Raw genomic sequence first — 141,597 nt, 5'->3', positions numbered from 1 at the left:
ATAATAAGTAGCAAGCAGAAATAAGAACCTACTTATGTTTTAAACATAACATTAATTAATAAAGAAAAGGGTACGCTGTAGATACTAAAAGCCCTCGGATACTGAGCAGAAAAAATCTCTTTCTCTCATAATTTAGAAACTGCCAGAACATGGTTCCCTAGACCTAGATAACAGCAGCTGCATGTCTCATCTGGGGAGAAGACCCATCTGCAGTGGCACACAGACCAGCTCTGCCCCACAGAAGAACAACTTTCAGAAAATAGTAGAAGGATAAAAGGTAAAGGTCATTTTCTGACTGCACCACTCCATCAAATCAACATTAATTCATGTTGGTCTGTTACTTTGGATGTAACTGAATGCAGTGAAAAATTACTCTGAGATTCCCTGGCCCAATCTAGCAGTACACTTCAGCAAACCTATCTAATAGCTTTATTATAGTTTATTGAGAAAGTGTTAGCCCAGAGTAGATCAGAACAACCGCCAAAATGCTAAATGACTTCAGGAATGATGGCATTTTGGGAAGAATTATTGTAGCAGGATGGGTAACTCAGAGTCTAGGGCCCTATGCTACCTCCATCCCTGTCAGAAGAAATAATGGCCAAATTTACTTCTGAGCCTCATGGCCCATTGGACTAATATATAGGGGCCAGGCTGCCCAGCACACATGGTACCTTCAGCTCCCTCAGCCTGGAGGATCCTTTACAGTTGCTTTTTATGAGCAGGTTATTCTCAGCGTCAGAAGCCATGCTCCTGCCTCTCCTGCTATATGCTGAAGGAAATTCCCTTCTCCTGGTGTAGCAACAAAAGTTACTGGGCCCCAGCCCTTGTGGGAAGATGTGAAACTTCGTGTCCCAGCCCTTGGGAATTCCACAGTTAGCTCTGATTGGGAAAGACTTTGAAAACACTTTACTCTTCCTGAAAAACACAAAAAACAATCAAAAAATCCCACAAAAAAAAACCCAAAACAAAACCACCGACTTGCAAATCTGCTTTATAGAGGGACCACATTCTATCACCAGAGTTAATAGCAAGATTAGCTTACTATACCAAAATAAAAGTTAAACATTTGATTACTATCTCTGGAAACAAGGTTAGGGAGAGAGAAAACAGCAGAAGATTCCACCAACATCTGCCTGTAACCTTGACTCCATCCTGCCTGCCAGATCCAGATTTCTTTCATTCAGTGCCCAAACTGAGAGTTTATTCTAGCAATGCTCTCCATGGCAGAGAGAAGTTTCAAGAAGCCACCTCTCCTTTCCTCACAGTCCGTTAGTTATGTTTCTGTCATTTCTGAGGAGTCGTAGAGTGAAAATACAGCACTGAAGGGTATCACTTGGGATTTTGCAGGGACTCATAATGTTTAAGAGTAGATCTCCAGAATCTCTTTATTTTATGCTAATTTAGTCTCTCTCTTTGTAGAGTGGCATGGCTTCAGCCATCCAGCATTTGTGAGACTACTAACAGAGTACTTGCAAGCTTATTTGAAAACAGACAGGACTGCTGAGAAGAGAGGCTGTGCACTTCTGATTCTTCAGCCTCTGATTCCATCTCTTCTCAAAGTAAGTCTCTTGAAGGGTACTCATAAAATTCCACAGCACCATTCTCCAGATTACTCAGTACGGGAGTTCTTCAGCATCCTACATCAGTTTCTCTTTTGGATCCTCTGTTCCTCACCAGAATGACTTGCAACATACTTTCTTAAGCGATTTCATAATAACCTGCAGGAAAATCCTGTACATTTTTCTCATTACACCCCCTTCCCCTTCATAATTAATGCACGACTTCTGACAGCCACAACCTGACTTATCCTATGGCACTCCCACAGAGACCGCACCAGACATATTAATGATGCCCTTAACTGATTCGGGCCCTGGTATAGGACCATCTTCCCCTGTTGTCTGGTTATAAGGAACAGAGGCTTGTCTCACATTGTGTTGATGGGCCACATGTCAGCATCAGCCCGGAGTGAGCTTTAAACTCATGGTCCCCTTCTGTGCCTGCCCCCCTTTCACGAAAGTTCTCTCTGGCATCATGCCACCTTTCCCTCTCCCCTCAGTTCCCATCTTTCTCCCGTCCTTTTCACAATTCACAGCCATGCCCCAAGTCCTCTCTAGTAGATCATTCCAGTGTGCAGTTTACTGAAACCTAGCTGTCATAGCCTTCTCCGTGCTCCCACCCCAGCAGGAACGCACTCCCTTTCTACATCACGCGTTACAAACACTGCTGCTCCCACACACCCTGTGTTGCATCCCACGGGCAATCAGGTACAAAGGTGGCCCCTAACAACATGCAATGCAATCAAATGTCAGTGTCAAATAGCACCATGCAATGATCACCTTCGATGGGAGACCAACATGCGTTGTTCCAGAGGACAATATTGGCACAACACCAACCTGGATCTTTCACCAACTGAACACCCATGCATTTGGAAAATTCCTCCCTGACTCTCCCAGTAGCAGGGACACAGCGTGCACATGCTACGCAGGAGGATATCTCTCTGTCTCAAGAAAGTCTACTTGAAATACATGAAGATCAGACATAGATGTACACTGGAATAAATAGAGAGAATGGTAGCAGCACATACACAGCCCAATAAATATCATCCCAAGCAGTTAATTGGCAGAACAAACTCAAATGAGATTATGTTTCTAAGGAGTGCTGCTTCTGCTCTTTGCAAAACTGGGGGTGCCAACAAGGGCTGTAACTGAAGTAGACATCTCTGCTTGGTGTGCAAGACCTTGGTGAGTTATTTGAGAGAAGCAACGAGAGGGAGGAAGGCCAGAAGTAACCAAATGTGGCCATGATTTTTCCATGTATAAGCATAATTGTTGTTGTTTGAGTGATCTGTTGATAGAAAAGGGCCTGATGACTTCTGGTGCAACTCTGTGTTAACAATTAAATTAAAGACCTTCCAGCTTTGTCTCATTATCCTTCATGTTAGCAGCTAAGGGTCTCCTTCCCCTCATCCCCATTTTTTTTTCCTCAGGGTAAGCAGAGGAATTCCCTTTTCACCCTGTTTTAATTACAGCAGCCACATGACCCTTCCTGGAGCAGCTGTCAGAGACCATACAACTGGAATATCACCAGGCCCCAGCAGGCTCACAGAAAATATGTAAGTAGGTTACATGGGGGTGGGGGAGACCATTAAACACAGCAGGACCCACTTAACTGAGCACCTGTTAGAGGAACGAAAAGCGGTAAGAGGATGAATCGGGCGGAGAGAGCAATAACTGTGGCAGCTTTACTCTTTCTAACAAACCCTGTGTAGGCTCAGAGAGGAGTGCATGAAGCCAGGTGGTGAGGGAAGCTGGGAGAGAAGGAGACGAGGGTGTTTTGATGTTCAGTGAAGCCAGCGCTGCTAATGACTGCTTACCAAAAAAATAAAAAAAAATTGGAGAGCTCAAATATGGTCCTACAGTCATTGTTCTGGGCTGGCTGGCTGGAAGGCTCACACAGCTCATACCTTCTCTGCTGTTGGTGGAAAGCCTTTGCTCTGCTCCAGGAGAGCATGGAGCAGCTTGCTCCTAACCTTGTCTCATCTGTGTGCAGAGGGGTGTCTGCCCAGGTCACACAGCCCCCAAAATGCTAGGGTGGAGGAATCTTGCCTGCATATTGTGCACATGGCCCATCTATCCCTCCTCTCCAGGCTGGACCTGCTCCTCGCAGCCCTGACCACACTTTGGGCTCTGTGCTGTCTCAGCATTTCTACTGCTATGGCCAAACCAATCCATTTTTTCAAACAGCCCAGGGCCACCACCTGCTCTGTCCCTCACTGCAGCCACAGCAGGGGACAGGGCTGCGTACCCACCAGTTCTCTTCCTCCAAAGCCCAGCAAGAGCACCTCTCCAGACAGAGGCTTGCCCTGTGGCTAAATCAGCCTAACGCTACTGCTGAAACACACCTGACTTTTGTCTGACCTGTTCAAGGCTTTAATCTAGCAGACAAAGACCCCTCAAAAAACAAGCAGACGTCTTTATGGGGGTTTCTCATAGTGAAACAGGTCAATGAGGGAGCCTCTGCCAGGCAGGCTTGGAGGACCTGGACCAGGACAGGTGACATGCAGGGGAGCTTGGGCTGTTGCATGTGCATATGCCAGAATCTGCAGCTGCTGCTGGTGGCACGTGGGTGAGAACAGATTTGGGGTTTATCCATGTCATTGCACCCACTTGGAGGAGAGCATCCCCAGGGCAGGGGACAGCAGCAGCGAGGGAGGAACAACACTCTGGTTTTAGATCTAGTCTCCTTTTGTGAAGGCTTTCAGGGAGTTCAGGCAGATTCAATCTTTCCCCACAAAATATATTTAAATTCTAAGCTATTAAGGGTGGTGTTTTGACATTGCCCGAGATAGATGAAGGATTGCTTTATCTTCTGGAGAGATGTCCCTCTGGCCACCAGGAGAGCATCTTGAGCATTTGACCAGACGGGTAATGTGTTCATTGTCTTGACCAGGGATGAAACTCCACTTGGTTATATTTCAGTATGAGGATTTTTTTCATCAAACCTTGTATTTATATAATCTGTCTGCTGACAGATATACCCAAATCAAACAACTAAATAGGATTCATGCAGGCAGCTTATTACTGGCTCTTGAGGAGGACCAGGAATTATGGTTATCAACCATAACAGTGAAGTTGGGATGTCTGACCCCTACAACTTATCCTTGAAAAATACTATACAAATAGTTTCTGAGCCAGTGAAAAGTCATTTCATATTCACTGAATAACAGAGAAAAGCAAAAACTAAAATAGCCAGATCTGAATATCAGAATGTATTTTGGGTTCTTTCTTGGTGACAGAACGAACATAATCATAAGCAAAATAAGTGCCGAGCCGTATTTAACCCTCTCAGCACTCCAGCAAGACCAAACATAACTGCTTCAAGCTTTCCAAAAGTAAAAAAATTGCTTACTACAGAAAACAATACACTTTGTTCAGTTTTGGGTCCACCTCCCCTATTGCAAGAGAAATATTCTGTGATTCCCCTTGGATGGGATTTAGCTGCAGAACCCAGTGAGTCCTGTGCAAAAGCTGCCTAGATGGCTCTTGGTTTCCAAAGAGGCAGGTGGGGTGATGTGTCCAGGACTCTCCAGATCAGGCTTGTGGCTGGATGTGATCGTCCTGTACAATTTTGTTTCAGGGAATGTAGTGCACAAGGGCACAGTAACGGATACATATTTTTTTCCACTCCAGATGGCTAATTCAAATTCATCCTATGGAGACAGTGACTGAAAGTACAGTTCTTACCTCCTGGTGGCTACCAACAGCCTGTTTGAACACCGTTGATGAGTCCCAGTGGTGTTCTTGATGGGCAGTGTCTCCATCTTTTAAAATTATCCTTACAGACAGGTGTTTAGTTCCCTTATTGGCACTTTCACCTACAGAAATGAGAGTTGAATGGGGTGGATGATCATTTTGCACAGTAATTTACGCATGTAGTCCAGTATAGCTCACATTGAGGGTTTATTCCTCTCTTATAATTGGGGCAAATTCCATCTCTAGAATCTCTTCTTCCAAGAGAGGATGAATTACCTAAGCCATCACCTGTCTAACACCATTCAGCTGCTATTTATTTCTGACATGTTCATGTCAGTAGAAGGCTTTCTAACCTCACAGAGATATTGGGAGATTTCATTTATAAAATACTGTGAGATTGTCTGATCAAAGGCATACAAGCGGAAATCATTACTGCTATTTTTAGGCATGTCTTTAATCACATACTCTCCCTATTCATCGCAATCATTGCAATTGTAAATCAGAAGTGGGTTCCTTCACCACCTGGCCACTTGGTGCTCTTCTAACATCTGCCTGTTGCCTGTAAAGTGACATTTCTCCCGCATCCCCCCTCTACCTATCTGTGACGCAAACATGCTCACTAAAATTTGCTGTGATAGCTTCACTTTATGTGGATTTGTTTCTGCAGAGATGATATTGAACTTCCTATATCTCTCCCACTAGGAAATGAGGATAATGCTTGGAGCTGTCAATGCAGGGGCCATTCATGGTGTCTGACAACCTTGCTGAAACGACTGAATTATATTCCTATCAGCAGAAAGTGTGAAATGAGTTACAGTTATTTAAACAAGGGAATAGAGGAATTTGCACTTCTAACTACAGAAAGAAATAAGCTTGTTAATGCCCTGTCTTCTTGAAAATGTACATCTTTTTTGCCTGATCATGCTCTGGGTCCCAGTGCTGCAGTAGCTTTAGGCCAGAAGAACTGAGGTGTCTGCTTTCTGTTGTTTCTGTGGCATCTGAGCACCTCATATCAAGACAGAGCTAGCCTATAGTCTCCCCCAAAACAAATGCATGCGCAATTCATTTTTCTTCCGTCTCTCTTTCATCTGTAAAGACTCTGGGAAGTGTGGCAGGTGAGGGTGGAGCACCTGCAGAAAGGCCTATGTGAAGGAGGCCCACTAGGCTAACCTGAGATCTCTGCTGAGGAGCCTAGATCCACTAGAGCCAAGAAATCCCATCCACTGGACTCTTGGGTTTTGTTTCAGAAGCTGGACCTTTTATTCCCAAAACGTTGCAAGCACACAGAATGGGGTGGCTTTGCCCAGTAGCCCAGGTGACTCAGCCTGAAGATGGAAATGGAAATCTGGTTCGGTTTTGAGCATAGTGACTTGGGGTGCTGGAAACCATGAGAGTGCCAAGAAAATGTTGCTGTTGCCAGCTGCCTCGAGTGACAGCAGGTTTCACACACCTTGACCAAGGAAGTGCCTTCAGTCCAGTAGCTGCAGGTATTGACTGTTTCCATGTGTTTGTCCCATTTGGCTTAAGTCCCCTGTGCAGCAGCTGTTGCTGCTTTTATAAAGGCTAAGGTGTTTTCCAGGCTTGGGAGGTCAGGAACGGAAGGTGGAGCCTCCCCTTCTGAAATCACGAAATCTAGTCTGGACCCAGGTCATCTGAAAGTTGTCATCACCTAGAATTTCAATCTACTTATATTTTCCCTGCATGATTAAATATTCATGCCAGGATATTCTGCCATGCACGATGAGAATATTCAATGTAACCTCACTGGAAAGATTGTGTTGCAGATGTAGTCAATGTCCTGATGCTTTCTGCATTTGTCAGTTGTCCATCTGCCCTCTGATGGGTATCTGACTAGTCCCTGATGTCCAGAAAAAAAGCCCTCTTTATCTTGCCTGATAAGGCAAAGGGAGTAACATGTTGCATAGCCTTCTCAGTCCCAGAGGTGAGTGATCCATCTGAGAACTAAGAGACTGTTGGGGAGCAAACCCTTTGCTAAGGATCACAGCAGAGCAGCTTCTAGTGCAACTAGCTGATGGCTAATTTTCTTGGGGCTGGCAGCATGGTGCTTTAAACAGCCTGAACGTCACTTAAAAAAATTATAGTGATTAAATAAACACAGCTATAATGGAAATCTTTACTCTGCATATTACAAACCAAAATGGCCATGAAGGGAGCAATTATGAAATCTCAGGACTGTGGTGAGGGGAGGAATCATTTGAGCTGTGCTGTTGTTTGTTTTTGTTCATCATTTATTTCCCCTGGGAAGCTTGGCTCTGAAGCAGTCTCTGCTGCATTGAGGGATTCTTTACATTTTTGTTAACCAAGTTTTCCATCCAGTCTTGAGCAAGATGAGAGGAAATAAAGGGGTTTTATATAAAGTCACAAGACATGATGGACTACCTTGGGGGAGGATTCCTAGATCCAGTCTCCGATTCCCATTGTAAACCCATGACACAAGTTGCATATCAGTTGCTCTCTCTCTGTTAGTCTTCAGTGACATGACTGATTTTACAAAGACTTGCAAAAGTGGTGAAGATAATGCAGGAGTGGCAATGCTAAAGCTGCACTAATAGGAACTGCAATGATAGTTCAGAGACAGCGGTCTTCTTCCCTTTCTGGGGATATACAGGTGATCCTAGTGGGTCTTAGGGACTTGCCTGATTCAGGAAAATTATTGTGTGAAGCAGCACCAGGCTTTCAGATTCAGATGATTTTTGCTGATGTTTTTTTGAGGCCAGAGGGAAATCAGCTGGTGGACTACTTGGCTGTTAGCAGAAAATTGACTGAAAAATGGAGAAAACAGTAGAGAAACAGTTGGCGAATGATGGGATGAGTGGTAATTCCTAGGTAGCAAAAAGATTGATGCAATCAAAAAACCCGATATAATTCCCAATTTTATATAGTAATGCAAGTTCAGGAGCTGCTTCAAGGGCAGAAAACAACTTGGAGACCTTGTCCTTGACTGAACAGGCTTAACCAAAGAGAGAGGATCTGGCATTTCCTTTTGAGCCCTGCTAAAGCTGCAGACCTATCAGCACAGGCGCTCAATGCTAGAGCCAAGTGATGTACAGACATGTTAGCTAAGCAAAGCAACTGGCTAGCAAACGATGATTGCTCTAGGTCTCCATATGAGGACAATAATTTCTGTTAATGGCTTAGAGTGTTTCAGGAATGAAGCGCAACACACATAGACTTGAAAGAAGGGAACAGAAATGTTTGGCAATACCTATCACATGGCTGTATACTAGCTAAGGAAGAAAGCTGCAGCGGTAACCATGCAGACTTTCCCTTGGCACCATAGTGAGCACATCCCAGAGAGATGCTGTGTGAAAGAGGACAAACTTTCTCCTTCCCAGGCGAAATACATTCAGTTCAGGTACAAGGCATCAGAGCTGAGCTAGCAGGCTGCCAAGGCAGTCTGAAACAGCAGCGTAGTGGGTGGTATCTAGGGAAGAAGGGACTGAGTTTGGAGGAAGCGAGACTGAGGGCTGAAAACAAGGACTGAGTTTGGAGGGATGGGAATAAGTACGGCGGGGTTTTGACAGCAGGCAACAGCTATTGCCTCGGCAAGTCAACCAAAGCAAGGGAACCTCAGCATACATACACACAATGAATAATTACTATTATTCCTACTCTAGGGTGATAGACACATACCTGTAGGCTGGTCTGAAACCACCTTCCTTGTTCATCCTCACTTCTTCCAGAAGCCAATTAAGTCCTTCCCAAAGAGACGGTACATGAAACAGAGGCTTTTTTGAGATTGGTAATGGTTGTCACCCTGGCAATAATCATAATGAATCACACTCCGGCTCCTGTTGAGCTCATATTTTCAAAGAGATGTTGGTTCTCAATACATTCATTAATATTAATTAGCATGGAGTCACGTTTCATTTCCCACTTATGTGTCCAGCCTGCAGCATCCTTGTGTGTCCTGTGCTAACAAACCAGATGCCATTTATGGCTGGCACAAAATAATTAGCTAATAGTTGAGGAATACGTATCTCAAGTTAGTTAAATATTTATGCCAGACTTTTTCCATTTTGGCTCCCAGCCCTCATCTGAGGGTTGCAATGCAATTTAGGGAGGATATGAGAAAGTTTTCACAGTTGTATGCAGCAAGCTTTAATTATACATTCTCCATATGGATGCAAATGCTTGATGTTATACAGATGTTGGCAGGGAATTGACCACCAGGTACCAGAGTAGAAATTGCAAACTTCAGCAAGCAAATCAAAATCTAATTCCCTTGTTGTGATGGATGCTGCATAATGCAATAGTCACTCTTTTGCTTCTGATCCACCCTCTTTTGCTCAGAGACCTTTGCTGCAAAATACTTCCAGGCAAACAAATTTTTTAAATTGCCAGGGCTGGAGAGAGGGCACATGTGGCTTGGAAGTAACTAGAAGTCACATCCTGCCTCCTCCCTCGAGCTGATTTCTGACAGTGGGAGAGATATCTGCCTTTCTGAGACTTCAGATTTTGTTTATAACATCCCCAGAGCCCCAGGGGTCTCCAGCTCTTTGGCTTTGTCTGCTGGGAGCCCTCTCACACAGACCCGTGCTGTAACATAGAAGAGCAATGACTATGAGGCAGGATCATGCTATGAAAAACAGAATAGCCACACTCGGGGTTGAGACAATAACCCCGAGCTGTTGTGCGGTGTGTTTCTGCCAAGCCACTCTCGTGCAGTAGATGTTTGGTCCTGTGCTGCATGAAGCTGCTGAGCAGAGAACCACGCTGCACTGACAATTAGCTCCAGCAGAGACATTTACCACCTTGCTCCCACTGGTTGCTGAAGGAGTCTGGGACCACAGTGACCTTATCAGGAAGAGTGAGGACATGCAGTGCTCATCTGAGTTGTATGGGAGCTGAGGTGTGTCTGTGTAATTCCTGGTGCACCTCCCACCGAAGGAGCAGAGAATGAAGCTGGCAGACTGTGACAGTGCAGGGATGTTACCGGGATTCCTCCCTGAGGCTGTGCACAGAACATCTCCTCTGTTTATTACTTTATACATGAATTACATTGATATATGAGGTCCCGCTGAAGGCTGATTTTTGTTTAACTAACCTACCTCTCCCATGTCCTGACCTTCTGCTCTTACCAGCGTAGAGAGGGTTTGCTTTTGTGTGCTCAGAAGTTCAGAACCTCCAAATTATCTGTAATGTCTTGAGTACATAATTATATTGAGCTAATCACTTTGATACCTAGGCACTTTCACCATACTGTGCTTTTAGTCAGGTTCAGTCCCTGAACCAGCTTTGGTGGGGATACAGTTCTGCTGAAGCTTTCATTTTCTGGAGTAGGTTAGGGCAGGGAAAGGTTGGGGGGGAAGGGGTAGTGTTTGGCTAATGCCTACCTTAGAAATCATACCAGGAGAAAAAGTGCTTATAATTAGTTCTCATGCCCTCTAATCAGGTAAGATGAGGTGGCTGCCTTGTGAGCTGCATCTGGGTCATGTGAAGGAGTGGGACCCACACCTTTTCTATTCCACCTGCAGTCCTTGCGCTCCAGCCTTTGAGCTTGCCCAGCTTCTCAAGTAAGCAGAAATGGGCTTACTCACTAGGTAGATGAAAAGACTTCTAAGAAATATGTGGGTGCTCTAGTAGATAGTGTTGCACTTCATTAAACAAAGCCCTTCCCTTTGAGTCAGCCTGTGCTTTGGTGATCCAGCCTTTACAGGCGAGTTGTGTGGTTTTTTTTCTTTGGGCTAAATTATGAAAACGTGAAGGATTTCTCAAGGTTCCAGTTAAATTGCAGTTTTTGCCATTCCAATCTGCTGTTCCATCTCTGAAGGCAAAAACAACTGCATTTTCTCCGCCACTCCTTCTGTGCTGTGAAATAGCTGTCATGCTCTACCACAGAGTTAGCTGCATTGTTGTGGGGGAAGAAATGTTTTTTCTGTCCATGCACAAAAGCGAATAGATAAATCTCTTGAGATGAAGAGGCAGTTATTTTGTCCTAAAGAGTGGGAAGTGGATGGAGGAAACAGAGAAGAGTCTACAGTGAGCTACAGCTTAAGAATCAGTGCAAGATATTTATTCCTTGCAGAGGCAAAAGAAAGCAGTGCCACAATTTTTCTTCTCCTAGGTCAGGAATACAGGAGTGACACCACAGTAACTTACTTCTTTCCTCTTGAGAGATGGCTGTAAAGGCAGCGGGTTTAACTTATTGTATTTAATAAGGAGGTGAGACACAATAAAGCAACAAAATGAAACTTCTGCCCACAACATAGCAGGAAGGGGAAAGAGGTTAGACAGAAGTCCAAATGCCAAGTCTGAAAAGTGGAAAGTAGGAGTGTGCTGGTTATAAAGCATTTACTTCACAGAGCTGGCCCTGAACACGACAGATGCACCCCCCTCTTTGGTTACCTACACCTGACATCTCTCCCATTAAAGTTTTCTGCCATGGCAAAAGAACTCTGCTCTTTGCGTTGCAGTGCAGAAGGGCTGGTGCTAGGAAGGAGGAAACTAAAGCAGTCTTCGCTGAGGGCTCAGATAGCTCTGCAGGGTTTAACTCTTCGGGACCTTGTTTGTATGCTTTAGTATGTCCATCGGTAGCTTGCAGGGCCTGGCTCGAAAGGATGCTTGTGCTGGAACACTCAGCAGGGCAGGGAAGCGATGCATGGGAACGGCTCTTTGGACCTTGAGAGCTCTTCTCTAGTTAAGGAGGTAGCTAAAGAGCGGGGAGTGGAAAAACCTGGGAATGCTGATAATGCAGCTACTTGCTTTTCCTTTGCTCTATAAACTTCTGTAAAAGTTCAATATAGGTGTTAGCCACACTGCCCACGGCACAAGAGGCTGAGTTCTCATCTGCACAGAGGCTGACTGGAGACCCGTGCTCTTTTCTACTCCCTGTGCTCTGAGCTCCAGGGCTGAATAAGCTGATCTGCAGCCCCAGGATGCTAATGAAGAGCTAGAAGGAGGGTTTCAGTGAGGTGTGTGCCTTCCCTTCTCTTCTGGAGAGTGTCTCCTCTGTTCTTTGTGAAGTTGGAAAGAAGAAAAGCACGGAGGGCCAAAAAAAAGGAGGTGAGCAAGCAGCTCTGTAGCAGAAGTTTCTAAGTAAAGGAAAAATCCTCTCTCAGAGTCTGGTGAGAATAACACACAGTGCTCTAGTTACTGGGGGCACGGGTGAAGGGAGCTAGTGAGGATGCCAGAAAAAGAGTGCAGCAGGCGTCATTGCATGGTGGTGATCTACTTTTAAGTGATACCAGAAAAACCTATTAAATATATAACCTCAGCGCCCAGAAAAAATGTGTTAAGAGGTTTATTCATGTAGGAAAAGCTTCATCTTATAAATATAGATAAGGTCTTTTTTTCCTTCTTCCTCTTTCAGATTTCCTATACAGAAAACATATTTGGACTGTAATTTCCCTTCTGGGAAGCTCTACTATGCTGCTTTATGTCTGGCAGGACTGCAAGGTCTGTGCTGCAAAGGGGGTATCTCAGTGTGATGAGTCCTTCCCAACACGCATCCCACCACATCCTGTTCCAAGCCCCATCCTGCAAAACGTTATGTATGTGCTGCCCTGCAAGAAAGCTGGTGGTTTCACCAAGCAGATGTAGGACCACTGTGTGCTGAAGGTGAAGGAGGGCTCTTGTTCTTTTCAGGATGCACCTCCGGCGGGGCTCCTGCTGACTGACCTGTGAGGGAGGGAAGGACACACAAAATATGGAACTGTGGATCCTATTCTTTTAGTTTTTCCTTCTCTCTCTCAACACAGGCACTTTCATTTCAGACCTTGCAAAGCACGTCAAGTGGAAATAATGTTGTGAAGATTAAATAAACCTGTTATCCTTCAGGTTACCACCTTTCCTCCTCGATGACTCTCTTACCTCTATCAGGACTTGTCTCATCTCCCCAAACTCATCTACCAACAAAAGTCCAACCACCACATCGAATGCAAGTCAACCTGTGTCTTGTCTTTACCTCCATCTTCTTCAGTTCAAATTAAAAATTAATTCTGTTTCTTTGTGGATGGTTTTCAAAAGCTAAGTTCAGCAATGCTAACACCAGCCCATTCTTGCCCACACACCTCCTCCCCACTGATGCCTTTCACAATTTCCTCACACATGGCCTGCACTCTGGACCACCGTGCACCTGCTTCTTCTACCCTGGATGCTTTTCTGTCTTCATGTCTTCACAACCTTGTCTTGTGTTATGTTGCTGATGTGCAGACTTCCCTAGCCATCAGCATACTGAACCACTCATCCAGACTCTTAAAATGGCCTGCAGCCTTTCCTCCATCCTTGACAGGGCAGGTCTGAAGGCACTCCTCGAAATGATGCTGTAATGGGTTCATCCTCCTCGAGCTTGGCTTTTTGGCTCCCTCTCATCTCCTTGACTCCTCATGCCTTCACACCTCTTGAGCTGTTCCTGGGCTGCCCTTTACCAAATGACGTGGGAGGCATGGAGGCCTGTGCCAGCCTTCCCTTCACAGTTCTTCAGACAAACCATTGTTGAGTGGTACCCGTGTGACCATTCTTGCCAGGGAGGAGCCTGCTGTGGACACCCACAATACTCTGTTGTCATCCCTTTCCACATCTCTTCTAAGTTCCTGTCATGTATGTCTACAAACAAGTAAACTAAATAACTGCAAATGTAGACACTCTTGTGGCTTAATCATGATGACTAACATTGCCTCATGGCATCTTTATACTCCTCTATCCACATCCATCTGTTGCTTTGCTTACCAATCGGTAACAGTGAATCAGGGCATTTCCTCTTCCCTCCTCCACCCCGCCTGCATGGGGGCCCCGCTCCATGCCTGTTGCTCCTAAAAGCTATGACAGCTTCCAAAATCGCTCCATCCTCCAGACACAGGGAAGCTCATATCCTGTTGGTATAAGGAAGCTTCCTCTTATGAATGCTAAAGACCATCCCATTCGTGCAAGTTGTGAAATAACATGATGACACTACGTTTGTGTTATAATGCTGTTGTATTTAACTGCTGAGGTGAAAGTGGAGCTAACTTATAATCAGGTTGCGAAACTCAAGCTTTGCTTCTTCTCCGGTTCTGTTACCTGGTCTGTGACACAATTGCAAAAGTCCCATTTTACTCTGTTTCTACCACGATGCTTTGGGTATTTTTTTCTGGTTGTATTTTGTCTCAGGAGTATGATGATATCAAATCTGGTCTTCCTTGGCTTTGTCTGAGGTCCATGTAGCCCAGTCCAAGCACTAGTGCAGGTACTGGCAGCTCTTCCTCTTCTGGCAGAGGTGCTTGCCAGAAAATTCACACAACACTGCAGTGAGCATTACTTTTTCCTACTGGGGTGGAAACCAAGGCAAAGAGAGGTGCAGTAGCTAGCTGATTATCCTAATACAAGCCAGGAGGAAAGCGAGTTTATCCTTCCTCAGCTCCGGCTGCCCATTGTTAGCTCTAGCTTGAAACACACATCTGCAGAGGAATTCTAACAGTACTGGAAAGAAAACAAAGCACAGCAAACAGCTCGTCTTGAAATACAGCTGGTGAGTTTCACTGGCTGAAACCAGAAGCCTTTTCAGGGCAAGTGACAGTTCCCCTCCTCCCCTGGGTAAGAAGGCTCTGCTATAGCTTATCTGTCAAGGGAGGTTAGCAAGGGAATCTGGCATATGTTTTACGGGAGCAATGTTTCAGACTTTTGGTTTGCAGCCCTGCTCTAAATCACATTTCCACACGGGTGGGATGATCCAGACGGCTCCAGCGCTGCAAACAAAAACGTGTCCGCACTGGCTGGCCAGGGTGATTTGCCCAATAGTGAGTCAAAATCAGCATCGCTTGGGTGTTTGTGAGGGGGCCATGATCAAGTCCTGTCTCCGGGGAACCCACAACCTCTGTTCTCTCCCGCTCTGTCCCTTGAGCTGTCTTTTCAATCAGGGTAAAGTGGGAGTAAGATAATATCCCTACAATTTGGTAACCATCTGTACCAGGGCCAGCTTTAGTCACAGCAGTTGCTTTCAGGTAGCAAACTGCTGAGGACAGCAAATCGGCCTGGCAATAAGCATCCTGCAAACCAGTTGCCTCTTCTCCCAGCTTTGCCCTCACCTGGCTCATCCCCAGTGATGCAGCTGCTGCTGCGGCAGGAGGCAGAGCATGGCGAGGGCAGCAGCAGAAGGCTGACTGGGCTCCCTCCTCCCCATGGCCACAGCCTCTAAGAAGAAGTGACAGGGTGCAGGGTGGGGGTGACACCGAACAAGCTTACAGACACAATAAGTTATTTTTTTCTCCATTCTTGAGCAGCAAATATCATGTCACTCATGTGGCAGAGGAGCTCTTCTCAGCACACAAGCGAATGGCATCGCGAACCGAAGAATCGGCACAAAACAGTGCCAGCTGTTGGCATTTCATGGGCATGTTGCTGGCAGGCTCAGCCCAGAGGACCAAGGAATGGCAGGATGGACCATTCACCTTCCCGAGGCATGATGCCTCTGGGGGTGCAAGATACTGTCAGGTGGCCAAGATGGAAAGCAGTGAACCAAGGTCACCCCTGGTCCATACTGAAACTGGTGGTAATGGTAAAAGAGGAGGGACAGAGAGGTTCTCCAGAAATGATGTTTGACTCCATTTTCTTCTGGAGGTGTAGGTTCGATTTTCCATCTGTCTGTTCTATTGTTGTAAGGGTGGTGCAGGGATACTTGGACAACCTCCTACCTACAGCTCACTGCAAGGACAAGAGGCAGCGTTTGCTCTGAAAGTACACTAATTTAAAATACCTGTCTGCAGTGCTAATGCACAAAACCTGTTGCCTCCCTTGGGAGACTCTGGGAGCTAAAAAGTCAGAGGCAATGAGTCATTTGCAGTGTAGCAGAGAAGATATTTGTTGCCTGCTTGTGTTGCAGGCAGGTATCTGGCTGGCTGTGCTGTGTGCTTTTGGCTTGGATTGGAAGCAAGATAGCAAAGTCTCCTGTGTTTGGGAATGCTGACCCCACAGAGGTGTGCTGCTTGGAGTGGGTGGTAAAAAGCTGAGGGAGAAAGAGAACAAGCCAGTAGAGGGGATGAATAGGGAAACAAGTCTAGTAATTTAACATTCAGGAACTTCTATAGAAGGTGAGACTCCTGGGCTTTCATTCCTGCTGTCATGAATATTTTAGGGTTTATATAATGATTCTTGAATGTGAAATGCAAAAAACAATCCTCGGAGTAAGGGCATGGCGTCCTGCACTTCTCCCTCCCAGATGAGTCCCAAATAATTTGGTTATTACATAAAGGTGACCAACGCCCACAGCAAAATGCAAGCAGAAGTGCTGCCGTCTTCCAATACCAGCTGCTATCTTGCTGTAAAGCCAATACTTCAAGAGGTATGAGTTGGCTTCAGTCACATAAGCAAAGGTGTGGACTTTGAAACCTAATGATTACGTATTTCTTCCAGAGTAACAATCAAAGTGCTTATCGTAGCTAACCGGATGAAAGAAATGTTTTATGATAAATGACAGCAGCTGAGAGATTGCTATTTTTTTTTTTACAGTTGCCTGGGACTGTTTAGAAGGAGTGCAGACACACCCAGAATCTCACATTGTTAGACAGGGCCAGAAAATAGATTTTCTTTCTTCAAAATGATTCTGTGGAAAAATGTGAAGTGCAACCAGAAGCTGAAAATTTTGTGGGGTGGGAGGCTGAAAGTGTATTTGACGAAGGTGATTTTTTAATTTTCTTTTTACTGCTGAAACACCCATTTTTTTGCTGGCTGCCACTGAAAAATGTTGATAACAGAAATGTCCATTTGCCCGCTTTTCTATGTTACTTTTCTTCCCAGCGGGGAAGAAAACAAAGATAAACTGCTGCTCCATCAGTAATCATGTGGCTTGCAGTCAATCTTTTACTCACTTGCCTTATTCTGGCACACGCTAAAAGCATGAGGAGGTCTGAATTAACCTGCAAAACATCACAAAAACTTGAGCTTCATTTTTGTAGGTAGGATGAGAAAGCAAAAAAACGATGTGTTCATTTCATTCCTGCATGTACTTCAGCCAGAGCCTTAGGAAGCTGGGAAGGTCCCAGCAGCAGCTGCAGGTCCGGCTGGCCAGAGCAGCGGAGCCTACAGCAGCTTGCCCAGGAGCGCCTGGGGCTTTGCCTGTGTCAGCTGTGCTTAATGAGCCCAGTCCTCTTGGCACCACAGGGCTCCCTGCCCCTGTAATTTGCGTGTGCCCGTGTCAGGACCAAGACATTTTACCACTGCGGTATAGAAGAACAGTCTTATGGACTGCTTTCTGCCCGCTCTTAGCAGATGAGCAACGCAACAGCCGAACTCTGCAAAACACAGCGTTTGAGAATTAAACCGGGAACAAAGGAAGATTCGCACTATTCTAACTCTTCGCTCTCAAGCCACGTTGCGCTGCCCCTCCAGCTGTGTGTGGAAGGGACATGCGGGAGGATAATCCACAGCTTTCTAGAAAGGCTTTGAAGCCAGAGGTGACCAACAGCCCAGCCCTGCAGCACCAGCCCTCTCCCCCTGCACTGGCTTTGGCCAGCCCTGGAGCGAGCCAGCAGGGATGTCGGAGAAGGTGGGTGCATTGTGGATATCTAGTCAGGTAGCTGCCTTGCCTCTGGCCTTCTTCATCTTCAGGAAACATCTTTTGCTTTGCGCATACTCCAAAGCTTGAAGCTGCTTCATGTTCCTCAGCGAGGTGTTTTCCTAATGTCATTTCCCAAGCTGGTAGTGCAATGTTTTTGCTTGCAGACAGATCGTAACCTCAGGCAGACCGCAACTTCAGGCGTGGGTACGTTTATGAAAAGATTGGCAGAGTCTTCTGTCAAGCAATAGTTAAAAGAAAATCTGCAAAGGGATTAGCTGCCATATACTCTGCGGCTTGCTGACAGATGTCCTGAAAATCTGGAAATGTGTTGATCTATCTTTACACAGGCTTTTTTTTGTTGTTGTTGTTCTGCCTCCTTCTCCCTCTCCTCATCCCTCTGCCCAGGGCACAAAAATGGGAATTCCTTCATATTCCTCAGCTGCCTGAGAACTGCCTTGGTGCCATTTGTGGACTGGCATACTGGTCCTGGGATGCAGTCTAGGCTGAGCTAGACCCAAAACCTTAGTCTAGTTACAGATGTCAGCTTCTCTGCAATGGCAGCACTGCTGCTTTGTGCCAGGGCAGTTAGGATTTTCTCTCTGTTTCAACTGCAACCTCCCAGCTCATTTTAAAGGAGCTTAAATGTTGGCCATTAAATATAAATATCTTCTTTTTCCTCTGGGCGAAACTGATGTTCAAAACTTTGCAGTGTAAATAAGGTCTGGAGAAAATGATTTAGGCAATGTTTCAGTCCAACTAAATGGCTTGGGTCGTTCCTCTCCACTTTAGCCTGGAGCTCTAGGAGTGTCTCCTCTCCCCTTCATAATGTGGCAGAGGAGCTTTGACCTGATTGTGACCTTCCCCAAACACATCTTCAGGCTTGGAGTAGCCAGAAGACCCCGAGTTCTGTGGATTGTGTTATGTGATCTTGGGTGAATCAAATGCGACATTTTTTTAAGTGCTTTCTGTTTCTGGATGGTTTGGTTCTGATTGCTCAATTTGAAACACTCAGGTAGCCTCTGAGAGGAGGGGGATGTGGATTCACACTCCCCCCTCTCTGAGCCATATATACGGCCTTTTAAACTGTTCTCCAGCTCTGGCTGGAGTCACTGCCCTCAGAGAGGTAGTCACTCCTGCAACTGCAGTTGAATCTCCCCCTCATCCTTTTGCCCATGTCTCTTTTCCTCTTGTACAGGAAGGAAATTGCTCCTCCTGACATGCAGAAGACTATGGAGCCTCCTGTCTTGCGGAAGACAAGACAGGGGCCTGCCTTGCTTGGTTGAGCCCAGTCCCCTTTTTGCTATACTTTCTTACCTTTAGCCATGCAGGTTACTGCCTGCTACAAACACTAAAGGCTGCAAATCTGTCTTGTGCCTGGTTCCCTCCCCTGCCTGATGATGAGAGGACTGGGATAAATACCCACAGGGTCCAGCACTTGAGGGTGTGCAGTGTTTTGTCCTGAAGAAGGACCAGCATTCTTATTTCATAACGTACATATGTTGCATTTCTGCCAAACTTCTTTTGTCTGAGGGCCAGACACTAGCATAACTTCACTCTTCATCTGTGGGTCAAGGGAAGCCTTTGCACATGGGGCGAGCAGCATATTCGGAGTCTGGATGTTGCCGTCACTTTGCTCCCCTAGGGCCAAGGATGCAGCTCTCAGTCACGGCTGTTGTATTACAGCAGCCTCTGGCAGCCCAGAGCTTTGGGAAGCATCTACCCTGATGGCTCTCGGCCACACAGCAGCCACCCAGTCTCGCCTGGTCTGCAGGTACGTGTTGGTTGAGCTTCTCCTGCCCAACGGGGAGCATCTGTGACTTGGTGTGAGCACAGAGCAGCTCAGCAAACGGCAGCCGGTGGGATGGTTCCCCCTTCGCCCCAAGAGTGAGTTGCCGCTGTCCGGCTCCTGCCCCTGCCTGCGGAGGCGAGTGATGGGGAAGCAAGCCCAAGCAGACTGCTGGCAGCGACCAAGCAACAAGAAAGACAGCGGTGTGGGTTGTGACCTAATGTGTATATCATCAGCATTGCTTGAGTCACGCCCGTCTGCCTCCAGCTATTACAGCCATCCTGCTGCCAAAGAGCAACCGCGTGGCCCGACCAAAATGATGCGGCTGCTGCTGAGGACGGCGCTCCTGAGTGACTCAGTTGTGCTGGGAGTGCGAGGAAGCCCAGATCTGTCTTCCTGGAAAGCTACTTCGCAGCAACCTCGTGCTTGAAACGGTTTTGTCTTCGAGGTGACTGTGGTGTTTGTTCCCATTCGGCTGCGTGAATAAGCCACATGGACAGACAGACAAACGGCCACAGGGAGTCGAAGCCCCACCGCAGGAGCTTGAAAAGCTGGAGCCAAGCCCGAGGGAGGGCTGGCTGCCTCCCCAGGTTTGAGAAAGCCGCCCTGCCTGGGCCTCAGTTTCCCCACTGATGCAGGAGCGAGGCCAATGTTCTCCTCAGAAGACCAGAGTGTTTGTGAAGTCCTCTAGAGAAGGGCGCTCTCGTGAACACCAAGCTATTTTTGTTATTGGGGTCAGGGAGGAGAACGCGCACAAAGGTGATGAAGTTTTTGAAACACAGGTTCCCATTAATAGTCTTTAGCACACACAGTTCTTATTATAATCTAATTTGACTGGAATTGGATTAATCTTATAATGCTATAATGTCATTTCCATGGTCTTTTTATATTTTTATTGTTACTATGCATTAATGCAATACCCTGCAAGAGCTCTGAGAAGAGGATGTGAATGTTTAGTGAATCTCTGATAACATTTTTACAGGGCGTTTTTATGTTTCTGTTAGGCTCGTATGCTGTAAAGTCACACAGTGCCTAGAAATAGCAAGAATGTACCCAAATTCACTTTGAATTGTCTTCACTGGCAAAAGTAATGTATTCAGAGCCAAGAAACAAAGTGTCTACTCCTGGCTTGTCCCTGACCTGCGCCAGGACCTCACCTGAATCATGCTAGTGTTTTCCTCCCCATCTCTTCAGGTGGAGATGGATATCATTTCTTAATTCAGGAATATAGTGGGTTCATAGTCTATATCCCTTGCCATCTAGAAATGCTTTCTTGTATCACCAAGCTTTAACGCTTCCTTTTTATTGAGTTTATCCTGAAAAAAATGTTTTTTCCTGCCTGTGCCCTGTGTTTCTTAATTTGCCTTTCTTTTTCTTTTCCTGTTATTTATTTCTCTAGTTATACATTTTTTTGAAGCATTAGAATAATTGATCTTTATCCTGCATCCACTTAAAGATACTGTAAGTTTCCTTCAAAGCAGCCCTATAGCGCTTGCTCTAGATATTCATAGGCTTGCCCATGAGGACTTATAATAGGAGACTGCACGTGAAAAATATTGAGCAAGCTGAGTGATATTATACTGGATGACGTTTCAGCCCTCAAATCACTTAAGAGAAAAGGCAAATGGACTGGTATTTTCTGTCAACTCTTATCATCACCTCTGTTCCTTTTCCATGTCTCACTTGAAGGCAGTCTTGATGTAATTAAAGCTTATGGGCCAAAGTGTGAGTTTCATTTTCACTGCAAATACAATGCTAACCCTTTCTCTCCCACATGTCTCCGATTATTCTCTTCTTTGGCTCCTCTGTGCAGAGAGCATGACAAAGCTGCAAATTAAACCTCCCACTCTGAAAATGGCACAGCTTAACATTATTAGCCTGAAGAAACAGAATTTGCTGGGTCACTAGGAGCTGGCTATCAATGCATCTGCCACAACAGCCGTTTTGGGAAGCAAGTCCATATGGTAATACAGACAGCTTCTGCAGCTTCTGACTTCTGATGGGTACAGCTTCTAAGGACTCAGAATAACAGAATGGTTTGGGTTGGAAGGAACCTTAAAGATCATCTAGTTCCAACCCCCCTGCCATGGGCAGGGACACCTTCCACTAGAGCAGGTTGCTGAAACCTCTGTCCAAGCTGGCCTTGAACATTTCCAGGGATGGGACATCTACAGCTTCTCTGGGCAGCCTGTTCCAGTGTCTCACAACCTTCATGGTCAAGAATTTCCTCCACATATCTAATCTAAATCTCCCCTCCTTCAGTTTAAACCCATTACCATTTGTCATATCCCTACATGACCTTGTAAAAAGTCCCTCTCCAGCTTTCTTGTAGGCCACCTTTAGGAAGGCTGCTATGAGGTCTCCCAAAGACTTCTCCAGGCTGAACAACACTAACTCTTCCAGCCTGTCTTCACAGGAGAGGTATTCCAGCCCTATGATCATCTACATGGCCCTTTTCCGGACTTGATCCAACAGGTCCCTGTCTTTATGTTGGGGGCCCCAGAGCTGAATGCAGAACTCCAGGTGCGGTTTCACGAGAGCAGAGTAGATGGGGGGAGTCCCCTCCCTCGACCTGCTGATCATGCTTCTTTTGATGCAGCCCAGGATATAGTTGGCTTTCTGGGCTGAAAGCACATGTTGCCAGGTCATGTTGAGCTTCTTATCGACCGATACCCCCAAGTCCCTCTCCTCAGGGCTGCTCTCAATCCATTCTCCACCAAGCCTGTGTTTGTGCTTGGGTTTGCCCCAACCCACATGCAGGACCTTGCACTTGGCCTTATTGAACTTCATGAGGTTTGCACAGCCTCACCTCTCAAGCCTTTCAGGGTCCCTCTGGATGATATCCTTTCCTTCCAGCGTGTTGACCACACCACACAGCTTGGTGTTGTCAGAAAACTCGATCCTACTGTCCATGTTGTCACCAAAGACGTTAAGCGGTGTCAGTCCCAATACCAGCCTCTGAAGAACATGGCTTGTCACTGGGCTGAGCTTGGCATCTTTTATAAGATGGCTTGGGATTGTGCTGGTTTCTGCCTTTTTGTGGCACAGGAGGATTGGGTTCCTGCATTTGCATCACAAAGACTTCACTGGGGACTCTGAGTTCAGGCAGAAGTGTCTCCTGCAAAGGGTCCTTGCAGGATCAGAGCACTAAGAGGGTACCTCACTCTGCTGTTGCTGTCACTTCTGGCATCTATTGAGCTAACATGCAACTGGGGGTTCCATTTGCAAAGACGTTTGAACATCTGCACCCTTGAGAAGGGTTTTCTCATTCAGCTTTTATTTACAAACAGCATAAAACCCAGTCCCCAGTGTTGCCATATTTATGCATTTCAGTGTTTCCTGGATGTACTTTAGATGCATTTCTGGTGTTGACACATCGTAGTGTTGATTGCCTGGGCAGTATCCCAAGTGCAGCAATGCCTGCACATGGGGAGGGCTCACATCTGGCAACCGAGCATTAATACCAGCCTTGGATTCGGGTCTCGGTATCAGTGCATCACAGTGGAATAGTCACGAGTTGGTCGAAACTTGGGAAGTCCGGCTGTTATTTTTGGTTTGCATGGGAACAAAAGGGAGCATTTATGCCATTTCCCAGCAATCCGCGTTTCCGAGGAGCGCCCGAGGACTCCCTTTTTCCCTTAAAACAAAGGAACCCGTTTTATCCCGCGCTCTTTTAGGACCCCGGCTTCACCCCTGGCCTCGCAGACCCAAGCCACGACCCTCCAAAACCCACGCTCCGCAGCGCCCTCTCCGACCCCCGCCCCCGGGGCGCCCACACGCCGGGACATCCCCGGCCCTGCCCGGCTCCGCGGCCGCGCAGCGCGCCCTACCCGCCGACCGGGGGCTGCCCGCCTCCCCCGCCCGCCGCCGGGGGGAGCGGGCGGCGGCGGGGCGGGCCGGGGGAGGAGTTTGGCGGCGCGGAGGAAGCGCCGGGCACCCCGCGGCGGCGGCGACAGCGCCGTGCGAGCGGGCGTGCGAGCGAGCGGGCGGGCAGGCAGGTGAGGGCAGGCGGGCCGGGGCAAGCCGGGGAGCGCGGCGCCCCCTTTATTTTTATAACTTTTAGGGTGAGATCTTTTTGTTGTTGTTTCGTGCACACCCGCCCGCCCATTTTTTTCTGATTTTTTTTCCTGCGCTGCGGACGAGACGATTTCTCCCTCGCCTCCTGCCTCTGCCCCAGGAGCCGTCGGCGCAGAGCGGCGGCGGGGAGCGAAGCGGAGCGGCGGGGCGGGGAGGCGCGGCGGCTGCCCCGCTGCGGGGGCGATGCCCCCGCCTGCCTTGGCGCCTCCCCGTGCCGGCCTCGCCACCTTCCCTTTGTGCCGCCGGGCCCGGCGCGACGCCTGCCCCGGGAGCCGGCGCCCCGCGGCGCCCCGCGGCGGGAGGTAAGGGCGGCCGCCGCCCCGCTCCCCGGCAGCCATGCGGACCCTGCGGCCGCAGCTGGCCTCCCTGCTGCTCCTCGGTAAGTGCCGGCCGCCGGCGGGGGCGGGACGGGACGGGACGGGACGGGGGTCCCCCGGGCGGGGCGGGACGGGATGGGACGGGACCCACGGCGGGTGCTCTCCTTCGCAAGGCTCCCGGGAGGATCATTCCCTACCAGCGCTTTCCCCTAGGAGTTGTCAGTGCCCGCGCTGTTCTACAGTCGGAGGGAGGAGGGGAAATAAATAAATAAATAGATAGATATTAAAAAAAAAAAATAAAAATCAGGGTTTAATCTCCACCTGGAATACCCCGCTGACCATCCTCGCCGGGGCGCGGCGCGGGATCCAGCCGGGGCGTGGGGGTTAGGGAACGGAGGGGACGGGCACCTCCTCCGGCATCAACTTGGGAAGGCGAGCGGTCTGACAGGGGGCTACTCCGTGCTGGGGTCAGGGGACGCGTCTCGGAGGGGGAATCGTAATGGGTAGGGAGTTACGGGTCGGCGTTGAGCTTTTTGCACAATGAAGGCAGATAAAATGCCTGGGATAAGGTAGGCTGCAGAAACAAAGTCCTCTTCTCTCTCGAAGAGTGCGTTGAAACGTAGAGGGAAGGCAGTCCCTGCTGTCGTAAAATGCAATTTTATTGCTTTGTGCTGTTTCTCCAAACTCCTCCTGTCGTCCCTTCTTTTTCTGCTTGCAGTTTGTACCCTACGAACCGTTAAACGTGTGTGTTTTTGTCCCGTCCCACAAGTGCCTGCCCAGGGGGTGACTGTACGCAGTTCTGTAAAGTCCTTTGAGTCCACACTGCTGGGTTAGAGATGTTGTAGCAATGCAAGATCCCTTCCTACAAATTTGGGAAAAGCAGAATGCAAGACAATTAAAGTGCCTCTTAGGGTGTTTGTGGCAGCCCGTGTGCCTGGCTTAGTACTGATGAGTTGATAGGAACGTTTGTGGAAAATACAGTACGGCACGTTCATGCTGCTTTCTGCCTGTGTATGTACAGAGTAACCTCGGAATTGTTTTGATTTGTCTTTTCATTGGTAAGATTTTCTGCTGGCATTAATGCTGTTGAGGGAAGAAGCAGCAAGGCTGGCAATTTTACTCTCTTGAGAATTGTCACATTCCTGCTCTGCCAATTTGGGAATGTTTTTACTTGAATTGCAGTCCTGTGTCCATGTCTCTAATTTGCATGTCTGTGTGGTTTTTCATGCTCTCTCTCTGTCTTCAGGAAAGAGAGAGATGACTCTTTGAAATGGTTTTGGAGGAGGTTCAAACTTCCCTTAGCCAGTAGCTTTTTTCTTTGGGTTCCCTGAAAAAAAAGCCATCTTAAAGCTGAGTTTGTCCAGGGTGACTTTGCTCAGGCAGTCTGTTGTAGCCTGCAAGATGGGTGTAGACAAACGGCAATCGCATGCTGTCGTGGCTTTGCATGCCTAGCTTCTCCCGTTGAAGAACAATAACACCGTTCTGGTTTAAGTCTTCCTAATATGGAGTGAGCGAACGAGCGGCCGGTGTCCTGCACGCCGCTCTGAAGCGCTCCCAGCTGATGTAGCGCTGTATCAGCAGAGGGCATTGTCCTGCCGATGGGTTCCCGCAACGGGGAAGAAGAAGTGGGACCTCCAGGCCTGTGCTGGACATCCCTTGTCGGGGCTGACCAGGCATCTGGCTGGCTGCCAGGGCTGTCCTGGCTCTCTGTTTGCAGGAGCTGCCTTTCCGGGCTTGTCCTGAAACTGGCTGTAAGGTACCTTCGCCCTCCCCAGGGGATGAACTGCGAGATGTCTTCCGTCACCTGGAGAACTGGTTGCTTTTCAGTGATCCACAAATCCCATGGACACATCTAGTTTCTAGAAACACTCTGCTGACCTTGTGTTAAATGCAAGGCAGTTTTTAACCGTAAGAAGCGTACCACGTGCATGCTTGAAGTTAGTTTTCTTCTGGTGTTTTTAACCTGGATTTCTTCAGACGGTTGATCTGCATTTGCCCAGCTGCTGGCTTTAACAAAATTGCACACGTGTGACTGTGCCTCAAAGCCTCGAGTTGCACAAAAGTTGCTGTTTGTAAAACTGAGACATCATTTGACTTAGTGGGGAAGTGGCTGGAGTAAAAAGCCTTATTTTGTAACATAGATCTCTGACTGGCTAGAAAAAGACTGTTGCATTCAAAACAAGTAATGTTAATGCTAGAATATATGGATAAGGTACTATGGGTTGAGTATGCAGAAAAAAAAATGCAACTCAATTTTTTCCTTATCCTTTTGGAAACTCATTAGAATTGCTGAAGGAAGAATCGTGGTTATGGAAAGAGCCGGTAGATGATTTAATGTAATATATCAGACATTAACTAGCTACCAGAATCCAAGGAACTGCAAAACCAGGGTTTGAAAACCCACATCTGGCATGTGGGTGTAACATTTGTAGATCTCTGCTGTTTTTTCCCTGTTGCTGCAGTGTTTGTTACAGGGTTCTTTAAACAAGTGGCACTTCATCACAGCAAGTACAAAATGGGAAAATAGAGCAAGTGCTCTAAATAATCCTCATGCAGCGATGAGACCATTAATACTTGTGCCAGCCAGTGCTAATCCTATGTGTAGTTGCAAGATTTACCTTCTTTTTTGCAGGGATGCAAAGTCTGATACTCCTCATATTTATAGTGTAATATATAGGAAACACAATAGGCTTCTGGGGAATGCTGAATTCATTCATGTCGGTGACTGGTTTATGAATAGTTCTGCTTTTGAGTCTCCTGCAGTCTCCAGAATACCACCTGTGAATGCAATTTACAGCTCTTTGTGTTCAAACATTGCATATGTATATATGTACATAGACTCATTACCCTCTTCCTCTCTCTATTCATGCATAGTAATTGGTGATTTATTTGCGATTCCTAGAGGGGAGTAGAGCCTGCACAACGTCTTGAAACTGCAGCTCACTTGTAAATGGCATGTTGGAGTGAAATAATGATGCAGAGGCGACTCTTGGAGAATGCAGGGATGATCTTAAAGGCCTGTCTCCTGGTGCAGAAGGAGTGCTGGCTGGGGAGCAGCAGCGTGCAGTTGCCTGACACTCAGTTCTTCTGTCGCACCCGCCTGCTCTGCTGCTGCCTGCCCAGGCACAGGGGCTGGAGGGGGCAGTGGCTGAAACACAAGCCTGGATGCTGATAGAGCTGAGGGCTGCTTGGCTGGAGGGGAACAGACGGAGAGAACGGCAGAGTGGGTGTTTGCACACACAGGGTTTGGGGTGGTTTTTGTTTACTGAAGCTAGCGGCCCGGGAGTGTTGCTGGCGCCTCATCTGCTCCTCGATGCGTTGTTAGCAACAGTGGCCAAGATCGTGATTTCTCCATCTGCGTCTGCCCAAAGTGCTCCACTGCGAGCTCCGTTTTGCAAGCCGGTTGTGCCGCTGCCACCCCGTCTTTGCTGCCTCTAGGTCACCCTGGCGTGTACCGGTCCTGTGGGCCAGGGTGAGCTGTGTTTGGGGAACATGCCGGGCAGAGGCTCTGCCGATGGCCATGGCCATCACCTCGCTTCTGAGTGAGGTTCGGCTGGGTTGCCCGAGCCTGGTGGGAGGCTGCCTTGCTGCACCCTGATGCCCTGTCAGTGCCGGGCTGGCAGGCTCCACTCTTGTGCATCCTTAAAATGTAGTTCTTTGTGAGGAGACACCCTCTCTGCAGACTGGCCGACATCCTGAGGCTCCTGCAAATCCTGTTGATTTACACAGGAGGTTTTGGTTTATGCGAATTGTCGTCTTTTAGTTGACCTTCCGTCAAGTTAGATGTCTTTATTAAAGCAGTTTTTATTGTAAATCGAATGTGCTCTTGGAACACTTTTACCAGACCCATTATATAAAGTGAAAGGCAGAATAAACAGTGCAGCAGACCACAGGGAGGGGGCCTGGAGAGAGAGGGTCACAATGAGCTTGGGAAGGGAGAGCATCACTTCTGTGGTGGGAGGCTTACTGAATTTTTTTAACCAGGGAACTGCCTTTTTTTTTTTTTAATTCTTTCAAAGTGCTTCCTTTTGATCTCTCTTGGCTTCTTTCTTACTCCTACAAAATCAATCATGGATTCAGCCGTGGTCTTAAAGGTTATACAGTCTACTATGAAGCCAGAGATGTTTCAGTTGCTTTAGTTCAAATGAATCAGAGTGCTACAACCTGAAAGAGTGCTCCTTGCAGTCTGATGGTTAGCAAGCTAACCCTGCCAAAAAAACTTACAGCACCAAGAAAATTGCTGGAAAAGAAGGGGGAAGCTTTTCAAGCACAATTGGATTTTCTTCTTGTTGATAAGGTTCCTCTGCTCATGATTTGACTTGTCTACTGGTATCAAGGACGTTTAGGCCCTCCAGCCAGTGTCTGGAAAACTGCAGTATTGTGATTTGCCTCTGGCTTTTAAGATGCTAAATACTCCTTAATGATAACCTGCTAAATTGGTTCGACTCCATTTTTGTATTGGCATCTCTTTCCTAGTCTTATAAAATCCTCTTAAGGAGCAGTTCTCTGGTTAAATGTTAGGAGACATTTAGCATCTGTTTCTTATCAGCTATGGAGCGGCTAAAATGGAGCCTTTCCTGACAAAAAGGGGTTTGCTCAAATTGTGAGGCAAAGAAATTGGGTCTGCAGCTGCCTTCGGTGGGTCTAAGATGTCTGCATGTGTATTTGTCATTTCCAGCTCTAACCTGTTGCTCACCCTGTCTCCATCAGTGTACTAAGAACATGTTTCCAATGATGTATCTTAGTAAGCTTTTTGTCGTTAGGAGGTTTAATTAGCAAATGGCAATGAGATGAGAGGAAATCTTGCCTTTCTAAGCTGCCGCTAAAGTCACATTTCAATAAGTAATTGAACATAAGCACAAAAACAGACCATCTCAGCTAAGTGATGGGAAGCTTTTCTCAAAAACAGAGAGGCTTTGACACTCAGTACTGTTGCTGCACAATATTTGTACAAATGCTAAAAAGCAGCACTGCTCCTGAAAGGAGTTGTTCCAGGCTGGTTCCTGCCCAGTGTATGGGGGTTGAAGGTGCAGGTCAGGGTACTCACGTGAGGAACTGGTTGGAAGAACTTGCTTGGTCTGAAAACTAACTTGGCAAAACCAGTAGATACATAGAGGGATTGGGGGACTTGTCTGACTTGAAAGTAGATCCATTTTTCACGTCCTGCAGATGTTTATGGAGGCCCAGAGGAAGGGGGGGGTCCTGGGGAGGCTCTCTGAACTGTTCCCAGCTCCTGACAGAGGCTGCCAGCCCTGCCCAGCATTCTGTTTAATCTGCAGTTTCTGGCTGAAGCCGCTGCCTGTACCCTCCTGTGGCTCCTTCTTTCCGATTTTACCCCACTGCTGGTGGTTCCTTGGTGTTTCCAGGTCCATTTCCCACTCTTGTTGGGCAGTGATCCACAGGGAAGGAAGAAGTGTCAAGTGGAGGAGTGGGGAAAAGATGAGCCAGGGGAAAGCACTAGGAGGAGAAGGAAAGTAGAGAACCCAGCTGATAAAAAAGATAGATGAGAACAGGCTCTGGAGGATGGATCTAACAAAATGCTGGGTTTTCCACCACACCCATAGCTTTTAAAGCCTCAAAGGCTCCAGAGTATTAAAAAAAATGGAGATAGTGAGGATCCATCTGTATTTGTTCTCTCGTTCCTGAACAGTGTACTTACCCCCGCTCTTGGCTGACTTCTTCTTTCCTTCCAAGCTTTTGATTCCATTTGGGACTTGAAAAATCATCTAGAGCTTCGCCTGTCTCTTCTGATCTTATTCAGGCATAAGACTTTGCCAGTCAGGAAGGGCTGAGGCTGCTGCTGAAGCGCAGGAGATTCCTGCGCAGTTTCTGGCAACAAAATTGATCCCATCGGGATAGCAGAAACCATCCGGATCCAGAGCGTATGCCATGGAGCAGCTGCATGGCCATTAGCACCATGGAGTGTTACTCTAACGCTGATTGTTCAATTTGGTGTTCTGGGTTTTCTTCTTCTGACCCTTGCAGAACTGCTCATCAGGGTCTGAAATGGTTGGAGGTGATTTTGATGTACAGCTGTTGTGGCAGTTCTAAGTTTTGTTTTGTTTTAACTGGTGGCACAAGTCTGGAATAGGTGTTGTTCACCAGGTGTTCCCTACTTCACACAGAAAAGCAGATAGCTTCGCTTCCCAGCAAATGCTTTCCCCTCTGAAGTAATTGTGATTACAGGGGAATAGCAGGGAATGGGCGATACATCTAGGTTTTTTGGGATTTTTTTTTTTGTTTGCTATCTTGTTGGTTGTTTTTCCCTCTCAGCTGCATCCCAGATCTCTCTGCCTGAGGCACACTGTCACTTTTATGGCTTTTGGGCTTTGTATGGAAGTTGATAAGCTTGTTCAAGGGAGCTGGGAGCACAGTGTGAGGTAGGTGTGGTTTTTGATGGACTCTGTAGCACGAAGTGTCTGTCCTGCATTTGAGAGGAGCTTGGCACTGAGCCAGCGTGATGTGTGAAATGGATGGTTTTGAGGCCCTTAGAGAAATGGAAACTTGTATGTGAGATACTGAGCTCCTGAAAAGCAAACAGTATCTGTTTACCTCTCAGGGAAAGAAGGGCTCTGGTCTCTCATTAGAGCATGGGTATCAGGATTAGGCTGTTTAGATAAACTGAGATTTTGACTTCTGGGATGAAACTTTCTGTCTCCATTCAGCACAATCACCAGGGCCACAGGAATCCTCCAAATCTCTCTGAAAGCATAGCTAGAGCTTGAGTAAGAGCCACAGGAGAAGGCAGGTGCTTGTTGCCAGAAGTCGTCCAGAAGCTCTTTACTCCAGAAAACCGTATTGCTGGAATCTGGCACTTATTAACTCAAGTTACCCAGTACCTAGGATCTAGCCAAAGGGCTGTGGCTGGCTGCCAGGCTGAAATTACCCACCTGGGTGTCAGGCCCTGTTGGTTCCTTCTTGCTAGCTTGAAATAGGAGCTCCCAATGAACATGTGTGCCAGCCCTTCTTCTAGTCATGTTTCTTCTTACAGCTTTGTAAAGTGTTCAAGGTAATTATAGTACTTGCTAATATTTATTCCTTTCTAAGCAATTATCTCAATGCATTTATCTCTGGTGTGCTTTCAAAGTACTCTACCCCTTCTCACTGTATCATTTCATCTCATCTCATCTCATCTCATCTCCCCAGCTCAGTGCTTTCTGCTCCCGCCCTGCTCACACAATCCTTGGTCCTCAGCTTCCTCCACCTCCTGAATATGCTGTCAAGCTTTGCTTTCCCCTCCTAGATCTTCCCGTACCCTGTCTTCCCACTCTGCTGTCTAATCCCATTACAGAGGAGGGATGTTTGCTCTGTCTTGCAGGGGATGATTGTTCAACCACCCCACCAGGTGCTAAGGCGCTTTGCAATGAAGGGCATGGATACCAAGAAACCCCAGGCTGGCGCTGTGCCATCTCCCAGCTTTCTGCTGACTGCTTGTGGCCTGCAGACAATATCTTCAGGGCTCCTGCTGAAGGGTTTGACCTTTATGCCTGCGGTGTTATCCGGCGCCTACAGCAGGAGTCACAGCATGCAAATTCCAAGTGCTTTCTTCTGACTTGTGGTATAATTGCGGGCAAGTCGCTCTGTCTCTGCTCTCAGTTCCTTAAAGAGATGTCATGGGATTTGATTTCTTTTTTTTTGAGGAAAAGTGCAGTGTTAGGGCTGAGGTTTTGCTTGCTGTTGTTAAGCAAGCAGGCTGCTTTTTTCTTACACATGTTGGGAGCATAGTGTGTAAGAGATTGTTATGCCCTGATTGATTTCACTCTTGGTGTTAGGAGAAGAAGAAAATTGATTTTTACTTTGAGCTCTGTGGTGTTACTTACCTGGACAAGCTCTCTCGCTTATCCTGTGTCAATGGGACCAGCCTCTCCTTGCCACTCAGTTACGCTCGTGGGGCACAGCTCCCGTGACTGTAACTTGGAGCTGATGTGATTCATTCCAGCCGTCAGTGTTACAGCAGCACAGTTAATCTATGGGTCACTGGCATGTAAGGAGCTGTTACGTCTAATCAGTCCCATGCCATGAGCTAGTCGGCAGTTAAATCTAATCCAGAGTGTGTAGCTGCCAAATGCTTTAAGTCGCCAAGCACTTGTTCCTTTCTGCTGTAAATAAGGCAGAGTTGAACAAGATCAGCTTCAAGTGCCCTGCCTGCGAGCAGGGATCAAGAGTTCAGCCTGAGGTGCCTGTGTTGCAGAGGGGAAGAGGTTGTCCAGAGTCTGAAGGACTGCAAGCTGGGTGTAAATCTGCCTGCTCATCTTCATATGTATATATCAAAACACCTTCCTTTTTCTCGTCTCAAATTGCTTTTCCTCCCATACCCTTTCCCTTGCCTAGGTGTAAGGGGAGGTGTCTTCAGTGGTGACCTCTTAGGTACTGCCATCGTCATTACAGTGTAGAGGTACCCTGTCTGCATTTTTGCATGTGTTTAAGTCTCGCCTGAGAAGCCTGGTTTTGTTTTGTTCTTTCCTCATTTCTGCTGCTCTTACACCCCATCCACTCCTCTTGATTTTTCCGCGTGTGACCTTCAGGGTCCCTTTGCAGCCACGTTAGCCCCTTTGCCCTCTATAGCTAGAGATCTCCCGTAATGCACTAGGACGTACATCTCCTGCTGCTGAAGGTGGCAGAGGTGAGGCTAAAAACTTGCTCCCACTGCAATTTTCTTTGCCTTTGTGGGGCAAGTCGTGGGAGATCATCCCATTTATCTTTTAAATGGAATAACTTTGCCAAAGTAAAGGATGAACACTGCCAGTTGCTATGCACATGGGTGTGCTATTGGTTTGCTTTGGCTTGAGTGCTCTCGGGGAGCTTGGCAGAGGACCGTTGCTGCCCTGTGACCACCATGCAAAGGAAGGGTAGCGCTTACTGCAGCAGTTACTTGGATTTGTGCCTGGCCCTGGTGCTTGGGCTGACATTTTTTTAAGCCTTTGCAGAGGAAAAGATGGCAGTGAACATGTAGTGGGAAGGAGGCTGGTTTACTCCTGTTGTCATCATGTGGCCATGCCACATGAGACAGCCCTGAGGTCCGTGGGATGGCAGCGAGCAGGCAAGGGGTCCAGGAGCCGTGCCTTGGAGAGGTCTGTCACCTCTTCTCAGAGACCTGCCCATGGCTGGTGCCACCCTGCTTCTCCCATCTCTCATCTGGATCGCGAAGCAGTGTAGCTCAGCCTGTCCCTTTCTTTCACCTGGCTTGTTTTGGGCGACGATGTAGGGATGAGAGTGTGAGCAAGGATTTACTGTGCATCGAATACCTGATAGCTGCTCTAGCAGATCCGCAGGGATACATTACTAAAAGCATCCTAATGATCTTGACGTAATGGGTTTGAGCCTTGGGAACCTGCTTGCAGGGCAGGGCAGCCCAGGACTTTGCACTTGGCTCCTGGAAGAGGAGGGCTGGGCTCCCAGCAGGGGTAAGGGCAAGCAGCAGGAGGTGGCTTTTTGGGGTGCCAGCAGGTACCCTTCCCTCTGTGAGAAGTAGCTGGAGGGGAGCCATACACAGGGCTTTGGCACGGCAGAGGAATGACTTGAGAGGCTTGGCCAAGCACCAACTACCGCTGTTACCTCGAAAATGTAGATTACCAGCGGCTGCAGCTATGTGGAGGCCAACTAAGTCCCTAAAGAGATTTAATCCGAGGAAAGGGCAGTTTTCTTTAGGGAGGCATCTGGGTGTTGGTGGAAGAGAGGGAGATGTGCAGAGCAGCGTGGCTGTAGCCGAGGCCGGCTGTCTCTACACCTGGCCACTGGTGGCATGTGCGAGAGGGAGAGGTGCTGGGGGACACAACTCCCACCCCAGCTGCAGGAGCCGTGCCCAGCTCTGCTGCTCCCACGTCTTCTAACCACTGCTGCTCCTGAGGTGACAGCATCCAGCTTCCTCCTTCAGGTGCTGGCGGTGGCCTGGAAAAAGAGGTAGACTGTTTCTTGCCTGCCAAAGTGCTGGAAGCAGGAGTTGTGTGAGAAGGGAGGGTTCATCAGTCCTGGAAGTTGCCAGTGAAGGCATGGAGACCGCTGAGATGGGTGGGTGTGAAGAGGAAGGGGTAGAAATAAGGGTGGGAGACAGCAGGAATCCAGTTTTCCAATACATGACCCTGTAAGTGCTGTGGTAGAGATTCTCTGTAGTTACTGGGGTGATCAGCATCAATTTCTAAATCGTTCTGAGTACATTGCATGCCAGGCTTGAGTGTGGGTAGGGTGAAGCGAGGCTTCTGGGGAAGTATGTTAGTGGGAGGCCAAAAATAATTATCAAAAGAAAGAATTGAGAAATTAACAAAGCTAAATGGATACATGCAGTTCTAAGAAAAGGGTGTCATATTTAAAAGCATATTTTTGAAAATCCATTTTCTTAGTCATCTTACAGATAACTTTGCTATTTTTACCTTCTTTGCTCTGATGACACTTTGCTGTCTATATAACAGGTTTAGCATCTGCATTCTCTTCTGGTCTACAGGCAAAATGTATTTGCTAATTTTGAGTTGGCTCTGTAGAATTGTTATACCTCTTGGCTGTGATATAAATAAAATACTGTCCTTAAAACTATTTTAAATGAGCATAGCTGGCATTATTTCCCTTCTAACCTTTTTTTTTTCTAAAAAAAAAAAACCCAACCCATCTCCCATGTCTGCAATCAAATTTGAATAGAGAATATATTCCCTTGCTGTTTTAAGTGTAATAAAGGCTGTGCCCTCAGCTTCCCCAAACAGAAAAGTACTAATGTTTGGGTTAAGCACAGTAATCTACTGGGGAATGACTGCAGGATTTGCCGATTTTTATTTCTGTGTGTTTGCTGGGACTGTGGCATTGCTAGCAGGTTGCTCACAAATGGTATCTTAGATTACCTCTCTTGCAGGCAGCAAGATTTGCATCTTGCCGTTCCTATTTGATCGGCAAGTGGTGATGAGAGCTGTATACTCGAGTTCAGATTTTCTGAGTGGCAGTCTGCAATCATTAGGACAGTGCTTAGACCCCAGAGGCTTTTTCCATGTTTTCATCCTGTTTCGGTAACTGTGTGTCTTGTTATCTTGTTCCTGAATATTTTCTCTTGTAAGAGGAGACTGTTTGTTGCAGCTGTTAAACCTCAAATGTCTTGAATCTCCCTTAGGGAAGAGGAGGAAGAGTTCCTGAGGTTTCTGCGTAAGTAGACTATAGAAATACCTATGTGTCTTTCCCAGGTATACAGCCAGGAGGTGTTTTTGGTGCTGCCCTAACCAGTTGATGAATTCCGGCTGGTTCTCGCTCACTTGCTGTGTTGAAGGGACTTAGTAAAGGAGCTGGAGTTTCTTTTCTCTTTGGCATGTAATGGTACTGGATGCCTCTGGTTGCTTTTGTCAGAGCAGTGTAGCTAGGAGGTGTCAGAGGAAATTATGGATGTTTGTTTGGTCTCCTGGTGAAATGCGCGTTGAATAAACATTGACTAAATCTCCTAGGACGAGAGCTGCCTGGAAGCTGGAGTCAGGAGCCATGCTTATCTTCATGACAGTATTTGAAAAAAAATAAAGGTTTGTATAAGAGTTTTGCACCCTACGTTTGGTTTCTATTGGTTCAATGATTTGTAATCTTCCTTCTTATGTTCCCTTTAAGGCCAACCAGATGACCTTAAGAGAGGATTTTGGGAGAAAAATTCTCCAAAGCCTATATTCCCACCAGAGTTCCTTCTTTCCCCCACTTCCATGGTGCCCATGGCTAACCCAGGCGCAGGCATGACCCATTGCTGTACTAACATTTGGGGATCATTCCCTGGGCTTGCCAGAGCCCCTCGGTCCCACCTTGGGAGAGGGGTTGTGTCCAGTTAGTGGCACCTTGCCAGGCGGCAGCACACAGGCTGGGCCCGGCCCTGGCAGCAGACCAGCAAAGCTGGAGCGGCCACGGTATGGCAGCCTCACCTCCTCCTGGCTACGGTCACCACTTTGGGTGGTCACTGTTGAAATTTTCTCCTTTTAGGCTCCTGCAGGGTGCTCAGGGGTGGATGTGCGGCCATGCTTTGCGTATGTTTTACTGGTATGGGAAACATTAATTTTTAAAAAGAAACTGCAAGCACGCAGCCCCTATCTCTGTGACAGCAGCGGTCTCAGTAGCTGTTTTGTCTCACCCTGTGATGTGCTTGACCCCCATGTCCCCGCAGCCATGCCTGTTTGGACGGCCCATGGCACCTCAAATGCAGGCGGGCGTTGAAGGGACCTCCCACCACACTGGGCAGCATCTGCAGTGGCACAGCAGCCAGCATGGAGCACAGGAGCCCTGGCCAGCCATGCCTGCCCCGTATGTTGGGATCTGGGTCACCCTTTTAGCCTGGGCACAGCAGAGCAGATGTCTGACTTCATCATGCCATCATGGCTGCAAAATGCAGGCTGCAAAGCTTATGTCAGTGCTGCTGTCTCTGGCTGTAAATCACCCCCCTGGTTGCAGAGCCATTTGGGGAAGGCAGCCCTCAACACCGGGCGGGGTATGAGAAGGGGTCTGCTGCTGGCATGGGGTGCATGCACAGCCATCCCACCATGATCATGGCCCCCTTCCTGCCTTAATGTGAGAGAAAATTCAGTGCCTTCCCATTCATGGCCTGGCTTGAGAAGGAAATCTGGGGCAAGGTGCGCCATGGTCCTTTCACCCCCACTGCCCTTTGGACTGTCCTCCCTTCTCAGGGGAGACCCAGGAGATGCCATGGTGGCAGGAGGCCCTGGCAGGAGAGGCACCAGGTGCCATGGGACTTGGTGGGGAGCAGGCAGCTGTGGTGGAGCTGGGGGTACCTCCATGGCCTGGGGTGGCTGAAGCTTTGGGCAACCGGGGTGGCATTCACATGCTTACTGGGAGCAGCCTCATGCCAGCGGTGCTCTTGCCTTGCCTTGCGAGCTTGTACGGGGCGTTTAATTTTGGCTCTGTGTCTGGAGCTGGTATGTCATAGCCGCCGTGGTCAGACACTCGCAAAACTGTGCGTTAATGCAACCAGTGTCAACCCTTACTACTTGCAGTCCACTACAGTAAACTGAGGAGCCAGGATGGAATCAGCAGCTCCTTTGGGCTTGTTTTTCTCTGCTTCCAGGCTCTGTCTTCCTGGCCCTCCCTACCTCCTCCCATCTTTACACGGGTCTCCTCCAGCTCCGTCAGCCCCCGACAGGTCTGCAGCATGCATGGTGTTGTGGTGTGGTCGATGTATCTGCTCAACTTGCAGCAGTCAGTTGCTGTAAAGGCTTATAATCAGTGTAAAATCTCTGGGGTGCAGCTATTTACAGAAAAAAACCCCACCCTTTCAGTCTTGCATCAAACAAGAGTTTTATTCTCATTAATTGAATTTCTCTAGAGTCTGATAACTTGGGCATGTTGAAATCAGATAAATAAAAAACCTCCCTCCCTGGTAGCTATGTAAGCCTTTCCTTAACTCCATGATCAGAAGGGACTAGGCTCTGCTAAGTAAGCAGCTGAAGATCAAAACTTCTGCATACATCTGCTCATTGGGGAGTGAAGGCAAGAAGATGCTAAGGGTGGTGTATTGGCAGAGAAAGGGTTTGATTGGGAAAGATTTTTTTGTTCAGTGACAAATGCTGTTTAGTCACCCTCAGACGCATAGTCTGTGTCTGTAAACTGGGACTGTGCTCTCTTCCAGACCTTCAGACAAACCTGCAGCCCTACAAAGGGGCAAGTTAGCTCTTGCTGAAGTTGGGGCATGCCTTTGGAGCATCTCTAGGGCCACACTGCCACATGTCCTCACGTGGGTGTCCACACGCATTGCCCTGGGAGGCAGGAGGGTGTTTGGACTTGTGCCAACATGTGGTGTTGCTGAGCTGATGATCTTAAAAAAATCCAACCTGCAGCATTTTTCAGGCTCTACACATCAAGTGAGACTTGTGGTCATTAAGGTCATGTTCCTTTCTCCATCACATCTCTGGTGTGTAGTTCTTGTCTCAGTGCCAAAGGCTGGGACGCCTCTTGTTCAGCAAGTACTGTTGCCTAGTCCAGGGTCCTTCCTCCCCATGCTTATATCACCCATGCCATAATGAGGTATCTGGCTTGCCAGCCAAGCTCTCTCGCTTGCCAATGCCACTCTCCCACTTTGGGGTCTTTTCTGCTTTCCCTCTCCCCTGCCACCCTTGATGCCACCTTTCTTCTTGCACCTTGGATTTGGATTTCCCTCCACCTCTCTTCGTTTGTCAGTATTTGTGTCCCGTAGCTGTTTATACCATTGACGCAGTGGCATCTGCCCCTACCCCTCAGGACACTTTTTCCACCCTCTCCCCCAGCTCCCAGCCCTACCATCTGCTGCCTCTGCTCCTGCTGTCATGAGGTGCCGCACCGCCAGCATGAATCCCTCGACCGCACCGACTCATCTCAGAGAATGATCGGCTCCTTCCTTCTGCCTTGTTCCTCATGAATGCTTTTACTTCTCCTGCTTCACAATATGGTCGCTAACAATACTTTCCCCCCTCAGCCTGGACAGCCCCTTCTCTACCTTCACATTTGCTCCTCAGTCCTCAGCAACTTTTTGTACAAAGAGGACTGGCATACGAACAAGGGCCTGCCTTTACCTGGGGGTTTGCCCTGTGTTCCCTTCCATGCTTTTCACAATGGTAGATTTTCTAATCTTTTTGCTTGCCTTAAGGGTCCCAGCTCGTTTTCCCTTGTCTCTGTGGTTTGCTTTGCTACTCGTAGCTTCCCCTCTCTCAATCCAAAGCTGCTTTATCCCCTCCTCCTTCAGCAGCTGCTCTGTCCTGTGCAAACCCCTTGGGATGCTCTGTCTGGAGCTCTTGCCTCCCAGCTTTCTGTCAGTTTAGTCTGTCCCTGTGATTTACTTCGCAAGGGTTTTCTTAACAGCCCCCACTGCTCTATGTCTCAGTCATGCTCCAGCGTTACCTTCCTTGACTTAGCAAGTGCCCTTGCAATGGCCAGTTTTGGTCTCTTTCTGGAGCGGTTTCCTCAGAGTCCTGTTGTCTTTGCCTTCCCCTGCCTCTCTGACAGAGCTCTTCTTACATCCTCATGAGTACACCATGCTCAGATTCAGGGTCTGGTTTTTTATGGCTACAAGAGGCTCTTTCTGTGACCCTGTCCACCGCTTCCTGTAGTCCCTGCCTCTTGGTAATTTTATCCACTAATAAGAATTGGACTAGCCTCTCTCTGTTGATGTAATGAATTCATATTTCTGTTCAAATTAAAATCTTGACCTCTGTCTCTGGCGCTTACTTATGTGCATGTTCACCTGAGTCTTCCTGCTTAAGAAGTGTAAGCTGCAGCACTTCCTATCCATCTCTGCCTCTGCAATTTGTTCAGGCTTTTTTGTCTGCTCATTCCGCTGAACTCTCAGATTAATTCCTCCTCTTCTGCCTTGCCAAATACAAGATGCTTGTCTTCCCTTCGAAAGCCCTTCTTAGCACTGTTCTACTGTGTCTTTTCTAGTGCTTTTTCCCTCTGTGTGGTTTTCAATTCCCAGCCTCTCGTTGGGTTTCTTCAGGCTGGGCTTTCAGAGAAGGATGGATTACCTGATTGTGCTGCCTCATCTGCCACCATTTCCCGGATAACCGGGTAGCCCTTTGGCCAGTTTCACACAAATTTGGTGGGAGCAGAGAGCTTGGAGATAAACGAGTTCCTGCAAGTCTTGTGGAGTGTAGGTAGCCCAGTTGGGGAGGTGGCACGGGACTGAAGGAGGCCCTTTTCTTCAAGGGCTCTAGCAGTGCCTCCAAATGACTCTGCCAGCTGAAGGAGAAGCTCCAGCTGAAGCTTGCAGTGAAGTCATTAGTCTCAGAGACAGCCTCCCTCCTGAAGGCAGGGAAAGCTAGGCTTCATTAAGCCTGCTACTCTTAGCGCTGTTTTTTAACAATGGTGGCTCAGAGCTCTTTTATTTTCTTCTGTGTGTTTGGGAGTGACCTGCAGCCCTGCTTCCCCTGATGCTTTGCCACAAGGCCTGTTAGAGACTCTCACACCATCAGGGCCTCCCAGTGGAGAGAGACCATGATGCTCCCTCACTCTGCCTCGCTCCCTCCTGCTCCCTGGTGTCTCTTACCCATCTGCTGCCTGCCTGAGGTGCCGCCTCACAGCACTGCTGAGCTGGTGGAATATCCCAGCTGCTAATGAAAAGGGTTCTTTGCCCCTGTCCCCGAACCCCAAAGAAAAAAGTGTTCACGCTGTCTCAGTGGAAGCAAGTAACTCTTTCTTTGTGTCATTCTTTTTTCAGCTCACTATGGGGGTCAAGCATGGGGAGAGGAGTGCGTATGTTGCTAGGAATAAAGCGAGTGGGAAAGTGAGACTTCTTTTTTTCCATGGCAGCTGGTATCTAGATCAGCTTAAGTGCAATTGTGAAACCACATTTCTAGACTGAATTTCCTCAGATGAGTGTGCTTCTGCTGCACTTTTGTCTGTATGGAAGCTGGCACATTGAGGCTGCTCTGAGTAGGTGCTTGGCACTGAGCTAAGGTAAATAAGAGCCTATAACAGCAACGAATGCAGTCCTGTTGGAGTGTCCTTCACAGAATAGTTGAGGTTGGAAGGGACCTCTGGAGGTCACCTGGTCCAACCCCACTGCTCAAGCAGGCACACCTAGAGAGCAGGTTGCTCAGGATCATGTCCAGACAGCTTTTGAATATTTCCACGGATGAAAACTTCATAACATCCTTGGGCAGCCTGTGACCATGTGCAGTCACCCCTCACATTTAAAGAAAAAAAGAAGTGTTTTTCTGGTGTTTTCCAGCTGGTCAATCGCCCCAATGCATGGCGTTGTTCCTACCCAGGGAGGAAAATCACATCTGATTATCCTCCTTACTCATTGGTAATAGTATTGTGTTATGAATGTGCATAGAGGGAATGATTGTACTTTGTCCCTCCCAGACTGGAAGTAATAGTAACATAGATGCTTCTGCATCTTTTTTTCTTTTGTTTTGTTTTCTGTTCCAAATACCAGAAAGCACCTGTCCTCCCATTTGAAATGGGAGCCTTGGTAATTTGGTGACAACTGCTGATAGTCTCTGTAGCATGTCAAACTAATAAATTACAGTGTAAGGAGATGAAGAGTTCTGACATCTTAATTAGCAAAAAGAGGCAGCAGGTAGCTGAAGAATCTCTCTGCATCTGTGTCTCTTTTTCAGGGATGGTGTCTAACTGAATCACAGAGGTTTTTGAGGGGCAGCTTCTTGCTGGTGCTTAGTGAAGTGAAGAGAAACCAGCAGAATTTGGGAGGGAAATGGAAACTGTCTGCTGTTGTATGGCCATGCTTTTTATTCTTGTGATCCTTTATGGTGGGGTGGAAGAATTGTTTTAGGGAAATGCATGCTTTTAACCAATACACTTGACTTCGAGGCTAACTTAATTTGCTGTTTACCTGAGAGCTCTTTCTGCTGAAGAAGAGGTGCAAAATGGCAGCTTTTGCCTTGCAAATTGGATGTTCTCTTATGCTAATAACTGTGGCTGAGGGGCACAAATGCTTCTTTAGCATGCCAGAAGGAAGTGGGAGAGATGGCTGGTGCCTGCATTCATTCCTAGATATTACACTTTAGAACTTTTTGCAGTGCCACTTTTGCAGAACTGTGTGCCCCAAAGGAGGTGGGGGGCAGGTGCAGTGCCCATGCCAAAGGACACAGCTGGAGTGCTGGAGGAACAGTGGGTTTTGGGAGGCAAGGACGGGTGTGCAGCAGGGCAGTTTGTCATCAGCTCTTCAAACCTGTCCATATCTTGCAGATTATTAAGTCTCTCTCCTTAAAAAGCAGACAATTTGAGGTTAAGCAATTCACAAATGGCTACCTGAGGGTACGGATTTGGAGGTTGGAAAGGAGGTGCTCTGGCTCTGCCCAGAAGACAAAGCATGCAAGTAGAGGTCCCAGAGAAAGTCAGGGTGCTGAATTTCCAAATGTCATCCCTACCAGAGATGGGGAAAGCCTGGAGTCACTTGGAGCACGGGGAGGGGAACGAAGCCAAATAAGCAACTTCCAGGAGTATAAAAAGATGGGCCAAAACACTGAAGTTTCTCTTTGGAGGTAAAGGGAGGCACTTGTGTGTGCTCCCTCCCTCCATTTTTTTCAAATGAAGACAGCAAGAAGCTTTGCTTTTCTTCAGGAAAAGCATATTTGAGGGAAGGTAAGGAACCAAACTCTCCATGGATCAGAAGTATTTTGAAAGACCTCTTCATGAAAAAGAAGGAATTCCTTTAATGAAAGGCTGGGTAGTAAATGTTGTTTCCTGTTGGCAAGGATAATGTGAAGGTGAGATTTGAGACGCTATGCTCCTCTCTCCTGGCAGAGTATTTTTAAGCATCTGGGATGTTGTGGGGTGAATTACAGCAATAATAGGGATGTTCAGTTGTTTAATATTGGGAGGGATTGCAGAGCATGCAGGAAAATGAAAAAAAGTGACATTAAAACATTATTGACTGTGAAACAAAATGAAGTTTCTTATTGTCTGAGAGTGAGTGATCACAGAGGGAATATCATTTGACAATTCTAAGAGTGACCCTGGCTGTTGAACATGTAGGACCTGAAGACTAAAGAACGATAATAAAAAGAAATTCACAGGCTGCAGGGCATAATGAACTATGTCAGAAATTTCCTGGCTGGCTTCGTCGCTCAAACAATTTCATTTCCCCCCCTCCTCTTGATAGGTTGGAAGCACATACCAGCTAAGAGTGCAGCGGTTTGAAATGTGTGTTGACGTTTCATGGCTTTGGTACTAGCATGACAATGCTGAATCTTTGAGAGGTCTGGGAGCAGTGCTAGAGACGCCAGGGTAAATGGTGTGTCCTTACGTGTATTTTAAGAGCTAAAATAATAGAAGAAAAAGCACACATAGGAATCTTGGGAGACTTCTCTTTTTTGTGCAGGTCTACACTAAATCTTAAAGTGAGTACCTGTGGTTACAGCTTCAAAGCTCAGGCTGGGAAGGCAATAATGAAGCTATCACGGCTTTTCATTGGAAAATATAAAAGTAGGCATTGCCTTGGGCATTCCAGCAGGCCACTGTAAATGCTGCTGTGTATTGTAGTGCCTAAGCAGACCTGGAACCAGCAGTAGTGAAATATATAAGTCACTAGGGCATGTATTCAGTGGGCTGTAGGAAAGAAGAAACTCCTGAGGACAAGACACAAGGAGCAATGCAAGCTAGATGTAGTGCGTGGGCAAACCAACACTTCCTGCCTGCATATTCCCAATATAAGTATCATCTGCCAGGGAGCTTCTGCTTGTGTTTTTTTTGTGTTTTTTTTGTGTGTGTGCTGGTTTGTTTTTTTTTCCCCCATAATAAGGGTAGTGATGGTATGGTATATGAAGAGCAAGCTTATCTGAGAGTGGGAAAAGAGCTGGGAAGGCTCTGTTTTGACCTTGGAGGAAGAGAAATAGTTGATTAAATATATTAAAGGGACAGGCTCTATCTTAAGTACAGAAAAGAGTCCATGGTGCTAATGGAGTGCCTTTCTATGGGATTAGTCAAAACTGGGATGTCCTTAGGGGAATACAAAGACTGCAGGTCATAAGGGTCTTGTTTTCTCAACATCTTTGCAGGAAAATAGTCAAACTATAATAAGCAGTAGGTGTGTTGCACAAAGATATGCGAATTCCCCCCAGCAGTTGTTTACCTTTATGAATCTGAACCATCACGATATTCAGCTCAGTCTTTCCCTTGTACATCACCACAGATCGTTATTCACCTTTTACATCAGGTGCACCTTGATCCACCAGCCTCTTCAAAGCCCGTGTGAAGTAAGGAGGCTGAGCACCATGAGCTGCCAAGCTCAGGGACCTGTGTGCAGGAGGGCCGCCCTGCTGTCCTCTTTCCTTTTGTTCATATGGGCTATTGCTCTTTACTCTGACCACAGGTGTGGCTGGCTGGCTTCTGGATGCTTGGTCCAGTGACTTTTCAAAGTAAGGCTATACTAGATTAAAGACTAGCTTCAGACTTTAGTGCAGCCAAATTGCTTTAAATCTACTTTCTGATGGGATGATTGAGGATGATATAATTTTAAGGGCAGTGAGATCTCGTGTTGTGCATCCACCAGGGCAGGTTCGTCTCTACCTATGGTATTTCTGATTAAGGTAAATGTCTGTTGCGGAGAGCTGTAGTGTGAGAGGCTTCAGTCTCACAAAGCAGTCTCTCTGGTGCCTCAGTTTCCTTGCTTCTGGAAAGTTAAAAATATGCTTAGCCCCATGTCCTACCGAATTTACCTCAGTGAGTTTGCAGATGACACCAAGTTGGGTGGGAGTGTTGAACTACTAGAGGATAGGAAGGCCATAAGGAGGGATCTGGACCAGCTGGATCGACAGGCTGAGGCCAATTGTATGAGGTTCAACAGGCCAAGTGCTGGGTCCTGCTCTTGGGTCACAACAACCCCAGGCAGCGCTACAGGCTCAGGGGAGAGTGGCTGGAAAGCTGCCTAGCAGAGCGTGGTACACTGAGGTGCTGGAGAGAGTTCAGAAGAGGGTAACAAAGCTGGTGAGGGGCCAGGAGCACAAGTCTGATAAGGAGCAGCTGAGGGAACTGGGGCTGTTCAGCCTGAAGAAAAGGAGGCTGAGGGGAGACCTTATTGCTGTCTACAACTACCTGAAAGGAGGTTGTGGCATGAAGGGGGTTTGTCTCTTCTCCCAAGTAACAAGCAATAGGACAAGAGGAAATGGCCTCAAGTTGTGCCAGGGAAGGTTTAGATTGGATATTAGGAAACGTTTCCTCACAGAACACGTTGTCAGGCATTGGAACAGGCTGCCCAGGGAGGTGGTGGAGTCACCATCCCTGGAGGTGTTTAAAAGGTGTGTAGTTGAAGTTCTTAGGGACATGGTTTAGTACCAGAGTTAGGTTGGGGTTGGACAGGATGATCTTTAGGGTCTCTTCCAACCAAAATGATACTATTAAAAAAAAAAAAAAAAGAAAAAAAGAAAAAAGAAAAAAAATCGCAAGGGCAGATCACATTTAGCACCGTGCAGCTGTAGAATACCAATGCTGTACTGTGGAAAGTAAGGAAGTTGGCTGTCAATATAAGGACCAGATCTGAGAAGAACCAAAGGATGAAAAGTGGCTCTGATCTTGGCAAGGGGGTTGGATGTCTGACTGGATGCATAATTCTAGCAGAGGTACAAGACCTTTTTTACAGTCAGAACTTGGGAAGCTAGTCACAGGCCAGAACAATCTATGGTGATTAAAAGAAATGTCACCTCTTTCATATTTATTGAAAACATTTTTCTTAAAAGACAGTAAACATCTGCTGTGGAAGTGAGCGCTGTGAGACGGAGCAGCCAGCAGAGATGAGTGAAAGTAGTTGTGTTGGAAGAACAAAGAGCTTCATTGGCGGCTCCTGTCTAGTTTCCCTGTGCTTTGATATTTCCCCACTGATTGTGATATTTCCATACCAATTATTGTATAAATTGTTCCTGGCTGACCTCTCTACTTAGCTGTCCTTAGTTGGCTCAGCAGTGGGAGGAATCTGAATGAGGAATGAATAGCTTTTTGAGTCGGTTCAGGAAGGACGGTCCATGTGCTGGGAGTGGTGGGATGGTGGCAGGAGTGGAGGAGGAGGATAGGGGATCAGGCATCCTTGGTAGCATGATTTAAACATCAAAGCAAAAGAGTGGAGGATAGGGACAGAGCTGTTCCACAAGTGGCTCCAGCCAGCCTTTCAGTACAGTGAACTCTCTTTGCATGACAAAAAATACATCAAGCAAAAGACTGTATTTTCTCAGAATGAGGCTTTACAGTAATAAGAGGGGGGTTACCACATGTTTTCTTCTGATAGCATTGTGGGCTTTTTTTCATCTGGCAGCAGGTTGCAGTGTACAGAGACTGTCCCTGCTGTGACTCATTTATGCAAAAATTAAGCTCAAACCTAACTTTTATTTGTGCACATTAACAGGAGGCTTCACAGAATAGGAGGTGTGCATTGCTAGAAGATTGTCTCTGTTTGGTGTTGCCTGTTAGGGCAAGGTCTCCCATACAGATTATGTTAGTCTTCAGCTGATGAAAAATAAGACAGCTGCTTGGGGAAGTGTTCTCAGTGGCTGGACAATGGTGAGCGTGGAAGATCCTTCTTGAAATGAATCACTGTTTTGTTGATACCAGTCCCTGCTTTTTCTCTGGACTCTGCAGCACGGCTGAGTAAGGGGCTGGTCTTGGCAAAAGCCATATGCATCCTCCCCTGTGGAGGGAAGCGAGAGAGTAAAGGCCATCCCCTGGAATGCATCATGCCTAAGGAAGAATGAAAAATTAATGTCAATTAAGACGGAACGTGAGCTGGAGGTTGTGAACTGTCCCTGAGCAACTCGCTGGAAGCAAAGGCCTGTGCAGGGCATGATGCTTCTGTTTTGGGGTAGAAGAATGGAAACACTGAGGAGGAGCAAGTTATGGGGGAGCTCTGCCTGCCAGACCACAATTAGCTGTGTGCACCCTGTTACTTTGTGAAAGTGGCCAATGCACCACCTGCTGCAGCTCAAAGGCTGTTTCTGCCTGCCCTGCTGTTCCCTGGGCCTGCTGCCGTGACCTGCAGGCTGTGGCATCGCCCCCCAATGCTGCCTTCTCTCTGTGGTTGGCTATGAGCATATGGGCAGCAAGTAACAAGTTAAAAGTGCTGCTAATAAAGTAGTAGCGCCCTTGGACTGAGTGAAAACACCAATTCCCTATTGTGGGTATGGCATCCTTTCCTTGCCTGGCATGGGTATGCCTGCTGCCTCCTGGGGCATTGGACCAGGGCTGAAGGCACCCGGTGAAGCTGGAAGAAGAGTCTGCTGGCACTCGTCTTGCCTCAAACCATGCTGTGCCCTGTGTTGGAGACCAGGGGCCAGCCAGGTGGTGAGCGTGGGCTCCTGCACCGCTCCTGCCTCAGTGAGCCCCAGACCCACAGGAGAGCAGGAGCTGCCACAGCTTGTGGTGCACTGGGTGCTTGCACCTGCGCCTGAGTTTTGCGTGCCCAGAGCATCTTTCGAGCTAGGAAGTAGATGCTCTAGCATAACTGCTCATTAGCATTTGTGTCTGAATTGTGTTTGTTACTGGGGTCTTTCTGCCAGGTCCTGTGGTCTGCTGCAGATGCTGATTTGTCATAGCCAAAAAGGGTTTATGTACACTCTCATTCCCTTCCCTGCACATGGGCACAGACTCCCGCTTCAATTCTGAGGGTATTTTGAGGAAACCAGTTCAGGTGGCCATGTTCATAGCATCGTTGTAGAATAACAGAATGGTCTGGAATGGAAGGAACCTTAAAGATCATCTAATTCCACCCCCCTGCCATGGGCAGGGACACCTTCCACTAGACCAGATTGCTCAAAGCCCCATCCAACCTGTCCTTGAATACTTCCAGGGATGGGGCATCCACAACTTCCCTGGGAAACCTGTTCCAGTGTCTCACCACCCTAATGGTGAAGAATTTCTTCCTTATATCTAATCTAAATCTCCTTTCTTTCAATTTAAAGCCATTACCTCTTGGCCTATCACTACATGCCCTTGTAAAATCCTTCTCCAGCTTTCTTGTAGGCCCCCTTTAGGAAGGCTGCTATAAGGTCTCCCCAGAGCCTTCTCCAGGCTGAACAACCCTGACTAAGCCTATCTTCGTAGGAGAGGTGCTCTAGCTCTCTGGTCATCTTCATGGCCCTCTTCTGGACTTGCTCCAACAGGTCCCTGTTCTTCTTATGTTGGGGGCCCTAGAGGTGGACATGGAACTCCAGGTGGGGCCTCATGAGAGAGGAGTAGAGGGGGAGAATCACTTCCCTCGACCTCCTGGTCACGCTTCTTTTGATGCTGCACAGGACATGGTTGACTTTCTGGACTGCAGGTGCATGTTGCCGTGTTCAGAGCAGTGATAGCCGTGTGTTTCTAGAGAGAAAGCTTAAATGATGCTTGTTGTAGTTTCTATTGTAGTATAGCCAATGCAGTCTGCAGACCAGATGTGACCCGAACGGCTGAAGAGCCTAGCCTGTAATGACACAGGTTGTGAAGGGGCATGAGGACAGCTGTACCAGTTCAGACTGAGGCTAGATGGAGGACCTTTAGTGTCATGTCTCAAAAAGCTGTAGGGAGACATTTGTGCAATTGTAGCTTGTTTCGACAGCCTCTGGAACCTGATGTGATCTATCTATTTAGTAGTCCTCTTTCAAGTACTTGTCCCACCTACATTTTGACCCATGTAAACATCCCATATCCACAGCACCCCTCAGCAAGGACATCCCCAGGTCTCCTATCTGCAGCTGCAAGAACTGCCTGACTTGTTATAAAACTGGATCTGACCAGTTTTGGTTGACAACCCTTGGTTTTTAAACTAGAAGAGATGGTAAATGGTCATTTCTTGATCACCCTCTCCATGGCATGCGTATTTGTATAGACCTTTACCAGATCCTCTTAAAGTCACCTTTTTTTTCCAGGCCAGAGTCCTTGCCTGCTCCAGTATTTCTTACACAGAAGCCGTTCCCTAGTGTTTGTCATCGTTGATCTTCTCTGACACTTTGTCAGGAGCACCTATAAATTGAACAAAAAATAACAACAAAAAAGCCCTCTGTATTTGTGCAAGGGACAGGGAGTGGAGGGAGAGCCATCTCTTTGGAAATGTCTTCTTTTTAGTAACTGTAGTTGAAGGCACAAAGTAATTTTTAAAGGAATTTTAGGATTAGTATTATCAGTTATTGACAAATAATGCTTTAGAGCTTCTAAGTGAAGGAAAACTGCTGTAAAGCTACAGGGATGGAAACATCCCCTCAAGCTATGTAATCCATTTGGTGTTCAGCGCTGTCAGCTCTATGCCTCTGGAAGATACTGAAAAATATAAAGAGGTTTTTGGGTTTTTTTAATTGCTCTCTAATGGTCAGAGACCCAGGATAGCATTCCTCCTAAGAACTCAAGTTTCTCTTTTAGGTTAAAGGTCTTCTGTCAGTGATTGCTGATAATTGAGGTACCTTGATGCAACTTGCCTGCACCACACCCAAAGGAGCCACAGCATAAGCCACACTCTCAGAGATGGGGAGAATGTTTGTGTAAGAGGTTCCTCGTCATTCTGTCCTTAATTTTTATTTATTCTTTTGGTGTGTCAGTGCTGTGGCAGAATTTCTGTGTACACAGCCATCCTTTCTTTCTTTCGTTACACTTACCTATGCCTTGCGATAAGCCTTGAATCAATGTTCTCAGATACAATTTCACAAACTTGTTCTTCCGAAGGGAACCTGAAGGTCCACCTCCTTCCCAAAGAGAAAGTGTTTGGCATGTTCTGAAACAGGGCATCTTCAAGGTATTTGAAATCAGACACCTGAAATGGCCAGTTGTGTCTGGAAAACCTGAGTTCTGCACGTCTCCCCATGGAAAGGTCAGATCTTGCCACAGTCAGCCGATGCTGCTGGGAGGGTGCAGGTTTTACAAAGTGTACTCAGAAGCTGACCTGCAGTGCTTCTGGGTGAGAATAAGACTGCTTCTGGAATATTGTGTCCAGTTCTGGGGCCCCTCAGTTCAAGAAGGACAGGGAACTGCTGGAGAGAGTCCAGCGCAGGGCAACAAAGATGATTAAGGGAGTGGAGTATCTCCCTGATGAGGAAAGGCTGAGGGAGCTGGGGCTCTTTGGCTTGGAGAAGGAGAGACTGAGGGGTGACCTCATTAATGTTTATAAATATGTAAAGGGTGAGTGTCACGAGGATGGAGCCAGGCTCTTCTCGGTGACAACCAATGGTAGGACAAGGGGCAATGGGTACAGACTGGAACATAGGAGGTTCCATTTAAATTTGAGGAGAAACTTCTTTTCAGTGTGGGTGCGAGAGCACTGGAACAGGCTGCCCAGGGAGGTTGTGGAGTCTCCTTCTGTGGAGACATTCAAAACCCATCTGGACACATTCCTGTGTAACCTCATCTAGGCGTTCCTGCTCTGGCAGGGGGATTGGACTAGATGATCTTTTGAGGTCTCTTCCAATCCGTAACATTCTGTGATTCTGTGAGATGACTGGCTGGCAGGGGTGCTCGGTGCCCCTTTTTTGCCCATAGACTGAATGGAGAGGCACTGTAGTTAGTCCTGGCTGTGCTATGACAAGGAAGACGCGAATGGCTGAGTGACTCTGACATCTCATTTCTCCCTTGCTTTTCACCTGCCTTTCAGAACTGTGTGACATTGGCCGTGGCCCTGGAGCCAGCTGGGCAGGTTGGCATAGGGCAGGCACTGGGGTCCCACCCGATCTCCTTGCTGCCTGACCTTGAGTCTGATCACCCAGCTGCACTGTCCTCTCTTGCCCCCACCCACCTCTTGTCTCCCAAACAGGGCCTGGGAGATGGATGAGCCAGCGGAAGCAGTGAGAGCTGCCTGGCTGTTGTTTGGCTTGCTGTAAGCTCAGAAGACAATGGGGAGCTGTGACAATAATCCTCATCTGTAGGGGATAAGGATCAGGGAACGCTTCCTCCTTATCGTGCTGCCTTTTGGAAAAAACACAAACCTATCATTTCTTACTAATTTTAAAGTAGCTGTTGGCTTGCTACCTCCTCTGTATCAGCCCTTGCATTGTCAGTAATTTATATTGGATTTGCAATTAAAAGCCAGCTGTGCCAGTGAAGCACCAGCCAAATGCCACCATAACAGTCTCCTAGGAGTCCTATGGGAGGTGTGGAGCACACAGCTCCTCCTTCAGTGAGCATTTCTCTCACTTCAAGAGGGGAAGACAAGAGTTTAAAATGTGATCTCAGGCTCATTATTTTTGTTAATCGGAGTGCTCGCTCGCTAAGAAATGCAGTTCTTTTCTCGATTCTGCATGTTTGTGGATATTGCAATTCCCAGAGCCTGAAAACTGCCGAAACACCCTTCACTGTGCGAAAAGTTAACTGTTTGGGGGGAAAACTTGAGTGGTGGATGTCTGTCTCAGGCTGATTGTTTTTTCTCCTTCCCTTTCTCAGTTAAAATGATTTACTGGAGAAGTATCTCTGCTTCTGCTGTGTGTGGGTTTTTTAAGTGTCGAACAGCATTTGTGCCCATCGGTGTTGGAGCAAGAGCTCATGGCCAGGCAGTGGGAAGAGCTCTGTGGATTTGCCATCCCCTATCCCTCTGGAGATCCGGCCCATTCAACCCACTGCTGAGCCATGGTGTCTCACCTCTCGGAGGCTGAACAGCAACTTGCTGCAAGCTGTAGCAAAACTCCCGCTGTTCTGTCTTCTGTCCATGCTGGAGCTGGGCAGAGCTATTTCTGCACCAGCTTCTTCTGTCCCTCAATTCCTTGGGCTGCTGGAGCCAGAACAGGAAGCCAGGAGCTCTTTGGCTCTTACCTCTCTCGCTTTTGCCGGGGTCAGGAAGGTGCAGCAATCCAGTGCAAGAGGGAATAGGAGAGGAGGAATGTAGAAAGTGAGTCTCTTACAGGCAAGGTCCCAAAAACCACTGGCAAGGGAGGAAGGAAGCCCACATTAGTGCTGGCTGTGAGGGTGGTGGGATTTGACACCTACCAAAAGGCTGCAAGTATCAGAGTGCAGAGATGTGCATTGTGGGTGCCCGAGGATGTGATCTTGCCAGTGAGCTTTAGAAGGGCCAATATGTGTCCCTCTTAAAATGTTTTTGAATTGGATAGTTGGAAAGCTTCTCAAAGAATTCCTATGTAAGAAACAAACAAAAGAAAAACCAAACCCAGCACTGCATTTAAAGCCTGCAAAACAAGGTTGTGCACTCAGCAGATAAATACCTGAATGAGTTTTATGTGTGCAAGTTTTAATTCCTAACGCTGCATGTTTGCCTTGTGGTGCAGTTTTAATTGTGTCATTGCATGCAGGGTATCTGTATACTCTAGTGAGGCTACATGTGCATACGAAAATTGTATTATGAGTTGTCTTTAGGTGTGCAATAAAGATCTTGCCCTTCCTGCTTCTTTGAAAACAGTTCACTTCAAAGGCTGTAGTATTTGCTTTGTCCTTCGGCCTTTACAGGGTGAGAGAAGAGGCTGTCTGCACCTCAGATGTTAGTTGTCTCTAGCAGTATCTTTCCCCAGGATGAAGAGATTGGTACAGCAAACAGTGGGGGAGTGTTTGCCTCTCTTGTTCCTCTCCCTGTTGGTTTCGAATATGCTAGCTTTCCCTGTCCTCCCCTTAAATCACATTATTTCATAAAGAGTAAAAAGAAACATAATTTGGAGCAGCAGCGAGCTGAGCCCAAGTTAATAGTTCGAATTGCACTCCATCTGTTAAGCTGCATGGCCTGATGGCTGTGCTGAACCCATTTATCACAATTTGTTTTAAGCTGGTAAGAACCATCTATCCTGGCTCAGGTCCAGGCTGGCTGTGGAGAAAAACTTCGTATCTGGACGTTTATGTCCGGAGGGTGGGATTGAGTCAGTAATCCCCAGATGCCAGGCTACCTCTTCCACCTGCAGGTTGGTAGTTTTTGAAAGGTTAAATTATTCTCTGGATTTGAACATTTTTATCAAAAATTAGAGGGGAGGGGGAAACCCCAACATACACATGAGAGGATGAAATTTGCAAACGTGATTATGCAGGACCTGCTTTAAGTCGGCTTATTGCTGTTTTATGATGGCAAGCAAGCAGTCACAGAAGCCGGGGTGATTGGCCTCGCCATGTGCACATGCTGCTGGTAACTCAATAACCGATGAACACCCACCGTGGTCTCCAGACCTCGAGTCTTTGATGTAGCAACAAACAAGATAGATTGCTGTAATTTATCCAGCCCCCGGAGGGCTGTGCTGGTAATGTGCCATGAGCCCAAGGGCCAGCCATCCATAATCAGTGTAAAAATACAGCAGATCGCGGTTGCCGTGCTGTGGGATTGTCTTTGTTTTGTGCTGCAGGAGTTTGCATGTGTACAATGCACAGCACTGGGTCTCAATTTCCAGCAGCCAGGGGCGGTGAGTCTCGGTGTAATATGCCCACTCCCTCCATTAACTTTAATTGTTTTTGTTACGTACTAAACATACTCCTTTCAAATAGACTTGGGAAGGTAGTGCCCAAAATGTGGTATTTCCCTGTGTGCCTTTAGAAGCGTAACAGAGACTGGAGAAGCCATGCTAGGTTTAGGGGAAAAAGCACAGGATTTTGTACCAGCCGAAGCCTTCGGTGGGATTGCTAATGGAGGACGAGTGTTTGTACCATTGCTGTTGGGTGGCCTGGAAAGCCGAGAAGATGGGGCATAGACTCCGGCTTGCACGTGGGCCTCTCTCCTGGTGGAAGATGGTCCTGGTTGGTCTGTGCCAGGAGAAGAGGGAGTTTCTGTCGATCCAAGGGTCCCACCAGCAGCGCGAGGGTGCTGCAGAGCAACCATGGGACACCTCCTGTTGCCCTCCAGCAGCAATCCGTGCCAGGGGTCGCAGGATGATGGGGCTGGAAAACAGTACTGAAAACAAAGTCCTGTCAGCTTGAGTTTCTGGTTTGTTGCCACGCGACACAGTACCTTTTCATGCCTGGATTCTTATCACTACCAAAGAAAAGGTTTATGTTATCTCAACACCATTTTTTTCACAGGACCTTTGGGAAAAAAAACACAACTTGGGTCAGCAAGAAAGCGGCATCATGGCTGGGGGAGGTGTTGTGCCAGATCCCAATGTGCCAGTTGTGAAATGGGGTGCAAGGGCTTGCCTTGCTGAGCATGGCCATGGAAGGGGTAGCGCTGGTACGTCCCAGGGGAGGCGTGGGGGCTGCTGCTGAGGAGTAATGCTGGGCCCCTCTCCTTTTGAAGGGAGGGGAGCTCTCTGCAACTACCTGAAAGGAGGTTGCAACGAGGAGGGTGTTGGTTTCTTCTCACAAGTAACAAGTGGTGAGAGGAAACGGCCTCAGGTTGCACCAGGGAGGGTTCAGATTGGATATTAGGAAAAATTTCTTCATGGAAAGTATTGTCAAGCACTGGAACAGGCTAGCCAGGGAAGTGGTGGAGTCACCATCCCTGGCAGGGTTTAAAAGATGCATAGATGAGGTTCTTAGGGACATGGTTTATTGACAGTGTTGGGGTAATGGTTGGACTTGATGATCTTGAGGGTCTCTTCCAACTAAAATGATTCTGTGATTCCTCCTGCAGGCATGGCCTTGGCTCAGCGGCAAGTGACAGTGCAGGAAGGACCCCTGTACCGAACGGAGGGGTCCCACATCACACTGTGGTGCAAGGTGAGCGGCTACCAGGGCCCGGCGGAGCAGAACTTCCAGTGGTCCATCTACTTGCCTTCGGCCCCTGAGCGGGAGGTGCAGATCGTCAGCACCGTCGACCCATCCTTCCCCTACGCCATCTACACCCAACGTGTGCGTGGCCGGGGGATCTACGTGGAGCGGGTGCAGGGGGACGCCGTCCTGTTGCACATCACTGAGCTGCAGGACCGGGACGCCGGGGAGTACGAGTGCCACACGCCCAACACTGACGAGAGGTACTTTGGGAGTTACAGCGCCAAGATGAACCTTGTGGGTAAGCTGTCCTGCTAATTATGTGGCTGGGGCAATGAGGCATCTCCCAGCTGTCTTGCAGCAGAAATCTATGAACCTCACATACTTGATGTAGTCCACATAAGCCATCAGAAAAAACACTGGTGAGGAAAACAGGAGCAGAGAGCAGGTGGCACGGTGGCGTGAATTACAGGAAATCATGGTATAGAAGTGTAGGAGAAATCAAGCTTTCTCTAGTAACAAGACCCTTATAAAGAAGATAAACCAGGCAGCACAGCCAGAGAGAGGAATGTGAAGCTGTGGCTGAAAGCGAGAGGGATGTGGAACTGATTTACACAGAGAGAGAGGGGTGGGGAGGCTGCTCCAGATGGCAAAAGCTGCCGAGGAGAGAGCTGTGTGCCAAAGGTGGTGAAATAGCAGAGCGGGGAAGAGAGGAGCGATAACAAGCAACACGTAAAGGGAACGGGAGAGACAGTTGTCTTCAGGCTCTTAACAGAGGGCAGCGCTGATTGCATCCTAAAACCAGCACACTGATCAAATTGAGCTGTCTGTAGAAGAGTGTGGGGGAGTTGGTTTGGAGGTTGGTTGTTTTTTTTTTTCACTCTGCGCTAGAAAAATCAAAAACAGGATCTTTAAAATCTGGAGTATTTCCACAGCACCTCTCTGACTAGCTTATTTGACCTTTTCAAGCTTCAGCATGCTTTCTGTGTCTCAAAAGGGGCTTGCGTGTGAAGTCTCTAACTTGGCTAACAGCGGTCAAATAGCTTCCATCAAACTCTTAGGCTGAAGGACTCCTAAAAGAGCTCTTCCACAGCAGAGACACCCCTCTAGCAAATTTAAGCCTACAGAGAGCAGGCTTGCTTTCCTTAGGAGACATTCGTGAGCCTGCAGGTCTCTAGTTTGGAAACCACTTTGGCATTATTCAGAGGAACTAGCTGTTGCTGGTTCAGGCCCTGTTGACACAGGAAACCTGTTGTGAAAGGAGCCGAGGTGTAAATTTAAATCACAATAGCCTTTCTTTGAGCTGTGTTAGGTGCTTCCTGCTGGTGTGCCCATTGACTCCTTCTCTTTGGAGCTGCCAGCCCAGCCACTCTCCCAGGCAAACCTCACAGCCCTGGTACAGGCACTTATTCAATTACCTGCTTTCCCGTCTGATGTCTGTGAGTTGGGAGGTAGATGCCTGAACACTCTTTTGCTGTTTTGCTTTTGGAGTTCCGTGATTTGCTTCAGGTGTCTAGGTCTGCAGTTCTCCTTTTAGTTTAAACAAGTCTGAGTCAGCGCTGCTACTGCAAAGTCACCTCAGGGAGTGAAACCCATTGAAAAAAGCAAAACCCGGTGGGGGGAAAAAAGGAAAAAGGGCCTTGAGGCAAGGTGGGGTTGCGGGGTATTCAGGGTTTGCAGTTGGGTTCCTTTGCTGGGGGCTGCACCCCTTGTGAATGAGGGTACCTGTGCTCACTGCTGGTGTGGGGTGCAGCACGAGATGGGGATGCAGGCGAGCACAGCCAGTGTGCCCAATGTCTGGGCAGCGGGGAACTCCTCTGCTGCTCACCCAGGCGCTTGGGGAGCCCGTGCCCTCCAGGTTTTAACTGTGGCTCAGCAGCTTCTTCAGTGGCCAGCCTGCGGCTTGCTGGATGAGGTGCTTCTGCCCTGTCCCACCTTCACCACTGGTACAAGGCACAGAGGACTGGGGACTCCTTAGACACCCATGAATAGTGCTTTGAGGACATTGGCTTCGGGGCTTATGTGTGTCCAGGGTGCTCAAGTAAATTGATCTGAAGTAACTTTTAGTGGATTAGTTAAATCACATTATGCCCCTTCATGGATGATTGCGCTCAGAATTTGGGGCTGTAATTTGGTTTAGAGTAATTCATTTCTGAAAATTCACTTCAGAAGGGACTTAGGATCGCTTGTGTTTTGAATATGTGTACCTGCATAGGTGTGTACTGTGGTTTAAGCAAACCGTGACAGAAACTGAGTTTTCCGGAGTGCTCCCTTGTAGACAACAAGCCCTTACAGAAGGCCTCCCCTCTGGGTCCTGTTCACGTGAACCGATGCTGCCTTCAGCCCTGTGGGACCCTGAAGCTGTGCTGGGGAAATGGGCTGGGCAGAGCATGTGCCCTTTCTTTTTTCCTATTATTTTAGCTCTCAGCTACAGGTTGTACATTTTCAGGCCAGCTTTGTTGCTGCAGACAACGTGCAAGAAGAGGTACATGAGAGATAAATGAGAGTTATTGTTCTCATTTTCTCAGAAACAGAACCAAACTTGTTGGGTTTTTTTTTCTTTCATCCAGTTATGAATTTTTAATTGACTCATTAGAATGAGTGGCTCTTTTTTGGCAGCAGCAAAGCCTGGAGGGAGTCAGCTTTGTTAGCATGTGTATTTTCTCTGTTTATGTGTGAAATGGATGAGTTTGGAGCAGTGTTGATTTCAGACTTTCTGCTCTGGGAGCTTTGAATTGTTGTGTCCTGTGGCTTGAGGGAAGAGCTGAAGAGTTTCTCCCCCTTTTACCAGGCGATACAGCCCTGTGGCGGCCAAGATCGAGTACCACTCTGAGGACCTGATGTCTCTGATGACCAGGAATAAGAAGTGTTCCCCAGGCACTTGTGGGACTCACATGAATTTAGGCACGCAGTGCAAGTGCTAATCTCACTGAAGCTAGGAATGAGGTCAATAATGCGATTCAAGGGCCTTCTGCCATGGGGAAATGTGTATCGAGGCTTGTCCTTTTTCACCAGTCTTCAATTTACTTCAGCTGCTTCAAAAATAAGTCTTTCTGTATCTTGATATAGCTTTTCTCATCTTCTGCTGAGCTACATCATTGGGAAGAAGGAGTTATACCTGGGCTGGGAGATGTAATAGGAGGAAGAATTTAAGACATCTCAGACTCAGTTGCAGGTGCTGAGCGAAGGGGCCAAAAAAATGGGTGCAGCTCTTCAGGATAATGTGGAACTGTGGCCTTGTGATTGATTTATGAGAAAGGATTAGCCCACGTACAAAGTCTGCAACTCCATTGTTTGCCTTCAGAGTTCAGTTCCCTGGGGCTGACACAAAATTGCTGAGGCTAGTTCGTGTTCTTTTACTAAGGATGGGGGGAAAAGATTTTTAGAAGGTTGCACGAGCGGCCTCCCACTCGTCCAACACCACGCATGTTGCCTAAGGTCTATGTTGAGGTGATATCTGCCATCAAAGGACAGAGAGGGACAAATCTGGAGAGCGACCCATCTTGGTTTAAATTAAGTGCATACTTCTCTAAATTGACTAAAGAGAGAGCCTGGATGTTAGACTTGGGCTGGGCAGCTGGTGATGAGTGAAATGAATTCTTGTAGTAGTGACTGAAGACGTGTCTGTTTTTGGAAACTTTCCACATGTGGCTTCTAAGCAACGGGTGGAAATTTTGGCTTTGTAGTTCTGTTGGAAGACACTTGGTCATACTGAAGAGGGGAGTTACACAACTGGATTGGTTCAGTGGGGGATCTGGGGACCTCATGTACCTGAGTGGCAATTGTGTCGGAGTCCTGGCCTCCTTGTTGCTGGCTATGAGAAGCACATGGGCTGCTCCTTCTCTTTTTGAAGAAATTAAGGAGAGCAAAGAATTTGCAGGTGAGAGAAAGCAACATCCCAGTAACATAGCATCGCCACTGGCAGGACAGCAGTATTCTCCAGATTACTGTTGGAATTATCCCTTGTCTTAATAACTCTTGAAACACAGGCAGAAGAGAAGGTTTCTGTGCAGTAATTTAAGTGGTGAAGCTGCAGGAATGCTGTGCAATCTGAGATACTGGTTTGTGCTTCTCATCTGATGTTGGTGGGTAAATAAACATCTTTTGCTGTGGGGTAGAAGTGGGCACGTGGTAGTAACTTTGGAGTGCATGAGTCACTGCAAATTTGTACTCCCCTATATCTCTGCAATGAGTTGTTTGTGTGCCTGTACCCTTAGTTAGGTAACAGTGAAGAGGCACAGGTCTAACTTCAGAATCTTCATACTTTTATCTTGGTAGTGTTTTATCTGTGCTCCCAAAAACACTGAGCTCTTTTTCAGAGTAAGTGATTTGAGGGGAGAAATCAAGCTTTGAGGTTTTTCTTAAACAGGTAGTGACAGAGCAGGAGAAAAGGTTTCAAGGCACTTGAGGAGGTAGCAGCTCTTGTACTCTTTATTTTGGTGGAGTCAGCTGTACAGCATCAGTCCTAAACAAGTAAAATGAAAAAAAATGAAAAGGGTTTGGATGGGGGGAGATACCACAACCTCCATAGTACCGCAGGCTGGGAAGGAGCAATTTTGATGCAGACTTGAGAAACAAGCAGTACTCTGACACAGCTGCTTGGGCAGTGGGCAGGAGCTGCTGTGGAGCTCTAGTGCCTGCAGGGATGGTCACCATTGTCTCCTTCCCACAACACCTGGGTGAAAAGGGGGCAGAAAGGATTCAAGCTAGCAAAGTACTGTTCAGTAGCTCCCAAGCCCATGCTCTCAGCATAGCTACACTGCTGTTCTCTGTTATTTCTCCCTGGCGGGTGGGCTGGCGCATGTTCCCCTGGGACATGCCTGGCTGTGATGGTTCCCAGGGCCTTGGTGTGGCTTTTTTGGCTGGCAGCCCCATTGTGCTGAAGTTTCAGCATCATGCCAGGCTTGGGAGTGGTGGTGGGCAAGGGCACAGGTGGGATGAAGAAGCAGCTGCCTCTCTGCCTGAGGTCACTGCTGGCTGCACCTGTGCTTGGTGGGGTCTCCAAATGCTGAGCTGCGAGTCGCAGCTCTGCGCACCAGAACTCGGTCCACGGCCACTTTGACTGTGCTTTTAGGAGTCTGTCTTGTAGGGGTCCTCTGTGCCCGTGAGCTGTGGCATGTAACTGTGTGGCCAGCTGCAAGCCCATGGCTGGGATGGGAAGGATAGCTGGTTTATCTGAGAGGCTTTGGAGGTAGAAGAAAAATTCATGCAGGCCAGACACTTAATACAGGAAGGGAAAAGGCTGTGTGTGTCTCAGACAGGCGCTCAAGAGACAAAAACAGGTCTCTTTTTGTTGAACTTGGAGCCAAAAATCTCCAGAATCTGTGGAGAGCTTATAGCAGGCAAAAAAAAAAAAAGAAAAAAAATGAACTTTTATTAGCCCGTACCAGCTGCTGCTGCTCATTGCCAGCAGCTTCCCCTCTTCTTCATCGAGTGCTGCCATACGTGATCTGTCTGTGCGCAGAGCAGAGGGAGAAAGTCGTGTTGCAGGTTTGCTGTGTTTGGGAGATCACCATCTGCTCCTGGGGACCTGGGGGAACTTGGGGTGAGAGCAATCGCTTCTGCTCACGTGGGGCGCGTGGACCTTGGTGGCTGCTGGTTTATTCCAGCCGTCAGCTGGGCTGAAGGTGTCTTTGCTTGAGGGAGGTGTCAAAGAGGGAGATGGCAGTCTTGCAGACAAGGATCTAGCGGTTTTGATAGAAGTCTTTGGGGGCTCTTCTTTCTCTGCTGCCTTTTTCTTCTCCTGAGAGACAGGGGAAGGTGTTTGCCACTGTACATGAGCAAGCAGCTTGTGGCCTGGGGAAGGCCAGGCTTTTTGCAGATGAGCAACAACAGGCAAAAATCGAAAGGAGAGCCCTGAGAGGTTGAACAGGCTTTGTCTCTGGAGGACTTCAAGACCTGACAGGATCAAGCTCTGAGCAGCCTGGTCTGACCTTATAGCTGACCCTGCTTGACCCTGTAGTTGCACTACAGACCCCCAGGGTCCCTTCCACCCTGAATCGTCCTCTGATCCCACAATACACTGTGAAGTAGGAAGCACTGTGAGGCAGCAGTTTGGGGGGAGGGTGTTTACGGAAAGGTGTAAAATGATTTATAATGGTGATGTTGGTGCTAAATAATGGCATAACATTGGTGGTCTCAACCAGGTGAGAACAGGAAGGGCTTATTCTACATGCCCAAATTCTTTTTTTTGGCATATTTTTTGTGTTTTGTGCGTTTCTTATTGCTTTAGAGAGGTTGCAGGAGTTTGTTTCTCTCCTCAGGTGTATGAAGGTAGAATTTGGAGATTCTGAGCTCAGACATCCTAATCTCTCTGAGGCCATCTTGGCGGCTTTGCCACCTCCGTGAAGCATGTGTATGCTTTATTTGGCCAAGCTGTCAGTTAACCAGAGTGAGTTCTAGGGTTGGTGTTGTTGAAATTCCTGCTTTGTGAGTTACATTCATCTTTGCCTGTTTGGGCTGTGCTTGTTGCAGTAATTAGCTCCCCAGAGGAGTAAAATGTCCTTCACTTTAAAATTACCCTTTAGCTGACATTAAAAAAAAATATATCAAACACCTTCTCCTAGGTGGTCTTTTGCAGCTACACACAGGGTATTTTGTTCTTACTGTCCTCCTTTACATGCCTAAATCTCTCTGTAGCAGCCTTGAAAAAAAATTTGACCTGTATTACTATGCTTTTTCTTTCTATTCTTGTTATGGATGGAAAGGGGTTGTTTGTCTATTAACAGGGGAGGAATGAGAAGGAGTAAACATATATACCTCTGACAGTTCTTATGGGGCAGCCTGGGGAATTGCCCCAGTGAACCAGAGTACCTGGGTTTTGATGCTGCAGAGCAGTAGGGGGCTGTGGGCATTGGGTCCCTTTGTACTGCTGGATCACTGCATGTCCCTGGGTACGACACTCTCTGTCTCCTTCACCATTTTCCAGCTGGTAAAATTAGGGATAATAGCGTACAAGCCTCTCACAAAATCTAAGCCAAATAATTGTGAAGCGCTTTGAGCTCCTCAGATAGCGGGAGTTAGAAACAAAGGCTTATACTTCAGCTTTGCCTGGTAATGATGCTGAATAGGATTCATCTCCAGCCCTGCTTAGTTATTTCTGATGTCTTGGAAGTCTAGCAGCTTAAGCTCACCCAGTTTTGCCCTTGCAGAAGCCGTGGGGCTAACAGGTGCTGTTGGCTGGAGGGGGCCGGTGGCCCTGGAGCTGGCAGGGGGAGCAGTTCCCTTACAGCCCCCTGTGGCACAGGTGGGCGCGGAGCCCGTCCAGAGGCTCTGTGCCCCTGCCAAATTTAAAACTCCTGCTGGTAAGAGGTAGGTGCTAAGACCTGTTTAAATTTCCAGTCTTTTTTTTTTTTTTTTTAATCTTGGCTTCAGTCATGTACACTCTGGCAATTAATTGCATGGGCTTGCTTCTTCCTTGTACCTTTTAAAACCACTTTTTTATAGATACCATTCAGGTTATAAGTGAAAGCTCATAACAGAAATCTCTGTACATGTCCCCACATTGCTAGACAAGGTTCACTCATTATTTTGTGTGTCTTTATCTTATCCCCTGTTATTATATTTTCCTGCTAAACACTTCCAGTTACTCCTGGTGATTGCAGTATTCCATCTCCTATTCTTTCCCATTGTAATTGCTTGCCTGATTTTTACTTTCTTATTGTATTACATTACATGGCTTTTCCACTGCTATCTGCGCAGGAGAAATGGAAAAAAAATTTAGGCAGACCATACCTGAAAAAAAATGGGATAATCTTGTATCTGTTCTCTCCCTTCTTTGCTGTTCATTTTTTTTCCTCCCTCACCTTCCTGCCCTGTCCCTCAAAACTGCAGGCAGCTTGGTGGTGTGACATGCATTGCAGGCAAGGCTCTCGGTTGTGGAACTAGTTCTTTTTTTTTCTTCCACTGTCCACCTACCAGTTTCTCAAAAACCTGGCGTTAGACACATTGGGGGCACGTTGCTGTACTCCATATGTTTTTCCTACATTGTCCCTTTTGCTTTAAATTTAGCTACCGTATGGAGAAGGCTCACAATAAGAATACATGTCCTTTTATTATGCGTGTCTGTACACTTGTACCTATGCGTTGTAAGAAAAAATGTATCCTAAAATGCATTTCTAAAAATGTAAATGAATACAGCCTCAGGCAATTGCACAGCCCTCTGCTCGCAAATCTAGGCTGGTCTTTAAAAGGAGCCCTCTCACTTCCAGACTTTTCATGTCTCTTATTTGTCAGGAAGGGAGGCACAGAAGCCCAAACGCTGACTTGCCTTCAGACTGTAAAGAGCTGTGGCGTTCTGCTTGAGTAGGTTTCTGTGCAGCGCTGAGCCTGAATAGTAAAATCAGACCAGTCAGTTAAAATGATCTTTGGAAACTGAAACAGTCTTTCCTGCAAAACCCCTCTTTCTGAAGGCTCGGAGTCTTGCCTTCTAGTCTGCTTTCTCTCCAGGTCCAGCCATGGTTGACTCTACTTGGGCATCTGTTGGGTTGATGGGACCGCAGTGCTCGCTCCTCTGCCCAGTCCTTTGCCTCTGTGGTGTCAGTGGGACTGGAGGATGCGAGGCTTTTGGGGTCCTCTGCTGCCCTGAGCGGAGCTGCTGAAAAGGCAACACTCTGCTCAGCCCATGCACCCCTTTGCTTGTCCTGATGGCTCTTCTCTCGTACGCTTTGGGAGTTCCTAGTGAAATGAGGTATTTGGTACCTGAAAATGTCCTATTGATTTATAGGATGCCTCTCAGTCTGTCACTCTGAGAAGAGCAATTGGTAGTAGGGGCTGTTTGTGTAGATTGCCGCCATGTCTGAGTGTTAAGTGCCGATAGGAGGTAAAGGACACAAAGCTTTTTAACTAAGATAGAGAATTCTTGAGCTGGAGATCCTGGTGCATTTGAAGGCCAGCTCTACCACTGGTGGATTACCTGGGATCCTGGGTTTAAATCTTGGATTCTCCATCCTTTCCAAGAAAGTGAACTTGGCATGTGAGGGAGCTCTTTCAGGTCAGGGTCTACTTGCTAATCAAGAGAAGCAAAAGGTTGGCTGGTGTTAGAAACAGTCTGGTGCAACCTTCCATCCTGAATTTAACATTTCCTCCCCATGTGCCCTGGGCAGCCCCCAACATCTTTTTTCCCAAAACGATTACTTTTTCACTGCATGCAAAACTGCGAGAAGCTCTGGCCAATGAAAAAAATATCCCAGGCACAAAAGGAGAGCCAGAAGGAGCCGGGCTGGCTTGGTTGAGCAGGTGGTGGAGCCAGCAGGCTGTAACGTGGGATGGGCAGAGCCTGGTACCTGCTTCCTACCTCCTGCATGCTCAGTGGCTTTCCAGGGGCTGCCTCTGACCCTATCGACCACCTCGCTGGGGAGCGGCTGAGGGGCACTCATATCTGCCACCTCTGCCTCTCTGTGATGGGTACCGGTAGGGCTGAGCGACCAGCACAGCCTGGTGACCCCCTGTCATGGGGACCTGCTCCTGGACTTGCTGGCAGAGCCTGGTGGCATTTCTGGCAGCTTCACCAGAGTACCGGGTGGCAGGGGTGAGGCACGAAGTGTACAGGTTTCTTTGCTTCTGTGCCTCCAAACAGTCTCTCAGCATTAAATGGGGAAAGTAATAACTGCGAGCACAGCTGGTAACATATGGCACCCGTCCCCTGCCTTAGCAATTGCTCAGTGAACTCTGAAAGTGGAATACGGTCCCCGTGGCTCCAGCCAGCTGCAGCGCTGAGAAATCCCGCGATGGAGCGGCCCGTTATTCGATTACCAGCGAAAATTTCACGTTCCACGTTGCCTGTTTTTCCTGCTGCTTCCCTGGGGAGGTTTTTGCTCTGCTTACTCCTTCTTCCCACTCCTTTTTTTTTTCTTTTTTTTTTTTTAATTCATTTTCCCTGGAGGTTTGCTTTATTTGTTCTTTAGTTCCAGCCCCTTAGACTTGGTTGCTCTGCATTTCTGTCGGTCTGCCACCCTGAGAGGCAGGGGCAGCTGTTTCTGTCATTGACGCCGATGCTTTTCTCAGGTTCTGATGGTTGAATGATGGGATCCCCATGCAGTAGAGGGGAAGCACAGTCCACTTCTGTGCCACAAAGCTGCATGCTCACTGTGATGTGGATGCAAATCTTTTTTTTGAAGATTTGCAAAACAAAATAAAGTCAAACTGGGGGTCAGCACTCAGGCAAATCACAGAACAGCAACAAACTCAAAAGCCCCTGGCAGCATTACCAATTTTGCTTGTGTATTGAGAAGGAAGGGTGACCTGCGTGGGGACAGAGCTGCGCCTCAGTAGAGAGAAACTGGGAGGATAAATTTTCCATCTTGATTCTGTGGCTGCCCAGTCGGTTTAGCCCTATAACAGTTTTACAATCTTTATCTGATATAGGTTTAAGAGGATTTTCCTGGGCGCAGTGGGATTATTATAAGTCAGAGCACAGTCTCCAGCTGATATTCCTTCGGCAAGTATTTATTTTAAGTGGGTTTAACAGTATTTAATTTTCTAATTTTTTTTTTCCATGGGTTAAAAGTAAATTGTTTATGTTATCAGAGAAGTAGAGCCTGGATGAAATGAAGAAATGTATTATTGCTTTCCAGGCTGGAGGTGGTGGAAGGAAAGCAGCAGCTGGAGGTGGGGAGGAAAGAAAATAAAATAATAATGTTGAGGGAAATGTAACATTATTCCATGCGGGACTGATTAGTAATACTGCCAAACAGCTGTTTATAAATAGGAGATGTGATGGGAAGGAGAGTAGCAAGGAACGTGAGAGCACTGCAAGCAGCGCTGGCTCATCATTTGAGGAGGGGATGGCTTTCCTCAACCATGTACCTGCCCCTTGGGGGCACCAGGAGCTGTGCCACACACACCCCCCCAGCCCTTGTGGGATAGTGGTGCTCAGTAGTCAGGTTTACACTGTGTTCCCCCCAATTTAAAGTCTTCATGCCACATTCAGAAAAGATCAGTGGCGACCCTTGGCGTTGGGAAAGCTGTGCCCATAGGAGAAAAATCTTCTTCCAAGCCACATGTGGGCTGTTTCTTTATCCTCTCTCTCCCTCCAGCAGGCTTTACTGAGGGTGAATGACTGTGGGACTGGATGTGTGTGCACACATCCAGAAGTCATGCTGGCTTAGTGAGAGCCGCCTTCTGGCCACCTGCACCCAGACAGCATCCCCAGCCCTTGGAGTATTTCAGAGGATGCTAATGGGATGGGATTAGCCGCCCCACTTGCCCTTGCATCAACAAGAAATGTTTCTAGAGAGCCTGCAAAGAAGAGCAAAGCCAGAGCTAACAGGAGGAACCTGAACAAAGGCACTTTTGAATGCAGAGAGAAGCGTGATTTTACCCTCTGGCCCTATGGAGGCAAGAGGTGGGGCTGCTCTGCTCCCCATTTAAAATCTGAATGAGCCTCTGCCTTAAGGGATTGTCATGTGCTCAGTTGGTACTAATGGGCTGGCTGCTCTTCAGTATCCCTGCTCTGTCCTGCTCTGGTTCCCTGACACTGTGTTTCAACACACTGTGCCCTTTAGGGCTTTATTTCTTACTGCGTACTAGCTAAAATTATAACTTAGGGCTCTGCAAAGAAATGTTGTAGCTAGGGACGTCTGCCTTGGGAAGCATGTCATGGTGGGCAGTGTTTTACGAGCAGGGATGCCTCTGTCCTAGGCACAATGTGTTCTGTGCACTTAACTTCCTCAGACCCTGTCTGCCTTCATTTTTAGCTGCCTGTTCAAGAGAGGAAGATTTTTATGAAGCCATTCCTTACCAAAAACATTTCATGACTGTAACCTGTAATGTCAAACTTACTGAGAGTGAGAAGATGTAAACAAACTTATACATATATATATATGTGTATATATATATATATATGTATATATATTTTCTTTTAATGGCATTGTGCTGCTGCATGGAAACAAAGAGGAGAGATCCCAAAGCATCAGGTTACTTATCAGAGGGTTCATGTGAGGCTCTTGAGCCGTGTCCGCTGAAGAATTGTGTCAGCATGCCACAGATGACCACAGGCGCTCTGGCAGTCTGCTGTCACCTTTCGAGCTCTCTCAGGTGTACTGATACCACCTGTCCACCGATAGGACTTCTTACAAAACTGCGGGTGATGGTTGTGCATGATGGGCAGCCCACCTGGCACTGCGGCTGGGAGGTGAGAGAGCTCGTGCAGCAATGCCAGTCTATAGGGAAGGGAAAGCTGGTGGAGAGGTGGGTTGCTAGAGGCATGAGTTGTTCATTTGGAAAGCCCCTGTGCTTCAGAGGAGCGCCCTGGCTGTGGGTACTGGCCAGAAGGACCTTCCTGAGAGGGGCAGCTGCTCTGGGACAGTGTGGAGATGCGCCATGGCCACAGGGATGCTGCCAGCCTCTTCCCTTCTGCAGTGATATCATGGGCCAATGTCTCACCAAGTGGGGATGCTGCTTAGGCCACACCTGTGTGTTGGCGCTGCAAAGCTTATCTAATGAGTAAAGTTACCCTTTTTCCCCAAAAATAAGACATGGTCTTATATTAATTTTTGCTCCAAAATATGTGTTAGGGCTTATTTTCAGGGGATGTCTTATTTTTCCATGAACAACAATCTATATTTATGCTTGAACAAAATAGTCAACATTTATTCAAATATAGTCTCATCATTGCATTCTGAAACTTCATCATAACTCTCCAAACCCTGGATTTTATCTTGAATTTCTTGTGACTCTATTTCATTTGTCCATGTACAACAATCTATATTTACCAATATTCATGAACAAAAATCAACATTTATTGAAATACAGTCATGTCATCATTTTCTGGAACATCATCATAACTCTCTAAACTTTATCTGTCCTGCTGCATTCTATTGCCAATTAATTTTACTTTTTTACATGTATAGCTGCCTGGACACTATTTAAATTGACTTTTTTTATGAACTGTAACTAGGGCTTACTTTGGAGTAGGGCTTACATTTTGAGCATCCTGAAAAATCATACTAGGGCTCATTTTGGGGGAAACATGGTAGGAGCACTGTCTGTCATCCAAAAATCCCCACTCAGGCTGTGCAGCAGCTGAAGCCCCATGAGGGTACCAGCATATCTAGAGGACGCAGTGGCTGGCACAGGTAGCCCTGGGGGATGAGCATCCTTTTGCGTTAGGGGCTCCTGCCTCCAAGCCTGGAGTGCAGGGTAAGCTGAGCCAAAAATGGAGCCCTTTGGCTGCTGTGTGGTCCGGGGGAATCCAGGGGCTCCTGCCCTTGCTGGGGAAAGGGAAGGTTGTGGTCATCCCAGTGCTGGACTGAATGAGGTGAAGGGGAGCAAATGGAGGCGTGCAAGGCAGAGAGTGACAGGCTGAGGGAGACTGGAGGTGAGAGAGTTAAAAACAAGCAAAAGGTGGGGAAAAAAAGAAAGAGAGCTGAAAAGGGAACAGGAAGGAAAGCAAGAACAGCAGCACTGGGAAGGCAAGAGGAGGAGGGGGTGTGGAAGTGGCAGGTGGGAAGGCTTTGGACAGGAGTTTTTGTGTCATGAAGAGCAGCAGGGCACGTAGGAGGGTGGTGGCATCCTGGAGGCACTGGAGCAGGGAGAGCTGCACGTGTGGGCGACTGATGAGGGACTGCAGCCAGGGTGGAAGGAGCATCCTTGTTCCTTTCTCCGATGGGAGGAGGCCCCAAAACTGTTAGAGACATGGGCTCTGGCCTCTCCACCTAGCCTCCTTCTGTAGGGACCTTTTGGGGCCTCTTTCCCCACCCTTTCTCTGCATCCTTGCAATGCCCTGGATGTGCTGTCAGGCGCTTGACTCCAGAGCTGGCAATGGGGGGTTTCAGTGCTGTCTTCCATCAGGGCCGTCAGGACCTAGTAATTACCTTTGCACTGCCACCTCCTACCCTTTCTTCCTCTCCACCTTGTGACTGAGAAGTCAAAGGCAGTGATGGTGCTTTGAGGAGCTCCTTTTGAAGTGACTTTGTGAGTCACAGCGGCTGGCAAGTGGTAGGGAATGAGATGCCTGCACGCCCAGCGCTCTCAGAGCTCTCAGATCGTTTCAGCTCCCTTTGTTGTGTCTGTGGCCAGAGCAGTGTGAGCTGCGTGCCCATCCTTGGGGACAGTGGGCTCCTCAGATCTCTTCTGTTTCTGTGGATGGAGGGAAGAGGAGAGGAGGAACTGGGACACCAGAGGTGTGCTGGGCTGGGCAGCAGTGCAGTGGCTTTTGGTCGTGTCCACGGGGACAGGCTTAGGCAGAGTGCAGCTCAGGGTGCTGCATGGGTGCTGAGCTGCCCTGTGGCAGCAACGGGATGAGATTCTGCAGGCAGCCCTGTCACAGACCATCGGTACAGCAAGATGGATTTGTCATTTCCTGTGGTATGTTCAGGCCACATGATGCTCTAGTAGGGCTAAGTTAAGCTGTATGACTGTGGACAGTTTGCACTAATAAGATGTTTCAGATGACATGTGTGCCCCAGGAGCCACCCCGGAACCCTCCGCTCCTTGGTCCTCTCCACAAAAGGCTAGAAGATGCTTTCCATCACTGCTAAAGTATGATGGGTTTGAGCTAACCACCGCAGTCCCAGTCCTATTACTGGTCCACTGAGCTGATGCCCAGAGGGCCACCCATCCTGTCCCTTGTTATCTGCTGGTTGTCAAGACTGAAATGTGGATCCTCCTGTTGGCTGCCATGACACAGCGCTGCTGTTGAGTGTTCAGGGACGCTGTCTGGAGCAGCAGGCCAGCCAGCTGCTGCTGAAACCCCCTGTATGCCAGCCAGAGCACAACCTGATGAAGCTTATGAAACGTGACAAGATCACAGCCCAAGGTGGTATTGCTGGAGGCTGCTTGACTGGGAACCGTGTTCCCGCTCCAGCAACACAAGCATTAGGGTTGTAGCACTTGAAGCCTGTCATGGTACACATCTAGCTGTTGAGTAGGAAGCATGTGAAAGTCTCGTGCAGTTGTTAGCCTGACAGTAGCATGCAGGGAGAGCCTCCTCCCAAAAGAGGCACTGGCTGCATCTGCCTGCAGGTGAAGAACAGCCTCTCACTGTGCACTGGGTGATGCCCCATCTCAGCTTTGAATGGGTGATCCCACTGAACAAGTAAACGCTGGCCAACACACAGCTCCTCCACCTCTGCGTGTACAGCAGCCCCTCCAGCCTGGCTGGTTGTGTACCCTCCCAAAATAGTCAGGCTCTGTGACCTGTGAAGGACATCCCCATAGTGCCGCTGCTCAGTCAGTAGCCTGGATTGCTTTGAGCCCAAGTGAGGACCTGTGGCTGGTTTGTTAGGGCACAGCAGTCGATGCCCAGGGCGCTGTGTGCTGCCCGCTGTAGGTCTGGCAGCTGGCAGGGCAGGGCCTGGTGCACGGGGCCCTGTGGCCTGCTCGCCATTAGATAAAATGAACTCCAAAGCAATGTATCCTGTGGTACAACCTGAGTAGGGGCCTACCTGCCTCACCTATGCCATAATAGCTATGACAGGGATTTTTGTGCTGCCTGTTGTGGATCTGCATAAAATCAGAGGCTTATATTTCCTGGCAATCAGTATTTCTTACGTGGGCACTACCCTCATGCTTGCTGGTCAGATTTGTGTTCATCTGGGAGAAGCAGCAGAAGCAGCTTCTTAAACCGACCAGCTCTTATGCCTTTGTTTCCTTCAGTCCCACAGGGTTAATCTCCTTCTTGGCACCTGATTATTTGCCGCTGCAGGGAATGCACATGGGTTTGCCGGATGTGCGTTTGAAATTCTCATTTTGCTGGCTTTAATCCCCGTCTGGGAGCTGTAGTCGAGTCTCAGGGGCTGGGGGCAGGTTAATACCTGAGCCCCCGCAGGAACCTGCTCTGGAGCAGCTCTGTTGCTTTCTGCCTCTCCCCACGGTGGGTGGCTCTCAGGAATATCCAAGGGAGGTATTGTAGCTAACAGACCGCGTCCCCCACACAGGTATTAAACATTTCGTGTTCTCTGTGATACCAGTGAGCATCGGCATTGCCGGCTTAGCAGCAGGCCAGCTGAGAGATGGGGCTCTCAGGGCTGCATGGACAGGCAAGGGACAGAGCTCCTCTCCTCCACCTCTGAAACACGCCAGGCATTGACACAGCTGGCACAAATATCTCTGTACTCCTGTGAGCCACCAGCTTCTCTTCCCCTCCTGCAGCTCCAGCTCTTTGCCCAGTGCTTCTGGAGGAAACAGTCCCAAGAACTTTTCAGTCCAGTCCTCCACGTTGCTGCCGTCTCCTTCTGCCGGGACCCCTGGAGGTACCTGCAGTTGCCTTTTCAACATTCCTCTGCCACCATGTTGCATTGCTGCCAGGGCAGGGCTGTCATGCTGTCCTCTTCCCCTCTTCTAGGCACCCTCACTGCTGTGGGGCAGGACCACTCCTGGTAGAGCTCAAGATGTTCTCCATCCTCTCCTGCGTGTTAGCCTTCTCCCCCAGCCCCGTGGGAAGCAGGTGTGGTCTCCCTAGTTCTTGGCCCACTGTTAAGATATCCATTGTTATTTTTTTTTTCTAGGATGCTCAGTTTTCTCTCTTTTTATTCTCCCCCCTCCGGGTGCTTTTGTCGGTGTGTAATTAGCTGGCGCGGCACAGAGGCGTCGATCCCCGGAGTGCTCTCTTGCTGACATTAGCAGCAGACGGTGACTAAAACAAAGAGACAGCTCAGCGTGTGCCACACGCTCGCTTTGTACGTCTCCTACTCCTCGCTGCTGTTGGGAGCTCAAAAGGGATCGCAGATGTGGAATAAACGGGAGCGCTTTGAACAAGTGGCACAGTAATCCCTCCCTGCCCCCGCCCCTCTGCCCCCCTTTTTGCAGACATTAGTTTGATTAAAATTGCATGAGCCCACACACGGGTGTATTTTATTTTATTTATTTATTTCCTCCCGGTGAGAGGCTGGTTTGAGGTCCGCCCTGTGGGAAAAGCAGCCGGGGGGGATGCTGGGGAATTCAGGGTGTTTTCAAGAACTTTCCCTCTGCCGGAGCTCACAGCCTGCTCCTGTGGGGCTGGTTGTACTGGTGAGACCTGCTTTTCCTGCTGGACGCTACATGTGAGCACCTCCTTCCCTGCAGAGCCTGGTGTGCTTGCTGGTGGTGCATGTGTATGCGGCGGATGGGCAGGGGTCCTGTCCAGCGCTGGTGCAGGGCAGCAGCACCTGGAAAGGTGAGGTAGGCTTGGCCTAGCAAATCTTCCCCAGAGGCTTTCCAGGTTACTGAAAGCATCTCCGTGGTGGAGGGAGGGTGTAAACAGCCAGTTTAAAACCTAGGTGACCATATGGGAATTAAATCAAAATATTTCTAAAAATAGATATATTATGTTTTCTTTTTCAGACAGGTTTTGTGCACCCAGGTTGGTGAGAAGTGAAGTCTTCACTGCTGTTTGCAGTAACCTTGTCTCTTCTCTAGAAATGTGGAGACAGAACGGAGAGTTAGGAGATTACTTCATTACTCCAGTCCTATTCCACTCTGCAAACACAGTATTTTTGGTAGTGCTATGTCAGAACTGTCATACTCCTTGATGGGCATTTGTAGGGTAGGCTCTGTCTTACTGCCTCACCCAGGGGCATGTATAATTCAGTTTTTGCATGTTTTCCCCTGTTTCGGAAAAGATGCTATTTTCTTCCCTTTGGGAGGGGTTACTTATAATGAAATGTTCACAAAGTGCATTATGAGTCTCCAGAAAGGGCTCTGTTACATGCCACGTCTTGTTTCCTTGTCTACATGCTCGCTGTGCCCTCCTTGTGCCTCTGCATTTTTGGCCAGGAGGAGCAGTGAAAGGGGCTGGCCGCTCCTGCACATGCTTATCGCAGGGCTGTGTGCTGGTTTAATCGTTCTTCTCAGACATCAGCGAGCACCACGGGTCTCTGTGGAGTAGGGCCCAGGGGAGCTGGCATCCTAGGCACCAGCTGGCTGCTGTGCCCTGAAGCTCCTCCAGCTCAGCTGCTCTGTGGGCTGCCAGGTGCAGCTCAAGCCCGTGTGCTTTTCGGAAGGTTCAAATTTGGTGGGAGCTGTACGTTGCCAGCAGGAGACAGCTTCCTCTTCTTCTCCCAGTACTCAGGGGTGAAGCGGTTGTTCGTATTGTCTGGAGCGTAGCGAGGTTGCATGCGGTAAAAGTGCAAGGCCCTGGTGAGTGCTCTGTGCAAGGAATGCAAACCCCCGTGTGTCCCTCTCCGAGGCAAGAGGAGTCGCCCGCAGCCCTTCTTATCAGCTGGTGTGCGATGTAACCATCGCATGCTGTCCCCTGGCACTGAGGCCAGACTTTAGTGACACCTCCATATCTACCTCCATTGAGGAGGAGCGTGTCCCTCTGTTAGGCAATGGGACTGAGGTGTGCCTCTGCCAATGCCTTCTCTGACAGGTCTTGCTGCAGGGCACAGCTCCTTGGGTTTGAGAGGAGCACGGCTGCTTGCCTGTGCCATAGACTGGAAGTTTTAGGCCAGCTAGAAGAGGTTAGCAAAACGAAGCGGCAGGTGAGAGGGAGGCATTGAATTTCAATAAACCAGCAACTGGGGAATCAAATCTCCTCGCTTATAATTCAAGCTCCCACCGGCTCAGGCATCCCTCTCGCTTACCTTGGAGCAAATCTGCTGTAATGCATAGGAAACAGCTCAGCAACTGTAGTCCTGGCTGCCATCGAGGTGGAAGCTGAGGTTTATTAAAGACCTACAGAGTTCTGTAAAAAAAAAAAAAAAGAAAAAAAAAAATTATCTTCTTGGACTTAATCATTACAAGTCAAATATTGAATAGGTAGGGGCAAGCGTTTTGCTGAAATTGCATGATCCCTTTCATATTTATGCTTGGTTACGCTTGCTCCATGTGTATTTGGATGCTTGGCCGGGGGCGAGAGGGAGGTGACGGATGAAAGGGACTTAGTACAGAGGAGGAAAATGGGAGCAGGGAGAGATTAGACCAGAGAAGAAAGCGAAAGAAACTACTGAAGGTTAAAAATAATAACAATTAGGCCTGGGAGACCAAGAAGATGCAGAAAAATACAGCAAGGCCTTTGAAGAAATAGGGGATAGACAGTGAAGCCTCTTATGAAAATTTAAATGGCTGAGTCTGAAGATAAATGAGGAGCCTGCAATAAAACAATGAAAATAATAATAAAGAAAAATCATGGAAGACAAGGAGGAGGGAAATATTAAAAGGAAAATGAGAGGTTCTCACAGGTGTGTGCTGTTGAGTATGTCAGCAGAGATGCTCCATAATCTCCTCTAATAATGTGACGGATACTGGGGGCTTTGTAAAAACAAACAAAGCCCAAACCTTGCAATTATTTTTTCAGTGAGGCGAAGTTTCCTGAGTGTGTAAAGCTGATGGTATCCTCCTTTTTGCATGTCTCCCCAGCTGTGGGTTATGATCCAGCCTTTCCTTCCTGGGGGACTATATGCCAGGAGCTGCTGCTGCCAATAAGCGCAGATTCTCCTGGGGCGTTGCCGGCTTGCACTCCACATGCGGGGAGATCAGAGAGGCAGCGGCTCAGTGCTTGCGTGGGTTTGCACATCCAGCAAGGTCCCTGCCAGGCAGCGAAAGAAAGGAACTTGGATCGTACCTTGGGAAAATGCCACCATTCTCCACCCAAAAGCATTGGGCTGTGGGGGGCTGTTTGTTCTGCTGTGTCCTGATGGAGGTGGTTGGGATTTGGGAAAGAGGGGTTGTGGCACCCTGCTTGCTAAGGAGGAGTCAACCTCCCATTGGGCTCCTGGGAGGATTTGTAAGCTGGTCACCTCTTCTGTCCCTGTTTAGGTCCTTGTCACTGTGGGGAGTTTCTTGGCTTGGTGGGATATGGCTCTGACAGATGAAGATGTCACACTGCTCTGGGGAGGTGTGGTACTGCTTGTGATTGTGGGTGGCCAGGTGTAATCCACAGACAGACAGGTAGAAGAATGTGGTTGCTCCAAGCCTGCCTGGCATCTTCAGTGCTGACTGACTCTGTGGGTAGCTGTGCACAGCAAAATGGGAAAAGGCTGATGTTGTGGTTTAACCTGAGCTAGCAATACAACCACAATAGCCGGTCACTCACCTCCACCCCTCCCCCACCCCCCAATAGGGGAGAGAATCAAAAGGGAAGAGAGAAACTTGGATTGAGATAAACACAGGCTAATAAAATAACAAAATACTAATACACTGCTAGTAAATATATATATATATATGTAAATATATATATAAATATATAAAAAATAGAAATAAATGAGACTTAAGGCAATTCCCCATGAACTCTGTCCACACTAAGCAGCCAGTCCCAGCAAGCCACACCTGAATAGTCCAGAGTCCTCTGCAAAATGGCAAAAGGCTGAACTAAACATCCCAACTGAAACTCCCCTGGCTCAAAAGAGAGTGTCCCAAAGCAAGAGAGCAAGCAGAAGAACAACCTGGAAGGTCCCAGCTCTCCTTAAATCTGGAGCATGACACTAATGGGATGAAATACTCTTATTGATCAGTCTGGATGTCAGTCAAGCTCTGCCCCATCTCTGCCACCCTTCCTTGATGCCTCACACCTGTGGAGACAGCTCAGAGTGTCCTTGGCTCTCAGACCAGAGCAATTAAAAACATTAACTCTGTGCTGGGGTGTTATCTCTTGTTCTCAAACTAAGTTCAAATAATGAGTGTAGTAGCTATGAAAAAGAAAGGTTTCTAGCTGCATGAAGAAAATTAACCCATTTTCAGTCAAACCAGCACAGCTGAGCTCCCTGATTTTGGCTTTCCTCCTCTCCCTAAGGGCGTGTTTCTTTATGGTGTGCCTGACTCCCAGCAGGGACAGTCTTGCTGCCATCCATGCTGTGCATGAGGCTGCGTGTGTCAGTCCTTCCACAAAGATAACATTTTTAGGAGGGAGCCAGTGCTGCATAGTTTACTGGAAAAGTCTCAAAGACTATCTGAACAGTGTATTAGTCAACACCCAGTGTAAGCCCACAGCAGTCACCGTGAATTCTAGAGGTGGAAAGCAGAGGTATGACTCTTTTCCTTAAAAGAAAAAGGTTGAGTCACATGGATATAATTGACTATAGCTTAAAATAAATTTTTAAAAAAAAGGAAGTAGGAGTCTGGTGAGGTGAAACTTAGCAAGCCAGTCATCTCTGTTTGCCCCTGTTAGGCTGCACATCCCTTGCCCCCAGCTCCACTGCTGTGCTCAGGGTGAATGTAATAGAGGCCTAGAGCACCTTTCATATGAGGAGATGCTAGGAGAGCTGGGTCTGTTCAGCCTGGAGAAGAGAAGGCTGAGAGGGGATCTCATCATTGTTTATAAATATCTGAAGGGCGGGTGTCAAGAGGATGGGACCAGACTCCTTTCAGTGGTGCCCAATGACAGGATGAGGGGCAACGGGCACAGACTGAAGCACAGGAGGTTCCATCTGAATATGAGAAGAAACTTCTTTACTTTGAGGTGCCAGAGCATTGGAACAGGCTGCCCAGAGAGGTTGTGGAGTCTCCTTCTCTGGAGACATTCATGACCCACCTGGACACATTCCTGTGCGATCTGCTCTGGGTGAACCTGCTTTAGCAGGTGGGTTGGACTGGATGATCTCCAGAGGTCCCTTCCAACCCCAACCATTCTGTGATTCTGTGGTATATTGGTGGGGGACATGGCCACCTCTTCCCCACTCTCAGCCTGTGTTTCCAGGGTACAAACATCTTGGGGGCCATAGGAAAAGGTTCCTCCATCAGACTTAACTGAAGCTGGTGGAAGGCTGTGCTCCTAATGTTCTCAATATGGTGGTGTGCACCTCAGCAGCTCTATGGGTAAAGGAGGAGCATTTGTCATCTTCCTAATAACTTAATTGTCACAATTTTCTCATGTTGTTCTTCGGCACTCTTGGGGGTTGAATTTACACTGGTAGCATGAAAGAAATTGGATTTTCACTTGCAACATGTGAGGTATTGAGTTTTGCATTTGGCCTGTGTGTCTTTTCCACAACCTTATTACCTCTTGGCTATGTGGATGTCCTTAAATTCCTTAAATTATCAAAGTAAACTGTGTGGATTAAAGTCTGCTGCAAGACTGTTTTAACAGACAAGTATAAGAGGCTGCATTAGTTTAACTGAAATCACTTTGTGTGGATTTTTCTGACATAAACTAGTCCTTAATAGATCCAGAATGTCTGAGCATGACCAAGTACTCAAATAAACTTGCAATGAATTTGAAGGGGAGCTAGCTTACTGTGTGTTTTATGTTTGTTTGTTTGTTTTTTCAGTTATGGCTAAAAGATTTAACATTTTCCTTAAACAAAAGTGTTTCTTTGTTTGTTTTCTTTTTTTAAATCACTTCCCTGCTTGTTTATTTTGGGGGAGTAGTGTGTAGTGTTGCTGTATAATTCATTTTGCTATAGAGTGGTGGCATTTGGAAGAATGTGCCTGGAAGGGCTGTTTGGAGCCTCAGGGATGAGCTGTGAGTCTTCTCCTGTCTCTGCCAAGGGGCTGCAGGTAGCGAGTCTTTCCCCAGGAAGTTTATTCCCAAGTGTGCTCTTTAATATTATAGAAACAAGCTGGGACTTGGGAGCTGTAAGAGTCCAACTGAAGCTCTCTTCTCTTATTGATTTCCCCACTCTCCCTTCTGTGCCATTGTGATTCCACTAGTTCTTCAGTCACCCTTGAGTCTACCAGGGCTGAATACCTAATGTGCTCAAGCAATTCAAAATTGGAAAAAAAAAGCAGAATAATTAAGGAAAAAAATTTCTTTGTTGCCATTTTAATGTGACAGAAAAAGAAACAGGCTAAAGCTCTTTGATTCTTCCTTTTTTGAAGGTTGTGTTTACAGGAATTTGGCTGTGATCTGAAATACGATAGCCTTTAAAACTGTCCTGCTTTTTATGACTAGGGAACAAAACACTGATAGTCAAGGAGAGAGAACGTCACAAAACAAGTCTCCTGAGACTCCTTTTGGTGGATTTTTTTGTTTGAGTGGGTCCCCTGTTTTAGATAGGATAGCGTGCTGATATCAGTGCTGAGTTTGGAGAAGATTTGTTTTATAAAAGGAAAAAGAATACATGTGAGCAGAGGAACTAGTGAAACTTGGCCTCCTGTGAGTTTTGCTTCATGGTTGAATTCCTAGGCATCTAATAAAGTGCAATCATTGCTCTTCCTTGATTGAGGTGTCCCCATGATTGTCTTCCAGGTGATGACTTGAGTGTCTAAAGGTTGACCAAACATTGCACTGATCCCCACAGAGAAGTATTAATATTTGGTGGGTATCTCCTCTGCTTCTCCATCTGTTTCATGAAACCTGTTAAACTTACTCTGAGACTTTCTATCTCAATATTTAGCCACTTGCTAAAGTTTGGTGGGAGATGGAAGCACGCACGTGCATTGTAGTTGCATAGTTTTAATTTCATCGGTGGGGACACGCACTGTATCCTGCGCTTCGTTCAGCTGACACAGAAGGGTGATGCTCTGCAGAGCCTCAGCGCCTCGGTGCTCAGCCGTGCACAGGGACAGCTAGCTCCCTGTCCCCACGGTGGTGCCAAGAGGGGGTCAGCCTCCTTCCCTGTGGCAGGAGAAAAGCGATTAAATGGTTTGTGGGTCTGTGCAGCTGCCCATGAGTTAAATAATTAATCTGCCCTGACCATTTTCCATTGCTGTGCTCTGCTTTTGGTAATGCAATGATCACTCGCATCAACTAATTGGACGTAGTTCAGCAGATCGACCAGTCTTGATTTCCAGTTCTACTTGCTTGTAAAAAAGCAACTTGAATCTGATCGGTGTGAGAAGTTTATTCCCCCCACAGACAGCGCAGGGCAAGGGTGATGTAAGAATAAATACCTTATCAGGATCCCATTGTGTTCTTTATTTGCATACCATAGCTCATCTGCATGAGAGATCTTGGGCTTTCAGTCTTTAGACATGCTTGCGAGACAAGCTGTTATCTTTGTGCAGCAGAAGGTGAAACAAGCCCTGAGCAGATTCAGCCTGACGTGAAGATCAGGCAGAGCTGGTGGCACTTCTGGAGGTGAAACACAGGTGGCTGAAATACTACAGGAAAGCCTTTCCTGTTGTTGTCTCCCCGGGAAGCCTAAGTATCTGTAGAAAGAGGTTAACCTCATGATGCCTACCAGCTAGAGGCTGATACAAAGGGTGGAGATGTAAGAAGATACTGTACAAAGATACTACTGTGACGACAAGCCCATAATGAAGACTCCTGTCTTTCAGCAGCCTAAAAGTATTACCTTTGGGTCTTGCTCCCTTATTTTTCTTTCATAGGAGTCCAGGACATTTAGAGATTCCCCCGTTCTTGTTAACTGCTGAGGAGAACTTCCCTCTCCTTCCTCCTGCTCAAGAGTCCCTTCAGGCTGATGTGAGCAGGCGATATTTCCATTGTGCTGCGCTCTCCTCAGTCTGCTGAGCAGGCAGCGACCAGCAGTGTATCTGCTGCTGTTCCTGGGCATGCCTCTCATGGTGTCACAGCCGGTTAAGCTCCAGAGCCTACCTCTGCCCAGGGCATTCCCGAGAAGCAGCAGCACGAGTGAAATGCTTCACGCTAGTCGTTTTGCTGTTTACCTACAGGGTAGCAAATAGCAGCTGGGAAGCTGGAAGCTTGCAGAGCCTTTTGCACTTGGCTGCAATGATGGAACAAGCACTGGGAAAACTGGAGCTGTCTGGAGACCTGCAGACAGCAGTGTGTCATCTGTGCTTGGCTTTCACACGGGCTTCACCAGTAGAAGGCTGGAAGTGCTATAAATAAAGTCCTGGATTCTGCTGGAGTCAGTGATATTGATCCTGCACTGGAGACATTGTGGAAACTTCCTATTTGCTAGTTTATTTCGTGACTTATTTTCTTTACTGTTCTGAGTGGGTTTTTTAATGCGCTACTTTGATACAGTGTGTGCCTCTGGGTTAATGATGGCTGCACCAAAAGCATCTTCTCCTTATTTTAATGTGAGGTTTATTTCCTGAACACTTATTTTTAAATGCCCACTGGCTCCAGCAAAGAATTTGGCGTATCCTGGAAACCTCGGAGAACTGTGTCCTAGAAGACCTACCTGTATTTTGCAAGATTCAGACCTTTCCCTTCTTCCTGTAACCATCGGTGGCGTGCATCTGTGCTGCTGGCTCTGAGCGAGCCATCTTCCTATGGGGCTGCTTGCCTGCTGGGTGTCACTTGGTGGGCAGGACAAGCAACCAGTGGCTGTGAAGCTGGAAGAAGTGTCCATCTCTTTCTGAAATGATGCTGCTGTTCATCATTTAGTATGTGTCATGGAAGACCAGCTGGTGTTTTGCCTGTGTCTTACTGCTGTCACTTCATTGTGGTTGTGTGGAGCACTCACTGCTGGGGATGAGCAAAGCTTCCTGTGGATAGTCATTTACACCCTCTCTACATAAGAAGGGTCTGAGGGCCATTCAAAAAATGTTTGGAATACAATTTGTATGGCAGGAACTAACTATTGAGTGAATCCTTTCCACCTGTGTGTCTGGTTTAAGAGTTGCTGCCTTAGAGTTGGTGAACACAAGGGTTTCTTCATGCACGTTGCCAAAGCAGTGCATTGCTTCATGATGGAGAGCCGTCATTATTTCCGTCAACTGATCCTTGTTCACAGCTCTTCCCACTGCCTCGAGATGCCCTGTTGTCTTCCTCATCTCCTTGAAATATAGCACAGTTTGTAAGGAACAATGATGTCCTCTTCTGGAGCTGCGTGTAAGGATGCTGCTGGAGCATTGCAGACAGTGCCCTTTTGCAAGGAGAGCAACTCAGCGTTGGCCATCTCTCATTGGCATGATAACCAGAGAAGTTCACAGAAATCTGAAAGTGGAATGGGAGAAGAGGAAAAAAGAAAGGGCACTGTGTATTTTGAAATGCCCAGATCGATGAATATAAAAATAAATACATTTATTAAAAGATTTCAATATAAAGATGCCAAGCACTCTCATGCAGAAAGTCAACTGCTTGTGTGTGCCAGACTAGCTGATTGCTGCACTGGGACAAGAGAACACCTTTTTGCACAGTCTCAAAAGTGCTTCCAAGCACAGAATTTCATCTCCCCTTATCCTCTGCCCCCTAGATCCCCACCACCTGAACCAGAAGAAGCTTGGAGAAGAGGAGAAATGGCCATAGCCATAGCCATGTGCATAAGAGGCAAGATTGCAGAGTACAGTAGAAAAAGAAACCTCACTGGGAAAACAGATTTGCAGAAGTGGATGTTGGCTTGTTTTATCTACGATACCTTGATCAGATGGCAGAAGTCTGTCAACTGTTTGGCTAAATTTCCATTACTTGTCTTAATTCTGCTTTCCACAGTTTCTAGTGCAGGAGGAGAGCAGGTGGTCCTCGTGGTTGGAGAGCTTGGACTCCATCCTGCAAGAGCCAGACTGTGCCTTTCATTCATCACAGGAGTGCCAGCTTTAGGATAATGGTTCTGAGCTGCCAAAACCTTGTTGGAAGAAGGTAGCTTGGAAATACCCAAAAGAACCAGCATCCTTCATTCCAGCCCTCAGAAAGCTCTCCAGCTCACAGTGACTTCATGGCTTTGTAGGTGGTTTTTGTCTGGTAAAGATGTGTGTTTGAATGTGTTATGAACAATTTCCATGCTCTAAATGGGACTGTTAAAGAAAGATCTCCACTGTCTTTGTATGGGGGATTTTTTTGTGCTTAAATTTCAAAACCTTTTCTCATCTACTTGTTAGTCACCCTGTGTCCTTAGTAATCTCCATGTGAAGAAGATATGATTCTGGTCTATCCTTCTCTGTCCATTCATCAGTATGCCATTTTCACTTTGTTTTCCCATGAGAACCTAAGACCCAGACCTGAGCTGAACAGAAAGAAATTTGGGCTGTAGTAGACAATAAAGCCTAATTTTGTTCTTCCTTTGGTGCTTTGCTTCTGAATGCTTGACCAGAGAAGTTGTAGATACCCCGTACCTGGAAGTGTTCAAGGACAGGTTGGACGGGGCTTTGAGCAACCTGATCTAGTGGAAGGTGTCCCTGCCCATGGCAGGGGGGTTGGAACTAGGTGATCTTTAAAGTTCCTTCCAACCCAAACCATTTTATGGTTCTATGAAATGCTCCATTCTTGTGTGCTCAGCAGAAAGGTAGAGTTTGGAGTGGATGGGCCCAGGTTCTCCATTTGGGATTCTCTGGAGTTTTTAGTTTAAAAAATGCTGCTCGCAAAAATTGTCTCCCAAGTATGTCTTGGTCTGTCCCATCTTGCCTCGGAGGCATAAATAAATCCCCGCTGCTGAGCTTAAGGCCAGAAGGGGTGGTTGGAAGCTCTGGTCTGGGAGCTTTGCAGCTTGGGAAAGGTCAGGTCCCAGAGGCAGATGAGAGAAAGGCGTTTGCAAGGTCTCAAAACCTTCATTATTGCGCAAATGAAGGAAAAACAGCTCTCACGTGCACGCCTTGACCTCCTGTGTGATCTCTGCCGAGCCCTTGAAGCAGGGCCACTAATCTCTGAAAGCAGCTCTGCATTCTTATCTCCAGTGTTGCTCCTGCTCTTGCTTGTGTAATTAAAGTAGAGGAGAATCCTCCTTGAGAATTGATTTTTGAGATGGGTGACTTACCTCACTATAAAGCACCACAAACATTGTTATAGTCCAGGGGGAATATGGCCTGAGATGTGTTTTGATTGTTTTGAAGTGATACTACATGACTCTCTCCCTGTTCAGCTGTTTGTATTGCCTGCCTGCCTAAGCGCGCTAGGTTGAGCAAAATAAGGTTTTTAAAAAATTGCCGAAAAGAGGATTTTCTAAGCTTCCTACTTCTATAATTCCTTAACTTCAGCTTCAGAGGTGTAAAACATCAAGACAGCGTTGCATGCGTGGCTTCAGAGGAGCCCAGTCTGTGTTGCTCCTCAGCTCCGTGTTTGCTGGTTTTGGGGGGATTTTTGCTTTTCCTGGCTGTCCTGAGGGCTCTGGGAGGCTGTGGCTTAGCAGGTTGCCCTGTACCAGCTTAAGCCACAGCAAATTCCCCTGTCTCTGCTCTTAGCTCAAAAGTACTGTTAAGTAAAAGGCACATCAGCTTAACCCCTGGTGGAAGAGGTGCATGCTGGTGTGCTGTGCCCTGCTGTTTGCAGTGGCTTAGGCTTGCGTTAAGCTGCAGTAGCTCGCTGGTGGTGCTCAGGATCAGTGGGAGAGCTAAACCCTCGTGAAGGTGAGATTGTCCAAGAGGGAGGGAGACAGAGAAAGAGGGATTTGTGAGCTGACTCACCTTGGCTTGCTGCTGGAGATTATTGCCTCTGCAGGTGAATGGTCAGTGTGGTGCCTGGTGGTTTGCAGCCCACTGCTGCCCTCCCCTGATATATCCCCTGTTTTGGAGGGGCTTGGTGTGGTGCTTGGCGGTGCTGGGCTGGCAGCCTGGCCAGGTGTCACTGAGCAGTGGGCATGGGAAGGTCCCACGGTCAGGGACACACCAGGCATTGCAGCATGCCTGGATCTCCTCTGGGTCTGCCTGGGGTGCTGGCCTGCTCAATGGGGTGGTTGTGGTTTAACCCCAGCCAGCAATTCAAACCCACGGTAGCCACTCGCTCACTTCTCCCCTCCCGCCCCCAAATAGGGGAAAGAATCAAAAGGGAAGGGAGAAACTTGTGGACTGAGATAAACACAGTTTAATAAAATAACACTGATATACTACTACTAATATATATAAAATGAAGATAGAATATAAAATAAAAGATACTCAATGCAATTCCTCACAAACTCCATCCGCACCAAGCAGCCAGTCCCAAGCAGCAGCACCTGGTCCCGAACAGTTGATCCTGGAGAGAGAAAAAAAGCAGAAAGGCCCAGAGACCTCTGCAAAGGGCAGGATGGCAAAAAGTCTGAGCTGAAGAAATTCCTGAACAGAACTACCCCAAAACAGAGCAGAAGCCAAAATGGGTCTCCATCCCAGCTCCTTGCCAGAAGATCCCAACTCTCGGTAAATATGAAGCATGACACTAATGGGATGGAATACTCTCATTGATCAGTCTGGATGTCAATCAAGCTCTGCCCCATCCATGCCCCACTTGCTCGATGCCTCATACCTGTAGGCACAGCACTCAGAGTGTCCTTGGCTCTCAGACAACAGCAATTCAAAACATTAACACTGTCCCGAAGTGTTATTTTCTTGTTCTCAAACTAAATCCAAACAGTGACCATGCTAGCTACAAAAAAGAAAGGTTTCTGACTGCATGAGAAAAAGTTAACTCACTTTCAGTCAGACCAGCACAGGGGTTCACTGCGACCACAGAGCCCAAGCACAGAGCACAGAGCCTGTCTTGTCAGGTGCTGGGTAGCAGAGCACAGGCATCCAGGCTGTCACAAAGCAGACTTCCCCCATTGCAGGGAAGGGAAAACCCCTGTCCCTTTGGATGTCATCTCTGCCACTGCCTTGAGCCTTTTTTTCCTTGCTGGTTTGCACGCTTCTTCAGACTGAGCCCAGGATTGAAAAAAAACTCTGCATGTGCGAGGGAGGAGGGATTTTCCTCCTTCTGTCTGGGAGATGGAGGCAGATGTGAGGCCTGTGCTCTCTGCCCCACCCGGCTCACTGTGCTCTTCGGTGCCTCCGTGTCCCCAGTGTCTGGCCCTCAGGCCACCTGTGGTCAGGGCTTGCTCAACTGATGCTCTGGCTAATTTTTGCTTAATGAACAAATGACTCTCTCTGCTGGGTGCCTCCTTGTGCTTTTACCAACCCCTTTCTGGTTTCTCTCTCTCTCTTTTTTTTTTTTAATTAGGTCACTTGAACTTCTCCACCTAAATTAACTGTCCTAATAACCACATGTTCCTTGGGGTGTTTTTGGGTAGAGTGGGTGGGGAGAGAAGAAAGGAGCTTGTTAGTTGGAGCCTGCCTTCCCCTGCTCCTCAGAGCAGCTTCAGCTCCAGGCAGAGAGGTGATGTGAGACAGCAAAACAGGGGCATGGGGTATGAATGTGCCCCTGGCACTGTGCCGGGAGCAGTCAATGGAAGAGGGCTAGCAATTTTGGAGGAGTATCCACTGCTTGTGGCAGGAGGAGGCTAAGAGAACTGCTCTGAACAGCACTGTGCCAGCAGGGCTGGAGCCCCAGGGTAAAACCTGGTGGAAAGGTGGGTGTTTTCTTCTGGAGACACAGCACTCATGAGCAGCTGGGAAAGCTGTAGCTCCCTGGGGTCCATGAAGGACAAGCTGGAGCTGCGGCTCTGCGTATCTGTTCCCCTTGCGCACCCACCCTGGGTGTATGGGGAAGGGGTTGCTGATGTGGCCACGGGGCACCCACTGCCAACCCTTGTGGGTCTGGGTGGGGCTTGGGAAGCTGCAGGAGGGGGTCCCATGCAGGGATTTGGCCGGGAAGCTCCTCTCACAAGGCACATCACAGAGCAGGAGCAGGGTGTGCGATGCGTGGGGGGACAGCACAGCGACAGCCCCAAACGGGGCAAGCTGGGCGTGTGGCTGACGGAGCCTGCAGCAAGCAAGCGGGAGTTCAGGCCCTGAGTCAGAAAGCTGACCTAATTTCCAATTTTCACGTCTTCTCTCTGATTCTGTTTTTTTCCCTGTCTTCTACATTATTTACTTCTTTTTCCTGTGTCCTTTCCCACTGGTTGCTTGAACTCACCCAGTTTCTTTGGGAGACGCGTTTCTATAGGCATAATCGTTCCAGCCAGTCGTTAATTTACAAACAAGGATACTATTGTAGTCAAAGGATTCATTACTACTGCTGTGAAACAACTGCCATGCCATCTTACTTAACTCTTCAGCTCCACTCTTGCTTTCTGCCAGCAGCAGAATCAGTGACAAACTGCCCTTTTAAAAACCTGCAAGCATGCAAACTGGGGATGTGTTATTTTATTTTATTGCTCTTACTGCAGAATGTTGTGGCGTTATAATTAACTGCAGGTCATTATAGTGTTTCACACTGTACTTCTTGATTGTGCAGCAACAAAAAGTAACTTCATAGTTCAACTTCTCATTTGAAATAAGGCTTTAATATTTACAGGAGGATTAATAGTATATTCTGACTGCTTTTCTAGAGACCACAGGACAAGTTCTGCTCACCCCGTCAGGAGCTTGGAGTGAATTCACTGACTAATTCCGAAAAGTGTAGGGTTTCTTTTTTAATTTATTTAAACAATTAGTCTTTCAGCTGCCTTTCATTTAAACCTGTCTTTAGCCATCCTTATTTCTCAGTGCAGGTGGGGCTTTAGTAAAGGCATGTAATCCCCAAACCAACCAGATTATTAACAGTTGAGAGGCTGGACTATATGACCTTTTAAGATCCCTTTCAACCCAAACTATTCTATTATTCTATGACTTATGTTTTCCCTGTGGTATCAGGAGCCTATGTTGGTGGGTGAGGAAGAGTGGATAGAAGGTTTTGTATAGAGACCCCACGCACTTAGTCACAGAAAAAGTACATCCCAGGGTGGTCGGTTTGTCTCCTCAGATTCTGGTAGGACCTTGGGCAGTGGGAACAACTTACAAGCAGCAGCAACAGGAAAGCAGCTTTGCCTGGCCCAGGCCGCCTGTGAGTTTTTAGGTGGGACTTAAAAAGAAGGCAGGCAGAGGACCCTGCTCAGTTTTGTCCACTTCCAAAGGTGACATTTGAGGGTCTTCATTGGTTTTGCAGTATAACAGAGCATGTGTTTTCCTCCATGATTAAGGCATTACATAAGCTTTTGACTGGAGACCTTATTGCATCCTTTCAGTATTTAAAAGGGTCCTACAAGAAGGTTTGGGACGGACTTTTTAGAAGGGTCTGTTACGACAGGACAAGGAGTAATGGTTTTAAACTAAAGGAAAGGAGATTCAGGCTCAATTGTGAAGAAGAAATTTTTTACAATGAGGGTGGTGAAACACTGGCACAGGTTGTCCAGAGAGGTGGCAAATGCCCCATCCCTGGAGACATTCCAGGCCAGGCTGGACGGGGCTCTGAGCAGCCTGATCTAGTTGAAGATGTCACTGCTCATGGCAGGGGATTGAACTAGATGAGCTTTGAGGTTCTGTTCCAAACCAAACTGTTCTATGATTCTATGACTGATGACCGAGAGCGGTGTCTAGGGTGCTGTAGCAGGTATGGATCGGCACGTACAGCTAATTGCAAGGCTTGAGAGGATTACATTGCTAATCTAGATATCTTCCCTGCCTCATCACCACCCCCTTCCTCCTGCCACACACATGCACACATATTTGGATCCTGTAAGGATCCAAATAGTGATGGGGGCAGGGATATAAGGAAAGTGGCTCCCTGAGAGCTTGCAGTGGCTGGGAGAGGACAGGTCCCTTCCAGTTGTTTCTGTGGCATCAGGCTGGCAGACTGTCCCTCCCTGGGATGGCAAGGCTAGCTGCAGGAGGGATAGCAGCTTGCAGAGGGTAATAATAAAATGTTGTGTCCCCACAGTGCCATTTGCAGTGCCATTCGGTGACTGCCAGCGCTCACCTCTGGACCAGTGGCACTGGCATTGTGGTTCCTGTAGAGCAGCTTGTTTCTGTCTCGCATGCACAACCACAGGGGTTGGGGAAGGAGGTTCATGGCACTGAGCTGGGATCCCTGCAGGGCAACAAGATGTCATGGGGCAGATGGAAACATAACTCTTCTACTAATTCCCTGCAAAATCCAGAGCAGTATTTCTCAGCCAGAAGCAGCTCCCTAGGAGTAGAGAATACATGTGTTTGTTCTTCCTAAATAATTCACTCTTGACACTTGGCAAGCTTATCTCTGCCCGGGTAGTATGAACTGGGCAGTTGGGAACACAGGGTATCACCACAGGGTGCCTCTAAAGTCTATCAGTGGGTAAAAGCTATAGTGAAGTCCAAGGGAAGAAGAGGCTGGTGGGTTTTACTTGTCTTACAGTGGCCCTGAGATGGTCCCACTGTGCTGAGTAGCCTGTCTAAATTATTTTACTCCTCAAGAGCCTACAGTGTAAGGCTGCCCTGTTGCTAAGTGATTTTCACAGTGTTGTTTTACCAGCTTCCAGGCTGATGTTCTTCCTGCATCACCTGACAAGGAACTGGCATCTCAGGCAGGTTTGCTGCCTTACCTGGGAGTAGATGAAATGTTGGTATCTCTCTGGTTTGTGTCTGGCACATAAAAGCTTTGATAGCCTACCTCTTGGGGGTGGTTGGGTTTTTGGATACCCGAGGAGAAATTGGAGCCAGGCAGGGAGAAGGGAGACACCTGCGTGGTCTTTGTCCACCTGAGGCACAGTTCAGCATGGCTCCAGGAACTACTGCAAATGTAGCTGGTCCTGGGCCTCAAAGAAGAGCACATTGAAGAATTTGAGGTGTGTGCCAAGGCCACACCTGGGAACTCCAGTCTCTGCTGCCTGCTTGTTTTCTGGGAGACTATAAGCCAGTTCCTTATCCTAAACTAAATGGCCTTAATTCCCAATCTGTAAATACTTTATGTAGCTCACTGAGTGCTCATCTATGGAGGTGTGTACATTTGAGGTGGGCTTGACTGGAGCTGTGTGTGCAGGCTTCCTGAGGAGGGATGCCCATGGGCACCACCCTAGGGGAAAGGGAAGCATCTCCAGGCTCCCCCCATCCTCCTCCTCTTTGTCCTGACAGCAGGGCTCTGGGACTCTCCCTAGCCGGGTCCCTGACACCCTCTAGTGGTAATATTTACATTTAATATTTCAGGAGCTCTCAAAACTTGGGGGTGTTTTTGAGCACCCTCTGATTAGCAGTCCACCCACTGCTGAGTACCTACTCCAGTGCCCTATGCCGTAATCTGCAGCTTGGGGACTAACAGGAAATTCTGTATTCATTGCTCTTTTTTGTCAGTGCTGGTAAGTACAAGCTTAATGCTGTCAGCAGTGGCTAGGGCAGACTGGCTTTGGGATTGGCTGTAGTGCAACAGGTTTGTTCCCACCAAGTGCTTTTCAGCTGTTCATCTCCCCGTCTCTGCTTGCTGCCAAACGTAACCTTGATGTTGGAGAGAGGGGAGCTCTTCTGGCACCTCCAGGGCATCATGGCAGCTGCAGGGGTAGACACTGGGTGCTGGGGGAAGTGCAAGGCAGGCTGCCTGGATGGGATGTTGAAAAGAGGGGAGAAACAGGCTGGAGCTGGATGAGAATGTGCAGGTGAGAGGATGTGTCCTGCAGCATCCATCTCGGCTCTGATTCAGGTGTGGCCCTACTCCCCTTCAGACAGCGATGACTCTCATCTAAGCTTACCCTTATTTTCAAGTGGAGCCCAACTTGCAGGGTGCCCCTAGAAACCCTGGTGCTTCCCATGGTAGGTAACTGAGGGATGGGTGCGTGCAGCCTGGCAGCGTGATGGCTGGCTTCCAGGTGAACACCATGCAAAGAATTAGTTGTGTCCTGATCTACAAACTGGTGTCCTTGAAGTCTGAGCGGGATAACTGGCTTGGGAGGAACTTCTCTTGTGATAACACACCTCCCCATGTGTGCTGTCATACCTTTGCTTGCTTTTCTGTCCATGACTTCCTGATCTGCTCCAGCCTGATGGGCTGAGCGATGCCTGTAGCCCTTTTGGTGGCACAGGCCAGCAGCCTCTGTGCCTTGGGGTGATGCATGAGCCCCAGTGGACCTGCAGCCCTCCCGCGGGACTCCCCAGTGCTCCGCAGCACTCAGAATGAAATGCTCATCGGGCTTCTGAAATGAGCTGTGACCTGCTGCCATGTTCAGCTGCCTCTTGAGAATGGCGTTTTCCCCTCTCTCCTACCCGCCTCCCCAGTCCCCAAACACGGTACCCCAGTTGCATCTTGCAGTGTAACTGAAAAAGTTGTTCGTGCATCACTGGTCAAGCGTGAGAGTGAAGCACAGAGCCCTTCTGCTACCCCAGCCAGCTCAGGGCTCTTGCCTGTCCCTCTTGACGTCTCATCCTTCGGAAACTGTGCTTTCATTTGGTGAGTGTGTCTCTAATCCTTCTGGGTTAGGAAGGTGACACTGACTGAACGTATGTCCATACCCAGCTGATGTAGACAATGTCCTCCAAGGCGGCATGCAGCCCAAAAGGTCTTACTGATTCCTCTAACCTGGAGAGTCTCGGCTGGCTTTTTTAACTGAAAGAGTAGGAGGAATGCAGCACAGCATGTCAGGTTATGACCTGGAAATACGAAGCCATGGTTCCAGTGGCTGAAGCGGTGCCTGCGCTGGCCTCTAACCTGCTTGGGGAACAGCATAGCTTGTTTGAGGTCAAGCCTTTATACAGGCTTCCTGGCATTACTCCTGGCGAGCGGGCAGCTCCATGTCTGGCAAACAAGTGCCTGGCCTGTACTCACCCTGCACAGCCAGGCAGGCTTTCTGGGTAAGCAGGGCACCCCTTTGCCTGTAGCCAGCAAGCGGCTGTTCTGCTGAGCAGGGCTGGGGGGCACACAGGCAACCAGGGGGGCACCCAGGGCTCTCAAATCGGGGGGGGAGGAGGGCATGCAGGTTTTCTTCACAGCTGCCCGCTTTCGCCCTGTATGCTGTCGTGCGGAGGCTGGTGTAGCAACCTCTGCCTTTGAAGCACCTCAGGAGAAAAGTATAATAACTCCCAACAAGGTGATGATCAGGTTTAATTTATTCAAATAACATAAGAAAAGTTATAAGAGCCCGTGGCTGGAGGGCAAAGAGAAAGGAGCTGCACGGCTATGGAAATTATTCAGAAAGGTTTGAAATGAGAAATTTAAATCTCATTGTGCAGGCAGTGTGAACCGGTGAAGTTAGTTGCTGCTGTCACTGCAGGTCTGGAAGTCAGAGGGAAGTGAGAAAGGCGAAGTGAGGTGGGCTTCTGGCCTTGGTCTGCCAGAGGCTATCACTGGGACAGGAGCCTCAGCGAGGAAGATGAGGGGAAGGAAGGGAAGAGGAGACCCGGCTGCAGGGACAGTGGCAATGGCCTGCGATGTAAATGGCTTTACCAGGTACGTTCCCTGTCAGGGGCAGGGCATTGCCTGGGTAATGAGCATGTGGTAAAAGCAAATGCTCCCATCTGGGCTGGATGTGGGAAGAACTCCCTCTTGTTTACTCCATTTCATGGCTTTTTTCTTTCCTCTCTTCTGACTTTTCTGCCATAAATAATCCCAGTAGTTGTCTTCACTGCATCTCATTGCTTTCCGTAGCCATGCCTGAGCGGAACAGCTGCAGTTTTCGGCAGCTCAGCTAATTTCGTCAAACCTTCCAGTGCTGTCAGTGAAACCAAACTGAGATATGTTAATTATATTCCACCAGTACATGGTGAAACCGTGGGCATTAATAGGCTCACTAACGCTGGCTTGCCTGCAGAGCTGGGAAGAAGCTTTGCATTCATCTTTCCACATGATGTTTCTTGAGACAACGAAGTCTAGAAGGGCTTCTTTTTAAGAAAGTCTGTCTTCTGGTGGTAGAACCTCTTGCAAAAATTAAGGCGCTTGCTAAAATCCAGAAAGGTTTGGGGGCTGCAGTTCTTTTTCATTCCGATTTTAGCAGCTGTACGTCCTTTCCTCCAGTTAATCAGCTGGAAAAGTACGCAGCAGTTTCATTACCAAGTGCCTTGACATGACCGTGTCCTGGGAGTGGGAGCTGGGCAGGCTGCAATTGCATTGCTGCCCTCAGAGGAGCCACTTCCCTCTGGATGCAGAAACCCATTCCTTTGGCCTGAAGGAGTCATTAGAACATGAAGTATGATATAAACAAAGGAGAAGGGAGTTGGATCTGCTGACTTTTTCGTGGACAACCCTGTGCAGTCACTGGGGCTGTTGAGCAGGAATTTTAGCACAGCACTGAAGTGTGTGCTGCAGGTTTCGGTCATTCGCAGCCAAGGGCTTTGGGGGCAATTCTCCCCTTTTTGAGGGACAGGTGTGAGCCAACAGCACTTTTCTAATACTTAATGATTAATTACAGCCATAAAAAGAAACCTCTCCCCCATCTCTCCTTTAATATATCTGGACTTTAGACTCAGCATTGCTGACTCTTGGGCTGTGTCTCCCCATCCCCCTTTGCTGCAGTGATCCCCGACTCGCTGCGGGTGACGGCGGTCCCCCAGACGCTGAACAAAGTGGAGCGCGACTCCCTGGAGCTGAAGTGTGAGGTGTCCAAAAGCACGACCCAGCACAGCCACGTCTCCATCGCCTGGTACCGGCAGCGAGGAAGCGAGGCACCCGTGGAGATCATCTCCCTCAGCCGTGACTTCGTCCTGCGGGCTGGCAGCGCCTATGCCCAGCGGCAAGCAACGGGGGACGTTCGCTTGGACAAAGTTGGGGAGACCACCTCGAAGCTCACCATCTACAACCTCCACCCGTCGGATCAGGGCGAGTTTTATTGTGAGGCGGCTGAGTGGATCCAGGACCCAGACAAGTCTTGGTATGCCATGACCCGCAAGCGTTCCCAGGGCGCCATCGTCAACGTGCAAGCCACCGGTCAGTATTTCCTCTACCTTTACTCGCTCGGCTGGGTGGTGTGAAGAGGTGGAAAACAGGGCTGTGCCATGTTAGGTGGCTGGGGCTTGGCTCTCGCCTTTGCTGTGTGTCCCTGACAGGGTGAAGCAAGGCAAAGGAGGGTCCAAGTGCTGCCTGCGGGCAGGGCAGATGTCAGTGAATAGCAACTAGGGGACACTGGGGTAGCAAGGGGGCTTGGGTGGCAGCCCCTTTCTCCTGACATAACCAGCAATCTGGGGCTGATGCATGAGATGCAACATAAATCTTAAGCACTTGGTGCTAGCGCAAGCAATGAGAATTTTGGTAAGTGAGGAGATAAGAGTGACAGCAGAAAATAAAAACTTTTGGCAAGCACTTCTGTATTGCACGAGGTCCATCTGCGAGTTGAAATCCTTCTCCCAGCCCACACCACAGGTTCCTGCTGAGAATCTAAGGACCTGGCTGAGCTCTTTCTTCCTCTGTGATATCCCCAAAGACCCTGCCTCTCAACCCCAGCTGTGTGGGGTGTGAGTAGGACTAGGCTCCAGCTTGCATCCAGCAGTGCCACTGGATGCTGGTGTCGCAGAAGAGCTGCTCCCAAGAGTAAAGGGTCATGACTGGGGAAGTCTTGAAGCTCTTGTGTGCTGGACAGCAAACTGTCTGTCCTGCAGCACAGCCGATCCAGTTTCTCACAGCAAAAGCAAGCCTGTAACCTGTGGATGTACATATTTGAGGGATGTTGGCCGTGCAGGGAGTATCAGTTTGTAAATACCTCACACGAGGTGTGCTGGATTTCCTGATGGGCTTTGCCGTGCTGACATGAGTTGTTCTGTCTCTCCCTAGATAAGGAGTTCAGTGTCCGGCTGGAGACAGAGAAACGGACGTATATTGTGGGTGAGCCGGTGGAGTTTCGTTGCATTCTGGAGGCACAGAATGTCCCTGACCGCTACTTCTCCATCTCCTGGGCCTTCAACAGCTCCCTCATCGCCAGTCTGGGACCCAACGCCGTGCCGGTGCTCAACAACGAGTTCGCCCAGCGTGAGGCCCAGGGCCAGCTCAAGGTAGCCAAAGAAAGTGACAATGTTTTTGTGCTGAAGATCTACCGCCTCCGCCTTGAGGACAGCGGCAAGTACAACTGCCGGGTGACCGAGCGGGAGAAGACAGTGACTGGGGACTTCATCGACAAGGAGAGCAAGCGGCCAAAGAACATCCCCATCACTGTCCTGCCGCTCAGTAAGTAGAGATTTGCCCATCCCCTCCTGGCGACAGTGTTCTACTGGGCAGCTAGCTGGTGATGCCATGAAGTGCCCAACCTTCAGTGGTGGGAAGAGGGAGGATAATAATATGCATGCTGTGGATGCTTGAAAACCCAGCTGGCAAGATTTGGCTTTTTTTAATGGGAAGGAGATGGTAGAGAAGGAGGGATATGTGTCAGGTCTGTAGGTGGGTAAACATGCCCCCAACTTGGTAATGGCCCCAAGTTGGCGGTTTTGGCCTTTGAGCTGAAGGTGTGCGAGGTAGCTTCCAACTTGCTCCTCACACCTCTCTTTCCACCTTGCTCTAAAGTACTCAGAAGGTGTCGCGGGGAGACCAGGTTGGCTCTGGTTTATCCTAAGAGCTTCTATGCTCCTGCAGGCCATTCAGTGGCTGTTGTTCAGCTGTCTTGCAACACAGCTGTACTGGGAGAAACCAGGGTTCCTGTGCTTCTCGAGCCCCAGTTTGCTCTTCAGCATGGAGGTCTGTCATGGTCATTGTGTGTCTGCCAACCCTGGTGAAAGCAACCCTGCTGGAGGCTCGCCTGAATGCCTTTTGTGTTTGTCAGGCAAACATCATAAACACAGAAATAATGGGGTGAAAGGAGAGAGTTCACTGACTCATGCCTTATTTTGCTTTCTGAAACTTAGGTAGCCATGGCATGATGAACCATGCACATGTTGGCCAGGCTACCCTGGCAGTGGGCTTTGGCCAGAGGGCAGCTGCAAGAGGATTTCACATGATGTTTGCTTCCTGTCTCTCAGGTTTCTAGGGAAATGCAGCCCTTTCCTGTAGCTTTTTTTTCCATCCTCATTTCTCCAAAAGAAATTCTATTTTCTCTTACCAATATTTTGGCTCATTTGTTTGGCTTTTCGAAATCTTGCTCTGGACACATCTCTAAAATGTAGTACTTCTAGGCACAACTACCTTTCAGAGAGATTCCATTCCTGCCATTTGATAAATCACCAGCTCTAGGAACAAATGTGATGATTTTTCAAGGGTGTTGAGTGTCCATAACTCTGACAGAAGACAGCAAGAGTAACCAGCACTGAGTATCTCTGAAAAAACAGCCGTAAAGCCTTACATCTCTGGGAAGCTCAGGATATCATTTTTTGTGATGCTACCAAACATTGATAGCTACCTCTAGTGTCATTAGCGATGGGAGTTTGGGGGAGCTTCTCCCAAAAGTTTTTGTAGGAATGGACATGGCAAGATGGTGATCAGGATGATGTGAACTGAAAAGCCCAGGGAGCTGGAAGCTTTTTCTGGCAGAAGCCGGTTGCATGCAATGCATGTTGTAGCAACACAAATTGCCTCAAGTTTTGCTGAGATCCCATCCTGGACCTGCGACCAGAAGATGCAGCAAAGTCTTGTGAGCCGTAGGCAGAGAGATTTCTCCCAGCTTTGGCCGACACATGGTTTGAGTGTGCAAGTCACCAGGAGCAGCTCGCTGCCCACAAGCTGGTTTTGGATGTGGTCACGCATGAAGTTAAGACGTGCCTGGACCCAAATGTGTGGGCAGTTTCCTGCACCTGGTAGAAAGCCTCTCTGGCCGGCAGCGTCCTTCTTGCAGACCGAGAAGTGGCGAGTGTGTATCATCTCCCCTGTGTGTATGCGTTTCTCTCCTTAGAGACCAGCATCTCCTTGGAGATTATCAACAACGCCAGCAATGTCTTGGAGGGGGAGAGCCTGCGCTTTGGCTGCAACGTGCGCTCAAGCATCGGGCCCCAAAGCCGCCTCTCCGTGGCCTGGCACCTGGTGGACAGGCTGAACCGGCGCAGCGAAATTGTGCGTCTGGATCGGGAGGGGACCCTGCAGCCAGGCCCCTCGTACGCCGAGCGCAGCAGCTATGGGGGCATCCAGGTGGAGCAGGTCCGGCCAGGCTTCTTCACCCTGGAGATCTTCAACAGCGTCAAGGCGGACGAAGGCCACTACGAGTGCCGGGTGGCCGAGTGGACGCGGACACTGGATGGGGAGTGGCAGATGGTTGGGGAGCGGCACACTGGCACCCCGGTGTCCATCACTTCTCTGGGTGAGTACTCAAGGCACGGGGGCCACGGGGCCGTGCTTTCTGTGTGCCTGACCAGCCCAGGAGGTCACCTGTGAGTAAATGGGGTTGCTCTTGGCACTCCTGCCCTTGCTTGCTGGCAAAATGGAGGTACCTGGCAGTGGCCTGCAGTAGGTTGATGCAAAACACCTGCATGCCCCATTGCGTGTGGAGGCAAAGTCTGAGGGGTGGCTGTGGCAGGAGGAAAGCAAGCGGGGTGGCTGAGGAGAGGGGCAGTGCTTTCAGCATCCTTCCTAGGAGGGAGGGAGGCTGCCAGTCCCATGATACGTCCCCCCAGCAGTGGAGCCAGGCTATGGTCAGGGCCACGGTGTTGCTCCATTGGCAGCCCATGGGCACTTGAAGCCTCCTTGCCTGCCCCAGGTAAACCTTAACCTCCGCTTGCCAGAACAGGAGGCTAAAACACTGGACATCTATTGGCCCAGCTACCAGAAATGGGGAACATCTCTGACAGCATTAGAAGCCTGCAGGAGATATGGGTCAGGCACTGAGCTGCTGGCCCAGAACCACAACATCGTCCATGACCAAGTTGAACTAGGAGCTGGAATCATTGCAGCTGGTACTCGGCCAAAGAGCTCCTCCATTTCAAACACAGCAAAACCACGTCAGTTTAGGAACAGGTGGGTAGGGCATGAGGGATTTTGCGTGGACCGTGAATTACTTTGGTCCCACTCAGGCCTTGCTGTATTAAGTCCTGAACTACTTCCCAAAGTACTCTGCAGGAGACGGAAGAAGGGATGACTGCTCCAGTGAGGCCACTGATCTGCAGAATGCCAGGGCTATAAACAATAGGAGAACGCTACTGCGAGGTCAAGTTAGGAATTTTGGGTGGGCTTTTTTTTTCTTTTCGGTTCTCTGCAGTATTATGCTTTGGCAAGATGTGTGAGACCAGCCTTCAAAGTTGTATCATAGATTAAAATCTTGCTTTTTTTCCTTCTTTTCTCGCCTTCACTTTTGACCTTCTTTCAGAGACTGTTCTGTCCGGAGCTGTAAATCTTTTCTATATAGCTTCCAAAAGCAGGTAGGGATGTTAGTTTGTAAAGGACTAAAGGCAGATTCTCGTGTGGTTTCAACAGTATCTTCCTTGTGAGTTCAGCAGCCTTTGGCCTGCTGTAAGTCCACCTATCAGCCTTTCTCTTTGCTCTGCCCCTTATCACTTTTACTCTTGTTAAAATTTAAGGTGCTCAGAATTGCCCAGCAGTTCCAGAAGATGCAGTGGAAAGGTAGTGGTTCCTCCTCCACTCCTTGTCGCAAAGAAATTGCCAGCTGTTGAGCATGTTCTGTGAAGTCCTAAGAAATTCCTAGGTCCTCTTCCTATCTGCAAAGCTGAAGTAACTCATGAAAATTTAGTGAAGGAAATATTGAGTATCGTTTCGTTGCTGCTGATTCTGATATTTTTTGTTCAGCGTAATGTTTTTGAAGTGTCCTGAGAAATTCAAATTGAAGGTGCTAAGAAAGAACAAGAGAGGTTTATGGCTACAGAAATTGCTAGTAAAAAAAAAAAGCAGTAAATTTAGTGGCACTCACATTTCAAGTTAAGGTCTAATCGTTTGCCAGTCTGCCAGGGTAAGAAACTCTTTAGCTGAAACAGCACAGATGATGTTCAAACCTATAAATCTTATCTACAGGGTGGTTCAGAAGCAATAGCCAGAAGAGGGATGTGCTGTCAGATGAGACCAGATGTCCCTGAACTTCTGAGGATCTCGAGTGCCTGGCAGACACTTCAGTCCCTGGCTGGCTGGGGAAGCAGGGTGCCAGCCGGGTGAGGGGGGAGCTGCTGTATTCTTGTAGGGAGGTCTTGCAGAATATCTGCCCGCTTTTATGCCTGGCTTCTCTTCTTTTGTGCCAAGCCCTGAAGGAAGAAAGGCCTTTGTGTGTTAACCTAAGTGCCATGAGTATGTTGCCTGAGGACCTGAGAAACACACCTGGCTTTCACACAGTGGTCAAGAGAAGTCCCTTCCTGAAGCTGCCTGGGCCCACTGGAGGTTAAACTTGAGGAAGTCAGATGGTCTTGGTGAAGTGAAGTTGACTTTCGAGGGCCATCTCAGGCTCAGCACTGCTCTTGCTCTAAGCTGGTCCCAGTAACAACACTTGCTGGGGCAGGAGGACTGCTGCGGGGGATGAAGATAAGGGCTTGCGTGGGGATGATGCAGCAGTCCTGCAGGGCAGACAGCCTGGGTCTCTGTCTCTTCTCCTGGGTAATCACGGAACATGCTGCAAGAGGCTTTAATCCCAAAGACTGACCTGTTTTCTCAGTAATTACACATTCCAGAGCTCTGACACGGTGACGCCGTGGGGCTGCAGAGACACTTGCTGCAGCATGCAGATACGGTGGTGTCCATGCTGTGGCCAGTCTCGCCTGTGGCAGCAGCTCTCTGCGTTGCAGTGAGCTCCCAGCTCGTCTCTCAAACTATAACTTCAAGCTGGTGGTGGGCTGAAGCTCTCTACTGATCCAGAAGATGTTCCTGTTCCTGCTGGGCACCGGCTGGTGGTGGCTGTGCTGGGCACCATTGCTGCAGGGAGGAGGAAAGCTGCCAGCCAGCGTGGGACACCCTGCGGGGCCTCCTGGGAAGGGAGCACGTCTTGGGATGCTGATGATAGAAAACAAGGTCCCTGCCAAGTCTGCTGGATGCACTGAAGTGATTGGAAGAAAAGAAAATCTTTTTCTCTGCAGCTCAGAACAAATGAGCAATGGAAATACTCTGTCTCAAAATGTAAGCCAGTGAAGTGGGAGTATGTTATCTTCAAATTACTAGTAGACTGCTGGTATTAAACTCCCCTAAACAAACGACATGCTGGAGGTAGACAAGTCAGTCCTTTTGACTGGCTTGCAGAGTGGTGAATGTGTGAGAATAACTGCATAAGTCATCCTGGAGTTGTGATCTGGAGGAAAACAAAAGCCATGTGGTATGAAAGAACAGGAGCAACCAGCTTCTCTCTCTTTTAGTTTCCTCCATCCTGAGGTTTCGTAACCACTGCCACCTCTCCCATGCATGGTTGAAGGCTGCTACTTCTCGCTTTCCTCATCTTTCCTTCACCTGCAGCAACCAGCCACAGACCTGAGGTGGGGGATGGGGTGGGGACCCCCTGCCCGGGGGGTGGATGTGACTCATAGTGTCTGTGAGGGGTCAGGCTGGTGCTGGGCAGCTGCTATGCCTGTCACTGCTCCCTTGCTGCTGCGTTTCCGTGCGGGACTCTGGCAGCGTGCAGGGGCTGGGTCTTGGGGGATCTCGCTCCTCTGGGCAGAAGTTGAGTGTGATCATGCTGCCACTGCTGCAGCCAGTGCTCACACAGGCCATCATCACTGTGCAGGCACTTCATTGTAGTTTTACGGCTGCTGTTCATGCTGCTTTGCAATTGCAAACAAGGAGCCGACACAGCGCAAGTGTCTGGTTATTCCAGGCTCACAACTGGATGACCACGCTCTAGCTTTTGCATGTTGACAGCAGGGCCTTGTTAGGCAGGTGTCTCTCAAAGCCCTTTTCTCTCTTTCCACAGAGGCCGGCTTTGCTGTCACAGCTATCTCCCGCACCCCCGGGGTGACGTACAACGAGTCCTTCGACCTCCAATGCATCATCAAGCCCCACTACCCATCATGGGTACCGGTGTCGGTGACATGGCGTTTCCAGCCAGCGGGCAGCACCGAGTTTCATGACCTGGTCACCTTCACACGTGATGGCGGGGTCCAGTGGGGCGACAGGTATGCGGGTTTCCGGACCCGCACTGCCATCGAGAAGGCCGAGTCCAGCAACAACGTGCGCCTGAGCATCAGCAGGGCGAGCGACACAGAAGCTGGCAAGTACCAGTGCGTGGCTGAGCTCTGGAGGAAGAACTACAACAGCAGCTGGACGCGGCTGGCAGACAGGGCCTCCAACCTGCTGGAAATCAGAGTCCTACGGCCGGGTGAGTGCTGAGAGTGCGTGAGAGGGGCTGGGGTGTGAAATGTGGGGACAGGGTACGTAGCAGTGCTGCAGTGGCCTCTCCAGAGCAAGGACCACTTCTGTGGCTGTGACTGACATCTCACACTTGTGCATGGTGCAGGTGGGACTGCACAGTTCTTTGGCCATGGATATGTTTGAGCTCCCTTGTGCACCTCTGGGGAACTGGTTCTTGTCTTTGTTCCTCATGTGCTATTCATGGGGTTTCCTTCTGGGAGGCTCAGTCCAGTCTCCGGGTTGTTCCTGTGAGATGAAGGTGGCTTTCAGGTTGCCACCTCCATTCATCACAGCAGACTCAACCTGGGGAAGAGAAGGATGGGGCAAACAGGATCAAAGAGAGGGGTGCTCCTACCAAAGCCTGCAAGGGCACACACACCATAGGTGAGGTGCTGAAACTCTTGTCTAGTAACTAGCTGCATCTCTCACTCTTCTCGTGGCATCTTTAGTCTTGGCTCAGGTCCTTGCAGCATAGTCAGTCCTCCTTTTGTGTTCCTGGGCAGAGGGACTCCTTGCCAGGGTCTGTCTTATGGCTTGGGCTTTGTGTTTTTCCCCTCAGTGGGCCTGTTCGTACTCTCCCCACCTTCCCCAACCCTTAGCATGTCTTTGGAAAAGTCAGGAGATGCTGTGAGCTCCAGGTGGCTCATGAGCTCCCTATGCTCTTTCTTTCCTCCCTCGCTCCCTCCCTCCCTCCTTGCCCTCATCTCCAGGTTAATCTTCTCCGTTTATCTTGATTATCCTGCCTTGTAATACATGTTTTACTGCTCACAATGTCAGTTTGGTGATGTTCTTCATTTTAGCTGATTTCCCTAGGAAACAGCATTGACTGGATATGGTCGCTGTAGTAATATGCTCCTTCATGGCATATCTCTGTGCAAGTATGTGTGTGAGACAGAGAGAGAAACAGAAATCCTTGATAACAGCTTCCAGAAGAGAGCCTCTGTGTCACCGCTCAGGGTGGCCAGAAGGATGTCTAAAGGGTGCTTAAACCATGCTCTGACAACTGGTTCTTTTTTACTGGAGCAGTAACCATCAAGCGATGCCTTAACAGAACAAGTCATCTTGTTCTCTGTGATTTTTGCCTCTCCCTGTCTCCCTGCTGCATGACAAACTACAACTACACAAATCTTAGCTGTCAGTCCAATGAGCCTTGCACAATGTTCCTGGTTTTATGGCCCACAAGGGGATGGAGGAGAAGAGGGAGGCTCCTCGGAGCATCCCCAGCACCACGGTTTTGCTCATTGTGTTTTGTTTCCACATTCCAGGCAGCCTCTGAGAGCAGGTGGTTGATGTTCTCCATGAATGCAGTGCCAGAAGTTGTACTAGCGACTGCTGTGTTTCTCTCTGCTTTTGCAGGCTGCAGAGGGTAGGGTCGTGTCATGTCATTGCTGGGTCTTTGGCTGGATAATCTCCAGAAGGGATCCAGGATGATGTGGGAGGTGACTTCCTCGGTCACCTCTGAAAGAACACCCTAGCGCCCCCACAGTCAGACCTGTGCTGATGAAGGAGATACTGGTTTTCAGATTAATATCCAGGGCTTCTTCAAAAGTACACCTGAATGACTGAACACCTGAGAGCTCTGTCAGTCTAATTTTGTGTCTCTACAGTCACCTTAGTCTGAGATAATTTCAGGCTGCTCTTGAATGTCTTAGTCCTAGTTTTCTCCTTTGCCTTGCTACTAGTCATGTATTTCTGCCTTGACCCATATGCCAGTGAGTGTGGGGTGAACTGTCTCCACTACCAATCCACTACGGGACACTGTAAAGAAGGTTCGTCTGGAGGTCTTTTGGCAAACTGAGCCAGCGTGTGCTTCCAGATTGTAAGTTAATGCTGGGATTCTCGTTTCCTCTTAAACTCCTGCTCCCTGTTCGTCATAGTGACCTTTCCATTTGACAGGTTCCAGGTGCAGACATGGCAATCGATATTTGCCAGCCTTTAAAGTGGGTTCAGGTGAGAAAGGTAAAACAGCGGCTGCCTGATTGCTTCATTAATCTCTTTGTTTTGTGAAATCCCACATCCTCCAGGGACAGGCTGCTGGAGCTTCTCCTAGTGCATCAGTTTGCTGTTTCAGCGCTCAGGCTGTCTCTCCTTGGCACTCTGGCAGTGTTGTCATCTGTGCTGGGTGGTAACTGTAGAGATGGCAGTGCTTCTTCTGAATTGCACGTATATTTCACAATGGCAGCATGTTACAATTACACAAAAATTTACCAACAGTATAATGAGTTATCCAGTTTTAGTAACCATAACCATGCCCTTTCAAGTGGTAAGAGTTTCACGTATGGACGGTTCATGGTTGAGATAAAGTGATTTCAGATTGGGTCCATCTTTTTGAAACATCCTGTAATTTCACTGACGGCTATCTCATGGCCAACAAGTAATGTTGAGGAAACACTAGCTGTCTGAAACACTCCAGTCCTTTCCTACTCCTGGGAAGAAATGAGCAGTATTTGAGAAACGAAACACGTAGTTTCTGCAGGAACAAGTGAATAAAGCAGGCAGCAGCAGCATTAGCCCAGCTCGGACATAAGGATCTGTAGGTGGGATGGCAGAAGTGCCCCACATGGCATCCAGAGCCAGATTTGGCCTCTCAGTGTGACATTCCTGGCCCCATTATAAGGACTGGCAGCATGAGAAAGAGCCCTGTGAAGGATGCTGGCTGTACACATGTGAGAGCTTACAGAGAATTTAGGTATCACGAGGGCATGGTGTTCTTGACTTGGTGGTGCATGAAAACTCAGCAGCAGATCTCGAGCTCTGGTATTTCTGTTTCATGGCCTGCTCCTCACTGTTGCACAAGCCGGCACGTGCTGGTTGCACAGGAGGAGGGTTGTGCATGGGTATCGGCACACTTTCCTGTGTGCACGCTTTGCAGGGAGAGGGACCTGCGCTGCTGCGGGGTGAGTGCTGGGTTTTAACTTCTGCGGGCTGGAGCAGAAATCCAGGCTGGTGCTAGGGATCTGTCAGGAAGGATTGTGGACCAGACTGGCAAGTGGCTAGATCACCTGTGGCCCTTTTGTGTCCTTAGAATGCAGTGCTCTCTTTTTTCACTTCCTTCTCTCGAGCTGTGTGTTATTTCTTGGTGAGCTCATGTTGCAGCAAAGTGGGAGGAACAATAAAAGCATGGATTGGTCCATGCCAGCTGCTTCTCCAAAGCCAAAGCTGGCAGGAAACGATGCACAGGAGTGCGAGCTGAGCTTGGAGCGAGCCCCAAGTGCAAGGGTGGAGATTTCTTCCCACCTGCATCCTTGTGTTTGGGGCTCCCCTTCTGCTGTGGTATCTGGACTATCTTTGAAACCCAAGTTCTTTCATCCCTGAAAGCTGAAGCTTGCCCTGGGGGCTCACCACCCCTTTATTCTGAGGTTCACCACCCCTTTACCTTCTGAAGCCATTGCCTTGCCCTTTGTGTGCTTGCCCCTTTCCAAGGTGAAGAGAACCCCCCTGCAAGCTTTACTAGGGTGATCTGCAGGAGATCAGTCAGGACAGATGTGTCTTGTCCTTGGAGAGGACAGGTGCGGTGACTCCCTGGAGCTTGCTCATTGTGGGCTTTAGGGGACGCAGAGGTGCAGGCAGTTCTTTTTGAACCCAGGTGACCCTGAGAGCATTTGGATTCAGGCTAAGCTGTCAGTGTGAGGATGCTGGCTGAGCAGTACGCCTCACTGCTCTCTGTCCCCTTCCTCATGCAGGGGTGGGGAACAGTGCCCAGGCCCTGGGTCCAGCTGAAGGAGGAAGGTGATAGATGGATGCATCTGAGTCACAGGGAGACCCAAGGGCTGCCAGGCAGGCTCTGTTCCCAGCTCCTCCTTGGATCTTGCTTCTCCCTGCCAGATTTTCAGGGATGGAGCGGCTGAGACAGGAGGTGCTGTCTGGAAGCAGCGTGTCTGTGCGGTCTGCAGGGCTCAGACAAGGGCAGCAGACAGTCTCTGGCGGCATGATGGGACACTGCTGCGATCTGAGCGGGCTGGGACGTCTGGATAGGACTCTTGGCAAGGAGGCTTGAGCAGATTTGTGCTGGTGTATTAAATTGCCTTTGTCCTCAAGTGCATTACAGCACTTATCTTTCCCCTGCAGCGCAAGCTGGGGGTGATTCAGCAGAGCTTTGAGAGGGCCTGGGGTCTGAGCACTGGGGAGTTTATCTAGCAACAGTGGGGTGAAAAAGCAGAGCTGCTACACAAGCAGGAGTTTGTGGCAAAGCCCCCTGAGCACTCCCTCACCCCTTTCGTACTCAGACACAGAGCTGCCATCCCAATCTGTATGGCACCCACCTCCCTGTGCCTCTGCGCTCTTCCCACCCCTCCATCCTTTGTGTTGTTCCTTGGCCAGGGCTTTCATGACTAATCCTGGATCAGGCACATGGGGAGAAGCTGCAGTAGCCTCTATAAATCTGCCCTCTTGCTGCTGGGTTTTTGACAGTAATGAATGTGGGAGGAGAGATGTGGCAGGGGATGATAACGGAGCAGACACCAGAGTGCTGGGCTCCTTGCTGCTTTTTTGTGAGCTGGGCTACAGCAGATTGATTGACCTGCGAGCCGTCGAGCAAACAAGGCAGTCAGACTCTTCATTAGATCATTAATTAGCTTCCGGGGCTCTCCAGGGACTGCTTTGTAAAGTTTGGTCTTTTAGGAGCTGTCAAGTTGAAACCATCATGGGGAGTGGGAGGATGGAGGCTCCTCAGCTGGCCTTGGAGAAGTGGGAGGTTTATTCCTAAACCTTATTTTGGTAGCAGGATGGGTGCAGAGCACTCTGCCTCTTTCCTGGCTCACAAGAAACCACCAGTGACAGCAGCCTGATGGTGTTGGGGTAGCAGTGGCCAGAGGAACCTGAAGAGCAGAGAGCTGAGGACCCTTACCTCTTGGTCAAAGCCCATTCCTGGCAGCCACAAAGAGGCTGCTCGGTGTCCTGCTTGTCCTTCCCTCTGAAGACTTGGAGATGGTTGTAACCGCACAGGCTGGGAACTCCGGGAGGATGAGGAGGGAATGAGGCAGAGGAGAATTTGAAAAACAGGCTGTTTATGGCATGCTTAATGTCCAGAAAGGAGGACTGATTTTCAAACAATTGCCAAGATGCTTGCAGAGTCTAAGGAGGGGCTTTCCCCTAACAAATGAAAATCAGATATTACTGTTAGTGCCTTTCTTCCATCTCATTTCTTAGTAATGTCTGCATGTGAGGAGTCCTCTCATGGATGGATTCAAAAGGTGTCTTTTCTACTGTTGGTGTTCAGTAGGGTACTGACCTCTCCCAGACTTTTGAATGGAGGCTCTAACAAGTGTCTTCAAGGGCCACAAAGTGCCTGCTTGAAAACACTTTTTGCTGCTGGCAACAGCCAGCAATAAAGTTAAACAAGGAAAGCTAATGACCTGGAAACTCCCTTACAGAAGTGAAGTCTGGAAATTTAAGTTTACTGCGTGCTTGATCCCAGAGTGCTTTTGCTCTGTAGAATAGCACTGCTTGCCTGCTTTACAGCCGCCTGCTCCATCTGGCAAAGAGTTGTGTTCCTGCTTGAGCAATGAAGGAGTTCAAGGAGTGCTCAGGAGAGACAGGAGCCTGTTCAGCAGCATCCACAACCGTGGCACAGAGCCGTCTCCTCTCCCCTGGGTGCTCGGGGCCTTGCTGCTTTCCCTTCCTGGTGGGCTCAGATCTGCTGTTCTGCCTCAGAACTGCTGCTCTTTCCCGTTGGCTTCTGGCACACTGAAAAAACAAAATGAAGGGGTTTGGTGTTATGTGACCCAGGGCTGACCCCTTGCATAGACCTGCATTAACAACCCACCAGCTGGGGCCTTTTTTCTTTTCCAGGTGGCACAGGTGGGTTTGCTTCCTCCACCTCATATCCATGATAGTCTCCTAACCCTGCACATTTGCCCTGGGGAGCTCTGTCCCCACACTTGTCAGGTCCCCTGGGACAGCTTCCCCACTTAGACTTGCTGCCACCTCCTTGGCACAGTTATTTAACCCAGGATACACCCTGGGGTGTTTTTTCTCTGCACTTAGCCATCACACTCTGCTTCCAGCATCCCTGTCCACCATCTTTTCCATGTACCATCACTGTCACACACACCCGAGAGCCTCCTCTTCTTGCTCCTGCTGTGTGTTGTATAACATACTCTCTGGTGTTCAGGCACTGCCGTATAAATACAGATTTGAGGAGGAGTTTCATGGAATCATAGACTCCTAAAATATTTTGGGTTGGAAGGGGCCTTCAAAGGTCATTTAGTCCAACCCCACTGCCATGAGCAGGGACATCTTCAACTGGATCAGGTTGCTCAGAGCCCCATCCAGCCTGGCCTGGAATGTCTACAGGGATGGGGCATCAACTGCTTCTCTGGGCAACCTGTGCCAGCATTTTACCACTCTCGTTGTAAAAAATTCCTTCCTCATGTCTAGCCCAAATCTATCCTTTTTTAGTTTAAAACTGTTACCCCTTGCCTTGTGGCAACAGCCCTGCTAAAAAGTTTATCCCTATCTTTCTTACAGGCCCCTTTTAAGTACTGAAAGACTGCAATAAGGTCTCCCCAGGGCTTTTCAGCTGTGGGTGTGCATCCATGTGAGGATGCTCTCCCTGCCCCTCTCCTAGCAGGACACTTGCTGTCTGGCCTTGTCAGGCTGGCTGTGGGTTTTGCATTCAGGGGCATCAGAGAGGTGCTCCACCACATCTCTCAGCTGGGCAAATTTGGCCCAATGCAGATCACATGTGGGCGTGAGGTTACATCGGTGTCTGTAGAGCCGAAGCAACCAGAGCAGATTCCGTCCGTCTTGATCCCACGAAAATATTGCCATGTGGAAATGAGACCATCAGTGGGAGCAGCAGGGCGGGGAGCTTGTGCTGGATGCCCCAAAGCATTCCCAACCCTGTGGTGAGGATGCTGACACTGACCTAGCAGGGTCTGAGCTGCCTTTCACCTCGCCTTGCCTTTGGTTTCCCATCTGGGAGCAGTGATACTTGGCTCCTCTGCATGTTTGCCCATGAAATGTTTCGCTCAGAGCCAAGCGTGTTGAGCTGGCTGCAGTCAGTTATGTCCAGGACTTCCCTTGGGGCTTTAGCCTGCAAAATGCACACAAGGGTATAACCTGAGAAGCTGGGTTTTAAGTGTGTGAAGCATCTCGGATGCATTTCACAAGGGTGAAGGAGGTGGGATTGTATCCTTGCATCTGGTGGGACCCTCAGCCTGCTCTGTGTGTGCCCATTGATCTTGCCGTGGGCGCTCATGATCTTCAGCCCCTGAACAAGACTGACAATGCCAGGAGACCTGGGCTGTGTGCAGAATACACTGCTCTGTTCAAGTAAACTCTCTTCATGGTTACTTTTTTAGGAGTAATTTTTTCACTTCGATTTCAAAGCACTCTCTGCTTCTCTCTTTGATATCTCCTGAGCAGTTTTCCACTCCCATTTGCAGCATGAATATACAGAACCACGGTGTCAGCCTGTTTGCAGTCTGTGCACGTGCAGTTTCTTTGATGTTGTCTTGCACGTCTTCTCTCCACACACTTTAGCTTCTCATCGATTCCCTGTTTGCTCTCTGTGGACTGAAATACTTCGCAGTGAACAGCACTTAGACATTGTCCGTCTGTAAAGCTGTGTGCATTCCTTATGTCCTTGAAGTTTTCAAAAGCACAGGTCAGCCTGGGCAGCCCCTGGGGGAGAGGGAGCGCCGGTGATGAACAGGTTTCCAGACAGGTGTTGACCACTGTTCCCCTTCCCTGGTCTGTTCATGGAGCCCCAGCCCCTCCGCTGCCCTGCTGATCTCCACAAGGTGAGCGGCCCCAGGGCCAGCAGGCTCAGTGCTGCAGCAGCACAATTTTTCTCTTGCTGTGTTCTCAGCCCTCCAGTGAGTGGTACCCAACCCAGGCGTCCCCCTCTCCATGCCTGAGCAGCAGCTCTGGTTGTCTATCTGTGTGCATGGGACTTGGACCATTTTTCTAGCTTCTGCATCGTGTGGGATGCTTCCCCTCAGACGAGAAACTACATATTCCCAGTCAGTCCTTCGCACAGACAGGCTGTGTCCTGTTTTGAGAAGAACAGTGCTGAACGGCCAGGCGGAGAGACGGTCCAGCCTCAAGCACTGTGAATCTCCTGCCTCCGGCCTTCCGGAGCATTGATTTGCCTCATGGTCTGAGGTTGTCTTCAGCTGTCTGGACACAATGGTTTTGCTCTTCAGTGCAACAGTGATCTGCATAGCCAGGTGGTACAGCAATTCCCATGTAAAGGAAGTAACTTCAGTAAAATACAAGGCAACCATTTCTTCCCATGACAGTTTTACCTTGTGAAATTAATAACTCCGTGTCAGCAGAATAAATGAGGGTGATTTTTATCTGAATGCTCTTTCAGAACTTTAATTCATAAGGGGCTGGTTATTTTGGGGTTTCTACCTGTTCTGGCACAGGTCAAAGACTAAATCCTGGGTTCATTGAACCTGTGATCTGTTTCTTTATGCAAAATGGCAGACTCTTGACACGCAGAACCTATGGCTCAGAGTTTTTATCTTAACATGTATGCATAAAAGTTGGCTCCCAGGGCCATCTTACTTGCTTAAATAGGAATTTAGGATGCTGTTAAAGAACATTCCTACAGTTTTCCCTGTCCCATTTAATAGAGAACCAGGGAGTACAGATAGTGATGGATCTGTTTCCCATCCTGCTGTAATACTTCCTCAGTCTGTAAGAAGTCTGAGAAGGCAATTTATTGAGAAACAACAGATGGCTCATTTCATTTGGTTGTTCTTCCACACAGCAGACAAATCCTTCAGTTAATTTATGGAGGCAGCAGCATTGTGAGCGCTTAGGGTGCAAGTGGAGCTGATCCAGCACTTGGCTGCACAGAGGGGAGGTGATGGTCCTTATCCCTGACATGTGCTGCTGGCTTCACGGTGTCCTGTCCCGTTCCTTGTGCCAGCATCAGTCCAGCTGTGAGCCAGCTCAGTTTACCAAACCTGCAGAAAATTAACCCAGTGGAAAGAATAGTTAAAGGTGAGGGGAGCGAGTGAGCTCTTGGATGGATTCAGCTGGGTCCTCCTCAGGGGACTTCATCTTTGCACAGAGGGCAGCACTGACAACCTGGGTCTGGCAATGCTAGCACAGGCACCGTCCCAAAGACCTCATGATCCTGCCCGAAGTCTGTCTGGGAAGCTTGCGCCCTGGACAGCAAGAAAATGACATTTCGTACCACCCTCAGCATCTCATCTCTGTGTAGCAGTCAGTTTTTCAGCAGTAGCCTCTGAGTCAAATGCAGGGCATGCCAAAGCCAGCCCCATGCTACAGGGTACAGCAGTACTCTAACATGCACCTACACAAACTTCTCAGGTGTCTTTCTGGAAATTTGGCTATTGGTGGCCAGCCTCCATAATGAGACGAGAGTTTGTGTGTGGTGCTGCTGTATGTGTTCTAACTTGCTCTTCAAGTACATTTAATAACTTTTTTTTCTAATTGATGTAGTGCTCTTTTGTTTGAAATCATTCTGACGAGGGGTTGATGAAATGTCTTGGTATGTTATTTTTTTATTTCTTCATCCTCTGTGGCTGAAGTTTGGTACTGAATTTATCTTCCAGTGATCGTATCTCCATATTTTAATTTACAAGTGATCAGTGAGCCGTATATTGTTTTCTGACAGCAGGCACAACTCAAGCTGGGAATTTTTTATTCTTCCCTCCCCTCCTCTTTCTCCTGCAGAACTTTTTGCATTCATTTCTTTAATGTTTGGCAGGAAGGTTTCTGGTTTTAGGTTTGTAGGGTGTTCTGCTTTGGGATATATTTGTTTCTTGCTGTTCTTCAGAGAGACATGGTTTCTCTTCCTTAGGGAAGCTCTGGCTTTTGCCAGGCCTGCCGTATGTCCCAGCTGGTGGTTTCTGGCTTATCCATGGCCAGACCTTGGAGACTGTGGGCTTCCCAGCTTTCTCCATCCCTGCAGCTACACACCACAGCGCCTTTTCCATATATGCTAACGGATGTATGGCTTCTGGGCTTCAAAGAGGCTTTCTGGGTCACATAAGTGTGCTTTCCTGAGGTCCTGCTTGGTTACCTGCTGATTAGTTACCTGCTCTGCAGACTCCGACATGGCATGGCTGGTAATCCCACGCTGTCCCATAGCTGAGCAGATGTCCTTGTCGCCACCTGCAGTCTTCGTGCCACAGCACGAGACTTGACCCGCTACCTATGTGTTTGGTAGGTCAGCGGGCTGACTGTGCTGCTTCTGGGGAGACACTGGGCTGCTCATCAGTACGTTTGGCTGATGTGGTACTCACCTTCTGTGAGGCTGAAGCTGGCAGGGACACAATGGAGCAGCTGGGTCCACCAGAGGGTTTGAGGAGAGATTCTGCTTTGCCACAGCACCCTGTGGTAGCATTTTGAGGGCATTGAGCTGTGCTTCCCTGAGCTGCAGTGGTACAGTGTGCTTCAGGGCATGTGCCTATGCTTGGGGCCGAATTTTGGGCTGTGGCTGCTGGAATGGCTGATGGTCGGCAGGGATGTGCACAGCTATTTAAGTACCCAGCTTGTCTTGCTGCAGCAGGCTTTGAGGCTGAGGAACATCTGTGTCTGCTGGGCAATGGACTTTGTGGCAACTTGCTGAGCATATTGAAATGGGGGCCACTTGGTGGTTTATTCCTGGCCTCTTTCTGTCCTCAGGAGGAGGTGGGTCACAGCCAGCTCCTAGTCTTGCTCCTGGGGCTGGGAGCACTCACCGGTCCGCGCTGCAGGAAGCGCTATTTGCAGCATTCACACAAAGAACAGTAAATTTGGGAGAGAAGTGTCATGTTGCTGATTTTTAGAGAGCAGACTGGGATTAACAGCCTGTCTCATTGCAAACAGACGGTACTGTGCCTGCGAGGGGGGAGGGGGAAAAGAAGGTGACCCACATCCATCTAGACTAGCAGTCATTTGGTTTGGTGGCTTGTTCAGGCACCTGTGTTATCTATACCAGAATGAACATGAAAACTGAGGATTTAGTTTTACAAAATTAGTAGGCTACAGAGGCTGCAGGAAGACCTGCAAAGATGGGAAAGCTCAAGCTGTGGATCTTTATTCCTGCTGCAGACAGACATGTATTCTGCTTTTGTTTGCATGTCCATCCCAGAGCAGCCTGCAACCAGGACCTCAGCAGTATGGGAACCATAGAAACTTTTGGTATTGCTCTGAAACCAGCACTGCTGAAGGTCAAGACATCAAGCTGGTGTTAAAAGTCAAATCTTTGGCTCTTTTGTCTGCCTACTTGGGAGGGGGCAGCAGCTGAGCCTTCCTCAGGAAAGGGTTAACATGTCTCTCCTTCCCATAGAGCTGCTCTCCCAGTAATTCAATCATGTCAGCCTGTTTGCAGGCAATAATTCATTGTTATAGGAACACTACAGTAAAGTGACAAGTTAATAATGGCAGTAATAATGGCAGGCAAAGTCTAATACTATTTCCCTTTCTCCTGCTCTTGTTGCACCAGCAGCCTCCCATGTTGGCTAATGCAATTTGCAACCTCGTTAATCCAGTTTCAGGAGGAATTGTGTTCTGTTAAAAGAAAATAACAGGAGTCGGGAGCTGTGCTGCCATGTTCCTGCCATCTCCAGGGAGGCTGCCCCAGCACTGGAAGTCTTTGCCTTATTTTCATGATTTCTATGCCACGGTTAAGCTTAATGAGCAAGGTCCTCCTAAGAACGTCTCATCTTCCTCCCTTCTGTGAATGCCTTTCCTTGATGCCTCTTCTCTGAAAGGGCTCGCACATCTTTCCCTTTTGAACGCTGATTTGCTTTCGGCTAACCTCGCAGACCTCACCCACCCCTCCCCACGCTGAGTCAGGAGGCTGACGTGTGTTTGCTTGACTCCCGTTGCCCCAGTTCCCCATGGTCATTAATGCGGGCGTCCTTGCAGTGTGTGTGGAGGCAGAGGAGGCTCTTCAGCCCTGCTCTGGGGAAGGCAGGAGGTCTGAGCGTTAGTGCATGTCTCAGCCTGTGGCAGGGCAGCGACCTGCACACGGGTCTCCCAAATCCCAGGCAAGCATCCCCCAGGAGGAATTTGGGCATCAGGTGCATTTTGGGCCCTAGTGAGGGAAATGGTGAGGCACCTTTGGGTGGCTGAGGGGTGTGTTTGTGCCAGGAGTTCAGCCAGTGCCCTTCAGGGTTGTATGCTGAGGGGGCCAGGGAGGAATGGGCTCATAGACTCATAGAATAATTTCGGTTGGAAGAGACCCTCAGGATCATCGACTCCAACCATAACCTAACTCTAGCACTAAACCATGTTCCTAAGAACCTCATCTAAATGCCTTTTAAACATCTCCAGGGAAGGTAACTCCACCACTTCCCTGGGCAGCCAGTTCCAATGCCTGACAACACTTTCTGTGAAAAATTTTTCCTAATATCCAAATCTAAACCTCCCTAGGCACAACTTGAGACCATTTCCCCTTGTGCTACCACTTCCTCACAGGAAGAGGCACCTTGTGGCCATGCTCCTGGAAATAGGTCTCTCCTGATCGGCCTGCTAAACCTTGTGTCTGGTGTTAAATCATGTCTGGGTTCGGGTTGGGTTGGCCCCATTTCTGCTCCACACACTCCCTTCAGCACAGTGAAGTCTTAGAGGAGGCTTTTAAAAGTAGGACATTCCCTAGGAAAACTTTTTGCGATGCTTCATCAGTTTCTCCAGGCAAGAGTGTCTTCTGGAGGAGCTCTCCCCAGAGGGCAGCAGCCTCCAAAGTGGGACACGACAGCCCTTGCCGCCTCCCTGCTGTGGTGACAGGGCTCCCCCGGGACTCTGTGGGCTGGTGGTGACTGTCCTCCTGCCCACCCTTTCTGCACTGTGGCCACTGGCTCATGCAGAGCTGGCTCCTTCCCAGGCTGGCAGCCACCTCCTCCTTTGCGGCAGGGCAGCATGCTGGGTTTTGGGGGGGGCTTTTTTAAAGGGAGGGTGTCAGCTGCATTTAAACATCACTGTTCCCAGGACCTGGTGACAGAGGCTCCCCCGGTGGGAAGTAAAATCTTGTTGTATGTTCTTGCTGCCTACAAGGGAAGATGATGTAAGGAGTCCAAGGCAGAGCATCTTTTTATCACAGCATTATTAGGTACAGATTGCAAAGTGCTTTAGTAAAGGTAGGTGTTGTAACCCCCTGCTTGATGATTAGCAAACAGAGGGGAGGGAGCCAAGTGGCTTCACCACAGCAGCAAGTCAGCAGAAAAGCTGTGAATCACTTCGCTGCCTCTGTCCTCCTCCTCTGATGGTTGCTTTCCCTTCCTCCCAAATATTTGTATAACTGTGCTTATCACATGCCCAGCTTGAGGAGACTGATTGCCTGCTTGATGGTGTGTGAAAAAAACCCTGCCATATCATGTATCATATATCAGATATATCAGTGTGTAAAGTACTTCGCCATGTCATAGCCTGCTGTGGTTGTAAGGTGTGTCAAACCAGTCCCCCCAGCCCAGAGATACAAGCTTTGAGGACCAGAGGCTGTATCTTGAGACAATGTGTGTCCCTGCAGATGAGTGGGGACATTTTCCCCAGCCTGGCAATTAGTGCAAAGGGACCGTGATGCTGGAAGGTGGTCTGTGAAGTGAAGTGTCTTACTAGACACTTCATGGGCTTGCCATGCACACCTGGTGTCTCTGCCAGCCTCTTCCACCCCAAAAGGGTCCCCCAAGTACTGGCTGGGCTCCATCACAAGTCATCACCTGTTGAACCTTCTGGAGCACCTCCAGCAGATGTGACAGGATGTCCTCAGTGGTATGAGAAAGCCTCTCCGTGCCATCAGAGAGCTGGTGGCTTCTGTCCCTTCTGAGCCCTGCTCAAGCACCACAGCAGAGTTCAGCACCTGCACATGTTCTTCACACAGGCTGCGTGACTTCACAGGGGCTGGGAGACCAGGCTGGCTTAAAAATAAATGGAAGTTGTAACCATGACTTGTTGCCAGTGTAAACTGAAAGCCTTAATAGCATATGTAGGGCCAATTACAGTACATCAAGGTATGATATCCTCTTTACTGGCACCCTCCAGGGAGCCAGGAGACATTGTGGCAACAGGATTACAGTTTGCAGATGAAATGCATGATTACTTCACCTAGACACATGCACCTGTTTCCCTCACTGAGCAGATGTTCAGGAGGCTGTTAAGAGAAGAACATCAGCTTCTTGACAACACCACAGAAAATGCCATGTAACTGTGCCTGTTCACATTGCTGCACCCACTGCCACCACTGCTTGACGGAGTGCTGGAGCAGCCCTGCCCTGGCTCACCGAAACCCAGCCCCTGGGGCGGACTGGGTCAACTCAGCATTTAAGGCCAAGCCCTTTCCTGGCTCTTTGCCCAGGCAAATCCCCAAGCCAGGAAAGGGAGTTTCCTCTGTGTCAGGAGAGTGAGGTTTGGCTGGCTCAGTGCCTGGGGTGTCAATCTTCTTGCAATCTCACTCATGCACCAGCAGCTATGATCATTTCCATGTCATGGGAGGCGTCTTTAAACATGACCTGGCAAGCTGCACCAGGCATAGTGAGACCTGCTTTGTGCTAGAGTAGACATCAACACAATGGAAAGAGGTGGACTCCCTGGCTTTGTATTGTACTATCACCCTGGACTACTAACTTCAGGACTTACTGTAGGGTTTTTTTTCCCTTTTAAATCATTTTTCCTAAATGCAAAATGAACCTTTTAGATTAGCTTGTGTATCTGTGAGTGGTGGCCGATGGTCATCCCAGTGGGAGAGCAGAAGTGTGAGCAGCCCCGCAAGGTCTGCCTTAACCAGACTGTGGGCAGAGGATCTCTGCCCGGCATGAGCAAGCAAACCAGCCTGCAGCTCAGAGGTGAAGCTGCCCCAACGTAACCTGTGAGCCACAGCATTCCCAACTCAGCGGTTTTCAACCTGCGTTCTTTAAAAGCCGTGAATTATTTCTGTGGGATCTGCAAAAGGTAATGAAGAAGAGGTACATGCACATTTACTGTGCAGGAGCTTGTCAACTGAATGGGGAAGCATTTGCTGTTCATAAATTGGAAGAGACTGAGAATGTCCTCTCTAATTCTGTGGGAGTGAAACAAAACCTGCACTTGGATCTTCTGTGGTGTGCCTCTGTTAGGAAAATAAGTCATGTTAGATGAGAAGTGCATTGGCAGGGTTGTCATTATGTACCGCCGACACCTCTAATCTAGATGAAACTTTGTACATGGTGTTACGAACCTGTGCAAGCGCCTGCAGTCTAGGAAAGGGAAGACCTGTAATTCCCTGCCAGGGCCTGCTGCCTCGACTGATAGCGGCAGTAGAAACAATAATCTCATCAAGATTTGGAGGGCTCTGTGCATGTGTGGGCAAATTCCTGAACACTTGCTGTAGTGACTGCCAAGGAGGGCTAGGAGCACTGTGACGTGCATGTGGAATTTAAGATCTCATTTTTGCCTGAACTAATAAGATTTCTTCCTCATCACCCTCACTCCCTGCCATGCAAGAGCCACTGAATGGCCTCCAGGGTCCACGCTGTTTGTACACAGGGAGAATTGCCGTGGTTGTGGTCTGGGAGCAAACCCTCACCCCTCCAGTGAAATACATCCGTCACGTGCGAGGTACAGGTGTGTTGCCCCAAACACTCGTCTTAAAAATACTCCGTGCCTTAAAAATACTCCTCATTTTCATCTCCCGGAGGTGCTGCGATGTGGGAAGAACGCTGGGAGGGATGCTTGCATCTCGGCAGCTCCGATCTGCGTGTACCCACGCTCCTCGCTCTGTGTGTGTGTGTATTGATATTGAGCAACCCCGCCACACATAGCGTGTGTGTATATACTGCATTTTAATAGATATAGGGCTGCTGACTTAACATACACAGTTGCTATAGAAACAGAGGTTTCCTTAGTAACGGTTGCAGAAAATAATCCAGTACCAATTAAAAATAAACTGTTTGGAAAGGGGGCTGGGGGAGAAAGGAAGCTGCTGAGAATCACCTTCTCCTTTATTGGTTCATCTCCCAGGGACTCAGAAGATTGATTAATGCTTGAAATAACCTTTCTTAAGCGAGCCAAAAAAGTGGGATGAGTGTGGGTGGGGTGGCTAAGGCTGCCATCCTGAAGTGAAACAAAGGGAAAGGAGTGTGTCTGAGGTACAGCAGAAATACAACAGGGTGATGCTAAATCTCTCCATTAGGCTGAAGTCGTTGGGGAGGAAAACCAAGGCACCGTTTCCCTCTTTCCCTTCCTCCACTGTCTGTGTACCATACCCATAATACAGCCATCGAGTCTTTATTAGCATACTGATTAAAGCCACAGGCGATCCAGGCTCCAGGGGAACATCTAACGCGTTACCAGGATGTCTATCTCGGATGCTGTGTTAGAGCAGAAAGCATCACTGCAGTGGGGGTTCATTCCTCCCATTTGATGTTGTTTGCCTGTGCCCATCCTCTCCCTCAGCCCTGTCGCTTGTCACTTGTGCCGACAGGCATCTGAGACCCTGGGGCTCAGGGCAAGCTGGAAGCAAAGCATGATGCAGGGCAAGGAGCCCATGCCTTGGTGAGAGTGAGGACGCAACGCCGCTTCCCTGCAAACACGGGATGCGTGGGACAGGGTTCCAGACTGCAGATGCGCACAGCTCCCCTGACAGCCTCCAGTCCTTCATGCCTGTGGTGCCACACTTCTGTTGTGCCCAGGGCGCTCACTAGGTTTTGTTAGGAGATTTTCCAGCTGTCAACAGAATCCCTTCACCTGGCGGAAAGACAGCGAGCCCCCTTGCAGAGGGAAGTCGCTGTGTGAGGAGACGCGAAGGAGGAGAGATGGTGGCAGACCTGCTGGGAGGAGCGGAGTGTCTGGCTGGGAGCTGCTGCTTTCCTTGGGTCTGTAGCTGGCAGGGCTGCAGGGCACACCAAGCATAAGTGTCACAGAAGGACACTTCGTGTCCTTTCCTGAAGATGGGAATGCCCTGGGTCAAGGCTTGGGCAACAGGTATAGCCTGAGCAGTGGCAGGGGAGGCTTTCTCTCCTGCTCCTGCAGGGAGACAGGAGTCAGAAACCCATGTCCCTGTCTCCTTGCAGGGACAAGAGCTAACGACATTGCCATGTCATCCGCGGCGCTGTGACCACTTATCTACCTGTGTGGGAGCCGCAGTCACACTTGGGAAGCCGAGAGAGGTGGCACGCCTGTGGCTTGTCTGGGCTGTGTGGTCTGTGGTGGACCTGGACCAGATCTCCTGGCTGCTGGAGCAGAGCTTCCTCCCTGCTGATCCTTTCCAGTCTGCTGCTCTTTCTTCTTTTCCAGTTGTGCTCGCGTGTGCTCCCCTAGCTATTGCATGTCTGTGGGTTACATGTCACTGGGATGGCTGGCATGTGACAGCAGCGGAGTCTTGTTTAATTCACTCTTCCTGGAAATGGTTTTCTCTGGAACTGGTCAACAGCTCGTTGCCCTGAGCTGCAAGTGGTATGATTTCACCATGAAAAAACCCGCTGAGGTTGGGTGTAGCCTTCTTGCTAGGTTTGGTGCCTTAGACTACAGTGAATTAAGAAAGAGAACCTTTTAAAGGACAAACTGTGAAAAAGCAGCATCTTGCTGAGGGACACAGTGGGAGGATCTGGGAATAGAGGGCAGGTGAAAGAAGAGAGAAGATTTGGTAGGAGAACATCAGAATGCCTTTATCCTGAGGGTCTGGTGCAAGTGGGACACAGGCAAGACCAGCTGTGCCTGCAGCTGGGATAGGACTTTCTGGTCCTCCCAAAAAGAAAGGAGTTTTTTTCCCATGTTAATGACCCACCTCTCCTCATCCTTATCCATTCCTCCCTCACAGTGACCAAGCTGCAGGTGAGCAAGTCAAAGCGGAGCATCACTCTGGTGGAAAACCGCCCCATCCCCCTCAACTGCTCGGTGAAATCCCAGACCAGCCCCGACTCGCACTTCGCCGTGCTGTGGTACGTCCACAAGCCCTCCGACGCCGATGGCAAGCTCATCCTCAAGACCACCCACAGCTCAGCCTTCGAGTACGGCACCTACGCAGAGGAGGAGGGGCTGCGGGGCCGGCTGCAGTTCGAGCGCTCGGCGTCCGGGGGGCTGTTCAGCCTGACGGTGCAGCGCGCAGAGGTCCGAGACAGCGGCAGCTACTATTGCCACGTGGAGGAGTGGCTGCTCAGCCCCAACCACGCCTGGTACAAGCTGGCGGAGGAGGTGTCCGGGCGGACGGAGGTCACTGTCAAACAGCCAGGTACCACATGCCATGCCAGTGGGGTCCTATCAGCGTCAGCTCTTGTGCATGGCTTGTGAGCTCGCTGAGCTTTTCTGGGGCAACAGGGATCCTCTGCTCTTCTTTCTGCTACAGCCTTCTCACCCCCTCCTTGCATCCTCCTGCCTGCATGTCCCTGCATGAAGAGGGATGTTTTCTCCCTTTGATGTCACCCTTCTCCATTGAGGCTGGGCTGATATGCATTTCAGTGTCCCCACGTGAAGGTTGTCCATCCCTCACAGTCTAGCAGGCCATTGTATCCAGCCAGGGTTCCTTATCCTCAAGAGCATCGTGTAGCAAGAGTGTCGACTAGTGACCTACTCAGAGAGAAATGGTGCATCCCTGCCTGGGAAAGCATTTTTATGTTTTGCACATAGTTTTATTTTACTCTGTGCCCATATCCTGACAGGCGCAGGGAGCCTTGTCTCATTTCCCTCTGTGCTGTGCACATGAAATGCGAGTAACAAGTTTAATGAGGTGGGGAACTGGCTGCCAGGAAAAGAGAAATCTGCTCTGCTGGTGGTTTCTGTGGCACCTGACATCACTGGTAAAGGTGGGCTGATGGAGGAGCTGAAGAGGGCCCCCACAAGCTGAGGACCTGGATAGCACAACTGGACAATGCTTAATGCATATACTCTGTTTGGATTGGGCTGGCTAGACACAAGCTCTGTGTATGGGCGTGCAAGAGGGATATTGAATATGGGCCCCAGCACAGCTTTGCCTGGTTGCCCAGGCCAGACTGCGCCGCTCGCTGCTGGTCTCAGCTCCCCGTTTCTTTCTGCAAAATCCCGAGATGGCTGTGGGATGGTCAGGGAGGGGGGAGCTGTGATCTGTCCCCTCTTTTGCATCACCTGCATCACTGGGAAGTACAGTGCCCATCGCTTGCTGCAGCGGCTGTACCAGACAAGTCCAGACTTTGCCCCTGGAAAAGAAGTTGTGAAGGAGTTAGGAGTGTCTGACACATCATTTCACATAAAAAAGCTGATTACAGTCACCCCTCATTGTGTATCAATGAAATCGTGGAGCAAAAACCAGGGACATTCCCAAGGCAGCAAAAAACTGTGTGTGACTTTGCCCTCATGCCACTTCTCGTTTTGCAGTGGTGGTTCCTTATAATCAGCCGCCCGTTCTCCCCCTTGCTTTTTCCCCTTTTCCCACAACAGGAGGGCTTGCTGGTCAGAGTCTGACCAAGCTACTGCCCTGCCCCAGGAGGAGGATGAGAAAAGACTGAGGTGTGACCTCACTTCACAAGGTGTCTGTGCACTTAGTATCCCAGAGTCCTGCTGGGAGATGATGTGTTTCTAGTTCCCAGTGCTAAATGGGGAGTTGTTGGTGACTAGCCTGAGATTGTCAGAAGACCCTAAAAACCACAAGTCCTATTTTCTTTTCCTCTTCATTTTTTTTCCCCATTTCTTTTTCCTGTCTTGCCTTGTTTCTTTGATCACACCTCAGGATTGTGGCCATGCAGGAAGTGCTTGTGGGGAGACAAAGGGCCTCCATCACCTTGCATTTCTAATGGCCTTTTCCCGTAGATAACCGCCTGCAGGTGAACCAGACCCACAAGAACATCACAGTGCTGGAGAACCAGTGGGTGACCTTGGAGTGCCTGGTCAGCAGCCGGACCAGCCCCTCATCCCAGCTGGTGGTGGAGTGGTATGTGTGGCGGCCGGGCCACCCGGAGAAGGAGGTGGTGGCCCGGCTGAGCCGGCAGAACATCCTGCGCTATGGGGACGTGGTGGCACTGGGCGACCTGCGGAGCCGGCTGCACCTGGAGAGCCCATCCCCGGGCCTCTACCTCCTCTCCATCCAAAATGCCACCGTGCGGGACAGCGGGGCCTACAACTGCCGCGTGGAGGAGTGGCTCCTCGACCCCAGCGACCGCTGGTACAAGCGGGCAGAGGACATCTCTGGGCTCATCACCCTCACCGTCAAGCAGCCAGGTGAGGAGGGTCTCGTGCTGACAGCTTAGAGCAGCACTCTGCCCTTGTGGACAAAACATGGGTCATCATCTGTCTGTCATAGACAGTGTGTCCAGGCAGAGGGCAGGACTGCTGCACTGCAGACCGTGCTGATGCTTTCTTGCATGCCTTCTTGGGTGCACCCTTGCTTTTCTGGAAGAAGCATAGAGCAAGTCTTGCAAACACAGCTAGATGGGCTGTGGGATTTTCTCACTTCTGCATCTGCAAATTTATTTTTTTACAGCACTTTTGGCAGATCAGATAAGATAGGCTTCCAATTTTATTCACATTTTGATTGAGAATGAGATGGGAGATGTCTGTGCTTCCCAGGTGTGTGCCCCAAGGGCAAGGTCCTTGCATGAAAAGAGGGCAGCAGAGGTTGAGACCTTTGCTGGTGTCCTGTCAGTTTCTCATGATGCTGCTCCCCATTCTGCTGGTGAAGAAGCAGATGCGGGGTGTGCAGCTCCATGGGTCTATCTGTCAATTGAGACAAGGGCTTGGGTTTCTTGATGGGGCAGGAGTTGGCTATGAGGAACCTGCCTCTCTATGGACAAGGGAGTACTTATGGGCTTCCTGGCCAATCCACTTGCTGGTGTTAGTGGTTCAGGCAGATCCTGCTGCCTAACACCAGCGTTTTGGCCATGCCCAGACACAGGGAGGCAGGCATCAGGGATCACTGCAGGTGCTTCTTGTTCTTCCCAGGATCTAGTGGGGAAAAAAAGTGGTACAGAAATTCAAACCAGGGAGTAAACTCAGGTTTCAAAGGGTTGTGAATAGAGTAGAATAGTATAGCATAGCATAGAATAGACTTTGAGTTGGAAGGGACCTACAATGAGCATCTAGTCCAACTCCAGGGCTGACCAGAAGTTAAAGCATGTTATTAAGGGCATTGTCCAAATGTCCTTTAAACACTGACATGCTTGGGGCAGCAACCATCTCTCGAGGAAGCCTGTTCCAGGGTTTGACCACCCTTTCAGTAAATAAATGCTTCCTAATGTCCAGGCTAAACCTGCTCTGACTGGTGCAGCTTTGAACTGTTCCCACATGTTCTGTCACTGGATCCCAGGGATCTCTCCATGTCCTCTCCTCAGGAAGCTGTAGAGAGCCATGAGGTTGCCCGTCAGCCTCCTTTTCTCCAAACTAGATCAACCCAGAGTCCTCAGATGCTCCTCATAGGACACTCCTTCCAGGCCTTTCAGCAGCTTCGTTGTCCTCTTCTGGACACATTCAAGGATCTTCACATCCTTCTTAAATGGTGGGGCCCAGAACTACACATAGCACTCAAGGTGAGGCCATGCCTGTGCTGAATGCGGTGGGGCAGTCACCTCTTTTGACTGGCTGGTGATGCCAGGTTTGATGCACTCCGGGATGCAGTTTGTGCTCTTGGCTGCCAGGGCACACGCTGCTGAGCTGTACTGAGCTGCTGTGAACCAGCACACCCTGGTCCCTTTCTGCAGGGCTGCTCCCCAGCCACTCCTCGGTTTATACTTGTGCCTGGCATTACTCCATCCTAGGTGCAGAATCTGGCATTTGGACTTGTTGAATTTTGTCCTATTAATCATTGTCCAATGCTCCAATCTATCTAGATCCTTCTGCAAGGCCTCTTGTCCCTCAAGAGAGTCAACAGCACCTCCTAGTTTGGTATCATAAGCAAACTTGCTAATGGTGCATTCAGCATCCAGATTGTTGATAAACATATTGAACAGAACTGGCCCTAGAACTGAGCCCTGAGGAACTCTGCTGGTAACCAGCTGCCAGCCAAACGTATCCCCATTCACCACAACCCTCTGAGCTCTGTCCTTCAGCCAGTTGTTCACCCAGCCTACCATGAACCCACTCATGCCACAGCTGGATGGCTGGAAGGATACTGTGAGGTACAGCACCAAAAGCCTCACTAAAATCCAGAATATCTACATCCACCGCTTTCCCTTCACCCACTGGGTAGGTGGCCTTATCGTAGAAGGATATAAATTAGTTGAACAGGACTTTCCCTTTGTAAACCCATGTTGACTGTGCCTGGTGATTGCATTACTCTTTAAATGCCTTTCAGTAGTACCCAGTATAATCTTCTCCATAATTTTTCCAGGAACTGAGGTTGGACTAACAGGTCTGTAGTTCCCTGGGTGTTCCCTTGCACCCTTTTCATAGACTGGAATAACTTTGGCCGGCTTCCAGTCATCAGGGACCTCCCTTGAGTCACAGGGCCTTTGGTAGATGATTGAGAGGGGTTCTGCTGTAACATCTGCCAGCTCCTTCAGTGCTCTGGGTGGAATCCCATCAAGCCCCATGGACTTGTGTATATTCACCTGATACAAGTTCAGCGTCCACAGGTGGAAAGTCACTGTTCCCACACTCGTTGTCCTCTGACTCGGGGAACTGTGCAGCCCAAGGTCTATCAATATTATTAAAGAGTGAAGCAAAAAAAGCGTTGAATGCCTCTACTCTTTCTCCATGCCTATTAGTCAGGTGACCATCTTCAGCAAGTGTCAGTCCAATGTTTTCTTTAGACCTCCTGTTGCTATTAACATACTTAAAAAAGCCCTTCTTGTTACTTGACACAACACTGGCCAGTTTCAGCTCTTAATTGAGCTTTGGCCTTCCATATCATCTCCCTGCATGTTTGAACCACAGCTCCATAATCTTCCTGTGAAGCCTGACCTTGCCTCCAGAGATCAGAAAATGTATTTTTCCTCTTGAGCCCCATGAGGAGCTCCCTGTTCAGCCAAGCTGCTCTTCTGCCCTGCTTGCCTGACTTAGGACACAGTGGAATTGTCTGCTCCTGTACCTCTAAAAGGTGGTTCTTAAAGACTGACCAGCACTCATGGACTCATAAGCCCTCAAAACCAGATTCCTGGGGTATTCTGCTAAGTCACATCTACTTTAACAAAAGATAAGCTGCAAGGATGATTTCCCTGGAAAATACAGATTCCCTGTGTTTCGAGGCATGTGACTCAAGATTAAATGTCTGTCCTAAAGGCTGTAGGTCAAATAACAGTTATGGTCCTCATTTGCTGGGTACTTTCCAGCATGTAAAGCAACCACTTTGCAAGAACTGCTGTGGTGCTTTATTCCTGCTCATTCCAGTGAGGTGTTAGCCTTGTAACTCTGCAACAGAGCTGCGAAAATGGTAAGATTCTGGAAAGGCTTTGTTGGTCATTCCTGGCAGATCAGATTGGTACTGCGAAGGAGAAGCTCTCTCAGGGGACAGCACAGCCCTTATCTACCCAGGTCCATGCTTGGGAAACTTTGCTGGCCAAGGTGGCTTGAGCAGAGACCCCCCCCAGGCAATCCCTGTACCCCACATGCCCACATGGTTGTAAGTGCAGTTCTTCATCCAGGCTGAGCTGCCAGCCCTGACGGAGGGGGAACGGACAGCAGGGGAAATCCTTGAGGTTCATTTTGAATTGTGGAAGGATGTGGAGTGGAAAGAAGAAAGGGAGTTGGGGGTGCACTAATTCAACATATTTTTTTTCTAAAAGTGCCCTGTTGTTGTTCGTTTTTCTTTCATAGCAGCCAGTACTTAACAAAATTACTAAACTTGCTTATTCCTGTCTCATTAGTGAAGATCTCCATGCTCATCTTTCAGGACTGTAATCATGAACAAAGGGGGTAAAAAGGCTCTCAGCACCTTCAGACAGCAGTTCTTCTCTTTCTGCAGAGGTGGGGGAGGCTTTGTGTTGGTTTTGACAAGCCATTTCTTTCCCTTCCTCCTTTGTACCTCGCTAGTGCCTGAAATCTCAGGACTTACCTCATTCCTGTTTCTGCTCAGGAGTCTTCTGGGGAAAGATGCGAACTAAAACACTTGTGTTGCCTACGGCCTGGAGAGCTCTGGCCTTAATTAAGCTTTTCCTTACGGGACCACTTAAAAAGTGTCAGGCAGGTGCTATAATGAGAGTCCCCACTGGGCACAGCAGCCCCATGGCTGATGAGAGCTGGGGGACGGTGGCTTCTTCCTGCAGGGACACCCAGTGTCTGCACAAGAGCGGGCTTACCCAGCTGTGTTTGCTGGAGGAGAAAGCACCTCTGTCTGTGCTGAGCTGTAGGCTCGCCCTTCCTGATCAGCCTCCGCCTCGGAAAGGGCTTGTTAATCTTTAAATGAAACCTTAGATCCGGACTGATTGCGATCCCTGGAGTATGTGTTCCCCGGCAGGATGACTAAACCAAACGTTAATTGCTCTTGAAGTCAGCCTTTAATCAGCACATCTTTGGTTCTGGCCGCTCTATCTCAGCTGAGTGAAAACGTCTCTCCAGCCTTGCAGCAAGCACTAAAGAAAGAAAAAGACAAGAGATGGAGACTTTTGGGAGTATCCTTGCTGTGCCTGTGCTGAGCACATCTGCATGGAGGAACCTCTTGCCTAAATAATTTCCCAAACTGCTGGAAAAAATCCTCTCCTCTTCTTGTCTTACTGATTTTGAAGTCCTTTGAGCACTTTCAAATAAATAAAAAATAAGCGTGGAGTGCAGTGCTATTTGCACTGGTGGCTGGGGAGCGATAGTACCTTGCTCCTCAGCACACACAACAGACCTCGATATTTTCTGATGCGTTCTTGCGGCGCGTCTGGATGAGCTGCGGCAGGTTTCTGCTCTCACGTGCACCCCCGTTTGCTGGTGTGAAGGGTCTGCATGAGGCGGTAACACGGTGCTCGCAGCCAGCACCTGTTCAACCCTGTGGCAGGTGGTGTGCGGTGGGGTGAGGATGCTGCGCCTCGGGGTTGACCACAGAGGTACCTGTGGGACTTGGCAGGGTTTCGCTTGGATCGCGCCAGCCCCGGAGATGTGACGGTCAACTTGCGCCGGGGCAGGGTGGCTTTGACCACAGCATTTTGCTCAGCGCTCACCTCTCCCCTTTTGCCATCTCAGACCCCACCTTGCAGGTGGACACGGCCACTGCCAACCTCACGGTGCAGGAGAAGGAGTCCTTCCCACTGGACTGCAGCATCCTGTCTCGCTCCAGCCCGGAGTCCCACTTTGCAGTGACATGGTACAACCTGCGGACCAAAGAGGCAGGCAGCCGCGGCGAGGAGGAGGAAGAGGAGGAGGAGGAGAGGGAAGCGGTGCTGAGCGTTGGCCCCGACGCCATCTTCAGCCCCGAGGCTGGTCGCTGGGAGGGCCGCCTGCGGTTCCAGAGGCTCTCGGCGGTGCTTTTCCGGCTGACGGTGCTGCAGGCCGGCGGTGCCGACACAGGCAACTACTCGTGCCGTGTGGAGGAGTGGCTGGCGGACCCCAACGGCATGTGGTACCGGCTGGCAGAGGAGGAGTCAGGGACGGTCGCTGTTCACGTGCAGGATGCAGGTGAGAAGACAATCATAGAGTACTTTAGGTTAGAAGGGACTTGTAAAGGTCATCTAGTCCAATCCCCTGCCATGAGCAGGGACATCTTCAACCAGATCAGGTTGCTCAGAGCCCTGTCCAGCCTTGAACTGAGCCTCTTGGGGATATGGCCCTGGCATCCCCTGTGTCTTTTGTCAACCAAGATAAAAAGGCCAAGGAGTGAGTGGGACGGGGTCTCACCTGCACTGGGGTGAGTCCGTGGTGAGGGTGCTTTTCCAACCAGCTCGATGGCTGGTAGCCCAGCTCTTGCTTGGGCTTGAGCATCCACACTGTGCTTAGCTCTGTGCTGGGGCCGCCCGCCCCACAGCGCTTACCTCATGGTGTGTCCCAAGTGGGGCTTAACCCTTCCCATTGGGAAACACCCTTGGAAGTTGGCTTAGCTCTGCACAAGGGTGCAGGCTGTGGCACAAGGGTCTCCTCCCAGCAACTCTTGAAGACATTAGGTGGTCTAGAGGCCCCAGAGGTAACTGAGGCCATGAGAGTTTTGTGGGCCCTTAAGGGATTAAGTCCTGGGGTGCTGCCTTTTTGTACTACCACTGAGGGAATCGACGCTTTGCGAGGCTCCCCACTTCATAAGGTATCATAAAATCTGTAACAGCGAAGACTCTTTCTGGCACTCATTAAACTCTTGTGGGCATAAAGTGAAAACATGCCCTGCAATAACTTTCTTCTGCTGCTCTGTTTTCTAATGTTTGTATTTTTCTCAGAGTTTCACCTCCTGCATTGACGCAGATTAATGAGCGTCTGTTTTTTTGTGTTTCTGAAGAAATGTGTAGGCCCTGCATTGCAGAGAAGCCATGAAATGTGACCATATTTTGTCTCTTTGCAGGCTCCACCCTGCAGTCCGTCATCTGTTCCAATGACGCCCTCTTCTACTTTGTGTTCTTCTACCCCTTCCCCATCTTCGGCATCTTGATCATCACCATCCTCCTGGTGCGGTTCAAGAGCCGAAACTCCAGCAAGAACTCGGAGGGCAAGAACGGGGTCCCCTTGCTGTGGATCAAAGAGCCTCACCTCAACTACTCTCCCACTTGCCTAGAGCCGCCGGTCCTCAGCATCCACCCTGGAACCATGGACTGAAGAGGCAGAGGCGCCTGGGGGATGTGCAGAAAGAGAGAGAAGCAGAGACACACCGAGAACCCCAAGGAACAGAGTGGGTTTTGTTGTTCTTGTTCATTTGTCTCAGTGTCTGTGCTCCAATGTGGCAGCTGAGCTTTGCGGAGCACCCAGACGGTGGGGACGGGAAGGTCCGAGGCTTCCTCCAGTGCCTGTGGGAACGCACCCCCTCACCCCAATGGACGGAGGGTCCCTGCGCTTGCTGTACATAGCAGATGTTCCTCTTCAATTAATTTTGCTCCCATCAGTTGCTGTCTTTTGGGCCGTTACTTTTTTTGTTGCCATTTCTTTTTTGGTCACTCAAAGAACTGTAGGCTTCCTCCACCCTCCACACAGCGAGGAGTTCCCAGCAGGTGTTTTGTCTTGGGACAATCTCTTTGGAAGTAAATCAATATGTTTTTCAAAACAGACTGGTTTTCCTCCTCAGACTCAGTGCCATGGTAAAGAAGGTCTTTTCCCAATGTGCGCTGAGCTAGCCCCTCCCTCTTCCAAAACAGACAAAGCCAGGTCCACCTCCGGAGAGGTTAGTTGGGCTATCAGGAGGTCCATGTCAAAGTCTGGGTGTAGCCTCAGCATCTTCTTGCCTCCACGTTACTGCTCTCTCAGGAGGGAGCAATTCACCTTTTATGAGCGTTCCCAGGTCTTGGAGAGACTGAATATTCAGCACGATTGTGGTCAGGACAAAAGCAATTTAGTTTACCTCCAGGAACTGAAGGAGGAGATGGAAACCCCTGACTTTGTTGGTGGCAAGGAGGGTCCTTGTACAGGCCAACTTACCAGAGTCGTGCTCCTCCCTGGTGTCCATGCTGCCACCTCTGACGAGGTGGGTCCCCTCTGTGGCCCAGTCGCCTGGGGACAGGTGGCTGGATCCAGCCTCTGAAGACTTCAACGTGACCAAAGCAATGACTCTAGGAAAAGGGGGCAGGGGAAGCTCCACAGGTTGCGTTGGCAGCTCCTGGATGGTTCAGCCAAGGAGCCCAGCTGCAGCCATTGCCAGTCAGCAGGGAGATGCAGTTAACCACCACGTGTCACGAGTTTCCCCGCAGCTTGCACTGCTTCCCGGTGCGAGCTTGGACAAGGAAAGGAGCCTGCAGCGCATCGGCACCTTGAGGGCTTTGCTGTCCTCCTGAGCCGAGAGAAATCTTCCCCTGCGTGTGTGAGCGCATCTGCCATTTTTTCGTTTCTGGAGCTTTAGAAGGAGAAGCCATTCCTCCATAAGCTCCCCCTCCTGGCAAAGTCACCTGCTCTTGCCATAGGCAGTCGCTGTGGCAGGAAATGCTGTTCTTTCTGTGAAAGATATGGCTCTCGTGAACCAAACCAGGGCTCTCGCCGCGTGGGGCACCTGAGCTCCCGTACCCCATAATGCCAAGTACCCCTGCCCTGTCCTGTGGAGGAAACCGCCTCCTCCCCCATATGCCCTGAACATTATGTGTGGCGGAAGAAAATGTTTGCCAAAAATGGCCTTTTGTTGTCTTCCTTTATGTCTTCCTGGCAAATCCGGCCATTTATTCTTTGCAGCATGGCTGAAGCCAACGGGGGGTGACCAGGCGCAGCCGCAAGACCCCCCCCGGCCTCACGTGTGAGAGGTGCCATACCCACAGCCGTTGTCCTCTTCAGGAGGGTCGGACTGCTCATTGTGAAGAGAAGGGGACCTCAGCAGATGCTCTGCAGCCCTAGCTGGTTAGACCCTGATGCCTTGATGTTCCAGAGGTGGTGAAGCCTCAGGTGGGAGATCTGCGCCATGCATCCTCCACGCTAGGGTGTTTGAAGTCAGCCACCTCTGCTCCTCCACCAGAATGGGATTGGTTTCTTCTTCCACTTGGAAGCCAAAATTTCACTCATCCCTTGGTGAAGTCTGCCTCCTTAAGTCATAACTGCTTACTGACCCCAGCATATGCGTAATATCACACTCCTATATATATATATATATATATATACACACACACATATGTATCACACACCCACACACTTGTCTTCCCTTTCTGGATAAAGCATCTGCAAAGAGAGGAGTGGGATGAGAAGTGAATGGAAATGAAGAACCGAGGCACAAACAGCAGCCAGTGGGTATTGTTTTGTAAATGTAGTATCTCCTGTACATACTGCTCCCAGGCAGGAACTGCAACTCATTTCAGCTTTAAAGAAAAAAAGAAGAGAAAATGAAGTCACTGGGAGCTGTTCTCTCCTGGGCGAACACTGTGCTGCATCTGAACCACGGAGCAGTGCTCTCCAGGAGGGCTGTCCTATGGCCCTGTCCCCCTGGCCAAAATGGGTCCCTTCCCAGCCTAGTGGTTCCTGCACTGAGCCCAGGCTTTCCCAGGAAGCAACTCCCACAGTGGTCCCTGAATGTACCTTGCTGGTGACATTTCTCTGTTGCTCTGGCAGCGCGTTGCCCAGGCTCAAACTTCTGTTTTTATAAAGGCAGACTCTTCCTGTAACAAGTTTTAAACACAAAGCTTGTCAAACCACTCTCTCTGCTGTAACTTTCTGTAACGAACCAGAGAAGAAAGAGAGATACCCTATCCATGCATGATGTGGAAGAACGTTTGGGGTTTTTTTTTAAAAAAAAAAAAAAAAAAAAAAAAGAAAAATCAGCAAAAACTTTGTACTATGTTGCACTAAAACATGTTTTATACAACACACCTGAGAGCTGTAGTAAACTGTGTTGAAATTGTGAATCCTATTGCTGCTGGTTTTTGGTCGGACTTGGGCTTTCATTATGCCTTTATGTGCACTCCCTGCGTAAAGCTGTGTTGAACTTCTAAGTCCGCTTCCCTTTTCGGTAGCCTCTCCCACCACCCCAGTTCCCCAATGCATCAACTCTTCTCCCACCCCAGCAGTGCATCTTCCCTCTTGCAGGCTGGAGCTTGCAGATACCTTGCACCCTCTGATGCTTCATACTTCTCCTTCCCATCCCTTAATTCATCCCATAATAGAATATAACGCTTAACAGAGGCATTTCAGGGTCTGGTTTTGATACACCATTTTTGAAATTGCTCCAAAAATAGTTAAGTACTTTGCTGTGTCATGGTCTGGATTTGAAGAAAAAACATACTTTTAATAGAATTATTCATAGCAAAGGTGAAGCAAGTAATCTTTAGTAACCTTGATGTAAGCAGAAGAATATAGTTCACTACAGAAGTTGCTTAAGTTGATGTAAAACGCAAGCTTTTAATTCTCATTACCCACTTTTACCTTGAATAAGGGTTAGGTCAGTAGTCTTGAACTCCCCCGTTAACTGAAATTGGGATAGTAGTGCGATGTATTCTTACCTGTATAGCAGAAGTGCTGTGAAATAGTGCAAAACACAATCCCGACGAGCTGTCAGGTTGAGTTTGGGTTTTTTCCACATTGATTTAAAACAAATATCCTTTGCTAAAATAACTGCATGAGAAAGCTCAGACAGAACTGCCCGTTTGCCCCCACACTCCCCTGGTAGGTCATCTTGGGCTGTATCTGCTGCTCTGTGCTAGGGAGCAGAGCTTTTAGCTTTACCCCTGCTCACTGCTAGATGGCAAGTGATGTCCCTGGTGCTCCCCATCAGGGGCAGAGAGTGGCGAGCATGGACGAGCCATCCTGGGTTGGCCAGGAGGCATCTCTGGCAATCCACGTATGCTCCCCACAGCCAGGCGTACGTCCCTGAGCCCCTCTGAGTTGCTTGTGTGGGCATGGCCCTGGTTTGGGGCAGCTTGTGTGGGTTGTGCTGCCTGTCCTGCTGCTGGAGCATTGCTAGCAGTGCTGCAGTGGGTGCCCCTGAACCCCTTGAGGACCAGAAAGAAGACCTGTCTCAAGCACTGGAACAGGCTCCCCAGGGAAGCTGTGGAGTCTCCTTCTCTGGACACATCCCTGTGCAATCTGCTCTGGGTGAACAGGTGCTTGAGCAGGTGGGTTGGACTAGATGATCTCCAGAGGTCCCTTCCAATCCCAGCCACTCTGTGATTCTGTGAAGGCTTGGCTGCTGGAGGGACAGACGCATTGTCTCATGCTCCCATTAAACACCTGTGTAACTGCTTTCCCCCCAGCTGATAGCTCCAAAATGGCCTCCCCACTGAAGCCAACAAACCCAAACAGAAAAAACAGGCCTGGCTCTGGCTTACACTCGCATGCTTTAATCCAGTGGGTTTGCAAACCGTTTGCAGAACCTTGAGTGAACAAGGCGCGGCAGGAGGGGCAAGCACATCCCGGGGGGCCCTTGTCACCCCCTGACTAGGTGATGCGGTACAAGTCCCTGGCCACCTGCTCCAGGCGGTCCCTGTACTCCAGGTCAGCATAGAGGGAGGTGTTGACCCCCCGGAAGCCGTGCATGGCCCCCCACCAGCAGGCCGCGATGGCGGCGGTAGAGTCGCTGTCGCCCCCGTGGAAGAAGGCCCGGTGAGCCAGCTCCGTCCAGGAGTCCCCTGCGCCCAGCAGCGCGTCGTAAGCGATCATGGGGGCGTCGTGCCCGCTGCTGCCCCCCCAGCCGTCGTAGCTGAGGGAGGTGTAGAACGAGTCTCTCTCTTCCACACCATACTTTGGGGGGAAGGTGGGCAGCGAGACCCCATCCGATATGCCTCTCTCCTCCAGGTATTTCTCCCATTGCTCTTCGAAGTAACGCCTGCACAAAGGGAGATAAGAAGTGAGGGCTGTAAGAGACGTCCCACAGCAGGAGTGCATACCTGAGCTCCCCGCAGGCTCTCCAGGCACCAGCTGAAAACATGCCCTGGCAAGAGCCTGGCGCGAGGGCTCAGCAAAATGGTAGGCGTCCCCCGTCTGTCAAACTAGGGATGTGATTTACAGTAAGAGGCACAAGGACATGTTTCAGTGAGTTAGATTTCCCCTCCCTCCAGCCACTTGGGAGAAGGCAGCTCAGCACCTGCTGCTGTCGCGCTACACGGGATTCAAAGGCTCAGAGCGAGAACTGAGTCATCCTCCCAAATTCAGATTACCTCTGCCCCTGTCCATGTGCACCCCTGTGCACAGAGCCACACTCAATCTGCAGCCACATTTGGTTATAGCTTTCAAACTGAGCTCAGCCCTAAGCCTGGTGCTGTTCCCCAGCCTTGCTTTTCATCTCTCATCAGATCACGGTTGCTTGAGATGACAAGTCTAGCTACCTCATACTGGATCCAGAAAAATGTCACAACTACATGACCCAAACACAACCTGACTTTTTTCTTTTTTTTTTTTTTTTTAATAAGTTAGATGCATTTTTCCCCTGGGGGACTTCAGAGACTTTCTGAATCGATTCAATCCCACAGCATGCATCTGCTGCTCTAGGAGTTCAGCATAATGTGATTACTGAAGCTTAAGTATAACAGGGCTTGCCCTTTTGTACATGAAGTTTATTTTAATTTCACCAGTCGCCAGTGCTGGTAGCGCAGCTCACCACTGCCCCATGTTCTCCTCCACGAAGAAGCCGGTGTCCCGCACGTAGGCTTTCGCCCGCGGCAGCACCTCCAGCAGCCTCTTCCCCCAGGCCGGGGGGGGCACGCCATTCACCGCAAAAGCCGTGAAGAGGGCCGAAGCCAGGGACCCCAGGTAGCCGGTTGGGGTGATGGTGGGTCATGCGGCCGCTCTCTATACTGACTTGCACCAGGGTGTCCAGCTCGGTGGGGTGGCAGAAGCGCAGCCCGATGCACATGGAGCGCATGGCGGCCCCGCAGCCTCCTGCCCGGGGGCTGAACGGGACCCTCCAGCCATCCGGCCGCCCGGGATCCAGCTTCAGAGCGTTTGCCTCACACATGGCACCTGGATGGGGGCGGCAAAACCCAAAATGGAAGGGAAAGAAGAAGGGGAAGGAGGGAAAGAAGGGAAAGGAGAAAGGAGGAAGGAAGTAGAGAGAAGGAAGAGGGAAAGGGAAAGGGAAAGGGAAAGGGAAAGGGAAAGGGAAAGGGAAAGGGAAAGGGAAAGGGAAAGGGAAAGGAAAGGAAAAGGAAAAGGAAAAGGAAAAGGAAAAGGAAAAGGAAAAGGAAAGGAAAGGAAAGGAAAGGAAAGGAAAGGAAAGGAAAGGAAAGGAAAGGAAAGGAAAGGAAAGGAAAGGAAAGGAAAGGAAAGGAAAGGAAAGGAAAGGAAAGGAAAGGAAAGGAAAGGAAGGGAAGGAAGGGAAGGGAAGGGAAGGGAAGGGAAGGGAAGGGAAGGGAAGGGAAGGGAAGGGAAGGGAAGGGAAGGGAAGGGAAGGGAAGGGAAGGGAAGGGAAGGGAAGGGAAGGGAAGGGAAGGGAAGGGAAGGGAAGGGAAGGGAAGGGAAGGGAAGGGAAGGGAAGGGGAAGGAAAGATCAGTAGGCAATAACATCACATAACTCAGGAACTGAGGGAAGACAGGCAGGGTAGCAGGAAGGAAGCATTGCGTTCTGTGAAGTATCCAGCCCTCCTTGTGAAAACATCAGTTGTCTGCTCACATATGTTTCTTGCCCTAAATTGCCAGCAAATCCTGCATATTCTCAAGCAGACCTGATAATTCCTATTTGTGAAAACAATTAAAAAGCCTAGGGGAGTAAAAAACATTCCGCTGCTGATTTATGTAATTTACATTGTTTATGTCTATATTTAATGTTATTTATTTAATAACTTACCCATTTACCAACTTATCCATAAAGCATATATATATAAAATGTGTATATATATATGTATGTATATAGATAATCTAGACAGACATATATAAAGGAGCTTTGGAGGGCCATCAGACTGCACCAATCGCTGATCCAGCGCATGTCTAAGTACCACCGTGTTTCTTTCCTGAGAGTTGTTTGGCCTGTTTACAGGACCCTTTAAAGACAGTGACCCCCACACACCTCACTGATACAAAGTGTTTCCCAGATCTCCCTTGCTGCAGTTCAGGTTTGTCAGGAAGCGATGACTGTAGCATCTCCCTCACCATGACACGGTCTGCATAACTGGCTTCACTGTACTTCTCATCAATAAGCTGAAGAAGGTGAGACCAAAGGTTTGTCCAGCCCACTAGCTCATCTCCAAACACAGCCACTAACAGATACGTACGGAAAGGCTATGAAATATGAGGCAAGCGCAATGTTTCCCCCAAGAGACCCTCCTGGCTTCCAGCAGACAGAGAGGCAGAGACTACTTGAGTCAGGAGATGGATCCCAAATGCTGCGTTCAATAACCCCAGCAGCCCCAGCCACCATGAAACAGTCTCTAGCTCAGATCCATGCCTGCCTTTCGACTCCTGTAGCATCCCATGGTAACTGGAGCCACAACTTTGTTCTGCAAAGCCTTTCCTTTTGTTTTAAACTGCCATTTGACAACTCCCTCAAATCCTCCTCTAATTCCTATATTACAATAACAACTTTTCATGCTCCCCACTGTTCAAGGCTGCATATACTTTGTACCTCTTCCTCAGTTTTCTCCTGTTCCAAGCTGACACCCTAGTCTAATTTTGCTTCTCTTCTGGTGGGAAGCCACACCACAATTCCTTCTTGCCCACCTCCATCTCTTTCATAGTAATGCTATTTACTTTTAGAAGAAATTACTCTGCTTCTTCCAGTGCTGCTTCTTCAGAAACTCACTTGCTAGTCCAGCACATTCATAAGATAAAGCCATCTGCACAAACACATCCACATTTCAGAGCCCAACCAGCCTCCCCAGCCAAGACCATGAAAAGTTTTGAGAGCTAAGCCCAAGTGCTTGTGTGCAAGGACAAGGAAACAGGTCTGAAACATCAAATTATCTTTGATTCTCTTCTACCTTGCCTTTTCCTCCTAGTTTCTCTTCTGGCCAAATCTTAAATATTTCTTTTCCAGCAGAAAGGTAAATCAAGGGCAGGTTTCAAGCAGCTTCATTGAAGTTTTAATGTGTTAGACAATGGCAAAAGTGGACTCAAAAGACGAGTCTTCTCCTAACCACAGCATGGTCCTTTCTCAGAAACACAGAGCAGCAGCAGCAGACATGCCCATGCACGCAAAATTAGACCATTGCTCCTATATTCTGCTGTCTAACCGGGACAGGTAGCTGATAAACTTGCAGGCACTCTGCTACTTCGAAAGTCAAATTAAGTAGAATGGCATAGCAAAGAAGCCTGGTCTAGCAACTTCATATAACTCTACAATTCAATTACCTTTGTGCAATTTGGTCACCATGATCTAGGAGCTTGCTAATCACAGACAGGTACTGCAGGAAGTGTTCTGCAGAGCTGTTCGCTTCTGCATTCTCACGTATATGCTTAGCGGTAGGATTTTGTATACAGCAGTCTGTTTTACCTCCACACAGCATTTACAGCACCCTTGTAACCCAAATACCTCCACATCCAAGCACAGCTTTAAGATTGGCTTCTGGATGTGTGCTAAAAATAAATAATGGCTGGCTGCTGTCAGGAATAAGGTCATGTGGATCCTTTTATCGTTCTGGTCTGAGCATCTCTAGCGTATTTCTTTTCCGACAGCGTTGTTACATTACAGGCTCATTAGACCAGCGTGGGCTACAGCCCTCTGTGCAGTGCGAATGGGTGGACCAGCTCCCCGTGAATGGTTGTCTCCAACTGGAAAAGCAGCTGGGTGCTGTGGCTGCCAGGTGCGGGTGGCACGGAGCTGTGCCGGGACCCATTGCCACCAACCTCTAACTCAACTACCTGTTGGGTTGTTTTGTGGTGTCTCAAAGTGGAAACACGTTCAGGCCTCTAAATCTGCTTCTCGTGTAGTTTACTAACTCAGTGCGGGCTGCTACGTATAAAAATCATTAAGAGAGATATCAGTATAATTTCCAAAATTACGATGATTAACAGAAAATTGAAGCACCTTTTTCAAAAATCTTACTACACTAGGCATTGCGCTTATGAGCTATAACAGGACCTTAAAAAGAACCTGTCAAAGCCACATTTTGAAAGAGCTGTGCCTACTACTCTATTTATATGTTCCTAGTAAAACACATGTTCTGCCAGGAAGACAAGGGGAAGGAGTGCAAAGGGACTAGGGCTGCTTAAAATCAAAATGTTCTCTGCAATCTTGCTGGAACTGTGAGAAAGACATTTCTTCAGGACATGTTTGGGCAAGCTGAGAACAGGAACCTCAGTCTTTGAGAAAAAGTGAGATCGTTCTTGCATTAACAGTAGTCAGAAGAAAATTAAGACGATGACAATGCTTTAATGGTAAGGAAAGAGGGGTTATTTTGCAATAACAACCTACTCACAGCTTTAAACCTGTGCATATTGTTTTAGAAGATGACTACTGATAACCTGCAAAGGAAAAAAATGTGTAAAACAAACCAGTATACAACAGCTAAGACCCTACTGATTTACAAAGTATTACAGGTATTATCCTCATGTGTTTAAACAGTTAAAATATTAAAACATTTAAAAGCCGATTTAGGAAGACTAAGTTCAATCACATCAGGTCTTTTTTTAAAAACAGGTTTAGAAAATTAAAGAAAAAAAAACCAACCTGATGTAGCAGTTTTTGAATAAGGAAATTCTGTTTTGGAAATCCACCAAATCCTGATTAGGAATCCTCTGTACTAACCAAAAGGAACTAAAAGTTATCCGAGGAGGGTACTGGTCTAAGGGAAGAAGAAATACGAGCAAAAAGCAGTATGTGAAGAAAGACTACCTGGAAAAGTTTCAAGTACAATTGGACACTATTTCTGGAATAGGCTTCCATTCCACTTATTTAGACTCTTCATGAGCACAGACAATAACAGTTGTTTGGAATCAATCCATACACTTTAAAAAAGGTGAGTTAAAACCACCACATAGTGGTAAATAGCTCCACAGGGAGAGGACTTGGACCAAAAGACACGAGTTTTGAAGAAGGTTTCTTGGAGAGCTGCGGAGGCACGTGTCGTTGTACCATGAAAAAAGAAATATGGCCATGGTCATGTCGCTTAATTCAGTGGCTGCATTTTCTGTGAAGAGCAATGAATGTGGGACTGTGGCACATCACAAAGACCAATAATGGGTGTAGGGATTAGCCTGCCATCGAATTAAGATAGTGAGTTCTCTCCTGGGGCTGCATACTCAAGAGACCCTACTGTCACTGCCTGGTGATTCATAATGTTGTGGGAATCTCTTTGTTACTGTGGGTTTTTGTTTTCAGGTCTGGACTCCTTGTGTGGGCGAGCAATGTGACTTTCCCCCGCTGTTCTGGGGAATATCTTCTGTGTTGGGTGAAAGTTGCAACAGCAACTTTCCATTCTCAGCCTGAAGGGCTGCAGTTCCCCAGGGAGTACTTAGTTCGGCCAGAACAGCATCACCCTGGGTTATGTTCTCAGTTAAAATCCATTTGCTCTGAACGGCCAAAAGAAGTTATTGACACGCAATTTCTATCATTGGGATTTATCAGTACAGCACAGAGACTCCAGACTGCAGGCAGCTTTTCGGGATATGGGTTAGGTATTTGCTTTATTAGCACATCAGTGGGCATTAAATTGTTAAGTGTCAGGATTTAAGGTCTCAGAGCTGAGCACCTTTCCTATGGCTGTAGCAGCAGCGCTCCAGAACACTGCTCCAAGAACATTCCCAACAGACTTCAATTTTTCTCCGCATTACTTTCCCCACTTCCTCCCAAATTTTATAAGGTTAAGTGTCCATGGACCCATTAATGAAGTTGCATTTCTTTGTTCAGGGACCTTTCCTTGTCACTCCAATTAGCGTCCATAGCAAATCTACTTCAAAATCTTTCACTTCCAATGGGAACTGCTTTTGGGCATACTGTAGCTCACTCACTCGCAGGGCTGCAGCAGATTTGCTATTATCCTTAGCTACTAATTACTAACATTTCAATTTTAGGTTCTTCTCCTTTTTATCTTGAGTTTTAGTCACCAAGCTTAGATATTGGAGGCAAAAATAGCTTCCAGGTGCTGTCTGACTGCCAGCTGCGGTTAGTCCACCTTGTCAAGACCCCATCAGCTGGGGAAACTACAAGATGCTCCTTTTCCAAACAGCAGTGAGTCTCTTGAAGTTCAACCTGCCTACTCCTGCTATCCTGGCAAGCATTGTTACCCCTTCCTAAATATTTTATTGATTAGGCTATTCCAACTACTGAGACTATCTCTGTTAAATAATACTGATAGTCTAGTTCTTTACACGAGGGCAGGTGGTCACTGTCGAAAGGCAAACAGATTACACTTCTGCTCAAGTTTCCAACCTGGTTTACCTTGGAAACACACAGATCTGTCACACTATGCTCAGTGACCCTGCAAGAGCAATGCACAATTGGGCCTTTCCCATGTTTAATGTCAAGCCAGAACACTCTTGCTATATTATGGGCATGTCTAGGCAACTTCTTTTCGATGTATAAACTTTGCATCTGATTGCTGAATTTTAGTGTTTCCTGGATACTTCACACTGCCTGCACTAGTCAAATTAGAGACTCAGACCCAGTAGCTCCAATTTAATTCAAGCACCCAGACGAGGCTGGGCCATAAGCTGAGGGAGCTGGGGCTGTTCAGCCTGGAGAAAAGGAGGCTGAGACACCTTATCACTGTCTACAACTGCCTGAGAGGTGGTTGTAGCATGGAGGGTGTTGGTCTCTTCTCCCAAGTAACAAGCAATAGGATGAGAGGAAATGGCCTCACCTTGCGCCAGGGGAGTTTTAGACTGGATATTAGGAAACATTTCTTCACAGAAAGGGTTGTCAGGCATTGGAACAGGCTGCCCAGGGAAGTGGTGGAGTCACCATCCCTGGAGGGGTTTAAAAGTCGTTTAGATGAGGTTCTTAGGGACATGGTTTAGTGCCAGAGTTAAGTTACAGTTGGAGTCGATGATCCTGAGGGTCTCTTCCAACCGAAATGATTCTGCGATTCTTTGAGTGCAGAGGGAGACCGGGTCATTGGGGATGAGTTGGGTCAGCAGGCCTAGGTGAACCAGGAGCTACATGAATACGTTGCACATGGTTTGGCTACCGCAGCCTGCCGAGGGGCCCCTTTTCAACACAGCCACACACTGCCAGTCCCTGCGGCCTCTGACTCAAACTCGGCACCCCTGTGTCTATCCAGAAAAAAGAGAGCTGGTGGAAGTACAGGGTTCAGAAATGATCATTGTGGCCTGACTGTCCTGGCACAGAAAGCAGGCATACATGGCTAGCTAAAAGGAGACTTTGGGTTTAATAAACTTAATTATTCCAAGCAAGGATCTCTATGCCTTTTAATGTATTTATATGTGATTTATTGCATTTATTATGAGAAGTTCTGTATTAATTATCCGTTCAAATGTGCTGCTTTAAGACAGCATCTCAGCGTGCACATTACACATTGCTGAATGTGTTTTTCATCCATTGAGTGTGGGAAAAGACACATCCCCAAAGCAATAGTCAGCATCTTTCCCCTGAGTTCAAGGCCAGGCCTCAAACATACCTGTAAGAATATTTTGTAAACATGGGAAAAACAGCATCTTTTTCATCCAGTTTAGGGAAGCCCAAACCACTTCAGCTTGCCCTATTCTGTGGGGTTTTTTTTTGTTCATCCTGAAACAGGTACTCAGTGTGGAAAACTTTGGTCTTTACAAGAAATACAGTTAACGCTATCAACAGCCAAAAGCAGAGCCAGGGCCAGCCTCAGCTCCAAGCTGCAGGAAAGGGAGACATCAGCAAGAGCACAGCCCTGCCCAGACAGCACTACGGCAGGGTTACCTGGAGCTCTGCCCTTCATGTCATTCATGCACTCCTTGTAGTTCTTTGCAATCAGGGAATAGAGATGTGCCAAACTTGCTTGTTTCCCAGCAGCTACCAGGGCTTCAGCTGTGGCCAGGTGCATCACCGTATCATCGCTGACTTTCCAGCCTCGGATGCTCAGGTTGCTGAGTCCCCCCATCTCTGCCAGCTCCCTGTGGATGGCTGGGCCGCTCTGCAGGAACTCCCACCTCCCATTGTAATATCCCAGCGTGTCACCAACCCCGCTCAGCACCATCGATGCCACGTAGTTGTCCATCACCTTAGGACACAATATTTGCCCCAGGACTGCTTCAATGTAGAAAACACTATTTAAAAAATAAAAAAAAAAAGAGAGAGAGAGAGGGAGATTAAAGATAAAAATCTTTCCCAATTCAGTATAAGCCTCTACCTGTAGGAAACGATCATTTTGCCAATATAGTAGGCCAAGGCGGGATCTCTCAGCAAAGCATATTTTATTAACAATTTTGCAAGACCAGGTTTTCCACCTAAAGGCAGGCACACACAATAGGGCAAAAAGCCCTTGCTTACATCCCCAAAACGCTGGCCGCAATTTCCCTCCCCTGCTCCCCATTGGTTGGGTACTTCAGGGTTTACAGACTACCAGACACCTACCTCAGTTTACATATTTTATTCATCTAATTCTAACAACTCCTTCCCCTTATCAGTCTGTTTAGAATAGGGGTTCCTTGCTCTTTGGCTACCCTTCCCCCTAGGTTAACTTGTAAATACAGGTACCAGTTTGCATTCCGGGATTAGCTGGAAGAGACTTTGTTTTACATTAAGGATTCAAGCTCCAGGAGGCTTTCACGCCCTGGGGGGTACTGAGGCATTAGGTCGGTATTAGGGCGGCCAGGGCCGGGTAGAGGCAACAAGCACAGGGGCTCTGGGCAGGGGCTGCTGGTACCAGCTTGTACCAGCAGAGCTGCCAACCCCACGGAACCACAGAATGTCAGGGATTGGAAGGGACCTCAAAAGATCATCTAGTCCAATCCCCCTGCTGGAGCAGGAACGCCTAGGTGAGGTCGCACAGGAACATGTCCAGGCGGGTTTTGAATGTCTCCAGAGAAGGAGACTCCACAACCTCCCTGGGCAGCCTGTTCCAGTGCTCTGGCACCCTCACTGAGAAGTTTCTTCTCATATTTAAGTGGAACCTCTTGTGTTCCAGTTTGCACCCGTTGCCCCTTGTCCTACCCTTGGTTGTCACCGAGAAGAGCCTGGCTCCATCCTCATGGCACTCACCCTTTATATATTTATAAACATACCTATAACATTTATAAAATTTACAAAATTTTATAGAATTTATAAAATACCCCCAACGGGTATTTTCAAGGATGCACCCCTCCAAAAACAAAACAAACAAAAAAACAAACAAACAAACAAACAACAAACACGCAAACATGCTCCTCCTCAGGCCCTGCTTGAGTCCCTTTGGCTGTGGGGGGGCGGGCAGGAGGCCCGGGGAAGGACGGCGGGGCCGGCCGAGCCGGGGAGCCGCGCCGCCGGGGAAAGCGGCCTCTTCCCGGCCCCGGCGGGTACTTACGCAGCCAGCCCTGCCAGCAGGGGCCGCGGGGCCCTGCCCGGCCTCGGGAGCGGCAGGCGGCTCACCCGGAACATCCGTCGCAGGCCTCAGCGGTAGCTGCCCGCCCGAGGCGCCTCCGCCCGCCCCCGGCGGCGGAGACTCTGCAGCCGGCGGGCCCGGGGGTGTCGCTCCCAGAGGAGCCCGGCTCGTCCCTGGACGGACCCCGGCTCTCCCTCGCTTCCCGGCCCCCTGCCGCTGGTCGCGGCCACGCTGTGCCCTGTGCAGGCGGAGAGAGCGGGAAGGACACGGGTGTTCTGTTTCATTTTCGAGGTTGTCTCTTGGCGCTCTGACAGGCGCAGCAGTCGACTCTGAAATTAAGCTGCCCCGTGGAAATGAAGTCACCGCGTGGAAATGAAATATTTCATGAAAAAAAAAAAAGTAAAAATGAAAGGCGCTTTCAGCATTTCCCCTGCTTTTTCCATTGAAACCGTTCACTAGTTTCATGAGTGGCCCCGCTCCCCTTGGCCAAGTCCCAGCTGGGGCAGCCGGCTCCTGTGTGGGAGCACAGCGGGTCTGCACTGGGCAGGGGGGGGGAGGTGTCCCCATCTTTTTCAGCCTTGGTTTTTCTTTCCCCATGCTTTTTCAGCGCTCATTCACTGCAGCCTGAGCAGAGCCTTAAGCGGTTACCAGGCTACAAAAACGATTAGGGGCCTAGAGCACCTTACTTATGAGGAGAGACTGAGAGAGCTGGGTCTGTTCAGCCTGGAGAAGAGAAGGCTGAGAGGGGATCTCATCAACGTGTAAGGAACATTTAACGAAGAACTGTTGTTTTTACATAACTGAGGACCTGGCACCTGACCCCAACAAGGGGGAAGGACTGAGAGACATCAGACTATGAATCCTTAATGTGAAAAACAGTCTTTTCCCAGAATACGCTGGCACCTGTATACATACTGATACCTGTATTTACAAGTTAATTTAGGTGGAAGGACCGAGAAACATCAAACTATGAATTCTTCATGTAAAACACAATCTCTTCGCAGAATATATACTGGTACCTGTATTTACAAGTTAATTTAGGGGAAGTGTAGCCAAAGTACCAGGAATCCATATCTTAAATAGACTGATAAGGAGAAGGGTATTGTATGCGTCGGGATAGTCTGTAAATCCTGAAGTACCCAGCCAGTGGGGAACAGGGGAGGGAAATTGCAGCCAGGATTTTGGGGGGATATAAGCAGGGGCTTTTTGCCCTATTAGGTGTGCCTGCCTTTAGGTAGAACACCCGGTCTTGCAAAATCGTTATCAAAATATGCTTTGCTGAGAGATCCTATTTGCTGAGAGGGCCTATTATATTTGCAAAATAATTGTTTCCTACAAATGCTTACAAATATCTGAAGAGTGGGTGTCAATAGGATGGGACCAGACTCCTTTCAGTGGTGTCCAGCAATAGGATGAGGGGCAACGGGCACAGACTGAAGCACAGGAGGTTCCATCTGAATATGAGGTGAAACTTCTTTACTTTGAGGTGCCAGAGCACTGGAACAGGCTGCCCAGAGAGGCTGTGGAGTCTCCTTCTCTGGAGACATTCATGACCCACCTGGACACATTCCTGTGTGATCTGCTCTGGGTGAACCTGCTTTAGCAGGTGGGTTGGACTGGATGATCTCCAGAGGTCCCTTCCAACCCCAACCAGTCTGTGATTCTGCGATGTGCCTGCCCCGTCTCTCGGTGTTTTGGGGCAGTGCTATCCCCGTGGCCCCCCAGCATGGCCCAAATTGGCTCCTGGGTGACTCCAGCCTCCGCCCAACCATGGCTAGTCTTTGCTATGTCCAGTGGTACTGCTTTACATTGCATCTTGAGGGGTTTGGTGATGCCATTGCCTTGCTTTATTCTTTCTTTTTAACTGGGGTGGTGGTGGTGGTTAGGTGGTTGAGGACAGCTCCTGAAGGGGCAGGGAAAGGACAGCAGCAGGAGCCAGGAGTGAAAAAACAGGATTGAGCATGTTCACGCTGCGTTTTGTGGAGGCCGGACATTTTTACCAAATGGCGGTTGCTTGTCGTGCCGCACGCCAGGTCTCCAGAGCTCTGGTTCACCCCAGAAGGTACCAGAGCCTCTTACACGAAGGGAAAAAAAAAATCCCCCCTCTTGCCTATGAAAGAAAGTGGTGGTAGTTTTTGAGCTGCAACCCTGGGGGATTTCAGAGCAATCACGAATGTAGCACTGGGTCAGAGCAGAGTCCCTGGGGAATTTGGGGGCAAGGGAGATCGGGGGGCTGGAACAGGGCCCTGGGGAATTTCAGGTAGCAGAGAGCACAGGGCTGCGCGGGAGCACCCACCCCGGCGGCTGCAGACGTTCAGTATGCAGTGCCCATTCTGAAATCTGCTGCTCCTCTGCACCCTGTTGCAGACATGGACTTTGACAAGCGCCTGGTAGAGAAAATAGTAACAGAAAAGGAAGTGGGAAAAGAAGCTGCCGGTGTCTCAGCACTGCCAGTGGTGCCTGCTGACCTTTTCTGCTTCTCTGCTTCGTTCTGTTTTATGTAGAACAGCTCTGAATTTACTCAGGTTGGTGCAGAGCTTAAAAGCAAAGCGGGCTTTTTCTCTCCTAAGCTTTGAACCTGCAAGAGGGTAGACTCCTCCTGCTTTTGGCTGGCTATCTGAGGAAGGGCTTCCA

The 141,597-nt window shown here is 48.8% G+C and overlaps 2 protein-coding genes across 3 annotated transcripts; one reads left to right on the top strand and one right to left on the bottom strand.

The window, feature by feature from the left end:
• The first annotated feature begins 23,448 nt into the window (after positions 1-23,448).
• IGSF3 (immunoglobulin superfamily member 3) lies at positions 23,449-127,491 on the top strand. Of its 2 annotated transcripts, XM_065065267.1 has the most exons (10): positions 23,449-23,987; positions 53,810-54,187; positions 90,620-91,030; positions 91,871-92,260; positions 93,912-94,313; positions 97,845-98,249; positions 115,983-116,393; positions 117,944-118,351; positions 123,230-123,661; positions 124,530-127,491. In XM_065065267.1, exons 1-10 carry the CDS (start codon positions 23,945-23,947, stop codon positions 124,778-124,780), a joined length of 3,531 nt encoding a protein of 1,176 aa, XP_064921339.1. In that variant the 5' UTR covers positions 23,449-23,944; the 3' UTR covers positions 124,781-127,491. The 2 variants fall into 2 exon arrangements, with proteins under 2 accessions (XP_064921339.1, XP_064921348.1); XM_065065276.1 differs by lacking the exon at positions 93,912-94,313.
• Positions 127,492-128,900: 1,409 nt separating this feature from the next.
• Positions 128,901-139,289, bottom strand: ADPRH (ADP-ribosylarginine hydrolase). Its single transcript, XM_065065315.1, is given in 5 exon segments — positions 128,901-129,407; positions 130,179-130,342; positions 130,344-130,540; positions 137,364-137,710; positions 138,946-139,289. Coding segments are annotated over 5 exon segments (1,170 nt in total). The 5' UTR covers positions 139,020-139,289; the 3' UTR covers positions 128,901-129,019.
• Positions 139,290-141,597: the final 2,308 nt, after the last annotated feature.

This window comes from Columba livia, chromosome 1 (genome assembly GCF_036013475.1).
Source record: "Columba livia isolate bColLiv1 breed racing homer chromosome 1, bColLiv1.pat.W.v2, whole genome shotgun sequence".
NCBI classification, from domain to species: domain Eukaryota; kingdom Metazoa; phylum Chordata; class Aves; order Columbiformes; family Columbidae; genus Columba; species Columba livia.
The sequence above is the reverse complement of the archived record's forward strand: the minus strand, read 5'-3'. Positions and strand labels throughout refer to the sequence as shown.

What these genes read in the sequence shown, in the direction of transcription:
- IGSF3 (XM_065065267.1), top strand. Translation starts at nt 23,945, where the DNA reads ATGCGGACCCTGCGGCCGCAGCTGGCCTCCCTGCTGCTCCTCG. An exon ending in CGTCAACGTGCAAGCCACCG is followed by an intron (nt 91,031 to 91,870) that starts GTCAGTATTTCC and finishes GTCTCTCCCTAG; the next exon opens with ATAAGGAGTTCAGTGTCCGG. An exon ending in TGTTCACGTGCAGGATGCAG is followed by an intron (nt 123,662 to 124,529) that starts GTGAGAAGACAA and finishes GTCTCTTTGCAG; the next exon opens with GCTCCACCCTGCAGTCCGTC.